Source organism: Phoenix dactylifera, unplaced genomic scaffold (assembly GCF_009389715.1).
Source record: "Phoenix dactylifera cultivar Barhee BC4 unplaced genomic scaffold, palm_55x_up_171113_PBpolish2nd_filt_p 000276F, whole genome shotgun sequence".
Taxonomy (NCBI): Eukaryota; Viridiplantae; Streptophyta; class Magnoliopsida; order Arecales; family Arecaceae; genus Phoenix; species Phoenix dactylifera.
The window spans coordinates 69,217-213,395 of record NW_024067761.1 but is presented as its reverse complement, the minus strand read 5'-3'; the positions used below and the strand labels follow the sequence as shown (position 1 = coordinate 213,395).

The 144,179-nt window shown below is 40.6% G+C and overlaps 1 pseudogene; it reads left to right on the top strand.

Moving 5' to 3' along the window:
- Nucleotides 1-54,920: 54,920 nt before the first annotated feature.
- LOC120103942 lies at nt 54,921-97,622 on the top strand (annotated as a pseudogene).
- Nucleotides 97,623-144,179: the final 46,557 nt, after the last annotated feature.

Here is a 144,179-nt window from a genome sequence, read left to right as displayed (position 1 = left end):
GAGTTAGCACTCCCGCGGAAGACGATCTACTTAGGGCTTCCGCATGTACTTCTTATAGAGGCCATTCATGTGCATGGCTACGAAATCAAGGATCAGATCCATAAGTTTCGTCTATCATAAAAGGTATTAATCCCACATCAATATTTTATTTTGGAGTCAGGGTCTAGGTCTGATTCCCTGAGGTTTTACTCTCCTTTGGGGCTCCTCACGGAGTTATCTCCAGAATCCATTCGATGGCTATTCGGAGATTAATTGGAATAGGGTGTTTAACTTTTAGCTTGTAGCTCGATAAGGGAGGAAGGAGTACCTTACCTCGATCCTGGGCTAAAGTCATTGCTCTTCTAGTAGGAGAACATCAGATTTCCACAATCGATTTTCAGATAGTTAATCATGCATGAATGTTTTAGCATAATTGTTTAAACGATTCCGACATAATCCTATGTGTTCTTAAGGTGCTAATTTCTAGATTTGATCTTGTAAGCATGCATGAATTAAATTGTTTGATTCGGTTTTTCCGCTGCATTTTAAAACTTAAAAAGAACTACGTATGGCTTGATCCTCCTTATGAAGGGGTACGTAGGCAACCTGATTAGGTTCAGCCATGGTTTTTTTTTTAAAAAATAAATTTCAGCATGCTTAACACCGAAGAACCTAGGATTCATTTTCACAAGTTGCGTATATGATAGTCAACTTTAAAGACCACGCAATAGCACATATCTAGTAGGATAGTGATTACGGGTATCGATCCACAGGGATTGGGGTATAGTTGTTTTTCTTAAAAATAAAAATATTTAAAAGGATGAATTTGTGAAGACTATTAAACTAAGCAATTTAATAAAAGAAAATGTAATTAAAGGGATATTAGTTTAGGAGAATCTAGGGCAAGGAATTCACCACTAACATCGGAACAAGGGTTATTTATATTTTATTTTATTCTTGGATAAACATGCAAATTGGCTACAAGCCTAATAAGCATTTAAATAAAAATTTACAAAAGTAATTTGGGCATAATCCATCTTCAGTAGGCATGAAATGTCTACCCTAATCTAAGGTGGCAGCACATCGCATCTTCCCTAAGCATGGACTATCTTATATTTACTTAGTAATCATGAAGAACAGTTGTACGAACATCATACTTAAAATCACAGAAATTAAATATGATTCAAAAGAAGATATCCATTATAAACAATAAGTTCATACAACCCCAAGAATATAAAATAAAATATAAAACCCGTGTCCCTTTGTTAGGGCTGCATCCAGCCCTAGAGAAGAGATCAGCCCTGCATGGAGTTGGAGACGGCAGCAGCAGCACAGCAGCAGGCTCCCATCTCTTCCTTCATGATCAGCTTCCTTTCTTCCTCCCTCAGCACTTCAATCTTATTTTTTATATACATGGGAAGTTATTCCCAAAATAACCAAACTACTCTCTCCCCCATGCACTGGGATTTCAGCCTCCGAGAAGCGATGCCCCAAGGAAGAAAGCTCTCCTCCTTTTATAGGCTCGGCATCCCCTCTCTCTCTTCTGTTTCATGGCTCTTCCGAATGGAAGGATCATCTTGGATGCCGTGAAGCTTGGGAGGATAAAGCCGAGGAAGTTGGAGAGCTGATCCCTTGAATCGCGGATGATTCGAACGGAATGCTGATGATGCAGCTGTTGAAGACCGGATTGTTGCAGATGCAGGGGATTTGATCCACCGATGGGCAGCTGGAAGTTTGGTTGAACGAGATGTGAGGAGAGATGGCTCCACGCGGACGTGAGGAGATCTAATCCATTGGCTGTGTGTTCTGTTTCCGTGAAGTTTGGGAAGAAGAATCGGAAGCATGGGATGATAGGATTTGTTCCACTGGAAACAGAGGAGCTGGGAGGTTTGTTGCTGTTTCGAAACAGGGGAGGATGGGATCAAACTAGAAGAGGGGGACGCGGAAGCTAATCTTGCGAACGGGAAGAAGTTTGAGGTTGGTTGGCAGCGGGATATCCGGATGAAGAGGGTGGCTGGGAAGGACATGGAGGAGACACAGCTCTATCGTGGAACAGGGGAAGGAGGCTGCGGACGTGGAGAAGATCCTGGTTCTGTTCCCGTGGCTGGGGTCAATCCGAATGCTGGGATTTGTTGATGGATTTGGTTTGGAAGAAGAAGTTGGTTGCTGGATGGAACTGATCCGGCTGAGATGCAGCTGGACGTTGGGAGATGTTCATCCGTGGAGGGAATCTAGCTGGAGAAGCTTCGGAGAAGGAATTTGAATGGGATGGAATCAGAAGAGGAGGAAGGTTGGATTCTGTGGATAGACTCGGGAGGTTCTTGGATGAGTATTGGGAGGATGCGGGAGATCCGGGATAAGGTTGAGGAAAAGCTGTGTTTGTTTGGGATAAAGTTGCAGGGGCTTCGGCTGAGAGGAATCCGGAAGAATGAAGCTTGGGAACGGAAGAAAAAAAAAAGAACTCCTCCGTGATGCTCGGCATAGCTGGAAAACAGGGGATGGAGCTGGGATCTGTTGTGATTTTGTGGGAGGATGGAACGGTGAATACGATTGATAGTGGGATTCGGGAGGATGAAACAGCTGGGAGCAAGGGATTTTGTTTGGATACGGGAGAAGAGGATGGGGCTTGGTTTTAGATGAATGTCTTGAATGCATGGGAGCTGGGAAGGGAGTGATCCGTGGGTGAAGAGGAGTTGAGATCGGGAGGTTGGTCACGGTTGGCTGGGAGATCTTTGGAAGAATCCCTAGGCTGGGAATAGGGGAGTTGGAATGCAATCCGAGGGTGATGGAACTGGATGCTTGAGATTCAGCTGGTAGTTTGGTGAAGACATCTTTGTTTCGGAACAGGGGAAATAATTCGGAACGCTGATCTGTGGTGAGGAACGGATGCGGGGAAATTTAGATGTGAGCATGGGGAGTTGATGCGGTCGTGGGATGAACTTGTGTACGTGAAGCAGGGAATATTGTGGGACACGGGTGCTAGGAAGTTTAATTGGTTTTGTTAACGGAGAAGAGATGGAATGAGGATGGGTTGAGGCTTTGGGATCCGTGCAACTAAATGATATACTTTGAGATATGAGAAACAAATAATTGGAGGAATTTTATTAAAATAGGATCATGTGGCAAAAGAGTTGGGTGACTGAATCAGAGGGTCTTGATTTGCGGGGTGCATATGATTTGGGTTCAGGGATCATCCCAAATAAGTTTGACTTGACCTGCATTCATTAGGCTTAATCATTAAATAATTAAAGCAACTCGAATTACCTCTGATAATTATTAAAATGCAATGATGATGGTAACACATATTTTATGGTTAAATTTACGAAATATGTGAATTAAAATAATGATAAGTGCTATGAATAAAAGGTTAATTTATGCATTATTTAGCACTTATCAGTATATTTCTTCAATACCTTACAATGTATTTACTATTATTATAGATTAGAAATTTATACATTGTATATGTTACATTGTTTACTGTTTTTTTGGAAAATACATATTCTAACATTAGTAGAGCTACTCGAGCATCGCAAATTGTCGCTCACACTTCAGGCTCGATAAGTTATGCGAGGCGTAGAGCTGAATTCGTAAGTTTTTTTTGAAACTCTTTAAATTTATCTTAAATTGTTCTATCATATAGCATGTATACTTTTGAAATATGTTTTTTGTTGTAGATGGATGATAATGGAAAGGAGCCTGGTAAGGTGGAGTTTTATAAGATGAATCACACCCACCGAGATGGTAGCTTTGTTCGGGAGGAGTCAAGAGATATAGTTGTATGTATTCATCTTTGATTGTGCAATGATTTTTTTGTTCTATTATTGGCATATATTAATTTGACTTTTTCTTTTGAGAGATATAGGACATGGCAACAAATCTTATTTCAGAGCATGTCGGGGAATCACCATCATCCAACGCGACTAGTCATATCGAAGCTCAAGTGCTTGCTGAAATGATGTGCCTAGAACATTATGATCGAGTGAGGGGTTACGGCATTTGAGTTACCCCAACTCAGTTGTTTGCAGTGGGTATGTATACAAGAAATGCCAAAGAAGGTAGTAACACTGCAGAAGTTCGTCATCTTCAAGCAACTATTGAACAGCTGAAGCAGAACCAAGAAAACTTGCAGTCTCAGCTTACGAATATTTCATCTTTGTTACAACGATTTCTTCCTTCTCAGGTAAATAACTATATATATTTGAACACTTTACATATTATCAATTATGATGTATGAGTTAATGTATCACATTATTCCTAACTTCTATGGTTTCTTTTTTTTTTGTAGATTCCTGATACTTCAAACGCTTGCAGAGATGATGATGATAGAGCTGAATCCCATCCCTAATACTTTGTAGATTGTTTTTTATGGAGTTTGATATGTATATGTTTTTTATATTTTTTAAAGTACATTGTAATTCTAAACTTTTTATGTAAATTTAATCAGATATGACAATATAAATATTTCGAATGATCTGAATGTTTGTGTCAATGTCAATATAATATGAATGTTTTGTTCATATTGTATAATGTGTGTTTTATGAACATATGTATTTGTATTTTTAATTTTTTTTAAAAAAATAATTACAAATTCCGACGCTTTTAAGCGTCGGCAAAAACTGTCGTGGCACGCTCGGCACGCCTACGCCGACGCATTAAAGCGTCGGCAAAAATTAAGGTTATGCCGATGCTTACATGAAAGCGTCGGCACAAGATTTGCCGACGCTTTAAAGCGTCGGGATTTGCCGATGCTTTAAAACCATGAGAAAACCGTGAGGAATTTATCCGTCCGGTATCGTCGACGCTTCTGCGACGCTTTGTTTAGCGTCGTCGGAACTTTAGCCGATGCTTATAAGCGCCGCTAAAGTTTATAAAAAGCACCGAAAAAGGTGAGTTTTCTTGTAGTGTTCACAGTATACTTGTCAATGAATCGTTTATTGGATATGTGAGGAATACAACACTAAAAGACTTCTCCTGTCATTCATAGGAGAAGAAAAAGTGCAACAGTCGCAGGAAAATATATGCAGTAGATCAGAATATATATCCTCCATGAGGCATGATGAGTATCAATGTACAAGATAGGAGACAAAGAGGGCCACAAGCATGAACACATAAGCTATCCCTTGATCGATCGTCTTGCCTGCATAAGAAGGGTGACAAGAGAAATAAGCCATTTAGCTAACTGCAAACACATGCAAAAGAAAACTTGTGCCTCAAAAATGGCCAAATATATATACTCGATCACCATCGATGCTCCTGCACTACAGGAAAAAGGGTAAAAGCCGACTCTTGAATGCTGACGCTATGGAAAAGCGTCGGCAAAGTTGGCTGGCTCAAGAACTTTTGCCGACGCTTATTAGAAGCGTCGGCAAATTAAAGGAATCCACGACGCTTAAAAGCGTCGTCATAGTCCTCAATTCCAACTGCCGCTCGGAAGCGTGGGAACTGGTTATAGGGCGACGCTATTACGCGTCATTGTTCTTCCAGACCTACAACGACGGTTAAATGCGTCGGGATAATACAACGCTTATAAGTGTTGATATTAGACGACGCGTATAAGCGTCGTTGAAGGCGAGCACACCACCCTAACCCAGCGACCGACCCCGATCGAGCCCTTATTTCTCCTCTCCGGCGCTGCTCGAGCTTCCGTACTCCTCTTCGGTGCTGCCCTAGGTTCCGTCTTGCTCCTCTCCGGTGCTATCGTCACTTCCGTCTTGCTCCTCTCCGGTGCCGGCCGTCCGACTCCAACCCCTTCTCCTCCTCCCTGCTCTCCGGCGCCGACCGACCGACCCCAACCCCTCCGCCCGAGGTATTTTTCTCCTCCTCCCTCCGCTCCCTTCTTCTCGCTTGTTCTCCTCCTTCTCCACCTCCTCTTGTTCGTGTGTTCGTTGGTGTTTCTTCCAAATTTTACTGATTATCTTGCTTGGCCTCCGCACGAGGATCTCCTCCTCCTCCCTCCTCTTCGGCGCAGTCCGAGCAGTCCTCAAGCCTCGATCGAGCGGTATTCCTCCTGTCCGGAGACCAGCATCGACCGACCGGCCTGAAGCAACGAGGTACTGTTCTTTTTATCTGATTTTTATTTAAAGGGAAACCCAGGTTGGATTTCATTACCACCCAGAGGAAACGTTCCTATGATTTATTTTTATCTGTTTTCTCTAGTGATTGGTCTTGTCATTTTATTTTCCTTTGTTTTCAGATGCTGTAACAGATGCATATGATTTAACTATTAGCTCATCTGGATGCAATTGCTTTACACTTCTATATGGATAGTATGGAATTAATAAGCTGTAGGTAGGCAGGCCAAACATGCTGAAGTAAATCCCAGCCTCTCTCTACCATTGCTAGGGATTAAACCCCAAAACATTATAGATACAGATGGCATTTATCTATACTTTTGTCTGCCATAAGTGTCCAAATACATTTATCATGGTATTCTATCAGAGATGGTGTTTTCTCTGATAGAATACATTTATCATGAAAGTCCAGTATGAACACCTAATGGCTCAATTCTGTTTCCAAGAATTGGTGAACCTTTAACATCTGAGTTGGCTCTATGATTTTCCAGTGATTACTCTGATAATTAGCTAGGAACACTGGTCTTTGATGTCATCTTGCTGTCAGAAGCCAGTGATAAGTGCTTAATAATTTATAATTTAGTTACCTTTCCATAGCACTTATCAATATTTTTAAACTGATAAATACATATTTTACCATGAAATTGAACAAACATTGAAGTAAGTTTAAAATATGGTAATTATTCTCTTAAACTAGATTCTGAACTTGTCTCTCTCTTGGTTGTAATCTTTCATGAAAACTACAAAAAATATATAAGGAGATTGTGTTGACCCGACTAAGGTTATAACTAAATGGGCTTTGGTCCTGATTCGATTGAAAGTTATAATTGTATAGGAAAATATTTGATTAACCCTTTTATTAAGTCACGGTCTTATTTATCTGGTCGAGTTCAGTCTGAAGCGGTTTAGTAAGAATTAAATAACATTGGACTCGAGGATAAATCAACAACCATCCAAAGCCAACTCCCCTATCCTTCTCAGATCAACAGCCATCCAACATATATATATATATATATATATATATATATATATATATATATATATATATATTCACAACGCTGAAACAGGAAAGTCATGCCGATTTTTCCCCCATCAAAGCAACCGATCCTCCATCCTCAACGGGACCTCGTATCAGCCGCGTGCCAAATCCATCTAAGAGGGAAATCAACCGCGTGACCACCGCATCCAGCTCCTCCGTCTTCATCCCCGGGTGTTCCGCCAGCGACCAATTTCCTCCGTGATCCATGCAGTGCACCAGCGCCATCAGCCGGTAACCCAGCTCGGCATCCATCTCCAGCTCCATTCCCGTCTTCTCCGAGATCCCAAGACTTCCGTGATCAGCATCCTAGCCGCATTGAAATCCAAGGATTCCAGCTTCCGTCCGCGTCGCTCCCAGCATCCGTTTCTCCTTCCTCCCATGATTCAGCCACCCAACCAGCTCGTTTCCGGATCAGCGCCTCCTTCCTTCCGCACCACGTCCAGCCGTGCAACCATTCCGGATTCAAGACCCCCACCTCCGCATCTTCTTCTGCCCGTTGATCACGATCTCCAGCGCATCCAGATCAGCTCCCTCCCGGCTTCTTCCACTCCTCCCAACGGTTCACAGCAGCATTTCTTCCCCTGTTTTAGCAGCCGGTAATCCAGCTCCTTCCATCGCGCCTCATTGCAGCACCCTCTTCCGGAAACTCCCACACTCGGACTGCAAGCGTGATCCAAGCCGTCTGTGATCAAGACGACGCAGCCAGCTTCCTTCCCAAATCATCATCCACGGATCACCTCTTCCGCAACCAGCTCCCGAAAACCAGCCCTTCTTCCTCTTCGTCCGCAATCTGCCTCCCGGTACCACGCCCCGGAATCAGCTGCCGTGATCCCTTCTTCCTTCTCTCCGCGTGCGCCGGACGGCTATAAAAGGAGGAGGGTGAGAAGAACCAAGGGGGGGAGGATGCTCTGTTATGGTGCCAAGAAGAATAAAAAAAAAGGGGATGCTGTGAGCGGATGAGTTAGAGAAAGAAAAAAAAAAAAGAGAAAAAGAAGGAAGGACTTGAGACGGATGGCGTGGAGCATCTCAGCAAGCCGATCAAAGTCGTCGAGCATCATGAGCAGCTAAACCTCGGTTTAGGGGTTTGATGAAGCCATAGAGGAGTATTCGTTTCATTTTTATTGATTTGAGTTTGTATTGTAAGAGTGTTGCATGATGAAGAATTTATCAATTGATCTTTATGATTTATCCAATTTATATGAATTATTTATCTTGCATAAAATATTTTATATAGATTGATCTATTTCATCGAATCCAACACCTGTGGTTTGGAGGAGATATTCATGTGACATCGATTTCATGTTTAATGAATTAATGATCAGATGCATCATGCTAGGTTAGACAGGTCATGCTTATCGTTAGAGTAGATGGTTTGTGCTAGACTTAGATGATTCATGCTGGAAATTAATCATAATTTTCTTTTATGATTGCTTTGGCTTGTAGTCGGAAGCAATCAAGTCTTAAATACAACTCAATCATTGAAAGCGTCACGAATATAAATCTATCGGTGGATTCTAGCCCTAAACACCTCTCTCCATAGATAATTCATACTACTACACCCATATTAATTCTTAGTTTTTATCATTTACTCTAGCTTATCCCCTTTGAAGTAATTATTTAATTAGGAAAAATAACTTGTCTCCAATCCCTGTGGACCGACACCCGTAATCACTATTCTACAGGATACGTGCTATTGCGTGGTTTATTTTTGAAATTGAAATAACCGATCAGCCAGTTACCGTTGCTGACCATTAGTATTGTAGTATTTCCTTGGTAACATATCCGCACACTAGAACTTTATATTCTTTTGTATCTTGTTACCTCTCAGTTGTTTGATTTGTCATTTATTTGGATTTCTGCACATCATGTGAAATTTCAATATTTCTTTAATTAATTGTTTGAATTAAAGAAGAATACTAAGTGATTACTCTCATCTTCACTGCCTTAGTAAATATTGTACTTTTTCTTTGCCATGGTGTTTTTTCTGAGAGGACAGTGTTTTGTACATTGACAGAATTATACCATATGCTTTCATATAGGTATTAAACCAGTTCTTGCACTTTGAGATATCATATGAGTCCTAATTTCATATGAGTCCTAATTTTGTTTATATTTTTTTTATAAACTGTAGTTCAATCGGTATTCTAATAGAATGGACAAAAGTTGGATAAATAAGTTGAGATCCAGTGCCGAATATTTGGATGGAGTTCAGAATTTCATTAAGTTTGCTTTTGAGAAATCTAATATGAACGGGAAGATTTATTGTCCATGTCAAAAATGTGTAAACGGTTCTGCTCTTGATCTAAAAATTGTTGAAGAACATTTGGTGTGGAATGATTTTCTAAAGGGTTATACTGAATGGGTTCTTCATGGAGAGTTCATACCTTCATGTAACCAACCCTCCTATCTAGAACACACCTTCAATTTTGGAACCAGTGACACGGAAGAAAATTCTGTAGAAGAAGATGATATAAGGGGCTTACTTAGAGATGCTCTTGGACATAGTATTAGAACTGTAGGAGAAGATGAGCGTACAGTTAATGATCAGTCCATGCATGTTGATGAATCTATACATTCTGATGACACAGCTCGTTATGATAACTTGGTGAAAGATTGTGATCAAGAACTGTATCCAGTTGTAAGAATTTTATGAAGATTTCTTTTCTTCTGCATTTATTACATTTGAAATATTTGAATGGGTGGTCCAGCAAGTCTTTTACTATGCTTCTTCAATTATTAAAGGATGCATTTTCGGAAAGTGTTACTTTGCCAACATCTTCATATGAAGCCAAAAAACTAATAAAAGAGTCGGACCTTGGGTACGAGAAGATACACAGTTGTCCGAATGACTGCATTTTATATTGCAGCAAAAATATCAACCAAGAGTCATGCCGAATATGTGGAACTTCACGATGGGGAAAACATAAAGAAGATGAGAATGATTCAGTGACTGAAGTGGATGCTTCACCGATTAAGAAAAAATCGGCTAAAATTTTGAGGTATTTTCCTCTTATACCAAGATTGAAAAGGATGTTTGCATCACTGAAGACGGCTTCCTCGATGAGATGGCATGTGTTGCCCAGTAGATACAACCCAAGAGGGGGGGTGAATTGGGTCTTTTAAAACTTTTAACCTACTTCTGAAAGTTTTTGATTAATTATGCTAAGTTGTATGGATGCACAGTGAAAGTCAAACTTAGCAACAGTTTGATGTATAGAATGTGACTTGATTGAATATGCTTGCAACTAAAGGATGCGCGGATAACAGTAAAGCAAGCAATTTATCTAAGTAAGTAAGTGTGTTAGTTAGACAATGACAAGAGGCATTACAAACACAACAAACATATAGTGGTTCGGTGCACCCCAGCACCTACATCCACTCCCCAAGACCTCTTGGAAATTTCACTATAATCCTACAGATTACAGCCGGTTGTTTTACAAGCTCACAACCCAACTTGTTGTTTTGTGAGATCGCAACGAACTCGGTCGGTTTTCCCAGGCTCACCGACTAGAACCACCCCGATTGTTTTTCCGGGATCACAATCGAACCCTTACACGTTGGTTTCGACTTAGGCTCACCAACAAACCTCTCACCGTTGGTTTTCCCTTTGGCTCACCAACAAACCTTAACCCCTTGATTCAATCCCTTGATTGAATCAAGTTACAAGATATTAAAAACAAAGTTTAAAACAAATCAAAGCTTCTTAAATAAGCAAATATAACAATATAAACAAATAGAGTAAAGAGAAGCCCTCAACCGAGTTTTGAAGATGAAGGAGCTCGGCTTCTTCTTTACTTGACCCTCTTCTGATTTGGCACGAAGTAGAGGATCACCGAGGCAGCACACGGATGGAGAGAAAGCTTTGAGATTCACTTGGATGCTCTTCTTTTCTCTATTTCACTTTGAATGGCCCTTTTGTGCTTATGGGAGATTTCCCTTGTAATCACTTTGAAAAATCTTTCCTAAATGTTCTCTCCCACTTCCATGAATTCTCCCCTAGCTCTCTTCTTGTTTTTATAGCTTTAGATGGCGTGGAGACAAGAATATAGCCGTTAGAGACAAAAATAGAGCCGTTGGACACAGTCTGCACTTCCTGACAATATTACCGTTGGGATTGGAGTCGACTCGCGCGATCAGGAGTCGACTCGCCTGTTGCAGGAGTCGACTCGTGCTTTACTGGAGACGACTCGGCCACTGTTCCAAATTTGAATTAATGTGCTTGCTTCGACTGGGAGTCGACTCGACTTAACCCGGAGTCGACTCGCCAACATCTGGAGCTGACTTGGCATTTTCGGAGTCGGCTCATCCCATGAATCCAGAGGACATACTTTCTGATTTTCTTCCTCGAGTCGACTCGGATTCTCTTGGAGTCGACTCGGCTCTCAGAGCCCGAAAAACTGATCCTCTGTATTTTGGCTCGTCTGGTCTTGGAGTCGACTCGAGCTTCCTCGGAGTCGACTCGGCTCTCAGTTTCCGAAACTTGGCCTTCTGCCATTTTGGTGTAGTGCTGCCTTGGAGTCGACTCGAGTTGTCTGGGAGTCGACTCGGATCTCAGAGTCCAAAAACTACTCTCTGACTTTTTCTTTGTGTACCACTGAGAGTCGACTCTCGCTTTCTTTGGAGTCGACCAGCCAACCATCGGAGTCGACTCGCGTTCCACAGGAGTCGACTCGAATCTCAGGGTCGAAAATCGCTCTCTGACTTTTGCCTTGTTTTCCTTAGGAATTAACTTGCCAGCTATTGGAGTCGACTCGAGTTCTTCAGGAGTCGACTCGCCTCTCAGGGTCCAAAATATCTTTTCTGTCTTTCTGTCTTGTTACTCCCTGGAGTCGACTCGTTCTACTCTGGAGCTGACTCGACAAGCATCGGAGTCGACTCGAATTCCTCAGGAGTCGACTCGAAGACTATTCTTTTGAATTTTTCTTTGAATTTGCTCCTCCAATTTGAATCCTTTGAACTTGAGACTTGGCCCAATAAATTGTAGCTTTCTTCCAACTTTTCTTGAGAGCTTTGGAGGCCTTCTAGTGTTCTTCCAACTTGCTATGTTCCTTGCAAAATAAATATCTTTCTCCTTGCAACACAAACATTAGTATTTATACTTCAAGGTTTTGTGATCATCAAAATCAATCTTTGAATCAATCTTTGGGTCATCAGTCTCCCCCTTTTTGATGATGACAAAACTTGGAGTATATGCAATGTAAAAGATATTGTTTTCTAGAAGTAACACATAGCTAAGTTGCTTAACATAATCAGCATATTTCAATTTTAAGCTGATTTGTATTTAATTCAAAATATAAAGCATTATGAGCATATACTTATATATTTCTCCCCCTTTTTGACAACATCAAAAGGATAGTGAAACATTAAGCACAAAGATCAGAATACTCAAATATTTCTTATTGTACTCTGATTTGCATGTCAAATTATTGCGAGGATATGAATCATATAACTCAAGGTAATAATATTAGAATCAGATTAATGAGCATAGATCAGAGCCAATTAAGATAATTTCAGAGCAGAACACATCGAGTGTGAATTCAAGAGGTTTTCTAATTTGATACCACAGATAGTTTTCTAATCAAGTGTAGGTGGAATCTTCCTTAGGTTAATTCACGAAGTACCACAAATGATATTCAAGGAAAAACATGAGTGGAAATCTAACCTCTCTTCAATAATAAGTATGAAAGCTTGTTCATTTAAGACATATTGCCCAATCTATTAAGTATTTTATCAACATGAGAGCAATTTAATTGATTTTCAGAATAAAAGATCAAAACTTATATATTTGAAAGACATATCATTATGTTGGATCATTAATTCTTAATGACTTCAAGGTTCTTTAATGATAATAAGAGCATTGGGGCACAAATACCAAAATATGAATTCATGCATTTTTTGATACATCTTAGAGTTCTTTTACAAACTTTCTTTTATTCTTTTATAAAATAAGCACAATTTGATACATATATAGAGATATGAATTGGCACAAAATTGAAGTTCTAAAGAGTAAGCCAATTAGGACTCATTAGTGAAATCCAAAATAGATTTTCTATGAGATACTCAAGAAAATTCAACACATTATACTCCCCCCTTTTTCATTAAGTTAGAGGCTCTTAAGATCAACTATTTGAATTGTAATTTGGTTCAAAATTGATGCATAGGATATACTAACCAAATAACAAGCCTCAAGGTGTATCGTAAAGATTTTCAGATTTAAATTTCAGATGATAAACATTGGAGAGCATTAGGATCACTTTTCATTTAGTATTCTTCCTCTCTCCTTTAGTTATAGATATACGCGATTAAGTTCCATAAGACCTCTCCTTCTGAAATTTTCTTTCTCCCCCTCAATTGATCATTCCATTTAAGAGTTTAGAATTTGAAGATAATGTTCAATAAAATTGTCAATCTCAAAAATATATTTTCTATAAGTTTCAGCTTATTTTTATAAGACTCAAGGTTTGAGATAAGACAACCTTTATAGAACTCATCTCAAGGTAATTAAAGCATGTTTTGCAATATACGGAGGTTCATCAAAATCAATCCATAAAATTCAAGGTATGCATCAAATTGAAGTAACTTTAGGATAAGATACTGAATATCTAAAGCTCCCCCTCAAAAGATGCATACTTCTTTAATCATTCTTTTCTTTTGTTGAATTTCAGATTTTAATGATAAATGTGAATAAAACTGAAACATTATGACATCAAGAATGTAGAGTGATCTAGAATTATTCAAAATTTATAGTAATCACTCTTTTTAATCCTTTAAAAACAAGTTATGCTTTCTCCTAATCTTAGAGAAAATGTATAGAAATATTAATCAGAAAATGATTCATTTGAAGCTGAGTTTCTTTCAAAAGCATTTACATTTTCTTTCTTTTTAAGAATCATTTGAGTGAGCTGGAATATTTCTAGCTTTAAGATCATTCACTCTATATATATTCTGATGGAAGTCTTTAAGAATGTAGGAGAGAAAAACATATAGATGATCATTGAAGTATATATATTTATATAACTCAATTTCTTAATTATAGTTTTTCAGCAAGGTATACGTGAAGCACAATAAATCTTTTTAATACCAAAATAAAATCACATATTTAAAAATATTTGTTTGCAATTAAGACCATTGAAAGACACATCATTTAGACCAATATTAGTATACTTTGAAGATAAGAAATGATATGTTTCGGATGCGTATCGGAGCAATCAACCAAGGCATCAAAATTAATTCTGTTTTTCTTAAATTAAGATTTTATTTAGAAATCATATTGAGTTTAAGCTTTTATACAAAATCAGATTCTGAATTTCATAAAGATTTTCAATAGAGGCTTTCAAAGTCATAATTTGAGATATGGATCTTCCACATTGTAGCTCATCTTAAATTATTACGATTGAAGAAACATATTTCAAACATATAAGAGCATATTCAGAATATTTGTATTTATGTTTAGCACATTATATACCAAAGTTAAGAAAGTTGAAGGATAGAACAAACTTAATTCATTTTGCCTAAATGGAGATATCCTTCTCTTCTCCTTTTTACAAATTTATTCACCTTTCAGATTTTAACGATGATTGTGAATGACAAATCTAAAATTTCTTTTTAATAAAAAAAATTATGTAGAATTCCAAATATTCAATCAAATTATCCAAGCATGAAGCATTGTAAAACATTGAGAACCCATAAATCAAGGCATCATACCATATGCAAAATATATTAAGTGTTAAGTCATGCATTAAAATAATAAGAACAAGCATGTCAAGGATCAAAAATAATTCTTTTCAAATAAACTCCCCCTATTTAAATATTATCTTGCAATGATTTCATCCTTAAAGTGATTAAAAATTTGACTTGATTCTTCTTATATACTTTCATTAACTTTGTCTTTCATTTTTACTTTCTTATGCTCTATACTCTATTTGCTCCCTATCCAGTGGAGTTGGGAAGGGGCACGAGGTACTACCACTAGCCTCCCTCTTGTGCCATCCCTAATATGCCCTACACTGAATAGTTGGGTCAAATAGTGCCGGGTACTACCACTAGCCTCCCCATTGGCACCATCCCTATGATGAGCAATATAGAAAGGTTAAAATGTTTACTTCAAACTCTCCCTGTTTAAGTGTAATCAATTATGGATTTTATCCCTTCCAAAAGAATGCTCACACAAGTCTCACAAATGTGCCGAATATATTATGTTTGTTTTGCTTTTCCTTAAGATTGAAGTATTTGCCTTTACTTAGATTTTACTTCTCTTGAATAATATCCATTTTCTTTTCTTTATCTCTCTCTCTTTTTGTTATTCTCAAGTAATTTACATGAAAGAGCAGAATAAAGAATTAATCTTATGTATCATATATATGTATATCATGTAAACAACATTTTCATTGTGCTCAAGGATTCATAACTTCTCACAAGTTATTTTATATCAAAATTCTAAGCATATACTTGTGTATTTCATGGTTATGATATAGGCAAAGAAATAATTTAGTTTGGGCAAACCATGAAACAATCTCTAAAAGTATAAGTCAGTCAATACACATATAGACATGATATCAAAAATTAATAACTAAGGAATTTAATCATGCCATAATAAGATTTAAGTTACTGACTTTGCTCAATTAATTTTTGAGAAAGGTATCTAAAATTACCTATTCATTATATATTCTTCAAGCCAAACTAGACTTATGTGTGAACTTTTGGCTGAAGAAGATCCTCTCTCTTGTTTGCATGTGAATGTTTATTGTATCTTAAGTGAAGGTGTCCTTCAAGTTGAAATCACTCATTTTCTATCTCAAGGATTCTGCATTATTAACAAACTCCTTTTCTTTCTTGAAAGAAAGTCTTTTGTTTCTTTAAGGTACAAACAATTCATCCAACATATTTCTAACTAGATGACTCAATATATGATAAGACAATAGTTGAATATTGAGTCACTTTACCCAAGAGATTGCCTAAATAAAAGCAAGCACATATCACTTGAACTAAAGAGATAGTTTCATTAAACAAGATGGTTCAAGAACAAGCATGTGAGGCAATAGGAAGATTTATCAAGGTTAAATCAATTTCTTATTCTCAAAATCAATTTAGTTTAGATTTTATTTAATAAGGCACGCTAGCTAAGTTTTAATCAACTTATCTTAAACAGTTGTTTCTATTACAATTCAGATTATGATTTATTTGTTATCAATAAAATATGATTCATTAAAGTTAGATTGATGTCTTGCACAAGGTCACATAATGAGCATACAATCTGGTCTACTTGCTGTATGATAAAATAATTATTCTATCATGCTTTAATACAGCTTTAAAACAATAGATCTACTTTGCTCATCCTTTTCAAATTCTACAAGATGGGGTCATAGATATACCTTCTTCATGCCAATCTTCTATAAGAGTTTTCTTGTGGACTAACGTTGGTCAATGAAGATCCCCTTTCCTGTTCGTCTTAATTTGGAGTTTGAGAGAAGATGTTAATTCATTCATCATACGTATTTCAAACTCACCTTGCAATATAACTCTTCATTAGTAGAACCAGAAATGATGTCATTAATGTATACTTTGAGCAAGTAAGATATCACACATTTTTGATGCAAAGAATTATCACTATTACCTTATATCAAAGAGGTTGCTTAAGCTTTTATATCATGCTTTTGATGCTTGTTTCAAATCATATATTGCTTTATCATATTTGTGATGAGTGTTTTCAAATATGGTGGTTATTTAACATATATCTTCTTTAATAAAATAAGTACCTAGGAGTGCATTCTACACATTCATTTGATAGAATATAAAGCTCATAAAGCAAGCAAATGATAATGGTGATCTTTACTTCTAATCATGCAAGAATCAAGATCTATTTCATCTTTTCTTGATTTAGTCTTTTAGTAGTCATCAGTTTTTCTTCATTAAGTGCATTTCTGAACAACTTAATTTGATTATAATTATTAACAAGTTTTCAGATTGTTATATGTAAAATATTAACCATATACATACATAATTTTAATTTTAGTATCTTGATAATAAATCATTAGTCTCATAAAGAATAAAATGACTTGATATTTTTGCATCTAAAAACTTTCATTGAATATTCTATATGCATTGCTTGATGAATGATATCCAAGGATAGACATATCTCTATCAGATTTGGCATTATTTTCATAAGAACATATCAAGCATAACATGTACGACTGAAAAATATGAAAGATATGCAATAGTTTATTTTCTATTTTTCAGAAGATCAAAAGGAGTTTTCATCAAAACTAGATATAATAGAAATCATATTATGACAAGCAGTGATGATAGCTTTTAACAAAAATCATTTAAGTAGACTATCATACACAATTGTCTTTTTCATTTCTTCAAGAATTCTATTAATCCTATTTTACTTATGGTGTCCTTGGTGCTGAAATCATTGGATTTAATATTATTTTCTATATAACCTTAATCAGGATTTTGGTTTTCAACACTGTGCCATGATCTTCACAGTTTGGAAACCTTTTTCATTTGAAACGCTTTTACAAGATTTAGTAAATACAGAAAAATACTTCAGTTTTATTTTCCAAGAACAAATCCAATGTAAGCTTTTGAAAACTTAGAGATGGAAACAACATCTTTAGATTTAGAAATGATTTTTGTTTGTTTCCTTAGTTAGCATGCATAGCAAAACTTTGACCTTTAAGTAGATAATCTAAGTAAGCCTATGGCAAGGTCTTTTGAGATTAAGTACATACTAGCATGAGTTGATTCTATGTGCCAAGGATGGTTTCTTTAATCTTGGTATTCATAGTGCATATATTCAAAAGCATACCAAGTACACATTATCATATTTATGATCAATAAAAATAATGCCATGGATAAAAATTCTTAATCAAGCATATAGAGAATTCATAGAGTTAATTTTTTTTAATAAATTAATTAATCATTTAGCAACTTATCCAATAGTGAGTGGAGCATACTATAAAATGAAGTGATTTGAATATATTTTCTTTTCATCCCAAAAAAATCACTTATATCACAAAAATGATTAATACTTGCAAGTTATGTTTTAATCAACTAATAAAGTAATTTCAATACGAGAAGATGTAAGAATTACTTATTTCATTCTTTCTTTCATTTAAATCATTCTTCCTTTCATTTAAATCATTCTTCTTAATTACATTTTAAATTTAATTCTTTAACACATGTCTAGAGCACCCATTGTTTAGATAACATCTTTCATTAGAACTTTGGATAGCTAGACATGCTTGCTAAAAAATAATCATATTTTCAACTTAGGAACCCAAGCTCTTTTGGGTCCTTGTAGGTTAGCTATAATTGTTCCTTTTGGAATCCATATTTTCTTAATAGCTATTTTATCCATAAATTTAAAGATTTTAGGATTACAAGGGATGTATTTCTGTATCCTCTTGTTGAATTTAACAAACATAGATCTAACATAAGTAGTAGATAAACCTTCAGTTTTCTGTTTTTGCCTTTTAGGTTCATCAAATTTGTAATGTATAGATTTAGGAACAACAGAAGAGATTTTACTTAGCTTTTGTTTATCAGTATTATAAGAATCTGTTTTAGAATAATTAAAAACTGTTTTAACAAACATATTCTTAAAAGATTTTTGGGTGTACCAAGGTTGATATCCTAATTCAACTTTATCAAATTCAGCTCTTTGATTATTTATCATTAGGTTCAATTTTTCAGAGCTGAAGGTAAATCGTTCAACAATAGGTTTTAATTTGTCAACTTCTTTAGTTAATCTTCTGTTATCTTCTGAAAGTAATTCATTATTTTTCTTAAGTTTATCTTGACTTTCAGTGAGAAGTTGATCTCTTTGATTTAGTTCTTGATTTTCTTTAACTAAGATTTCAATTTTACTAGTTAGTTTCAATTTTTCATCTATTAGAATTTGATTTTCATTCTTCAAGTTCTTGTTCTTACAAATAAGTTTCTTATATTCTAAATACAAATCAGAAAAGGCATCATGGAGTTCATCAAATGTAAAATTGCTTTCAGTTTCAGCATGTACCTCTTGTGCCACGAAGCATGGATTTGCAATATGATACTGCTCTTGTTCTACACATGATGTTTCAGATTTGTTAGTGCATTCATATTTGTCTTCAAGCATATTCCATATTTCTTTAGCAGTCATGCAAGAAGATATGCAATTAAACTCATTCCTATCTAGTGCACAATATAATAGGTTCATGGCTTTTGAATTTTGTTGAACCATTTTCTCATTATGACTAGTGTTTGTGTGTGTTCCATTGACTATAATGCTCCATAAATTATAATCAAGTGATTGTATAAAAATCCGCATGCGTATTTTCCAATGTGTATAGTTTATGCCATTAAATAGTGGAGGTGTATCAATTGATTGTCCTTCTCCTAGAAAACTATCTATTTGAGTTGTCATGATCTTTGGCTCTAGTCGGTTAAGACTACAAATAATATTTGAGCACCTGCTCTGATACCACTTGTTGCCCAGTAGATACAACCCAAGAGGGGGGGTGAATTGGGTCTTTTAAAACTTTTAACCTACTTCTGAAAGTTTTTGATTAATTATGCTAAGTTGTATGGATGCACAGTGAAAGTCAAACTTAGCAACAGTTTGATGTATAGAATGTGACTTGATTGAATATGCTTGCAACTAAAGGATGCGCGGATAACAGTAAAGCAAGCAATTTATCTAAGTAAGTAAGTGTGTTAGTTAGACAATGACAAGAGGCATTACAAACACAACAAACATATAGTGGTTCGGTGCACCCCAGCACCTACATCCACTCCCCAAGACCTCTTGGGAATTTCACTATAATCCTACAGATTACAGCCGGTTGTTTTACAAGCTCACAACCCAACTTGTTGTTTTGTGAGATCGCAACGAACTCGGTCGGTTTTTCCAGGCTCACCGACTAGAACCACCCCAATTGTTTTTCCGGGATCACAATCGAACCCTTACACGTTGGTTTCGACTTAGGCTCACCAACAAACCTCTCACCGTTGGTTTTCCCTTTGGCTCACCAACAAACCTTAACCCCTTGATTCAATCCCTTGATTGAATCAAGTTACAAGATATTAAAAACAAAGTTTAAAACAAATCAAAGCTTCTTAAATAAGCAAATATAACAATATAAACAAATAGAGTAAAGAGAAGCCCTCAACCGAGTTTTGAAGATGAAGGAGCTCGGCTTCTTCTTTACTTGACCCTCTTCTGATTTGGCACGAAGTAGAGGATCACCGAGGCAGCACACGGATGGAGAGAAAGCTTTGAGATTCACTTGGATGCTCTTCTTTTCTCTATTTCACTTTGAATGGCCCTTTTGTGCTTATGGGAGATTTCCCTTGTAATCACTTTGAAAAATCTTTCCTAAATGTTCTCTCCCACTTCCATGAATTCTCCCCTAGCTCTCTTCTTGTTTTTATAGCTTTAGATGGCGTGGAGACAAGAATATAGCCGTTAGAGACAAAAATAGAGCCGTTGGACACAGTCTGCACTTCCTGACAATATTACCGTTGGGATTGGAGTCGACTCGCGCGATCAGAAGTCGACTCGCCTGTTGCAGGAGTCGACTCGTGCTTTACTGGAGACGACTCGGCCACTGTTCCAAATTTGAATTAATGTGCTTGCTTCGACTGGGAGTCGACTCGACTTAACCCGGAGTCGACTCGCCAACATCTGGAGCTGACTTGGCATTTTCGGAGTCGGCTCATCCCATGAATCCAGAGGACATACTTTCTGATTTTCTTCCTCGAGTCGACTCGGATTCTCTTGGAGTCGACTCGGCTCTCAGAGCCCGAAAAACTGATCCTCTGTATTTTGGCTCGTCTGGTCTTGGAGTCGACTCGAGCTTCCTCGGAGTCGACTCGGCTCTCAGTTTCCGAAACTTGGCCTTCTGCCATTTTGGTGTAGTGCTGCCTTGGAGTCGACTCGAGTTGTCTGGGAGTCGACTCGGATCTCAGAGTCCAAAAACTACTCTCTGACTTTTTCTTTGTGTACCACTGAGAGTCGACTCTCGCTTTCTTTGGAGTCGACCAGCCAACCATCGGAGTCGACTCGCGTTCCACAGGAGTCGACTCGAATCTCAGGGTCGAAAATCGCTCTCTGACTTTTGCCTTGTTTTCCTTAGGAATTAACTTGCCAGCTATTGGAGTCGACTCGAGTTCTTCAGGAGTCGACTCGCCTCTCAGGGTCCAAAATATCTTTTCTGTCTTTCTGTCTTGTTACTCCCTGGAGTCGACTCGTTCTACTCTGGAGCTGACTCGACAAGCATCGGAGTCGACTCGAATTCCTCAGGAGTCGACTCGAAGACTATTCTTTTGAATTTTTCTTTGAATTTGCTCCTCCAATTTGAATCCTTTGAACTTGAGACTTGGCCCAATAAATTGTAGCTTTCTTCCAACTTTTCTTGAGAGCTTTGGAGGCCTTCTAGTGTTCTTCCAACTTGCTATGTTCCTTGCAAAATAAATATCTTTCTCCTTGCAACACAAACATTAGTATTTATACTTCAAGGTTTTGTGATCATCAAAATCAATCTTTGAATCAATCTTTGGGTCATCAGTTCTCCCCCTTTTTGATGATGACAAAACTTGGAGTATATGCAATGTAAAAGATATTGTTTTCTAGAAGTAACACATAGCTAAGTTGCTTAACATAATCAGCATATTTCAATTTTAAGCTGATTTGTATTTAATTCAAAATATAAAGCATTATGAGCATATACTTATATATTTCTCCCCTTTTTGACAACATCAAAAGGATAGTGAAACATTAAGCACAAAGATCAGAATACTCAAATATTTCTTATTATACTCTGATTTGCATGTCAAATTATTGCGAGGATATGAATCATATAACTCAAGGTAATAATATTAGAATCAGATTAATGAGCATAGATCAGAGCCAATTAAGATAATTTCAGAGCAGAACACATCGAGTGTGAATTCAAGAGGTTTTCTAATTTGATACCACAGATAGTTTTCTAATCAAGTGTAGGTGGAATCTTCCTTAGGTTAATTCACGAAGTACCACAAATGATATTCAAGAAAAAACATGAGTGGAAATCTAACCTCTCTTCAATAATAAGTATGAAAGCTTGTTCATTTAAGACCTATTGCCCAATCTATTAAGTATTTTTATCAACATGAGAGCAATTTAATTGATTTTCAGAATAAAAGATCAAAACTTATATATTTGAAAGACATATCATTATGTTGGATCATTAATTCTTAATGACTTCAAGGTTCTTTAATGATAATAAGAGCATTGGGGCACAAATACCAAAATATGAATTCATGCATTTTTTGATACATCTTAGAGTTCTTTTACAAACTTTCTTTTATTCTTTTATAAAATAAGCACAATTTGATACATATATAGAGATATGAATTGGCACAAATTGAAGTTCTAAAGAGTAAGCCAATTAGGACTCATTAGTGAAATCCAAAATAGATTTTCTATGAGATACTCAAGAAAATTCAACACATTATACTCCCCTCTTTTTCATTAAGTTAGAGGCTCTTAAGATCAACTATTTGAATTGTAATTTGGTTCAAAAATTGATGCATAGGATATACTAACCAAATAACAAGCCTCAAGGTGTATCGTAAAGATTTTCAGATTTAAATTTCAGATGATAAACATTGGAGAGCATTAGGATCACTTTTCATTTAGTATTCTTCCTCTCTCCTTTAGTTATAGATATACGCGATTAAGTTCCATAAGACCTCTCCTTCTGAAAATTTTCTTTCTCCCCCTCAATTGATCATTCCATTTAAGAGTTTAGAATTTGAAGATAATGTTCAATAAAATTGTCAATCTCAAAAGTATATTTTCTATAAGTTTCAGCTTATTTTTATAAGACTCAAGGTTTGAGATAAGACAACCTTTATAGAACTCATCTCAAGGTAATTAAAGCATGTTTTGCAATATACGGAGGTTCATCAAAATCAATCCATAAAATTCAAGGTATGCATCAAATTGAAGTAACTTTAGGATAAGATACTGAATATCTAAAGCTCCCCCTCAAAAGATGCATACTTCTTTAATCATTCTTTTCTTTTGTTGAATTTCAGATTTTAATGATAAATGTGAATAAAACTGAAACATTATGACATCAAGAATGTAGGTGATCTAGAATTATTCAAAATTTATAGTAATCACTCTTTCTAATCCTTTAAAAACAAGTTATGCTTTCTCCTAATCTTAGAGAAAATGTATAGAAATATTAATCAGAAAATGATTCATTTGAAGCTGAGTTTCTTTCAAAAGCATTTACATTTCTTTCTTTTTAAGAATCATTTGAGTGAGCTGGAATATTTCTAGCTTTAAGATCATTCACTCTATATATATCTGATGGAAGTCTTTAAGAATGTAGGAGAGAAAAACATATAGATGATCATTGAAGTATATATATTTATATAACTCAATTTCTTAATTATAGTTTTTCAGCAAGGTATACGTGAAGCACAATAAATCTTTTTAATACCAAAATAAAATCACATATTTAAAAATATTTGTTTGCAATTAAGACCATTGAAAGACACATCATTTAGACCAATATTAGTATACTTTGAAGATAAGAAATGATATGTTTCGGATGCGTATCGGAGCAATCAACCAAGGCATCAAAATTAATTCCTGTTTTTCTTAAATTAAGATTTTATTTAGAAATCATATTGAGTTTAAGCTTTTATACAAAATCAGATTCTGAATTTCATAAAGATTTTCAATAGAGGCTTTCAAAGTCATAATTTGAGATATGGATCTTCCACATTGTAGCTCATCTTAAATTATTACGATTGAAGAAACATATTTCAAACATATAAGAGCATATTCAGAATATTTGTATTTATGTTTAGCACATTATATACCAAAGTTAAGAAAGTTGAAGGATAGAACAAACTTAATTCATTTTGCCTAAATGGGAGTATCCTTCTCTTCTCCTTTTTACAAATTTATTTCACCTTTCAGATTTTAACGATGATTGTGAATGACAAATCTAAAATTTCTTTTTAATAAAAAAATTATGTAGAATTCCAAATATTCAATCAAATTATCCAAGCATGAAGCATGTAAAACATTGAGAACCCATAAATCAAGGCATCATACCATATGCCAAAATATATTAAGTGTTAAGTCATGCATTTAAAATAATAAGAACAAGCATGTCAAGGATCAAAAATAATTCTTTTCAAATAAACTCCCCCTATTTAAATATTATCTTGCAATGATTTCATCCTTAAAGTGGATTAAAAATTTGACTTGATTCTTCTTATATACTTTCATTAACTTTGTCTTTCATTTTTACTTTCTTATGCTCTATACTCTATTTGCTCCCTATCCAGTGGAGTTGGGAAGGGGCACGAAGGTACTACCACTAGCCTCCCTCTTGTGCCGTCCCTAATATGCCCTACACTGAATAGTTGGGTCAAATAGTGCCGGGTACTACCACTAGCCTCCCCATTGGCACCATCCCTATGATGAGCAATATAGAAAGGTTAAAATGTTTACTTCAAACTCTCCCTGTTTAAGTGTAATCAATTATGGATTTTATCCCTTCCAAAAGAATGCTCACACAAGTCTCACAAATGTGCCGAATATATTATGTTTGTTTTGCTTTTCCTTAAGATTTGAAGTATTTGCCTTTACTTAGATTTACCTTCTCTGAATAATATCCATTTTCTTTTCTTTATCTCTCTCTCTTTTTGTTATTCTCAAGTAATTTACATGAAAGAGCAGAATAAAGAATTAATCTTATGTATCATATATATGTATATCATGTAAACAACATTTTCATTGTGCTCAAGGATTCATAACTTCTCACAAGTTATTTTATATCAAAATTCTAAGCATATACTTGTGTATTTCATGGTTATGATATAGGCAAAGAAATAATTAGTTGGGCAACCATGAAACAATCTCTAAAAGTATAAGTCAGTCAATACCACATATAGACATGATATCAAAATTAATAACTAAGGAATTTTAATCATGCCATAATAAGATTTAGTTACTGACTTTGCTCAATTAATTTTTGAGAAAGGTATCTAAATTACCTATTCATTATATATTCTTCAAGCCAAACTAGACTTATGTGTGAACTTTTGGCTGAAGAAGATCCTCTCTCTTGTTTGCATGTGAATGTTTATTGTATCTTAAGTGAAGGTGTCCTTCAAGTTGAAATCACTCATTTCTATCTCAAGGATTCTGCATTATTAACAAACTCCCTTTTCTTTCTTGAAAGAAAGTCTTTGGTTTCTTTAAGGTACAAACAATTCATCCAACATATTTCTAACTAGATGACTCAATATATGATAAGACAATAGTTGAATATTGAGTCACTTTACCCAAGAGATTGCCTAAATAAAAGCAAGCACATATCACTGAAACTAAAGAGATAGTTTCATTAAACAAGATGGTTCAAGAACAAGCATGTGAAGGGCAATAGGAAGATTTATCAAGGTTAAATCAATTTCTTATTCTCCAAAATCAATTTAGTTTAGATTTTATTTAATAAGGCACGCAGCTAAGTTTTAATCAACTTATCTTAAACAGTTGTTTCTATACAATTCAGATTATGATTTATTTGGTTATCAATAAAATATGATTCATTAAAGTTTAGATTGATGTCTTGCACAAGGTCACATAATGAGCATACAATCTGGTCTACTTGCTGTATGATAAAAATAATTATTCTATCATTGCTTTAATACAGCTTTAAAACAATAGATCTACTTTGCTCATCCTTTTCAAATTCTACAAGATGGGGTCATAGATATACCTTCTTCATGCCAATCTTCTATAAGAGTTTTCTTGTGGGACTAACGTTGGTCAATGAAGATCCCCTTTCCTGTTCGTCTTAATTTGGAGTTTGAGAGAAGATGTTAATTCATTCATCATACGTATTTCAAACTCACCTTGCAATATAACTCTTCATTAGTAGAACCAGAAATGATGTCATTAATGTATACTTTGAGCAAGTAAGATATCACACATTTTTGATGCAAAGAATTATCACTATTACCTTATATCAAAGAGGTTGCTTAAGCTTTTATATCATGCTTTTGATGCTTGTTTCAATCATATATTGCTTTATCATATTGTGATGAGTGTTTTCAAATATGGTGGTTATTTAACATATATCTTCTTTAATAAAATAAGTACTAGGAGTGCATTCTACACATTCATTTGATAGAATATAAAGCTCATAAGCAAGCAAATGATAATGTGATCTTTACTTCTAATCATGCAAGAATCAAGATCTATTTCATCTTTTCTTGATTTAGTCTTTTAGTAGTCATCAGTTTTTCTTCATTAAGTGCATTTCTGAACAACTTAATTTGATTATAATTATTAACAAGTTTTCAGATTGTTATATGTAAATATTAACCATTATACATACATAATTTTAATTTTAGTATCTTGATAATAAATCATTAGTCTCATAAAGAATAAAATGACTTGATATTTTTGCATCTTAAAAACTTTCATTGAATATCTATATGCATTGCTTGATGAATGATATCCAAGGATAGACATATCTCTATCAGATTTTGCATTATTTTCATAAGAACATATCAGCATAACATGTACGACTGAAAAATATGAAAGATATGCAATAGTTTTATTTTCTATTTTTCAGAAGATCAAAAGGAGTTTTCATCAAAACTAGATATAATAGAAATCATATTATGACAAGCAGTGATGATAGCTTTTAACAAAAATCATTTAAGTAGACTATCATACACAATTGTCTTTTTCATTTCTTCAAGAATTCTATTAATCCTATTTTACTTATGGTGTCCTGTGTGCTGAAATCATTGGATTTTAATATTATTTCTATATAACCTTAATCAGGATTTTGGTTTTCAACACTGTGCCATGATCTTCACAGTTTGGAAACCTTTTTCATTTGAAACGCTTTACAAGATTTAGTAAATACAGAAAAATACTTCAGTTTTATTTTCCAAGAACAAATCCAATGTAAGCTTTTGAAAACTTAGAGATGGAAACAACATCTTTAGATTTAGAAATGATTTTTGTTTGTTTCCTTAGTTAGCATGCATAGCAAAACTTTGACCTTTAAGTAGATAATCTAAGTAAGCCTATGGCAAGGTCTTTTGAGATTAAGTACATACTAGCATGAGTTGATTCTATGTGCCAAGGATGGTTTCTTTAATCTTGGTATTCATAGTGCATATATTTCAAAAGCATACCAAGTACACATTATCATATTTATGATCAATAAAATAATGCCATGGATAAAAATCTTTAATCAAGCATATAGAGAATTCATAGAGTTAATTTTTTTTAATAAATTAATTAATCATTTAGCAACTTATCCAATAGTGAGTGGAGCATACTATAAAATGAAGTGATTTGAATATATTTTCTTTTTCATCCCAAAAAAATCACTTATATCACAAAAATGATTAATACTTGCAAGTTATGTTTTAATCAACTAATAAAGTAATTTCAATACGAGAAGATGTAAGAATTACTTATTTCATTCTTTCTTTCATTTAAATCATTCTTCCTTTCATTTAAATCATTCTTCTTAATTACATTTTAAATTTAATTCTTTAACACATGTCTAGAGCACCCATTGTTTAGATAACATCTTTCATTAGAACTTTGGATAGCTAGACATGCTTGCTAAAAATAATCATATTTTCAACTTAGGAACCCAAGCTCTTTGGGTCCTTGTAGGTTAGCTATAATTGTTCCTTTTGGAATCCATATTTCTTAATAGCTATTTTATCCATAAATTTAAAGATTTTAGGATTACAAGGGATGTATTTCTGTATCCTCTTGTTGAATTAACAAACATAGATCTAACATAAGTAGTAGATAAACCTTCAGTTTTCTGTTTTTGCCTTTTTAGGTTCATCAAATTTGTAATGTATAGATTTAGGAACAACAGAAGAGATTTTACTTAGCTTTTGTTTATCAGTATTATAAGAATCTGTTTTAGAATAATTAAAAACTGTTTTAACAAACATATTCTTAAAAGATTTTTGGGTGTACCAAGGTTGATATCCTAATTCAACTTTATCAAATTCAGCTCTTTGATTATTTATCATTAGGTTCAATTTTTCAGAGCTGAAGGTAAATCGTTCAACAATAGGTTTTAATTTGTCAACTTCTTTAGTTAATCTTCTGTTATCTTCTGAAAGTAATTCATTATTTTTCTTAAGTTTATCTTGACTTTCAGTGAGAAGTTGATCTCTTTGATTTAGTTCTTGATTTTCTTTAACTAAGATTTCAATTTTTACTAGTTAGTTTCAATTTTTCATCTATTAGAATTTGATTTTCATTCTTCAAGTTCTTGTTCTTACAAATAAGTTTCTTATATTCTAAATACAAATCAGAAAAGGCATCATGGAGTTCATCAAATGTAAAATTGCTTTCAGTTTCAGCATGTACCTCTTGTGCCACGAAGCATGGATTTGCAATATGATACTGCTCTTGTTCTACACATGATGTTTCAGATTTGTTAGTGCATTCATATTTGTCTTCAAGCATATTCCATATTTCTTTAGCAGTCATGCAAGAAGATATGCAATTAAACTCATTCCTATCTAGTGCACAATATAATAGGTTCATGGCTTTTGAATTTTGTTGAACCATTTTCTCATTATGACTAGTGTTTGTGTGTGTTCCATTGACTATAATGCTCCATAAATTATAATCAAGTGATTGTATAAAAATCCGCATGCGTATTTCCAATGTGTATAGTTTATGCCATTAAATAGTGGAGGTGTATCAATTGATTGTCCTTCTCCTAGAAAACTATCTATTTGAGTTGTCATGATCTTTGGCTCTAGTCGGTTAAGACTACAAATAATATTTGGAGCACCTGCTCTGATACCACTTGTTGCCCAGTAGATACAACCCAAGAGGGGGGGTGAATTGGGTCTTTTTAAAACTTTTAACCTACTTCTGAAAGTTTTTGATTAATTATGCTAAGTTGTATGGATGCACAGTGAAAGTCAAACTTAGCAACAGTTTGATGTATAGAATGTGACTTGATTGAATATGCTTGCAACTAAAGGATGCGCGGATAACAAGTAAAGCAAGCAATTTATCTAAGTAAGTAAGTGTGTTAGTTAGACAATGACAAGAGGCATTACAAACACAACAAACATATAGTGGTTCGGTGCACCCCAGCACCTACATCCACTCCCCAAGACCTCTTGGGAATTTCACTATAATCCTACAGATTACAGCCGGTTGTTTTACAAGCTCACAACCCAACTTGTTGTTTTGTGAGATCGCAACGAACTCGGTCGGTTTTTCCAGGGCTCACCGACTAGAACCACCCCAATTGTTTTCCGGGATCACAATCGAACCCTTACACGTTGGTTTCGACTTAGGCTCACCAACAAACCTCTCACCGTTGTTTTCCCTTTGGCTCACCAACAAACCTTAACCCCTTGATTCAATCCCTTGATTGAATCAAGTTACAAGATATTAAAAACAAAGTTTAAAACAAATCAAAGCTTCTTAAATAAGCAAATATAACAATATAAACAAATAGAGTAAAGAGAAGCCCTCAACGAGTTTTGAAGATGAAGGAGCTCGGCTTCTTCTTTACTTGACCCTCTTCTGATTTGGCACGAAGTAGAGGATCACCGAGGCAGCACACGGATGGAGAGAAAGCTTTGAGATTCACTTGGATGCTCTTCTTTTCTCTATTTCACTTTGAATGGCCCCTTTTGTGCTTATGGGAGATTTCCCTTGTAATCACTTTGAAAAATCTTTCCTAAATGTTCTCTCCCACTTCCATGAATTCTCCCCTAGCTCTCTTCTTGTTTTTATAGCTTTAGATGGCGTGGAGACAAGAATATAGCCGTTAGAGACAAAAATAGAGCCGTTGGACACAGTCTGCACTTCCTGACAATATTACCGTTGGGATTGGAGTCGACTCGCGCGATCAGAAGTCGACTCGCCTGTTGCAGGAGTCGACTCGTGCTTTACTGGAGACGACTCGGCCACTGTTTCCAAATTTGAATTAATGTGCTTGCTTCGACTGGGAGTCGACTCGACTTTAACCCGGAGTCGACTCGCCAACATCTGGAGCTGACTTGGCATTTTCGGAGTCGGCTCATCCCATGAATCCAGAGGACATACTTTCTGATTTTCTTCCTCGAGTCGACTCGGATTCTCTTGGAGTCGACTCGGCTCTCAGAGCCCGAAAAACTGATCCTCTGTATTTTGGCTCGTCTGGTCTTGGAGTCGACTCGAGCTTCCTCGGAGTCGACTCGGCTTCTCAGTTTCCGAAACTTGGCCTTCTGCCATTTTGGTGTAGTGCTGCCTTGGAGTCGACTCGAGTTGTCTGGGAGTCGACTCGGATCTCAGAGTCCAAAAACTACTCTCTGACTTTTTCTTTGTGTACCACTGAGAGTCGACTCTCGCTTTCTTTGGAGTCGACCAGCCAACCATCGGAGTCGCTCGCGTTCCACAGGAGTCGACTCGAATCTCAGGGTCGAAAATCGCTCTCTGACTTTTGCCTTGTTTTCCTTAGGAATTAACTTGCCAGCTATTGGAGTCGACTCGAGTTCTTCAGGAGTCGACTCGCCTCTCAGGGTCCAAAATATCTTTTCTGTCTTTCTGTCTTGTTACTCCCTGGAGTCGACTCGTTCTACTCTGGAGCTGACTCGACAAGCATCGGAGTCGACTCGAATTCCTCAGGAGTCGACTCGAAGACTATTCTTTTGAATTTTCTTTGAATTTGCTCCTCCAATTTGAATCCTTTGAACTTGAGACTTGGCCCAATAAATTGTAGCTTTCTTCCAACTTTTCTTGAGAGCTTTGGAGGCCTTCTAGTGTTCTTCCAACTTGCTATGTTCCTTGCAAAATAAATATCTTTCTCCTTGCAACACAAACATTAGTATTTATACTTCAAGGTTTTGTGATCATCAAAAATCAATCTTTGAATCAATCTTTGGGTCATCAGTCTCCCCCTTTTTGATGATGACAAAACTTGGAGTATATGCAATGTAAAAGATATTGTTTTCTAGAAGTAACACATAGCTAAGTTGCTTAACATAATCAGCATATTTCAATTTTAAGCTGATTTGTATTTAATTCAAAATATAAAGCATTATGAGCATATACTTATATATTTCTCCCCTTTTTGACAACATCAAAAGGATAGTGAAACATTAAGCACAAAGATCAGAATACTCAAATATTTCTTATTATACTCTGATTTGCATGTCAAATTATTGCGAGGATATGAATCATATAACTCAAGGTAATAATATTAGAATCAGATTAATGAGCATAGATCAGAGCCAATTAAGATAATTTCAGAGCAGAACACATCGAGTGTGAATTCAAGAGGTTTTCTAATTTGATACCACAGATAGTTTTCTAATCAAGTGTAGGTGGAATCTTCCTTAGGTTAATTCACGAAGTACCACAAATGATATTCAAGAAAAAACATGAGTGGAAATCTAACCTCTCTTCAATAATAAGTATGAAAGCTTGTTCATTTAAGACCTATTGCCCAATCTATTAAGTATTTTATCAACATGAGAGCAATTTAATTGATTTTCAGAATAAAAGATCAAACTTATATATTTGAAAGACATATCATTATGTTGGATCATTAATTCTTAATGACTTCAAGGTTCTTTAATGATAATAAGAGCATTGGGGCACAAATACCAAAATATGAATTCATGCATTTTTTGATACATCTTAGAGTTCTTTTACAAACTTTCTTTTATTCTTTTATAAAATAAGCACAATTTGATACATATATAGAGATATGAATTGGCACAAAATTGAAGTTCTAAAGAGTAAGCCAATTAGGACTCATTAGTGAAATCCAAATAGATTTTCTATGAGATACTCAAGAAAATTCAACACATTATACTCCCCTCTTTTTCATTAAGTTAGAGGCTCTTAAGATCAACTATTTGAATTGTAATTTGGTTCAAAATTGATGCATAGGATATACTAACCAAATAACAAGCCTCAAGGTGTATCGTAAAGATTTTCAGATTTAAATTTCAGATGATAAACATTGGAGAGCATTAGGATCACTTTTCATTTAGTATTCTTCCTCTCTCCTTTAGTTATAGATATACGCGATTAAGTTCCATAAGACCTCTCCTTCTAAAATTTTCTTTCTCCCCCTCAATTGATCATTCCATTAAGAGTTTAGAATTTGAAGATAATGTTCAATAAAATTGTCAATCTCAAAAGTATATTTTCTATAAGTTTCAGCTTATTTTTATAAGACTCAAGGTTTGAGATAAGACAACCTTTATAGAACTCATCTCAAGGTAATTAAAGCATGTTTTGCAATATACGGAGGTTCATCAAAATCAATCCATAAAATTCAAGGTATGCATCAAATTGAAGTAACTTTAGGATAAGATACTGAATATCTAAAGCTCCCCCTCAAAAGATGCATACTTCTTTAATCATTCTTTTTCTTTTGTTGAATTTCAGATTTTAATGATAAATGTGAATAAAACTGAAACATTATGACATCAAGAATGTAGAGTGATCTAGAATTATTCAAAATTTATAGTAATCACTATTTCTAATCCTTTAAAAACAAGTTATGCTTTCTCCTAATCTTAGAGAAAATGTATAGAAATATTAATCAGAAAATGATTCATTTGAAGCTGAGTTTCTTTCAAAAGCATTTACATTTTCTTTCTTTTTAAGAATCATTTGAGTGAGCTGGAATATTTCTAGCTTTAAGATCATTCACTCTATATATATTCTGATGGAAGTCTTTAAGAATGTAGGAGAGAAAAACATATAGATGATCATTGAAGTATATATATTTATATAACTCAATTTCTTAATTATAGTTTTTCAGCAAGGTATACGTGAAGCACAATAAATCTTTTTAATACCAAAATAAAATCACATATTTAAAAATATTTGTTTGCAATTAAGACCATTGAAAGACACATCATTTAGACCAATTATTAGTATACTTTGAAGATAAGAAATGATATGTTTCGGATGCGTATCGGAGCAATCAACCAAGGCATCAAAATTAATTCTGTTTTTCTTAAATTAAGATTTTATTTAGAAATCATATTGAGTTTAAGCTTTTATACAAAAATCAGATTCTGAATTTCATAAAGATTTTCAATAGAGGCTTTCAAAGTCATAATTTGAGATATGGATCTTCCACATTGTAGCTCATCTTAAATTATTACGATTGAAGAAACATATTTCAAACATATAAGAGCATATTCAGAATATTTGTATTTATGTTTAGCACATTATATACCAAAGTTAAGAAAGTTGAAGGATAGAACAAACTTAATTCATTTTGCCTAAATGGAGATATCCTTCTCTTCTCCTTTTTACAAATTTATTCACCTTTCAGATTTTAACGATGATTGTGAATGACAAATCTAAAATTTCTTTTTAATAAAAAAAATTATGTAGAATTCCAAATATTCAATCAAATTATCCAAGCATGAAGCATTGTAAAACATTGAGAACCCATAAATCAAGGCATCATACCATATGCAAAATATATTAAGTGTTAAGTCATGCATTAAAATAATAAGAACAAGCATGTCAAGGATCAAAAATAATTCTTTTCAAATAAACTCCCCCTATTTAAATATTATCTTGCAATGATTTCATCCTTAAAGTGATTAAAAATTTGACTTGATTCTTCTTATATACTTTCATTAACTTTGTCTTTCATTTTTACTTTCTTATGCTCTATACTCTATTTGCTCCCTATCCAGTGGAGTTGGGAAGGGGCACGAGGTACTACCACTAGCCTCCCTCTTGTGCCGTCCCTAATATGCCCTACACTGAATAGTTGGGTCAAATAGTGCCGGGTACTACCACTAGCCTCCCCATTGGCACCATCCCTATGATGAGCAATATAGAAAGGTTAAAATGTTTACTTCAAACTCTCCCTGTTTAAGTGTAATCAATTATGGATTTTATCCCTTCCAAAAGAATGCTCACACAAGTCTCACAAATGTGCCGAATATATTATGTTTGTTTTGCTTTTCCTTAAGATTGAAGTATTTGCCTTTACTTAGATTTTACTTCTCTTGAATAATATCCATTTTCTTTTCTTTATCTCTCTCTCTTTTTGTTATTCTCAAGTAATTTACATGAAAGAGCAGAATAAAGAATTAATCTTATGTATCATATATATGTATATCATGTAAACAACATTTTCATTGTGCTCAAGGATTCATAACTTCTCACAAGTTATTTTATATCAAAATTCTAAGCATATACTTGTGTATTTCATGGTTATGATATAGGCAAAGAAATAATTTAGTTTGGGCAAACCATGAAACAATCTCTAAAAGTATAAGTCAGTCAATACACATATAGACATGATATCAAAAATTAATAACTAAGGAATTTAATCATGCCATAATAAGATTTAAGTTACTGACTTTGCTCAATTAATTTTTGAGAAAGGTATCTAAAATTACCTATTCATTATATATTCTTCAAGCCAAACTAGACTTATGTGTGAACTTTTGGCTGAAGAAGATCCTCTCTCTTGTTTGCATGTGAATGTTTATTGTATCTTAAGTGAAGGTGTCCTTCAAGTTGAAATCACTCATTTTCTATCTCAAGGATTCTGCATTATTAACAAACTCCTTTTCTTTCTTGAAAGAAAGTCTTTTGTTTCTTTAAGGTACAAACAATTCATCCAACATATTTCTAACTAGATGACTCAATATATGATAAGACAATAGTTGAATATTGAGTCACTTTACCCAAGAGATTGCCTAAATAAAAGCAAGCACATATCACTTGAACTAAAGAGATAGTTTCATTAAACAAGATGGTTCAAGAACAAGCATGTGAGGCAATAGGAAGATTTATCAAGGTTAAATCAATTTCTTATTCTCAAAATCAATTTAGTTTAGATTTTATTTAATAAGGCACGCTAGCTAAGTTTTAATCAACTTATCTTAAACAGTTGTTTCTATTACAATTCAGATTATGATTTATTTGTTATCAATAAAATATGATTCATTAAAGTTAGATTGATGTCTTGCACAAGGTCACATAATGAGCATACAATCTGGTCTACTTGCTGTATGATAAAATAATTATTCTATCATGCTTTAATACAGCTTTAAAACAATAGATCTACTTTGCTCATCCTTTTCAAATTCTACAAGATGGGGTCATAGATATACCTTCTTCATGCCAATCTTCTATAAGAGTTTTCTTGTGGACTAACGTTGGTCAATGAAGATCCCCTTTCCTGTTCGTCTTAATTTGGAGTTTGAGAGAAGATGTTAATTCATTCATCATACGTATTTCAAACTCACCTTGCAATATAACTCTTCATTAGTAGAACCAGAAATGATGTCATTAATGTATACTTTGAGCAAGTAAGATATCACACATTTTTGATGCAAAGAATTATCACTATTACCTTATATCAAAGAGGTTGCTTAAGCTTTTATATCATGCTTTTGATGCTTGTTTCAAATCATATATTGCTTTATCATATTTGTGATGAGTGTTTTCAAATATGGTGGTTATTTAACATATATCTTCTTTAATAAAATAAGTACCTAGGAGTGCATTCTACACATTCATTTGATAGAATATAAAGCTCATAAAGCAAGCAAATGATAATGGCGATCTTTACTTCTAATCATGCAAGAATCAAGATCTATTTCATCTTTTCTTGATTTAGTCTTTTAGTAGTCATCAGTTTTTCTTCATTAAGTGCATTTCTGAACAACTTAATTTGGTTATAATTATTAACAAGTTTTCAGATTGTTATATGTAAAATATTAACCATATACATACATAATTTTAATTTTAGTATCTTGATAATAAATCATTAGTCTCATAAAGAATAAAATGACTTGATATTTTTGCATCTAAAAACTTTCATTGAATATTCTATATGCATTGCTTGATGAATGATATCCAAGGATAGACATATCTCTATCAGATTTAGCATTATTTTCATAAGAACATATCAAGCATAACATGTACGACTGAAAAATATGAAAGATATGCAATAGTTTATTTTCTATTTTTCAGAAGATCAAAAGGAGTTTTCATCAAAACTAGATATAATAGAAATCATATTATGACAAGCAGTGATGATAGCTTTTAACAAAAATCATTTAAGTAGACTATCATACACAATTGTCTTTTTCATTTCTTCAAGAATTCTATTAATCCTATTTTACTTATGGTGTCCTTGGTGCTGAAATCATTGGATTTAATATTATTTTCTATATAACCTTAATCAGGATTTTGGTTTTCAACACTGTGCCATGATCTTCACAGTTTGGAAACCTTTTTCATTTGAAACGCTTTTACAAGATTTAGTAAATACAGAAAAATACTTCAGTTTTATTTTCCAAGAACAAATCCAATGTAAGCTTTTGAAAACTTAGAGATGGAAACAACATCTTTAGATTTAGAAATGATTTTTGTTTGTTTCCTTAGTTAGCATGCATAGCAAAACTTTGACCTTTAAGTAGATAATCTAAGTAAGCCTATGGCAAGGTCTTTTGAGATTAAGTACATACTAGCATGAGTTGATTCTATGTGCCAAGGATGGTTTCTTTAATCTTGGTATTCATAGTGCATATATTCAAAAGCATACCAAGTACACATTATCATATTTATGATCAATAAAAATAATGCCATGGATAAAAATTCTTAATCAAGCATATAGAGAATTCATAGAGTTAATTTTTTTTAATAAATTAATTAATCATTTAGCAACTTATCCAATAGTGAGTGGAGCATACTATAAAATGAAGTGATTTGAATATATTTTCTTTTCATCCCAAAAAAATCACTTATATCACAAAAATGATTAATACTTGCAAGTTATGTTTTAATCAACTAATAAAGTAATTTCAATACGAGAAGATGTAAGAATTACTTATTTCATTCTTTCTTTCATTTAAATCATTCTTCCTTTCATTTAAATCATTCTTCTTAATTACATTTTAAATTTAATTCTTTAACACATGTCTAGAGCACCCATTGTTTAGATAACATCTTTCATTAGAACTTTGGATAGCTAGACATGCTTGCTAAAAAATAATCATATTTTCAACTTAGGAACCCAAGCTCTTTTGGGTCCTTGTAGGTTAGCTATAATTGTTCCTTTTGGAATCCATATTTTCTTAATAGCTATTTTATCCATAAATTTAAAGATTTTAGGATTACAAGGGATGTATTTCTGTATCCTCTTGTTGAATTTAACAAACATAGATCTAACATAAGTAGTAGATAAACCTTCAGTTTTCTGTTTTTGCCTTTTAGGTTCATCAAATTTGTAATGTATAGATTTAGGAACAACAGAAGAGATTTTACTTAGCTTTTGTTTATCAGTATTATAAGAATCTGTTTTAGAATAATTAAAAACTGTTTTAACAAACATATTCTTAAAAGATTTTTGGGTGTACCAAGGTTGATATCCTAATTCAACTTTATCAAATTCAGCTCTTTGATTATTTATCATTAGGTTCAATTTTTCAGAGCTGAAGGTAAATCGTTCAACAATAGGTTTTAATTTGTCAACTTCTTTAGTTAATCTTCTGTTATCTTCTGAAAGTAATTCATTATTTTTCTTAAGTTTATCTTGACTTTCAGTGAGAAGTTGATCTCTTTGATTTAGTTCTTGATTTTCTTTAACTAAGATTTCAATTTTACTAGTTAGTTTCAGTTTTTCATCTATTAGAATTTGATTTTCATTCTTCAAGTTCTTGTTCTTACAAATAAGTTTCTTATATTCTAAATACAAATCAGAAAAGGCATCATGGAGTTCATCAAATGTAAAATTGCTTTCAGTTTCAGCATGTACCTCTTGTGCCACGAAGCATGGATTTGCAATATGATACTGCTCTTGTTCTACACATGATGTTTCAGATTTGTTAGTGCATTCATATTTGTCTTCAAGCATATTCCATATTTCTTTAGCAGTCATGCAAGAAGATATGCAATTAAACTCATTCCTATCTAGTGCACAATATAATAGGTTCATGGCTTTTGAATTTTGTTGAACCATTTTCTCATTATGACTAGTGTTTGTGTGTGTTCCATTGACTATAATGCTCCATAAATTATAATCAAGTGATTGTATAAAAATCCGCATGCGTATTTTCCAATGTGTATAGTTTATGCCATTAAATAGTGGAGGTGTATCAATTGATTGTCCTTCTCCTAGAAAACTATCTATTTGAGTTGTCATGATCTTTGGCTCTAGTCGGTTAAGACTACAAATAATATTTGAGCACCTGCTCTGATACCACTTGTTGCCCAGTAGATACAACCCAAGAGGGGGGGTGAATTGGGTCTTTTAAAACTTTTAACCTACTTCTGAAAGTTTTTGATTAATTATGCTAAGTTGTATGGATGCACAGTGAAAGTCAAACTTAGCAACAGTTTGATGTATAGAATGTGACTTGATTGAATATGCTTGCAACTAAAGGATGCGCGGATAACAGTAAAGCAAGCAATTTATCTAAGTAAGTAAGTGTGTTAGTTAGACAATGACAAGAGGCATTACAAACACAACAAACATATAGTGGTTCGGTGCACCCCAGCACCTACATCCACTCCCCAAGACCTCTTGGGAATTTCACTATAATCCTACAGATTACAGCCGGTTGTTTTACAAGTTCACAACCCAACTTGTTGTTTTGTGAGATCGCAACGAACTCGGTCGGTTTTCCCAGGCTCACCGACTAGAACCACCCCGATTGTTTTTCCGGGATCACAATCGAACCCTTACACGTTGGTTTCGACTTAGGCTCACCAACAAACCTCTCACCGTTGGTTTTCCCTTTGGCTCACCAACAAACCTTAACCCCTTGATTCAATCCCTTGATTGAATCAAGTTACAAGATATTAAAAACAAAGTTTAAAACAAATCAAAGCTTCTTAAATAAGCAAATATAACAATATAAACAAATAGAGTAAAGAGAAGCCCTCAACCGAGTTTTGAAGATGAAGGAGCTCGGCTTCTTCTTTACTTGACCCTCTTCTGATTTGGCACGAAGTAGAGGATCACCGAGGCAGCACACGGATGGAGAGAAAGCTTTGAGATTCACTTGGATGCTCTTCTTTTCTCTATTTCACTTTGAATGGCCCTTTTGTGCTTATGGGAGATTTCCCTTGTAATCACTTTGAAAAATCTTTCCTAAATGTTCTCTCCCACTTCCATGAATTCTCCCCTAGCTCTCTTCTTGTTTTTATAGCTTTAGATGGCGTGGAGACAAGAATATAGCCGTTAGAGACAAAAATAGAGCCGTTGGACACAGTCTGCACTTCCTGACAATATTACCGTTGGGATTGGAGTCGACTCGCGCGATCAGGAGTCGACTCGCCTGTTGCAGGAGTCGACTCGTGCTTTACTGGAGACGACTCGGCCACTGTTCCAAATTTGAATTAATGTGCTTGCTTCGACTGGGAGTCGACTCGACTTAACCCGGAGTCGACTCGCCAACATCTGGAGCTGACTTGGCATTTTCGGAGTCGGCTCATCCCATGAATCCAGAGGACATACTTTCTGATTTTCTTCCTCGAGTCGACTCGGATTCTCTTGGAGTCGACTCGGCTCTCAGAGCCCGAAAAACTGATCCTCTGTATTTTGGCTCGTCTGGTCTTGGAGTCGACTCGAGCTTCCTCGGAGTCGACTCGGCTCTCAGTTTCCGAAACTTGGCCTTCTGCCATTTTGGTGTAGTGCTGCCTTGGAGTCGACTCGAGTTGTCTGGGAGTCGACTCGGATCTCAGAGTCCAAAAACTACTCTCTGACTTTTTCTTTGTGTACCACTGAGAGTCGACTCTCGCTTTCTTTGGAGTCGACCAGCCAACCATCGGAGTCGACTCGCGTTCCACAGGAGTCGACTCGAATCTCAGGGTCGAAAATCGCTCTCTGACTTTTGCCTTGTTTTCCTTAGGAATTAACTTGCCAGCTATTGGAGTCGACTCGCCTCTCAGGGTCCAAAATATCTTTTCTGTCTTTCTGTCTTGTTACTCCCTGGAGTCGACTCGTTCTACTCTGGAGCTGACTCGACAAGCATCGGAGTCGACTCGAATTCCTCAGGAGTCGACTCGAAGACTATTCTTTTGAATTTTTCTTTGAATTTGCTCCTCCAATTTGAATCCTTTGAACTTGAGACTTGGCCCAATAAATTGTAGCTTTCTTCCAACTTTTCTTGAGAGCCTTGGAGGCCTTCTAGTGTTCTTCCAACTTGCTATGTTCCTTGCAAAATAAATATCTTTCTCCTTGCAACACAAACATTAGTATTTATACTTCAAGGTTTTGTGATCATCAAAATCAATCTTTGAATCAATCTTTGGGTCATCAGTCTCCCCCTTTTTGATGATGACAAAACTTGGAGTATATGCAATGTAAAAGATATTATTTTCTAGAAGTAACACATAGCTAAGTTGCTTAACATAATCAGCATATTTCAATTTTAAGCTGATTTGTATTTAATTCAAAATATAAAGCATTATGAGCATATACTTATATATTTCTCCCCCTTTTTGACAACATCAAAAGGATAGTGAAACATTAAGCACAAAGATCAGAATACTCAAATATTTCTTATTGTACTCTGATTTGCATGTCAAATTATTGCGAGGATATGAATCATATAACTCAAGGTAATAATATTAGAATCAGATTAATGAGCATAGATCAGAGCCAATTAAGATAATTTCAGAGCAGAACACATCGAATGTGATTTCAAGAGGTTTTCTAATTTGATACCACAGATAGTTTTCTATTCAAGTGTAGGTGGAATCTTCCTTAGGTTAATTCACGAAGTACCACAAATGATATTCAAGGAAAAACATGAGTGGAAATCTAACCTCTCTTCAATAATAAGTATGAAAGCTTGTTCATTTAAGACCTATTGCCCAATCTATTAAGTATTTTATCAACATGAGAGCAATTTAATTGATTTTCAGAATAAAAGATCAAAACTTATATATTTGAAAGACATATCATTATGTTCGATCATTAATTCTTAATGACTTCAAGGTTCTTTAATGATAATAAGAGCATTGGGGCACAAATACCAAAATATGAATTCATGCATTTTTTGATACATCTTAGAGTTCTTTTACAAACTTTCTTTTATTCTTTTATAAAATAAGCACAATTTGATACATATATAGAGATATGAATTGGCACAAAATTGAAGTTCTAAAGAGTAAGCCAATTAGGACTCATTAGTGAAATCCAAAATAGATTTTCTATGAGATACTCAAGAAAATTCAACACATTATACTCCCCCCTTTTTCATTAAGTTAGAGGCTCTTAAGATCAACTATTTGAATTGTAATTTGGTTCAAGATTGATGCATAGGATATACTAACCAAATAACAAGCCTCAAGGTGTATCGTAAAGATTTTCAGATTTAAATTTCAGATGATAAACATTGGAGAGCATTAGGATCACTTTTCATTTAGTATTCTTCCTCTCTCCTTTAGTTATAGATATACGCGATTAAGTTCCATAAGACCTCTCCTTCTGAAATTTTCTTTCTCCCCCTCAATTGATCATTCCATTTAAGAGTTTAGAATTTGAAGATAATGTTCAATAAAATTGTCAATCTCAAAAATATATTTTCTATAAGTTTCAGCTTATTTTTATAAGACTCAAGGTTTGAGATAAGACAACCTTTATAGAACTCATCTCAAGGTAATTAAAGCATGTTTTGCAATATACGGAGGTTCATCAAAATCAATCCATAAAATTCAAGGTATGCATCAAATTGAAGTAACTTTAGGATAAGATACTGAATATCTAAAGCTCCCCCTCAAAAGATGCATACTTCTTTAATCATTCTTTTCTTTTGTTGAATTTCAGATTTTAATGATAAATGTGAATAAAACTGAAACATTATGACATCAAGAATGTAGAGTGATCTAGAATTATTCAAAATTTATAGTAATCACTCTTTCTAATCCTTTAAAAACAAGTTATGCTTTCTCCTAATCTTAGAGAAAATGTATAGAAATATTAATCAGAAAATGATTCATTTGAAGCTGAGTTTCTTTCAAAAGCATTTACATTTTCTTTCTTTTTAAGAATCATTTGAGTGAGCTGGAATATTTCTAGCTTTAAGATCATTCACTCTATATATATTCTGATGGAAGTCTTTAAGAATGTAGGAGAGAAAAACATATAGATGATCATTGAAGTATATATATTTATATAACTCAATTTCTTAATTATAGTTTTTCAGCAAGGTATACGTGAAGCACAATAAATCTTTTTAATACCAAAATAAAATCACATATTTAAAAATATTTGTTTGCAATTAAGACCATTGAAAGACACATCATTTAGACCAATATTAGTATACTTTGAAGATAAGAAATGATATGTTTCGGATGCGTATCGGAGCAATCAACCAAGGCATCAAAATTAATTCTGTTTTTCTTAAATTAAGATTTTATTTAGAAATCATATTGAGTTTAAGCTTTTATACAAAATCAGATTCTGAATTTCATAAAGATTTTCAATAGAGGCTTTCAAAGTCATAATTTGAGATATGGATCTTCCACATTGTAGCTCATCTTAAATTATTATGATTGAAGAAACATATTTCAAACATATAAGAGCATATTCAGAATATTTGTATTTATGTTTAGCACATTATATACCAAAGTTAAGAAAGTTGAAGGATAGAACAAACTTAATTCATTTTGCCTAAATGGAGATATCCTTCTCTTCTCCTTTTTACAAATTTATTCACCTTTCAGATTTTAACGATGATTGTGAATGACAAATCTAAATTTCTTTTTAATAAAAAAAATTATGTAGAATTCCAAATATTCAATCAAATTATCCAAGCATGAAGCATTGTAAAACATTGAGAACCCATAAATCAAGGCATCATACCATATGCAAAATATATTAAGTGTTAAGTCATGCATTAAAATAATAAGAACAAGCATGTCAAGGATCAAAAATAATTCTTTTCAAATAAACTCCCCTATTTAAATATTATCTTGCAATGATTTCATCCTTAAAGTGATTAAAAATTTGACTTGATTCTTCTTATATACTTTCATTAACTTTGTCTTTCATTTTTACTTTCTTATGCTCTATACTCTATTTGCTCCCTATCCAGTGGAGTTGGGAAGGGGCACGAGGTACTATCACTAGCCTCCCTCTTGTGCCGTCCCTAATATGCCCTACACTGAATAGTTGGGTCAAATAGTGCCGGGTACTACCACTAGCCTCCCCATTGGCACCATCCCTATGATGAGCAATATAGAAAGGTTAAAATGTTTACTTCAAACTCTCCCTGTTTAAGTGTAATCAATTATGGATTTTATCCCTTCCAAAAGAATGCTCACACAAGTCTCACAAATGTGCCGAATATATTATGTTTGTTTTGCTTTTCCTTAAGATTGAAGTATTTGCCTTTACTTAGATTTTACTTCTCTTGAATAATATCCATTTTCTTTTCTTTATCTCTCTCTCTTTTTGTTATTCTCAAGTAATTTACATGAAAGAGCAGAATAAAGAATTAATCTTATGTATCATATATATGTATATCATGTAAACAACATTTTCATTGTGCTCAAGGATTCATAACTTCTCACAAGTTATTTTATATCAAAATTCTAAGCATATACTTGTGTATTTCATGGTTATGATATAGGCAAAGAAATAATTTAGTTTGGGCAAACCATGAAACAATCTCTAAAAGTATAAGTCAGTCAATACACATATAGACATGATATCAAAAATTAATAACTAAGGAATTTAATCATGCCATAATAAGATTTAAGTTACTGACTTTGCTCAATTAATTTTTGAGAAAGGTATCTAAAATTACCTATTCATTATATATTCTTCAAGCCAAACTAGACTTATGTGTGAACTTTTGGCTGAAGAAGATCCTCTCTCTTGTTTGCATGTGAATGTTTATTGTATCTTAAGTGAAGGTGTCCTTCAAGTTGAAATCACTCATTTTCTATCTCAAGGATTCTGCATTATTAACAAACTCCTTTTCTTTCTTGAAAGAAAGTCTTTTGTTTCTTTAAGGTACAAACAATTCATCCAACATATTTCTAACTAGATGACTCAATATATGATAAGACAATAGTTGAATATTGAGTCACTTTACCTAAGAGATTGCCTAAATAAAAGCAAGCACATATCACTTGAACTAAAGAGATAGTTTCATTAAACAAGATGGTTCAAGAACAAGCATGTGAGGCAATAGGAAGATTTATCAAGGTTAAATCAATTTCTTATTCTCAAAATCAATTTAGTTTAGATTTTATTTAATAAGGCACGCTAGCTAAGTTTTAATCAACTTATCTTAAACAGTTGTTTCTATTACAATTCAGATTATGATTTATTTGTTATCAATAAAATATGATTCATTAAAGTTAGATTGATGTCTTGCACAAGGTCACATAATGAGCATACAATCTGGTCTACTTGCTGTATGATAAAATATTATTCTATCATGCTTTAATACAGCTTTAAAATAATAGATCTACTTTGCTCATCCTTTTCAAATTCTACAAGATGGGGTCATAGATATACCTTCTTCATGCCAATCTTCTATAAGAGTTTTCTTGTGGACTAACGTTGGTCAATGAAGATCCCCTTTCCTGTTCGTCTTAATTTGGAGTTTGAGAGAAGATGTTAATTCATTCATCATACGTATTTCAAACTCACCTTGCAATATAACTCTTCATTAGTAGAACCAGAAATGATGTCATTAATGTATACTTTGAGCAAGTAAGATATCACACATTTTTGATGCAAAGAATTATCACTATTACCTTATATCAAAGAGGTTGCTTAAGCTTTTATATCATGCTTTTGATGCTTGTTTCAAATCATATATTGCTTTATCATATTTGTGATGAGTGTTTTCAAATATGGTGGTTATTTAACATATATCTTCTTTAATAAAATAAGTACCTAGGAGTGCATTCTACACATTCATTTGATAGAATATAAAGCTCATAAAGCAAGCAAATGATAATGGTGATCTTTACTTCTAATCATGCAAGAATCAAGATCTATTTCATCTTTTCTTGATTTAGTCTTTTAGTAGTCATCAGTTTTTCTTCATTAAGTGCATTTCTGAACAACTTAATTTGGTTATAATTATTAACAAGTTTTCAGATTGTTATATGTAAAATATTAACCATATACATACATAATTTTAATTTTAGTATCTTGATAATAAATCATTAGTCTCATAAAGAATAAAATGACTTGATATTTTTGCAACTAAAAACTTTTCATTGAATATTCTATATGCATTGCTTGATGAATGATATCCAAGGATAGACATATCTCTATCAGATTTGGCATTATTTTCATAAGAACATATCAAGCATAACATGTACGACTGAAAAATATGAAAGATATGCAATAGTTTATTTTCTATTTTTCAGAAGATCAAAAGGAGTTTTCATCAAAACTAGATATAATAGAAATCATATTATGACAAGCAGTGATGATAGCTTTTAACAAAAATCATTTAAGTAGACTATCATACACAATTGTCTTTTTCATTTCTTCAAGAATTCTATTAATCCTATTTTACTTATGGTGTCCTTGGTGCTGAAATCATTGGATTTAATATTATTTTCTATATAACCTTAATCAGGATTTTGGTTTTCAACACTGTGCCATGATCTTCACAGTTTGGAAACCTTTTTCATTTGAAACGCTTTTACAAGATTTAGTAAATACAGAAAAATACTTCAGTTTTATTTTCCAAGAACAAATCCAATGTAAGCTTTTGAAAACTTAGAGATGGAAACAACATCTTTAGATTTAGAAATGATTTTTGTTTGTTTCCTTAGTTAGCATGCATAGCAAAACTTTGACCTTTAAGTAGATAATCTAAGTAAGCCTATGGCAAGGTCTTTTGAGATTAAGTACATACTAGCATGAGTTGATTCTATGTGCCAAGGATGGTTTCTTTAATCTTGGTATTCATAGTGCATATATTCAAAAGCATACCAAGTACACATTATCATATTTATGATCAATAAAAATAATGCCATGGATAAAAATTCTTAATCAAGCATATAGAGAATTCATAGAGTTAATTTTTTTTAATAAATTAATTAATCATTTAGCAACTTATCCAATAGTGAGTGGAGCATACTATAAAATGAAGTGATTTGAATATATTTTCTTTTCATCCCAAAAAAATCACTTATATCACAAAAATGATTAATACTTGCAAGTTATGTTTTAATCAACTAATAAAGTAATTTCAATACGAGAAGATGTAAGAATTACTTATTTCATTCTTTCTTTCATTTAAATCATTCTTCTTAATTACATTTTAAATTTAATTCTTTAACACATGTCTAGAGCACCCATTGTTTAGATAACATCTTTCATTAGAACCTTGGATAGCTAGACATGCTTGCTGAAAAATAATCATATTTTCAATTTAGGAACCCAAGCTCTTTTGGGTCCTTGTAGGTTAGCTATAATTGTTCCTTTTGGAATCCATATTTTCTTAATAGCTATTTTATCCATAAATTTAAAGATTTTAGGATTACAAGGGATGTATTTCTGTATCCTCTTGTTGAATTTAACAAACATAGATCTAACATAAGTAGTAGATAAACCTTCAGTTTTCTGTTTTTGCCTTTTAGGTTCATCAAATTTGTAATGTATAGATTTAGGAACAACAGAAGAGATTTTACTTAGCTTTTGTTTATCAGTATTATAAGAATCTGTTTTAGAATAATTAAAAACTATTTTAACAAACATATTCTTAAAGATTTTTGGGTGTACCAAGGTTGATATCCTAATTCAACTTTATCAAATTCAGCTCTTTGATTATTTATCATTAGGTTCAATTTTTCAGAGCTGAAGGTAAATCGTTCAACAATAGGTTTTAATTTGTCAACTTCTTTAGTTAATCTTCTGTTATCTTCTGAAAGTAATTCATTGTTTTTCTTAAGTTTATCTTGACTTTCAGTGAGAAGTTGATCTCTTTGATTTAGTTCTTGATTTTCTTTAACTAAGATTTCAATTTTACTAGTTAGTTTCAGTTTTTCATCTATTAGAATTTGATTTTCATTCTTCAAGTTCTTGTTCTTACAAATAAGTTTCTTATATTCTAAATACAAATCAGAAAAGGCATCATGGAGTTCATCAAATGTAAAATTGCTTTCAGTTTCAGCATGTACCTCTTGTGCCACGAAGCATGGATTTGCAATATGATACTGCTCTTGTTCTACACATGATGTTTCAGATTTGTTAGTGCATTCATATTTGTCTTCAAGCATATTCCATATTTCTTTAGCAGTCATGCAAGAAGATATGCAATTAAACTCATTCCTATCTAGTGCACAATATAATAGGTTCATGGCTTTTGAATTTTGTTGAACCATTTTCTCATTATGACTAGTGTTTGTGTGTGTTCCATTGACTATAATGCTCCATAAATTATAATCAAGTGATTGTATAAAAATCCGCATGCGTATTTTCCAATGTGTATAGTTTATGCCATTAAATAGTGGAGGTGTATCAATTGATTGTCCTTCTCCTAGAAAACTATCTATTTGAGTTTGTCATGATCTTTGGCTCTAGTCGGTTAAGACTACAAATAATATTTGAGCACCTGCTCTGATACCACTTGTTGCCCAGTAGATACAACCCAAGAGGGGGGGTGAATTGGGTCTTTTAAAACTTTTAACCTACTTCTGAAAGTTTTTGATTAATTATGCTAAGTTGTATGGATGCACAGTGAAAGTCAAACTTAGCAACAGTTTGATGTATAGAATGTGACTTGATTGAATATGCTTGCAACTAAAGGATGCGCGGATAACAGTAAAGCAAGCAATTTATCTAAGTAAGTAAGTGTGTTAGTTAGACAATGACAAGAGGCATTACAAACACAACAAACATATAGTGGTTCGGTGCACCCCAGCACCTACATCCACTCCCCAAGATCTCTTGGAAATTTCACTATAATCCTACAGATTACAGCCGGTTGTTTTACAAGCTCACAACCCAACTTGTTGTTTTGCGAGATCACAACGAACTCGGTCGGTTTTCCCAGGCTCACCGACTAGAACCACCCCGATTGTTTTCCCGGGATCACAATCGAACCCTTACACGTTGGTTTCGACTTAGGCTCACCAACAAACCTCTCACCGTTGGTTTCCCTTTGGCTCACCAACAAACCTTAACCCCTTGATTCAATCCCTTGATTGAATCAAGTTACAAGATATTAAAAACAAAGTTTAAAACAAATCAAAGCTTCTTAAATAAGCAAATATAACAATATAAACAAATAGAGTAAAGAGAAGCCCTCAACCGAGTTTTGAAGATGAAGGAGCTCGGCTTCTTCTTTACTTGACCCTCTTCTGATTTGGCACGAAGTAGAGGATCACCGAGGCAGCACCACGGATGGAGAGAAAGCTTTGAGATTCACTTGGATGCTCTTCTTTTCTCTATTTCACTTTGAATGGCTCTTTTGTGCTTATGGGAGATTTCCCTTGTAATCACTTTGAAAAATCTTTCCTAAATGTTCTCTCCCACTTCCATGAATTCTCCCCTAGCTCTCTTCTTGTTTTTATAGCTTTAGATGGTGTGGAGACAAGAATATAGCCGTTAGAGACAAGAATAGAGCCGTTGGACATAGTCTGCACTTCCTGACAATATTACCGTTGGGATTTGGAGTCGACTCGCGCGATCAGGAGTCGACTCGCCTGTTGCAGGAGTCGACTCGTGCTTTACTGGAGATGACTCGGCCACTGTTCCAAATTTGAATTAATGTGCTTGCTTCGACTGGGAGTCGACTCGACTTAACTCGGAGTCGACTCGCCAACATCTGGAGCTAACTTGGCATTTTTGGAGTCGGCTCATCCCATGAATCCAGAGGACATACTTTCTGATTTTCTTCCTCGAGTCGACTCGGATTCTCTTGGAGTCGACTCGGCTCTCAGAGCCCGAAAAACTGATCCTCTGTATTTTGGCTCGTCTGGTCTTGGAGTCGACTCGAGCTTCCTCGGAGTCGACTCGGCTCTCAGTTTCCGAAACTTGGCCTTCTGCCATTTTGGTGTAGTGCTGCCTTGGAGTCGACTCGAGTTGTCTGGGAGTCGACTCGGATCTTAGAGTCCAAATACTACTCTCTGACTTTTTCTTTGTGTACCACTGAGAGTCGACTCTCGCTTTCTTTGGAGTCGACCAGCCAACCATCGGAGTCGACTCGCGTTCCACAGGAGTCGACTCGAATCTCAGGGTCGAAAATCGCTCTCTGACTTTTGCCTTGTTTTCCTTACGAATTAACTTGCCAGCTATTGGAGTCGACTCGAGTTCTTCAGGCGTCGACTCGCCTCTCAGGGTCCAAATATCTTTTCTGTCTTTCTGTCTTGTTACTCCCTGGAGTCGACTCGTTCTACTCTGGAGCTGACTCGACAAGCATCGGAGTCGACTCGAATTCCTCAGGAGTCGACTCGAAAGACTATTCTTTTGAATTTTCCTTTGAATTTGCTCCTCCAATTTGAAATCCTTTGAACTGAGACTTGGGCCAATAAATTGTAGCTTTCTTCCAACTTTTCTTGAGAGCTTTGGAGGCCTTCTTGTGTTCTTCCAACTTGCTATGTTCCTTGCAAAATAAATATCTTTCTCCTTGCAACACAAACATTAGTATTTATACTTCAAGGTTTTGTGATCATCAAAATCAATCTTTGAATCAATCTTTGGGTCATCAGCATGACGAAGGCCATACAAAGGATGGAATGTTACGACACCCAGCGGATAGTCCCGCATGGAAAGCATTTGATAATAGGCATCCCAAATTTCCCTATGATGTTCGGAGTGTTAGGCTTGGTTTAGCTACTGATGGGTTTAATCCATTCCGAACGATGAGCTCAACATACAGCACTTGGCCGGTTGTTTTGATTCCATATAATTTGTCGCCATGGATGTGTATGAAACAATCTTCAATAATTCTGTCAATGGTTATTCCAGGTGACAAGGGCCCAGGTAATGATATTGATCGTTTTTCTACAGCCTCTAATAGAGGAATTGAAACAAATATGGAAGGGTATTGATGCATTTGATGCTTTTACTGGCCAAAATTTCAAATTGCGTGCAGCTCTTATTTGGACTATCAATGATTTTTCTGCATATGCTAATTTATCTGGTTGGAGCACTAAGGGGTGTATTGCATGTCCTTCTTGTGGAGATTCAACCCATTCATATTGGTTAAAACATGGAGGAAAGTTCTGTTATATAGGCCATCTCGGTGGTTAGAAGCAAACCACCCATTTCGATTTTAGAAAGACTTGTTTGATGGTACCATAGAGTTGCGATCCTACCCCAATTCCACCAACTGGAACTGAAGTCTTCAGACAAATGCATGGCACCAATTATATACCGGGTAAGGTCTCCAAATATTCAAAGAAGAGGGGAAGGGAGCATGTTGGTAGCACATTGAATGAAGAATAATAGCAGAGGTTGCTGAGGGATGTTGACAACTTTTTTGAGAATTGAAGACAACGTATATGGTCAGAAAAATGATGATGATTCAATGGCAGCATCTACACAGAAACAACTATGGAGAAAAAGAGCATTTTCTTTGATTTACCTCATTGGGAGTATAATCTTCTTCGACATAACCTTGATGTGATGCATATAGAGAAGAATATTTTGTGATAACCTGATTGGAACATTGCTAAATCTTGATGGAAAGACCAAAGATAACTTGAAAGCGCGTATTGATTTGAAAGATATGGGCAATAAGACAAGAGCTTCATCCGACAGAGCTTGCCAATGATAAATTTTATACACCTCCTGCATGTTTTACAATGTCTACTCAAGAGAAAGATCTTTTTCTAACAGTTCTGAAAACTATGAAGGTTCCTGATGGGTACTCATCGAATATTTCACGATGCGTAAATCTCAAAGAGCATAAACTTTCAAATCTTAAAAGTCACGATTGTCACATTTTGATGCAAGATATCTTTCCATTGGCTTTAAGATCGTCAACATCGAAACAAGTTTTCACAATTGTTTCTTAATTGTCATCATTTTTTAAGGGCATTATGTTCCAAAGTTCTTGATCCTAAGGAGCTTGATCAATTGGAGTCTAATGTTACACTTGCACTATGCCATATGGAAAAGATCTTTCCTCCTAAGTTTTTTACTATTATGGTTCATCTACTTATTCACTTAGCTGCGGAAGCTAAACTTGGTGGACCGGTTCACTACCGATGGATGTATCCTATTGAGAGGTGATTTAATAAACTCCAATGGCCATATTTAATAATCAGTTTGACTGTGATATTTATTTTAAAAAATTTATTGTTGCAGGTTTCTTATGCGCTTAAAAGATTTGTGTACGCAATCGAGCCTATCCCGAGGGATCGATTGCTGAAGAATATATTGCTGAGGAGTGTTTGACATTTTGTTCTAGATTTCTTGAAGATGTTGAAACGGTTTTCAATCGACCTCCAAGGAATTGTGATATCATAGAGAATACAGATGTTTACAAGTTCTCATCTGGTGGAAGAGTTTTGGAAAAAGTTGAAAGTGTTGTTCTTGACCAAAAATTGTTGGCACAGGCACATCGCTATGTCTTACTTCATAGTGATATAATATCCGAGTCTCGCAGGTTAGTACAGTTAATTGAAATCTAAATTTACTGTCATGTCAGGAGAATGTAATATTGGTATTTAATTAAAGATAACCTTGATTGTGCAGAGAATTTTTAATAGCTCAGCGAAGTTTCAACCATAACATTCGTCCTACACCAAGGATTGAGCAACGATGGTTGGTTGAATTATTTCCAGAATGGCTTTTCAAACAGGTTTAGATGTCTAATATATTAAGCTTTTTTAAAAAAAAATTATAGAGGGAAATTAATCATTACTTCCATAATTTTTTTTTAGGTACCAGTGATGATGGAGAGGAATTGTTCTGAGGAGTTAATAGTCATTGCTCGAGGTCCGAATAATATTGGTCAACAGATATGATGGATTCATTATAAATGGTTTTTAAATTTCATAATAAAGAGCGTGAGAAATTTAGAAAAACCCAAAATAGTGGAGTTATGGTTGAGGCGGATGGAAAAAATTATTATGGTGCTCTAACCAAATATTTATGAGCTGGATTATTATGGAAATTTTAAGGTAGTATTATTTCGATGTGATTGGGTGGATATAAACTCACCTAGAGGTTTGAGACAAGACATAAATGGATTCACACTTGTAAATTTTTCAAGGTTGATACATACTGGTGTGTTATTGAAAGATGATCCATTTGTGTTTTCATCTCAAGCTCAACAAGTATTTTTTGTGCAAGACTCAAAAGATAAAAATTGGTCTCTTGTTATTAAAATGAAACCTAGGGACTTGTATGATATTGGAAAAAAGTTGGAAGAGGAGGACGATGATACTTATACTCAGTGTATGCCTTATAATGTTGTGCCAACTGATGAAGTAAATGCGCCAATGAGTTTGATTAGGATGGATGTTGAATGAGAATGTAGTTTCATAATGGTAAGTAAAATTTATGAAGCATATGTTAAATGAGTTATTATATTCTATTTTATTAGCCCTTTATTTAGTATAAATTTATCATTTAACCAAATATTGATTCTTTTTTGTGCATACCAGGTAACAATATGCCCCGAGGGAGACGATTTTAGAGATGTGGAGTTCCAGCATTCTCAGATGGGATCTACTTCTGAGCAGTCCCTGCAGTCCCAGCAGCCATGTGATCACCAGCAGCACGAGTCAGGATCTCAGCGCGAGCCTCCTGCTGATTGTCCGGAGGATGAGCTCCTGATCCATGGTAATTCGATTTAAAGTGCATATTTTTATGTTCATATTTGTTTTCAACTTTTTAAGACATTTTATTTAATTTGAATAGATGGACAAGGGACAGTGAGGACGAGATGGGGACCCACTCAAGCAAAGGATGTGTGGAAGCTTCCTCCGGATGAGAAGAATCATCAATCCGATGCAACGAATTGGGTAGCCCATCAAAGAAGCTGGAAAGTCTACTATCAAGCTTTTTTAGGATCGGTTGCACGCAAGGGTCAGCTGTATGCACGCTCAACTGTATGAAGTGGAATGATATGCTTCCTTCGTATAAGGTTGAGCTTCTTAGACTTATACAAGTATGAATTGAATTTATTCTTTTTAATTCGACACCTCCTGTATGTTAATTTGCTTAGTACCATAATTTTATTTTAGAGGTTTAATATTATTATATACATTCTGTATCTGTTGTAGGGTAAGTTTGTACTCCCTCCAGAAGACATGATTGGGTGGCTAAAGTCCCTCAACCGCAGAATGAAAAGAATATTAAAGCAAAATGAAGACAGACTTCAAGCGCGAGGGTATGACAGAGGAGGAGCTTGCTCGTGTGACTCCTCCTGATTATACCATCAGCAGTGGAGGAGCTTGTTCACTACTGGTTTTCTGAAAAAGAGGACATGTCAACAATATATTGTTTCATATCTTCTATTATCTTTATTATTATATAGATTGCAAATATATACATGGAATCATATTATACTGTGTGCTTTATTTGGCAGACATATTCTATATTGTAGTAGCTGCACGAGCATCTCAAGCAGGTTCCTCATACTTCAGGCTCAAAGAGTTATGCGAGACGTAGAAATGAATTTGTAAGCTCTTTTGAAACTATTTGAAACTCTACGAACATATAGCACGTATCATGATATATAGTTTGTCAAATATACTTTCCGTATGTGTAGATAGTTAGAGCATGGAGGGAAGCCTGTGAGTAGAGTTTTATAAGATGACCCATACTCACCGAGATGGCAGCTTTGTCCGGGACGAGTCGAGAGATATAGTTGTATGTATTCATTTTTTATTTGATCTAATTTTTATTAATTTTACTTCTTTTAAATTATAATTGACTGTTTATTTTTTATTGAGATATAGGAAAAGCTACAAATCTTATTTCAGAGCGCGTCGGGGATCATCATCATCCGACGCGGCAGTCGCGTCGAGGCTAGGTCTATGCCGAATTGATGGGCCCAGAATGTTATGGTCGTGTGAGGGTTACGGTATCGGAGTTACCCCCACTTAGCTGTCTGTAGTGAGCCGATACACCCAGATGCCAGACAAGGTACTAGCACTGTAGAGGTTTGTAGTTTGAAGACAGAGGTGGCACAGATAAAGCAGTCATATGAGACAAGGAGAGGAGATGAGGTAGAGTCATATGACTGATATGGTGGAGTTGAAGCAGAGCCAAGAGTTGAAGATACAATGTTTGCAGGATCAACTTGACCATATTTCATCTTTTTTGCAGGAGATTTGCTCTCGGTACATAACTAAATATATTTGAATATTTATAATATTATAATGTATTCTTGTATGAGCGTGATGACTTTCGTATTTTTAGTTTCTAAGTATTTTTTTTCTTGTAGGTTGCTGATACTTCATCTACTCGTAGATGATGATGTCGTCGACTCTTGGTACATCGTAGATGTGTACTTAGGAATTGAGATGGATGTTTTAGAAGTTTTGAAGTACATGTAATCAAATATGAATATGAATATTTGAATGAAAAATTCTTGTTTGTGAATTATATGTTCTTCAAATATGCACAACTTTATTGTGTCATGGTAATTATTCCTCTGTTGAAATTACATTGTATCATCCAAAGCTGAAAAATGACATGCACTGCCATCCAAAAACATCTGCAAGAACCAAAGTCGAATGTAGAGGTATTTGATTATGTCTGGATTCGCAGAAGAGTATTGATCTGTTCAAGTACCTGATGTTATCCTGGGGATATATGAGTCCCTACTGCTTACCTTATCTTACTTGGTGAATGGCTCTATGTTGACTTGACAGGAACATGGTTCAGGACAGGCAGTCCAGCTGGACGACTGACTCCCACGAACTAGATGAGGTAACTGGAATACATCTTCTTCATGAAAGTAAACTGTTCATTCTATTTATCCCCATTATGTTTTTACAGGGTGTTGATGTAACTGTAACATACATAGATTTATCCCATTATGAAAGTAATATTTCAGTTATGTTAAACCAAAAGGTCTTTGAAACAGTATGAAACTCATTTAAAGGATTGCATTTCAATTGGCTCCTTTGGCTGTACTCTGCATTAGAGTTGACTGCCATTCTGAACAACAAATCTTTAGTCCTTACACTTTTCCTGGTTTAGGTGAATCCGAAGCCTCCTTCGTTATGGAGCTTAAATTCTGAAATCTAAAATGATAGATCACCAACCTGAGTTTTAGATTTCATGTTAGGCCCCTCTTGTGAGCCAAAAATATGTTGGCCTAGAAGTTGGCAGATGCTAGTGAAGTAATGAAAACATTTTCCAATTTGATTTTTTTTTTTCACATCTTTGTAACCATACTATGAGATTGGATCAAAGTATATATAGAGGAATGCTGAAAAAAGTAAACTTTCCCTCTTCGAATCACAGTAGTCAACTTTTTACTATTCTCACTTCTACCCTCACCTTGCTTCGTTTTTGTGAAAAATTCATAATTTGTGTTGGATTTATTTGACTGCTTCATATTTTATTCTTCTATGAACTGCCAGAGCAAAGAAGGGTCACCTCAAAAAATTGCGAGTGGAATTACAAGACAATGCTCAACCTTCTACCGATCAAAATCAACAAGCCACCCGTATTATCCCAGTGAAAGCTTAAAACGGACAAGTAAAAACATCTGGGTCAATTTTCAATTTTGATTTAGTTTTGTTGTTTCCTTGGTAAAGTATAAGTTGATCTCCCCCATCTCTCACCTTGCAGCAATTACGACAGAAAAGAAAGGAAATGCGAACTCCAGAGCTAATAACATGAGCAAAGAAACTGAACTAGAGATGCAAAGCAGCCATTGAACGTACAAAGCAGTTTATAACACTGTCAGGGAAAATACAACATATGGAGGAAAGAATATAACAACCCTCACTCAGATCCACTTGAAACTATTGAAAGATCAGATTATCATGGCCAAGGTGTATGCTAGCATTGCCCGTTCCAAGAAGTATTTGATCTTTATGATTCCTTGATGAGACACATCAAAGATAGCCGACTATTGGAGATGCAAATTCAGATACCGATCTGCATGAAGTATCTTCTCCAGTCATTTTCATTATCATAATATTGTTACAAATCACTCAGTCATAATGCTGGAAATTGTCTCCCATCATCCAGTGCTCTGAACAAGCGAAAGCAATGGGCCATGCTTTATCTGTGGCTACTTGACACTGATGTAGTGCAAGAAAGTTACGGACCATGGTCCAGTCTGCAGATGAAAACATAAATGCTGTGAATAAACACAACACATTCTTAGTCCAGCATGCTGCAAAGACTATCCCTAAACCCCATCCACTGCCTACCTTTACAGCTAACAACTGATTACTTCTGCACAACTATACCAGCAAAGAACTAGCAGATAAGAACAAGCTGAGATCCTTCCCTCTACCACTATGCTATATTCTCTGATAATGTTCTTGCAACAGCCTGTAGTTGTCATTCCACTGTGATACATGTTGTGAATCAAAGTTCATCTCTCAGCTCAGCTGAGCTTCAAGAACATCACCTGAAGTCAAGAACTTCAACTTTCAACTGTTTCCGTTCATTCAGTGCTTACTGTTAGATAGTTAAAGTTTCTGTTATTCATTATTCAGTTGTGTATCCTTATATATAGACCATGGATGTAATAAGGTGATTCTGATTTTCTGGAAGTAAAAAGACTGAGGTTGTCCCGTTTCCCCTGTTTTTGAGTCTTCTTTCATTCTTTCATCATTCATCAGTTCTTACATGGTATCAGAACGGTGAAAGCTTCCTCCCATGGCTGCTCCTGCTAACAGCATTGCCAACTCAGTCTCTTCACCGGTTCAAAGTGTGGTTGAGGATCCAGCAAGTAGAGATGGGCACTGGGCCGGGCCGCCCACGGCCCGGCACGGCACGGCACGAAGCGGGCCGTGCCTGGCACGGCCCGCCAGCTACAGTGCCGGGCCGTGCCTGGCACGGCCCCTTTGAGAGGGCCGTGCTGGGCTAGAGGGTCCTGGCCAGCAGGCCGTGCCTGGCACGGCCCGCTTCGGGCCTGAGCCGGCACGGCCCGTTCTAGGCCCGCGGGCCAAGCACGCCCGCGGGCCAGCACGGCACGGCCCATAAGGGCCTGGGCCAGGCTGGCACGCGGGCCTGGGCCCGGCTCGGCCCGATAAAAATTAATGCTTCATAAATTTTTTTAATAAATTAAAAATATTGAACACTAAGAATTTATGATTTATGAATATAAAGCCACCTTAATGGTGGGGGTTTGGCATAGACCCCTACCAGTTTATTAATTTAAATCAAAATGGTACATGAAGGGAGGTTTGGACCTTGGTCTGACCTCCAGAATACAATAAGAAAGGGCCGAGGTTTGGACCTTGGTCTGACCTCCAGAATACAATAAAAATGTACAATTATAAAAAATTAAGAAATCTTACTAATCATCAGTGATTCAGTGAATCAGTATTCACTCTTCAGTCTTCAGTCTTCAGTCTTCAGTCTTCAGTCTTCAGTCGTCAGTAGTGTTTGTATCATCATTGTTGCTGGTGGTCCAAACCGAGAACGATTGGCACAGCGGTGTGAACGGGGTTCCTTTGGAGTTGGGTTGGTTGCGCTCCACCTTCCACCGGAAAACCTGCAAGCAAGCCTCGCACCACCACTGGGGTAGTGGGGCCCTCCGACGATCAAGTCAGAGGAGATTGAAGGAGAAGGAGAGATAGCAGTAGCAGGTGAGAGAATACTCTGGAAAACTTTTGCTTACCCTCCCCTTCTCCCCCAGCCGCATATATACCAGGCTGGGGGTCTTTCTGGGGGGTTGGTCATCGTGTGGCACGATGGAGTTGTCACTGACATGGCCGTTATAGGGCGTAGTGGAGCTCCGCTTTGTACGGCTGTTACAGGGGATCGTGGAGCAGCGCCGGATGCGACCGTTGCAGGGAGTAGTGGAGCAGAGGGCCGCGGCGTGTCTCAGGGAAACAGCCTGTCGTTGTCGAGAGATTGCCGACTCGGGGTCGGATTGCTGGATCAAGGGGCAGCCGACTCGGGGTCGGGCTGCAGAGCCGAGGATATCCGACTCGGGGTCGGATTGCTGGATCAAGGGGCAGCCGACTCGGGTCGGGCTGCGGAGCCGGAGATATCCGACTCGGGGTCGGTTTGCTGCATCAAGGGACTGCCGTAGTCTTCCTGGGCGCGCGTGCCGGTCACGTGGGGCATGGTGGCTAAGTTCCCCCGTAACAGTAGCCCCCCACTTCCGAGCCTGGAACCAGGAGGGGAACGGGTGAAGGGAGTGATGCTTCGAGATTGCCGCCATCCCTCGGAAAGGCGCGCGCGCTTCGAGCTCCCCGCCTCCTTTATGGCGTATAGCGGTTGTCGATGATCTGGCAGTCTGCGGATTTCGGCGGACATCCTTCCTTAATGGCGTCGATTCGCCTTTGGGGCGCGAGCGATCCTTCGGCAGTCAGGCGTCCTCTGGCGTCACCGAGGCGTCACCCGCCTTTCCCGCCTATTTAACCGGGGGTCCTCCCCCGTCCGCTTTTCTCTTCACAGGTATCTTCGAGTTTCTCCCTTGCGCTGCTGTCGTTGCCGTCGGACTGTTCGCTCGCTCCTCCTTTGACGCTCTCGGAGCCGTTCTTCCTTCCCTTCCGGTGAGTTGCCCCATTCTTCAATTTAGGGCTCTCCATACTTTCTCCTTCCGTATTAGTGTACTCCAGTCGTTCCGGTCCTTTCCCCCTTCTTGGCCCCGTCCTGACCGTAGATTCACTGGCCATTAGGTATGGACGAAGTAAGAGCGGACCGCATTCAGTCGGAGCTGGCCTCCGAAGACTTTGATAGGTTCGTGGCTCGGTACCACCTTCCCGAAGCCTGCAACGTTACGCTCCCGGGGCCTGAGGAGAGGATGTCCCATCCTCCTCCAGGGAAGGTCGCCATCAATGAGGACATCCTTCGGGCCGGGTTCCGCTTTCCCCCCTCGGACTTAGTTGTGCAGGTGCTTCGGGGTTTAAGAGTGGCGCCGACGCAACTGGTGCCGAACTCATGGCGCGCCCTGACGGCCTTCCAGGTTCTCTGCCGCATGCACGAGGTTCCCGCCACCCTGAATGTCTTTTGGGAATGCTACGGCCTGAACGGCCACCCCCAGGACAGAGAGTGGTGGTGCTTTGTGGCGCGGCGAGGGTGCGGCCTCGTCAAGGAGGCTCCTTCCTCCATTCACGGCTGGAAAGGGGCGTTCTTTTCATTGCCGCAGATCCCTCTTGGGGAATCAGGGCAATCTGGGAGACGCCGATGAAGTCCCCGATCGCCTATCGAGGTTGTCGAGGGAGGAATCCAATGGCGTCGCCGTCTTGAAGGGGTTGGTTGCCGAGGGCCGGCCCCCCCGGTGGCTCGCCTTATTTCCAAGGATACCTTGTGAACGCGGTCTGAGCTCGGTCCCCGCCGACCGTGAGCGCGCCACCACTTTTTCTTTTTTGGCTCTTTCTTCTATTTCGTTTCTTCTTCCTTCAGTTTCTCAGCCTCCGACCATCTCGTCCTTTTTGCAGAGATCGACGACGTCATGCGGTCGGACAAGGCGATGGCTGTTGGTAGACGTCCCTACTGGAAGCGGTCCGGAGGAAGAAACGGACTTCTCAGAGCGAGGTCCCACTGGCGAAGAAGTCCCGCCAGCAGGCGACTCCGACGCCGACAGACGGGTCCGGACCCCACCGATCAGGGGGACGCCGCGGGCTCGGACCGACAGTTGGCGCTGTATCAGCCCTCCGGTGATGAGACTACCGTTATTCCGAAGGTGTCATCCGAGCGCACCCGAGACGGCCGGTTGGACGCGATCGGTCCCCAACCCGGCCTTCGACTCGGTCGGCTTCGGATGACACGAGAAGGAGGGGCGCGCCGAGGCCCCCGGCCGAGCGGGACCCTGTCGATTCCTGGAGCGGCCCCCGCCCCGAGCACGGTCAGCATGACTCTTCCCCAAGCGATGGGTAAGGGTAAGGCTGTAGAACCACCGTCCGGCTCCGGGGCGAAGTCGGGGTCGGCCTTCACTTTCGCCGGCGCCCGAAACCTCATCGAGACGGTGCTGCTGGAGAAGGACCGTAGGCAGGTCCGTCAGATGAGGATCCCTGACGTCGGGGCTGCCAGCTGCGTCTGTCTCATGTCGGTGAGTGTTCTTTTGGTCGCTTCCGCCACTTATAAGCTCTATTGATCCCCGTCTGACGCTCTCATTTTCCTATCTTTTAGCTCGCCCAGTACATGATTCGTCTGGAAGAGAGCCACGAGGAACAGGCGAGGCTTCTGGCGAGGGCCGAGAGCCGACTGAAAAGCAGTAGAGGAGGGAGGCCAGGCTGCGGCGGGGAGGGACGACCAGGGACCTCGAGACGAGGCTCCAGGTGGCCGAAGAGCGGGCACTCGGCTTCGCCGCCCTCGAGGGGCAACTGTTGGAGGCTCAGGAGCAACTCAAGGTTGCCTCGGGTCTCGAAAGCGAGATCAGGAAGGCGGAGGAGCGGGCCGAAAAGCAGTCCCGGAAGGCTGCCGACTTTCGGGAGAGGTGGGAGAAGGCCCAGCAGTCAGCCGACAACGCCCGCAACCGAACCCGGTCTCTTGAAGCCAAGCTGGGCGAATTGGAGTCGGCCTTGGAGGAGTCCCGCGCGAGCGACCAGGAGCTTCGTTCGCGCCTGGAGGAGGCTGAGGCTGCTCGCATTGCTGCCGAGGCGAAGCACAAGGAGGCTCGGGCTGATCTGCTGAGGGTCTCCTCCGAGGCGGACGACCGGATTGTGGCGAAGGTCATGGAGGCAAAGGCTCAGATTACGGAGCGAGCAGAGGCGGCACTGGGCCGAGAAGAGCGCGAAAATCGGGCGTCCTGGCGGTACAGGCCTATCGTCAGTCCGCCGAGTTCATTCGTGACATGTCGGAGGCGGTACAGGCCTATCGTCAGTCCGATGAGTTCGTCCGTGACATGTCGGACGCGGGGTCCGACTCCTTTGTCTTAGGCTTCGATGAAGCTTGGCAAGGGTGTCGCTAAATACCCCGGGATTGACCTGAGTGGGGTCTCCCTCCTCGACTCCCCTCCGGCGCCATTGCCTGCTGATTCTCCAACTGCCTCCCTACCCCTTGCGGACGTGCCCGGCGTTCCCGACCCAGGGGTTCCTCCAAGCTGACCCTCTGTACCTTTCTTTGTCCTTTTCTTTGTATGTTGGCGTTTTGCCAAGTTGTATGGTCTCGGCCTTGAAACAATGAAAGTTAATGCAAATAGAGTGTTTCTTCATTTCACTTTCGTCCTTCCTCTTTTTAACTCTTGGTAGCGCCTCGCCGACTCCTGATTCTTGAAGTTCTTCCGCTCGTTGGTCGGCCAAGGCTGGCGCAAGCCGAGGCGACCGGTCGGGGCTTCAGGCTAATCTGCTCCCGAGATGATCATCGGGTTAGCCTGGCATCCGAGGGCCGAGCCTCGGAAAATTCCGCTCGTTGGTCGGCCCAGGCTGGGCGCAAGCCGAGGCGACCGGGTCGGGGCTTCAGGCTAGTCTGCTCCCGGGATGATCATCGGGTTAGCCTGGCATCCGAGGGCCGAGCCTCGGGAAATTCCGCTCGTTGGTCGGCCAAGGCTGGCGCAAGCCGAGGCGACCGGTCGGGGCTTCAGGCTAGTCTGCTCCCGGGATGATCATCGGGTTAGCCTGGCATCCGAGGGCCGAGCCTCGGGAAATTCCGCTCGTTGGTCGGCCAAGGCTGGCGCAAGCCGAGGCGACCGGTCGGGGCTTCAGGCTAGTCTGCTCCCGGGATGATCATCGGGTTAGCCTGGCATCCGAGGGCCGAGCCTCGGAAAATTCCGCTCGTTGGTCGGCCAAGGCTGGCGCAAGCCGAGGCGACCGGTCGGGGCTTCAGGCTAGTCTGCTCCCAGGATGATCATCGGGTTAGCTTGGCATCCGAGGGCCGAGCCTCGGGGAATTCCGCTCGTTGGTCGGCCAAGGCTGGCGCAAGCCGAGGCGACCGGTCGGGGCTTCAGGCTAGTCTGCTCTCGGGATGATCATCGGGTTAGCCTGGCATCCGAGGGCCGAGCCTCGGAGAATTCCGCTCGTTGGTCGGCCAAGGCTGGCGCAAGCCGAGGCGACCGGTCGGGACTTCAGGCTAGTCTGCTCCCGGGATGATCATCGGGTTAGCCTGGCATCCGAGGGTTGTTAGGCCTCAGGAAATTCTGCTCGTTGGTCGGCCAAGGCTGGCGCAAGCCGAGGCGACCGGTCGGGGCTTCAGGCTAGTCTGCTCCCGAGATGATTATCGGGTTAGCCTGGCATCCGAGGGTTGTTAGGCCTCAGGAAATTCCCGCTCGTTGGTCGGCCAAGGCTGGCGCAAGCCGAGGCGACCGGTCGGGGCTTCAGGCTAGTCTGCTCCCGGGATGATCCGGTAGCCTGGCATCCGAGGTTGTAGCCTCAGGAAATTCCGCTCGTTGCCACGCGCCTGTCGCTTGCCGCTCGACGGGATTTCTCCGTGGCCAGCTACGATCGTGTTCTCCTCCTCTCCAAGCGTCGCCTGGAGAACACTAGAAGGCTATTAAATGCTAATTGAGGCGTTACCTGAAAATCGGATCGCCAGTTGCTGCTTGCGAGGAGTGCCAGTTAAGCGGCCGCGATACGCGCGTTCTTCGAGGCGGATGCGGCCTGGGCGCGAGCGGAGATACGTGGGCCGTGGGATACACGCCGTCCGGAGTGTCCTGCATAAAGAATGCAATTAAGGTGAACGACGCTTAGGAGATCGTGGGAGGATACGCCTCGAGAGCCGGAACGGCTCCGGATTCGGTGCGCCCAGCATTTATTGGAGCCACCCGCATCGGAACGACCGGGGGCCACAGTTTGGCTATAAATATAAGTGTAGGTGCAGTGGAGCCTGCCAAGCCGGAGCTGTTCAGGTTGCCATGGATCGTGGACCTCCTCTCCGGCGCGTGGCTGGGAGACCCCCTGCCGGGGAACGGGAGGCGCGCCCCTCGCGACTTCCGCCAACTAGCCGTTTCATTTGGGATCAACAAGGAGGTTCTCCCCGGCGGAACTCCGCTCTAGGCATTTCATCCGGGATCACGTCCCCCCTCCTTTCAGTCCCCCTCCCGATTGAGCTCTGCGACAGACGCTTCACCCGGGAATCGCGCCTTCTGCGCTCTTCTCCCTTGTATTCCTTCCCTCCCCTTCTCCTGGGGAGGACCGGAATATCCCTTGGGGGTGGCGTTCCTCTGGAGGCAGCGGGAACTTCTTCTGTGGCGGCTCCTCGTCTTTTTCGTGAGGCGTCCATGGTGCCTCCGGAGAGAAGCACCACTCCCGCGGGGATTGCAGCTGCTTCGGATGGAGGGTTCGGGATCCCAGATCTTCAGCTCCACGGAGTCTCCACCTCTTCCTTGCTTCTTTACTCCCCAATTCTCCTCTGGAAATTCTTTGTAATCAACACGAACACGCCATTGGTAACCAGGAACTATTGAAATGAAAAGAACTATACATTTTTGAACTGTCTTTCTGGCTTTGTCTTTCTACTGGTATACAACCCGCAGGTTAGCGGAATCCAGCTCCTCGGAATTTTCTCGACATCTAGGGCCTCCAACTGGTAGGAGCCAGGTCGGTTTACCCAGCGAAACTCTATAACGGGCCTTCCCAATTTGGCGGCCAGCTTCCCACCTTCCGCGGTTTGAGATGCTTTGGCTCCCTAGCACCAGATCTCCAATTCTGAAGAGTTTCGGTCGGACCTTGGAGTTATAATATCGGGCCACCCTCCGCTGATACAGTCGCCATCCGAACCTGCGCCATTTCCCTCGCTTCTTCCAAGAGGTCCAGGTTCCCTCGGAGTTGCTCCGAATTGGCCTCGGGTCGGTGCGCGGCCACCCGAGGCGAGGGGAGTCCGAGCTCCACGGGGACAACGGCTTCCGTGCCATAGGTTAGGCTGAAAGGCGTCTCCCCGGTAGGGGTCCGATGCGTGGTCCGATACGCCCAAAGGACATTCTCGAGTTCCTCGACCCAAGCTTGCCCCGTCCGACCGATTCGCGCCTTAATCCTTGGAGGATTGTCCGATTTGTGACCTCGGCCTCACCGTTGGTTTGGGGATGCGACACGGATGTGAACCGATGCTCGATCCCGAACTCCTCGCAGAAGTCACGGAAATGCTTGTTGTCGAACTGTCGACCATTATCCGAGATGAGGACCCGGGGTACCCCAAATCGGACAATGATGTTTTCTTCTCGAACTTCCGGACTTGCGCCTCCGTGATAGTGGCCAGCGGCTCTGCCTCCACCCACTTGGTGAAGTAGTCGATTGCAACAATCAAGAACTTCCGCTAGGCCTGAAGCGACGGGGAATGGTCCGAGGATATCCATTCCCCACTGTGCGAAGGGCCAGGGTGCGGTGATTGGTGCCAAGGGGACAGAAGGGACTCTCTGGACGTTGGCGTGGCGCTGGCAGGCGTCGCATTTCCGTACATGGTCTTTTGAGTCCTCCAACAAGGTAGGCCAATAATAGCCTTGCCTCATGATCTTGTGCGCTAAGGACCTAGCCCCCAAGTGCGATCCGCAGACGCCCTCGTGGACTTCGCCGAGGACGTAGGCCGCCTCCGAGGGGCGGAGGCACCTTAAGAGGGGGGCGGTGAACGAGGTCCGATACAGCCTCCCTTCATAGAGTACGTAGTGGGCGGACTTCTTGACAAGTCGCCGAGCTTGATCTTCGTCTTCAGGGAGGATCCCTTCGGCGAGGTAGGCGACGAGCAGGTCCATCCAAGACGGCTCCGGATCAATCGCCATCACCGCTCCAGCCTCGCCGATGCTCGGCGCGTCTAGGGTCTCCAGGTAGATCGCCCTCGACAAGTTGTGTGCCTCTGCGCCCACCAAACGGGACAACCTGTCGGCCCTGGCGTTTTCGCTTCTGGGGACCTGCTGGAAGTCGACACTGCCGAGGTCGGGAATGAGCGCTTGCACCTTCCGGACGTAGTTCTGCATGGTCGGGCTCCGGGCCTCGAACTCCCCACGGACCTGTCCGACCACCAGCTGGGAGTCGGTGAAGACCTTCAAACGCCGGATGCCGAGCTCCCCGGTGAGTTTGAGTCCCGCGACTAGGGCCTCGTACTCCGCCTCGTTGTTGGTCACTGGAAATCCAAACCTCAAGGCATACTCGGCTATCACTCCATCAAGACTGGTAAGGACCAGCCCGGCCCCTCCACCCTCGGGGTTCGACGACCCATCGATGTGAAGCGTCCAGATCGGGAGGTCGAGGCTGGGCGTTTCCGGCGGTCTAGGTTCCGCCTCCTGCACCATGCACTCAGCGAGGAAATCCGCGAGCACCTGGGCCTTGATGGCGGGTCGAGGCTGGTAGCGGATGTCGAACTCACCGAGTTCTATTGCCCACTTCACCAGCCGTCCCGCATTCTCGGGGTTGCTGAGGATCTGTCGTAGTGGTTGATCGGTTAAGAGGGTGACCGAATGGGCCTGGAAATAGGGGCGAAGCCTCCTGGTCGCGGTCAGCAGCGCGAAGGCGATCTTTTCATCCTTCGTGTACCGCGTCTCGGCATCCCGTAGGACCCGGCTGATGTAGTACACGGGCTTTTGGAGCTTTGCCTCTTCCCGAACCAGCACCGCACTGACCGCGGTTGGGGAGACCGCCAGATAGAGGTAGAGCATCTCCCCTTCTTGCGGCTTGGACAGCAGGGGAGACGCCAGGTATTCCTTGAGCTGGTCGAACGCTGCTTGACATTCGGCCGTCCAGAGGAAGTCTTTCGGGCGTTTCAACACCTTGAAGAATGGTTGGCAGCGTTCGGCCGATTTTGCCACAAATCGTCCGAGCGCGGCGACCCTTCCAGCGAGCTCCTGAACCTCCTTTACTTTGGTCGGAGGGGACATACCTTGGATAGCCTTGATTTTGTCCGGGTTGGCTTCGATATCCCGCTGGTTGACAATAAAACCGAGGAACCTCCCGGCCGAAGCGCCGAAGGCGCACTTCGCTGGGTTCGACTTCATGCGAAACTTCCGCAAGGTGGTGAAAGTCTCCTCCAGGTCCGCGATGTGCTGATCTGCATGGCGGCTCTTCACCAGCATATCGTCCACGTACACCTCCATGTTCCGGCAGATTTGCTCTTTAAAGATTTTGTTGACGAGGCGCTGGTAAGTGGCGCCAGCATTCTTCAGACCGAAGGGCATCACCTTGTAGCAGTACAGCCCCCGGTCTGTTATAAATGCAGTTTTCTCCTCGTCCTGTGGGGCCATCATTATCTGGTTGTAGCCGGAGAAGGCGTCCATGAAAGACAGCAGCTGATATCCGGAAGTCGCGTCGACCAGTTGGTCTATCCGCGGAAGCAGAAAGCTATCCTTGGGGCACGCCTTGTTCAGGTCGGTGTAGTCGACGCACATCCTCCACTTCCCGCTCGCCTTCCGGACAAGTATGACATTTGCCAGCCACTCGGGGTAACTCACCTCCCTTATGAATCCTGCCTCCAAGAGCTTGTCTACCTCCTGGTCGACCACCTGGATCCGATCCGGAGCACAGTGTCTCTTCTTCTGCTTTACTGGTCGGTGAGTCGGGTCGACGTTGAGGGCGTGAGAAATGACCTCCGGGGTCGATTCCAGGTACATCGGCCGCCGACCAGGCAAATACATCGGCATTGGCTCGGAGGAATTCTACCAACCAGGCCCGAGCTCCCGAGTCGAGATTGGCGCCGACCCGGACCGTCCGGTCCGGGCGGCCTTCCTCGAGGGGAACTTCGACCACACCCTCGGCTGGCTCCCCCTGCCGCAAGGCCACCTCATCTCTGGCATCAAGGGACTCGACGCTTAGGGCTTCCACGGGCTTCTTCCCTTTGAGAGTCGCTAGAAAACATTGCCGTGCGGTCGGTTGGTCACCTCGGACCTCTCCGATCCCAGCCGCCGTGGGGAACCGCATGAGCAAGTGGTATGTAGAGACCACCGCACGAAGGGCGTTCAGTCCAGGTCGTCCGAGGATAGCGTTGTAGGCCGAGGAAACACGGACGACCAAGAACCCGAGTCGCACCGTGGCTTCCGCGGGTGCAACGCCCGCAGTCACAGGCAGCTCAACGACTCCTTCGGCCGAGACAGCGTCACCAGTGAATCCGATGAGGGGGGTGGATGTTTTGTGCAACAATTGTCTGGACAAGCTCATCTTTTGGAAGGCCTCGTAAAACAAAATATCAGCTGAGCTTCCACTATCAACAAGAACACGCCTTACATCATAGTTTGCCATAGTGAGGGAGATCACCATGGCGTCATCGTGGGGAGTCTGAACCCCCTTTACATCCTCATCAGAAAAGGTGATTACATTGCCGACCCTCTGCCTCTTTACGATGGCCGTCCCTGACGCTTCCGCCGAGCCCCCTGCGTTCCTCACGGGCCGAGAGCAGCCCCCAGTGATAGTGTGGATCACGCCCGCAACGGGTCGATTCTGCTCCCGAGGCTCCGGAAGGAGCCGGGTCGGCTAGACGCGGGTTCGCGGGGGACGTCGGTCATTCACATATCGTCCGAGACGCCCCCGGCGGATGAGAGCCTCGATCTCGTCCCGAAGCTGGAAGCAGTCTTCGGTGTCGTGGCCGTGGTCCCGGTGGTACTCACAGTACGCCCGGAAGGGCCTCCTCCCAGGGATCTTCCGCATCTGTCTCGGGGCCGGGAGGTCCTCCCGCCCCTTGATCTCCATAAGGATCTGGGCCCGGGGAGTCAGGAGAGGGGTGTACCGGTTGAAACGTCGGGGCGGAGAACGAGGGCGTGGGGCGCCGTGGTTCCTCGCCGGCGACGGGCTTCTGCGCCGACACTGGGGCATCGGGCTCCTCCTCTGGCGTGCCTCTTTTCGCCTTTTCTTCCCAAGCTTTGGAGGGATCTCGGCGGCCTCCTTGCTCCGGTGGGCGGCCGCCTCCTCGGCGTCCGCATACTGGTTCGCTCGGGACAACAGCTCCGGGAAGCTCCTCGGTAAGCGTTTGTCCAGGGAGAAGGTGAGTCTGCCCTTCCAGAAGCCACGCTTCAGGGCTGAAAGAGCTACCTCCTGGCTCAGGTTCCGGACCTCCAGCGTAGCCTTGTTGAAGCGGGTAAGATAATCCCGCAGGCTTTCTCCCTCATTTTGCCGGACATCAAAGAGGGAGTCGGAGACCAGTCGCCGCCGGCTACTAACGGCGAAATGAGTGATGAAGAGGCGAGTGAACTGGTCAAAGGACCGGATTGAGTCAGCCTCCAGCCCGGCGAACCACGCACTCGCCGGGCCACGGAGGGTTGCCGGGAAAGCCTTACAGAGAAGGGGATCTGATGCTCCGTGGAGGAGCATAAGGGTCCTGAAACTCTCGACGTGATCCCGCGGGTCCGCCGCCCCATCATAGGGCTCGATCGCCGGCATTTTGAACCCCGGCGGATTCGGGGTCCGCAGGATCCTCGAGGCAAGCGCCGGCTGAGAGGAGATCTCTAAGTCGGCGAAGGGGTCTTTGGAGTGGCCCTTCAGGACCTGGAGTTGTCGGTGGAGATCGTCCACCCGCCGGTCCAGGGAGCGCGACTGGTGGGTAGGAGACAAGGAGCGACGAGAGGGGGACCGACTGGGAGCGCGGGTTCCTCGAGGACTGGGGGGTCTGGGAACGCGCCCGGGCCCGCCTCTCGTGCCCCGCGCAGCTCCGGTGGGAAGGTCCCGGCAGAATGGAGCGTGCTCGAGAATCCTCCTCGCGCCGGCACTCCTCCCCATGGGAGAGGAAGGAGCGCGGGTTGAGGAGGACAGGCGAACGCTCAGGCAGCAGCGGCTCCTGAGCCTGCTGCGGCGCCCGGGACATCGCACCCTGCAGATTCTGCACCACCTCCGCGAGGGTGCGAACCTGCTGGGCTAGCTGGTCGAACTGGGCGACTTCGACCGTCTGAATGGGCGGTGGGGCGGTGGAGTGTTGCTGAGAGTGTGTTGGAGATGCAGCGGCCTCCCGGCCAGAGGCGCGAGAGGCCCCGCGACCGGAAGCATTGGAAGCTCCACGACCACCTCGCCGTGCCATTACGATCGCTCTGAGATCCGGCCCTTCCTCTAGCACCAACTGTTGCTGGTGGTCCAAACCGAGAACGATTGGCACAGCGGTGTGAACGGGGTTCCCTTGGAGTTGGGTTGGTTGCGCTCCACCTTCCACCGGGAAACCTGCAAGCAAGCCTCGCACCACCACTGGGGTAGTGGGGGCCCTCCGACGATCAAGTCAGAGGAGATTGAAGGAGTAGGAGAGATAGCAGTAGCAGGTGAGAGAATACTCTGGAAAACTTTTGCTTACCCTCCCCCTTTTCCCCCCAGCCGCATATATACCAGGCTGGGGGGTCTTTCTGGGGGGTTGGTCATCGTGTGGCACAATGGAGTTGTCACTGACATGGCCGTTACAGGGCGTAGTGGAGCTCCGCTTTGTACGGCTGTTACAGGGGATCGTGGAGCAGCGCCGGATGCGACCGTTGCAGGGAGTAGTGGAGCAGGGGGCCGCGGCGTGTCTCAGGGAAACAGCCTGTCGTTGTCGAGAGATTGCCGACTCGGGGTCGGATTGCTGGATCAAGGGGCAGCCGACTCGGGGTTGGGCTGCGGAGCCGAGGATATCCGACTCGGGGTCGGATTGCTGGATCAAGGGGCAGCCGACTCGGGGTCGGGCTGCGGAGCCGGAGATATCCGACTCGGGGTCGGTTTGCTGCATCAAGGGACTGCCGTAGTCTTCCTGGGCGCGCGTGCCGGTCACGTGGGGCATGGTGGCTAAGTTCCCCCGTAACAATCATCATCAGAGGATGTTGTACTATATCCACCTTTATCTTGAAGTCTTGCCTCAGCATCCAGCCAATCCTTGAAGCAGAGAAGCATCTCCACCATTTCGCCCGTCATCCTACTTCTCTTTTCGTCAAGAACACGCCGACCTGCACTAAAAGCGGATTCCGATGCTACCATGTGTTGGGAACCCGCCCATGCCGCTGATATTTCAAAAATTTTTCAGATGGCAGCGGAATCGGCATGCACGGGTTCGACGTTCATCGCATGAACGTTGTTTCGAGACCTTTCGTAATTAGGTAAGAATTAAAACTTTTAAAACTATTAGGAAGATCAAATCTTCACCTTGCGCGGGTAGATGATCACCGCAAATCTGAATTCGTGGTTTTGGAAGAGGGTTCGCTTGAAGCCGTTCAAACGTCCGGCCTCTACGGGTATCCACACGAAGCAGGATCCGATCCAAGCTTTCTATCTCACCGGGGTGCTAGCTCCCTTACAGAGATAACTTTTGATGGCTGATCTCCTCTCTTTCTTTCAACTCATGAATGTACTTGAGAGGAGGAAGAAGAAGGAAGAAGAAGAGGAAGAAGCAAGGCCCCTGCAGCCAGGGCGCCATGGCTTCTTTTTCCCTTCTTCTTGCTGGCGGCTGAACCAAGGGAGGGAGAGGGTGGCCACGTGATGGAGAGGAGGGGGATTCCTATATCCATTAGGGCACCTCCTTTCAAAGCCTTATAAAGGCATCTAGGGCTCCTATTTGGTTTAGTCCAAATCATGAATCAATTGGGTTCAATCTATGCTAGTCCTAATCCAATTAGAACTTGAATGAACTATGACTCAATTGAACTCTTCAATCCTAATCTAATTAGGAGCCATCTTGATTCATTAGATTAATAATTAATTGGGACTTAAGAAATCCTAATCCAATTAGGACTTGTTTAATTCTAGTCCTAATCCAATTAGGACTCTAATTTGAATTCGAAGTCCTAATCCGATTAGGACTCTAGGAATCCTACTCCAAGTAGGAATCTAAATTTAATTCAAAACTCCTAATCTAATTAGGATTATAGGAATCCTACTCCAAGTAGGAATCCTAGTCCTACTCCTAATAGGATTCCCAGTCCAAGTAGGAATCCCAGTCCAAGTAGGATTCCTGTCCTAATCCAATTAGGACTCTATGAATCCTACTCCAAGTAGGACTCTTGTTTTAAGTCCAATTAATCAATTCCCTTTGTTCCTTCTTCAACTTATTATCAATCAAATTGATTACTTGTGATTCTTAATCACGATTCAACCATCGGATCGGTCATTACTTCTAGTGTGTGTGACCCCATAGGTTCTACTCTGACTGGTAGTGAGATATATTATGATCTCTATCACAATATCATTGAAAACTCCTTTCAATGGATTGGAACGATTCCTACTCTACTCATTAGGGTTTATCGATCATCGAGATAATCCCTGTGAGTCCCACCATCGACCAGTGACACCTAGCAGCATGTAGTGGCTACCCAGTAGAATAGAATGATGAACCTCTAGGTGCAGTTATCGTGTGATACAGTCCTTCTATCATGGATCCCTACAGGACGGAGGTCATGGATAACTCGTCAAACCCCTTCGTCTGTCATATGTCAAGATTTATTCGACTCGAGTTCGATAGTGAAAAACTCTTTCTCCACTTTATATTACTGCCCTGGCCAAGGTCTTAGAACTCAGTCTAACAAATCACATAGGATCACTCCTCTTCTATCAAGGTCGATAGATTCCATGTAAGTGCATACCCTACTCCTACAGTGAACTTACTGCAGCCAATCTACACTACAAGGACCCATATGACTAGAGACCATGTATACGTATAGTCAAACTACAATAACCTCACTGTGAGTAGCCGAAGCACCGCAGGTCAAAGGAGAAGTCATACTACTGCAACATCAAGCAAGTCACTGACGAGTGGATAGACATCCAAGTGACTTCTTGTCTTGGTCACGCTCAGTACCCTTGTTCTCTAACAAGCACCTGCACTATCACTTCAGTGTCACTACACTGTGGACTCAAGTCTCGTCCATCCAGAAGGAAAGTGATCTGTGCACTGATCGGATCAATCACCGTCCTCGTGATGATCCATTGATCAGGAGCATTTAGAAATTAATCACCAATGATACATGGCTCAAATTCTCAACTCTTGAGAATATGTAACATCATCTTATTAATTTCTTGGACGATTCATAGACACATAAATAATATGAATGAAAAGATGCCTTTTATTTATTCAATAATAAATAGTCAAGTACAAAATTATGTCCCTAGAATTAACAATGTGTCAGCCAGATTGGCTTCTAGGGCATACATCTAACAATCTCCCACTTGCACTAAAGCCAATCAGTCATATATCTAAGCCCCATCTTCTCAAGGTGGGCTTCAGTCTTCTGCTGACTTAGCTGCTTAGTGAACGGGTCCGCCACGTTGTCCATGGAGTCCACTCTCTGCACCTCTACATATTTCTTCTCAACATAGTCGCGTATGAGGTGGAAGCGCCGCTCTATGTGCTTGGACTTCTGATGAGACCTTGGCTCCTTAGCTAGTGCTATGGTGCCAATGTTATCGCAGTAGAGTGTTATGGCATCTAATGACATTATACCTAACTCTGCAATGAACTTTTAACCAGAAGATTTCCACTGCACCCTTAGATACGGCTTAAAATTCAGCTTCTAAGGTAGAATCTATAATGATCCGTTGTTTGGAACTCTTCCAATTTACTGAACCACCATTGCACATATTCTGATGTAGACTTTCTATCATCAATATGTGTGCATCCTTCTACCTTCAACTCTGATCTTCTTTCAAAGACCAAGAACATGTCCTTAGTTCTTCTCAAGTACTTAAGACTGTTCTTCACAGCTATCCAGTGCTTCTTGCCTGGATCTGATTGACATATGCTCGTGATATTCACAGCATGTACTATATCAAGTCATGTACATAGCATGGCATACATGAGGCTCCCTATTGCTGATGCATAAGGGATCTTGCTCATGCGTTGAATCTCTTCAGATGTGTTGGGGCACATTTTCTTGGAGAGATTAATTCCATGCCTTAGGGGTAAAAGACCCCTTTTAGAGTTTTCCATGCTGAACCTTTTCAGCACTTCCTCTATGTACATCTTCTGTGATAGGCCAAGCATCCTTTTAGATCTATCTCTATAGACCTTTATTCTCAAAATATAGGATGCTTCCCCAAGGTCTTTCATGGAGAATTCTTTTGACAACCAGACCTTGACCGAGGTTAGCATGGGAATATCATTCCCTATCAGGAGGATGTCGTCCACGTACAGTACGAGAAATACGACAGCACTCCCACTAACCTTTTTGTAAATACATGGTTCCTCTTCGTTTTTGATGAAATCAAACGTTTTGATTGCGTCATCGAAACGAGTGTTCCAACTCCGAGATGCTTGCTTTAGTCCATAGATGGACCTTTGCAGCTTGCAGACCTTGTGATCTTCATCACTGAAAGTGAAACCCAAAGGCTGTTCCATATAGATATCTTTATCAAGATATCCATTCAGGAAAGCAGTTTTCACATCCATCAGCCAGATTTCATAATCATGAAATGCTGCAATGGCAAGCAATGTTCGGATGGATTTCAGCATGGCTACAGATGAAAAGGTCTCCTGATAGTCAATGCCCTCGCGCTGACTATACCCTTTCGCCACAAGCTTTGCCTTATAGGTCTCTACCTCTCCATCCGAACCTATCTTCCTTTTGTAGATCCATTTGCATCCAATAGGTACAATACCTTCTGGTGGATCTACTAAGGTCCAGACTTAGTTGGAATGCATGGAGTCTAACTCTGACTTCATAGCTTCCAACCATTTCTCGGAATCGATATCAGATATCGCCTCGTCGTAGGTTTTGGGATCCTGCGTGTGATCCCTATCTCCCACTAGGAACATTTCCTCGGTATCCTCTTCTAGTATACCTAAGTATCTATCGGGAGGATGGGAGACCCTACTTGATCTGCGAGGTGGTTGAGGGACATCGTGTACTGGCTCTGTATTAATGGGTTCGATAGGATCCATGACTCGTTGCTTTTCAGAGACTTTCTCTTCAAGCTCAATTTTCCTTCCACTGCCTCTATCAAGGATAAACTATTTTCATGAAGATAGCATGGCGTCTCACAAACACTTTGTGATCCTTTGGGATGAAAAAATCGTATCCTAATAACTCTTTCAGGATATTCAATAAAACGAGCATTAATTGTCCTATCCTCTAACTTGTCCGCCTGTTGTCGCTTGACGTGGGCCGGACATCCCCAAATCTTGAGATGACCAAGACTCGGCTTCTTACCATGTCATATCTCATATGGTGTGGTAGGAACGGACTTTAGAGGAAATTCTATTCAATAAGTAAATAGCTAAAAATAGGGCATCTATCTAAAGAGACAAGGGTAAATCAGTGAAGCTCATCATGGATCGGACCATATCCAATAGAGTACGATTCCTCCTCTCCGACACTCCGTTGAACTGAGGTGTACCAGGAGGAGTCCATTATAAAACTATACCATTCTCCTTGAGATAATCATGGAACTCTCCACTAAGGTATTTACCTCTTCGATCTGATCGAAGAACCTTAGTGAGTTTTTCTATATGTTTTTCTACTTCATATTTAAACTCTTTGAACCTTTCAAAAGTTTCATATTTGTGTCTCATACACATATCCATACCGTGAGTAATCATCGGTAAAATGAAGTAAAAAATTACAACCCCTAGTCTGCACATCGAATGGGCCACACACATCAGTGTGTACTAGGGTAAGTATTTCAGTGGACCTTCTTGTGTCCTACAAAGGATAATTTGGCCATCTTTCCTTGAAGGCAGAATTCACAAATCAAATATGACTCGAAAGTCAATGAGCCCAAAAGCTCATGTTTCTCCAATTTGTTTATTCTGTCTTCTCCTATATGGCCAAGCCTGAGGTGCCTTAAATACTTTAGATTTATCTCATTTTTGGATCTATTAGATCCTATGGTATTCACTGTTTGCTCAGATATATTCACAGATACATCCATATGTATGTGATAGAGACTGTCAATCTTAAAACCATGTTGAATCAATTTAATTTTTCAAATAAATAAAAATCTTTCTGTGCTAAATAAAATACAGAAATCAAATTTCTGCTAGCAATAGGTAACAGTCCCTAAGTATCCTGAGCATATCTGACATACCTTCTGAAGGTCTGTCACCCTTCATGTTCTTTATGCTTCCCATGTATGTAGGACAGTTCCTCTTCCAATGGCCATCCATGATGCAATGGAAACACTTTTCCTTGCAATTGGCCTTTTTCTTGGAACTTCCTTACTTGGTGTTTTCTTAGTCTTCTGCTTCTTCGCAGGCTTCTTCTTCTTCCAAATAGACTCTCTCTTGAAAGTAGAAACCAACTTGACAGCGAAAACGATGCCCCTTGAACTTCTTCAAGGTCCCTAAGGTAGTTACCAATTTATTTAACAATTCTATTTTAGTGCATACAACCTTGTTCATATAGTAGTTTACTATAAACTATTCATATGAAGCTGGAAGGGATTGCGGGATCAAATTCGTTTGCAATTCCTTATGCATGGTCATGCCAAGCTTCTCAAGCTTCTCTAAGTCCTTTATCATGGTCAAACCATGATCATGGACAGACTGCCCATCGTGCATCTTGGTTTTGAAGAGCCTCTTGGACACTTCAAACCGAGCTGCGTGACTCTGATCACCATACAACTCTTGCAGGTGATTTAATATGTCCCTGGCAGTCTTCATGTTCTCATGCTCGCATTGTAATGCATTGGACATGGATGCCATTGTGCAGCACCTAACTTTATTGTCATTGTTCGTCCACTTAACAAGCGTCTTACGCTGATCAGTGATCGGACGGATTGGTAACATGGGGATTCCATGGTCTAGCATATACCCGAATTTCTCATAATTCAAAACTATTTTGAAATTTGCTGAGCCAATCTTTATAATTGGGTTTGGTCAAACGGTTGATCTATAGGATATGAGTTAAGAGTCTAGAAGCTGACTTTATAATCCTCAGAGAGTAAGGATTCTAGTTAGACTTTTGTACTTGATCCTAATCTGTTCTAAGGTCTTTTAGAACAAATGTAACTCCCACTATTTTCTCGAATTCCTCACACTCCCCTGGTAGGAAAACGGAAATCCCACACGACTAGGGTTTCTAGTGGGTACTGCGGTCCCACCGATTTACATGCCACCTCACCTAACAGTTATTGGTGACATATAGATTGATGAATGTACAACTCTTGTACAATGCTTCTCAAGCATGTTGCAGTGTAACTTGGTCTCTAAGTCATGAAAACCTCACCTAACAGTTATTGGTCTCATTTCTTAGTTAAGTCAGACCCACCGTATAACCGTAGGAATAAAGTCGTCATTGGGTCCTCACCTAACAGTTATTGGTGCCCAACCCCACCTTTACCCTACAACATCTCATGTCTATAGAGAGGTCCAGCCCCCCGATGCAACTTGACCACTGTATCCAGCCGAGACAAATCAACATCAGAAAGACCTTAGCAGCTCTACTACAGTGGAAGACCTATTGACTTAATATTGGTTAATCAGGTCTTAGTGTTTGTAACTTGAGCTCTTTATAAGAGGTAATCGAACAATTGGCCAGGTAAGCAGGTGGGAGGCTCCCCTTACTCAGAGAGTAAGGTCCTAATTAAGTAACCACCTTTCATGCTTTCCTAGACACCAATTAGATCAATTAATCTAATATGACTCGCTCATGTTGGTTCACTCTCGACTTGATTGAGGAGGTTTTAATTTAGGTCTCATTGGGTTTGCTACATCACATGTAAACCTATCTACCCGACTCTCATTCACATCACATGCAAACGGCACATCACAGGCAGTTATAATCGCAGCATCAAATAAAGCTAAACTTTAAATAGGTGATGATCATGGATTCTAATTAGGTCGTATTACAAGCACATGCACGTCAATCGATCAACTGATCTTCAACTCTTGAATTGGTTCCAAGCCTCCTTGATTCGATCCTTGATCAACCCTTGATCCCATCGCCATCAACCGCTTGGATCACCTTTCATCTCATGCCTTTGCTTCAACTTGATCGTTGATGTACATCACATCACAGAAATACAACCAGATGTAAAATAAAAATAAAAATAAATTACATCTCCTTTTAGGAGGCACGCAGGCCTCTCAAAACATCAAATAAGATGCATGCAAGCATCTGAAAAATTACATGACATCGCAGATCACATCGCAGGTCATTACATTTGATACCAAAAGGGTTTGAATCCTATGAACATCACCGTATGCAACAATTATAATTTTCAGATCTGAAAACTAACTGATTATATCATGACATAGGTCGCTGATCATGCTAATCATGATTCTAAACTTTGTAATCCCATTAACAATGCAATTAGAATCATCTTTTTATCACATAAAAATCAGCATGTAAAAAATCAGCACCCCTGAAAAATCTGCATGCAGACTTTTTCAGCATGCATGATCATTCAATTTTCAGATCTAATAAGTCTTTAGATATTTAATTCTTACCTTAATCTACGAAGCCTAGGCTCTGATACCACTGTTGGGAACCCGCCCATGCCGCTGATATTTCAAAAATTTTTCAGATGGCAGCGGAATCGGCATGCACGGGATCGACGTTCATCGCATGAACGTTGTTTCGAGACCTTTCGTAATTAGGTAAGAATTAAAACTTTTAAAACTATTAGGAAGATCAAATCTTCACCTTGCGCGGGTAGATGATCACCGCAAATCTGAATTCGTGGTTTTGGAAGAGGGTTCGCTTGAAGCCGTTCAAACGTCCGGCCTCTACGGGTATCCACACGAAGCAGGATCCGATCCAAGCTTTCTATCTCACCGGGGTGCTAGCTCCCTTACAGAGATAACTTTTGATGGCTGATCTCCTCTCTTTCTTTCAACTCATGAATGTACTTGAGAGGAGGAAGAAGAAGGAAGAAGAAGAGGAAGAAGCAAGGCCCCTGCAGCCAGGGCGCCATGGCTTCTTTTTCCCTTCTTCTTGCTGGCGGCTGAACCAAGGGAGGGAGAGGGTGGCCACGTGATGGAGAGGAGGGGGATTCCTATATCCATTAGGGCACCTCCTTTCAAAGCCTTATAAAGGCATCTAGGGCTCCTATTTGGTTTAGTCCAAATCATGAATCAATTGGGTTCAATCTATGCTAGTCCTAATCCAATTAGAACTTGAATGAACTATGACTCAATTGAACTCTTCAATCCTAATCTAATTAGGAGCCATCTTGATTCATTGGATTAATAATTAATTGGGACTTAAGAAATCCTAATCCAATTAGGACTTGTTTAATTCTAGTCCTAATCCAATTAGGACTCTAATTTGAATTCGAAGTCCTAATCCGATTAGGACTCTAGGAATCCTACTCCAAGTAGGAATCTAAATTTAATTCAAAACTCCTAATCTAATTAGGATTATAGGAATCCTACTCCAAGTAGGAATCCTAGTCCTACTCCTAATAGGATTCCCAGTCCAAGTAGGAATCCCAGTCCAAGTAGGATTCCTGTCCTAATCCAATTAGGACTCTATGAATCCTACTCCAAGTAGGACTCTTGTTTTAAGTCCAATTAATCAATTCCCTTTGTTCCTTCTTCAACTTATTATCAATCAAATTGATTACTTGTGATTCTTAATCACGATTCAACCATCGGATCGGTCATTACTTCTAGTGTGTGTGACCCCATAGGTTCTACTCTGACTGGTAGTGAGATATATTATGATCTCTATCACAATATCATTGAAAACTCCTTTCAATGGATTGGAACGATTCCTACTCTACTCATTAGGGTTTATCGATCATCGAGATAATCCCTGTGAGTCCCACCATCGACCAGTGACACCTAGCAGCATGTAGTGGCTACCCAGTAGAATAGAATGATGAACCTCTAGGTGCAGTTATCGTGTGATACAGTCCTTCTATCATGGATCCCTACAGGACGGAGGTCATGGATAACTCGTCAAACCCCTTCGTCTGTCATATGTCAAGATTTATTCGACTCGAGTTCGATAGTGGAAAACTCTTTCTCCACTTTATATTACTGCCCTGGCCAAGGTCTTAGAACTCAGTCTAACAAATCACATAGGATCACTCCTCTTCTATCAAGGTCGATAGATTCCATGTAAGTGCATACCCTACTCCTACAGTGAACTTACTGCAGCCAATCTACACTACAAGGACCCATATGACTAGAGACCATGTATACGTATAGTCAAACTACAATAACCTCACTGTGAGTAGCCGAAGCACCGCAGGTCAAAGGAGAAGTCATACTACTGCAACATCAAGCAAGTCACTGACGAGTGGATAGACATCCAAGTGACTTCTTGTCTTGGTCACGCTCAGTACCCTTGTTCTCTAACAAGCACCTGCACTATCACTTCAGTGTCACTACACTGTGGACTCAAGTCTCGTCCATCCAGAAGGAAAGTGATCTGTGCACTGATCGGATCAATCACCGTCCTCGTGATGATCCATTGATCAGGAGCATTTAGAAATTAATCACCAATGATACATGGCTCAAATTCTCAACTCTTGAGAATATGTAACATCATCTTATTAATTTCTTGGACGATTCATAGACACATAAATAATATGAATGAAAAGATGCCTTTTATTTATTCAATAATAAATAGTCAAGTACAAAATTATGTCCCTAGAATTAACAATGTGTCAGCCAGATTGGCTTCTAGGGCATACATCTAACACCATGGACATCGGCACAGCTAAAATATCGCGTGCAATTGCAGACATAACAGGATATTGATTTCTAATACTCTTCCACCAAGATAATACATCTAGATTCTCTATTTGATTTTCATCATATGCAGAATGAAGATCATTTCGTAAATAAAATTCTAGTTCACTACTTAAAGATGAAGAAGATGAAGAGGAACTTGAAGCATGTGTGTGTCTTCTCTGTGCAATGAATGAAAAAATAGATGACGAACGAGAACTACTAGAAGGAGAAATAGAGGTTTGTATTTGTGTTCTAGATCCACGAATTTTTTCATCATATATAGCATAAATATCATAAAGAAGTTGTTTTACCTCATCTTTAGCAGATTCAGCATCTTGATTCATATTTTCAGAGTATGCATCAAGTAAAATTAGCACGCCATTTAATTTAACTCTAGGATCAAATACAGCAGCTAAGTTATGCATAGGACATATCCTGTCCCAATACTCATTCCATTTAGATTCCATTAGGTCAATAATAGGCATTAAAACATCATCATATCTATGTTCTGCAAATTTTTGACTAATTATATATGCTTGTTGTAAAAATGAACATGAAGTAGGGTAATAAATACCAGAAAGAACATTGGTAGCATTATAAAAACTAAGCAAAAAATCTTCCAAAATTTTTTCTTTATTCCAATCAGTTTCAGTCAATGTAAATCCTAATCCACGATCATTAATATATGCACTTAATAAATTTTTATATGGGTATGCATCATGTATCATGCTATATGTGGAGTTCCAACGAGTAATTACATCAAGTTTAAATTTTTTAAAACGTTTACCATGATTTATGCATAATTCCTTAAATTCTTGAAGTCTTGATCTAGAAGCATGAATAAAAGAAACTGCATTTCTAATTTTTAAAATCACATCTTGAATCATGCCCATGCCAGCTTGAACAGAAAGATTTAAGATATGACATGCACATCTAATATGCAGTAAATTTCCATCTAATATGGGATGCAATGAGTCTTTTAATAATACAACAGCAGAATTATTATTAGATGCATTATCAAAAGTAATAGACATAATTTTTTCATTAATATTATATGAACATGCAGTTTGATAAATTATATTTGAAATTTGTTGCCCAGAATGTGGAAAATCAAAAGCACGAAAAGCAAGAATACGTTTATTTAATTGCCAATCATTATCAATATAATGAGCAGTAATGGCAATAAAAGAATTACTACCTACAGATGCTGACCAAATATCAGAAGTTAATGAAATTTTTACATTTAAAGTAGAAAGTGTTTCAATTAAATTTTGTTTCATTGCTAAAAAATTGGTCATAGCTACTCTTCTAAATGTACGCCTACTAGTTCTTTTGTAAGCAGGTTGTAGGTTTAATTGAACATATTCTTCAAAATTAAAAGATTCACATAAACTAAAAGGTAATTCATCCTTAACTATCCATTTTACAAGTGCTTTTCTTTGATTTTCATGATTATATGCAAAATTACCTACAAGTAATCCCCCTTGTATATTAAGGGTACTTTGAGTTTGAGCATGAGAATCATGCATCCTATGACTTTCTTGATGTCTTTTTAAATGCCCTGTTTCCCCACTACTACTACAACTATAAAGTTTGGCACATTTTTTACATCTAGCTTTCCAGACTCCCTCAACCATAACTCTATCAAATTCATTCCATACAGTACTAGTCCTCTTACGAGAAGAGGTTTGACCTTCACTCGGTTCACCAGTTCTAGAGGAACTAGGAACAGGGGGTTGGGGATTAGTTTCTTCTCCCTCAGAAACAGGAATGCCAAACTGACTTTCCTCAAAAAATGACATATCTATGATTAATTCAAAAAATAAAAACTAACCGCAAGGAGAAATTGAGTAGAGGGTCGGAGGGCAGAGGCAGAGCCGAGATTCCGAGCTTCCTCTTGTGCTCTCAACAGAAGCGACCTTCTCTTCTCAACAGGAACCTCCTCTTGTGTAGCACTTGAACAAACTAAAAATTAAATTGCTAGAAGAGCACTTTAGAAGAGAGAAATAATAGCAGTAGAGAAGGAGAGAATGAGAGGTTTGGTGTGGTGAGAATGAGGGAGGAACGGGCTATTTATAGAAGCCCAAAAATTTTTTTTTCCCAAAATACCCCTCAATTCAGCCGTTATTGGACTATTGGGAGGGGTAAAATGGACTTTTTCCCGAAAATAGCCGTTGGAAACGGCTATTTTCCTCCCCCCACTCCAGACGGGCCGTGCCAGGCACGGCCCGTCTGGAGCCGTTGCGGGCCGTGCCAGGCACGGCCCGTCTGGAGCCGTTGCGGGCCGTGCCGGCACGGCCCGTTCGGAGCCGTTGCGGGCCGCCCGTTTGCGCCCGTGGCGTGCCGTGCCTGGCACGGCCCGTGGCGTGCCGTGCCCGGCCCGTGGCGTGCCGTGCCCGGCCCGGCCCACCAATAGAGGGGCCTGGGGCCGGGCCGGGCTGCAGTTCCGTGCTGGACGGGCCGTGCCAGGCACGGCCCGTTTAGTCTTTGGGCCCGGTGGGCCTGGGCCGGGCCGGCCCGGCACGGCCCGTTGCCCACCTCTACCAGCAAGTCCCTATTTCTTGCATCATGGTGATAGCACAGGTTTGCAACTTGTCTCTTTAATCTTGAATGAGGAAAATTATTCAACATGGAGCAGATCGATGATCATGGCTTTGAGTGTTAAGAATAAGGAGGGATTCATTGATGGAAGCATTCCTCACCCCCCATCGAATGACCCACACCATGCGGCTTGGAGAAGATGCAACATGGTGGTCTCTGCATGGATCCTGAATTCCATCCCAAAAGAGATGAGTACCAGTGTGATCTACATGGAAACAGCAAGAGAAATTTGGATGGATCTGAAAGAAAGATTTAGCCAAAGCAACGGTCCAAGAATTTATCAATTACAGAAAACCATTTCATCTCTTTCTCAGAACCATGGCAGTGTAATTTCTTATTTTACCCGCTTGAAGGGACTCTGGGAAGAATTGGCCAACTTCAGACCTCGGCAGCACAACGAGTACCAATCTGAAGAACAGGTCATTCAGTTCTTGATGGGATTAGATGATTCTTACTCAAATGTTCGTGGGCAGATTCTGTTGATGGACCCTTTACCACCCGTCAATAGAGTATTTGCTCTTGTACTTCAAGAGGAAAGACAACGAGAGGTAACTGCCATGGCCCAAAGTCCTGAGGTTGCAGCATTTGCCAGTAAAATCTTCGACAAGCCAGTCTACAAAACCTCTTCATCTGATTCAAAGCAAAACAATGGAGGCCAAATTCGCAGGAAAGACAGGCCCATATGCAGTCATTGTGGAAAAACGGGTCATACGAAGGATAAGTGCTATAGACTTCATGGTTTCCCACCCGGTTTTACCTTTACAAAAGGCAAAGGAGGAACCTCTGCAGCAAATCAGGCCTCTAGCACTGCAACACCAGATTTCAGGTGTGATTTCTCTAAGCTCACTATCACCCCGGATCAATGTCAGAAAATTCTTTCTGTTTTACAACCTCAACTGCAGTCCCATGGATCAAATGCCACTGCAAGAGATATGAAACAACAACCCTCAATAAATCAGGTCGGAAACCTACAAATAGCAACCAGCAATGTTGAATCAGCATCTGCCTCAAATTTTTCAGGTAATCTTGCATGTTCATTGAGTGTTCTTGCTCAAAACCAAACTCCGGTTCCTTGGATCATAGACACTGGAGCCACAGATCATATGGTATGCTCTACTTCTCAATTTTCTTCTAGCACAGCCAATGTAAATGCCACAGTCAAACTTCCCACGGGTGAAAAGGTCCCTGTGACTCATGTGGGAACTGTCAGAATTTCGGAATCACTCACTTTGACAGATGTTCTTTGTGTCCCAAAGTTTTCTTTCAACCTCATCTCAGCCAGCAAGCTCATAGATACACATCATTGCTGCCTGATATTTTTATCAAAATTTTGTTTCATCCAGGGCTTGTTGAATTGGATGACGATTGGAGTGGGGAAGCTTGAGAATGGCCTGTATCATCTTCAACTGGATAAGAGACAAACTGCTGCTGGTACTGCAAAACCTCCATCATATTCTTCTGCTGTCTTGGTTGATAGTTGTCATGGCTTTGATCTTTGGCATCATAGGCTAGGCCACTTGTCTTTTCCTAGACTTAGCCTGTTGAACAAGTCTATACCTGAGATACATGTCGGCTTGAACAATCACTATGGCATTTGTCCCCTTGCTAAACAACAGAGATTGAACTTTCCTTCCACTGCACATATTTCAAATTCTGTTTTTGAGTTAATTCACTGTGATATATGGGGACCTTTCTCTACACCCTCACTTGATGGCTCAAATTATTTTCTTAGCATTGTGGATGACTATAGTAGAGCCACTTGGGTTTTTCTCATGCACTCCAAGTCACAGACTCGAGATATCATTAGATCTTTTTGTGCTCTAGTTGAAGTTCAGTTTTCTACCAAGATTAAATGATTAGATCAGACAATGGCAAGGAGTTCAGCATGGTAGACTTCTATGCATCAAAAGGGATTATTCACCAATGTAGTTGTGTTGAAACTCCCCAACAAAATGGAGTAGTGGAAAGAAAGCATCAACATATTCTCAACGTTGCTAGAGCATTAAGATTTCAAGCCAATCTCCCTCTAATTTTCTGGGGAGAATGCATTCTAACAGCAGTTTATCTCATAAATAGAATACCAACTCCAAAACTTTCCAACCGATCCCCTTATTGTTAGATGTATGCCCTAGAAGCCAATTTGGCTGACACATTGTTGATTCTAGGGACATAATTTTGTACTTGACTATTTATTATTGAATAAATAAAAGGCATCTTTTCATTCATATTGTTTATGTGTCTATGAATCGTCCAAGAAATTAATAAGATGATGATACATATTCTCAAGAGTTGAGAATTTGAGCCATGTATCATTGGTGATTAATTTCTAAATGCTCCTGATCAAAGGATCATCACGAGGACGGTGATCGATCCGATCAGTGCACAGATCACTCTCCTTCTGGATGGACGAGACTTGAGTCCACAGTGTAGGGACACTGAAGTGATAGTGCAGGTGCTTGTTAGAGAACAAGGGTACTGAGCGTGACCAATACAAGAAGTCACTTGGATGTCTATCCACTCGTCAGTGACTTGCTTGATGTTGCAGTAGTGTGACTGGTCCTTTGACCTGCGGTGCTTCGGCTGCTCACAGTGGGGTTATTGTAGTTTGACTGCACACATACATGGTCCCTAGCCATATGGGTCCATACAGTGTAGATTGGCTGCAGTAAGTTCACTGTAGGAGTAGGGTATGCACCTATATGGAATCTATCGACCTTGATAGATAAGGAGAGATCCTATGTGATTTATAAGACTGAGTTTGTAAGACCTCGGCCGGGGCAGTATACACAGTGGAGAAAGAGTTTCTCACTATCGAACTCGAGTCGAATAAATCTTGACATATGACAGACGATGGGGTTTGACGAGTTGTCCATGACCTCCGTCCTGTAGGGATCCACGATAGTAGGACTGTATCACATGTTAACTGCACCTAGAGGTTCATCATTCCATTCTGCTGGGTAGCCACTACATGCTGCTAGGTGTCACTGGTGGATGGTGGGACTCATAGGGATTATCTTGATGATCGATAAACCCTAATGAGTTGAGTTGGAATCGTTCCAACCCATTGAAAGGAGTTTTCAATGATATAGTGATAGAGATCACAATATATCTCACTACCAGTCAGAATAGAACCTATGGGGTCACACACACTAGAAGTATTGACCGATCCGATGGTTGAAATCGTAATTAGGAATCACAAGAAATCAATTTGATTGATAAGAAGTTGAAGAAGAAACAAAGGGAATTAATTAATTAGACTTAAACACAAATCCTACTTCGGAAGGGATTCCTAGAGTCCTAATTGGATTAGGGCTGGGAATCCTAGTTGGAGTAGGACTGGAATTCCTACTTGGAATAGGATTCCTACAATCCTAATGAGATTAGGAATTTTGAATTAAAATTGGATTCCTACTTGGAGTAGGATTCCTAGAAATCCTAATTGGATTAGGACTTCGGATTCAAATAGAGTCCTAATTGGATTAGGACTAAAATTAAATACATCCTAATTAGATTAGGATTCCTTAAGTCTAAATTAATTATTAATCTAATGAATCAACATGACTCCTAATTGGATTAGGATTGAAGAGTTCAATTGAGTCATGGTTCATTCAAATCCTAATTGGATTAGGACTAGCATAGATTGAACCCAATTTGGCTAATCCTAATTGGATTGGGATTAAACCATAAGAGAGGCACCCAATCCTCTTTGGAAGAGGATTAGGGCATCACAAGAAGGAGGGTTCACGCCCCTCCTCCTCTCCTTGTGTGCGGCATGAAGAGAAGGGCCGGCGCCCCCCTTCCCTCTTAGGCAATATGTCTAGGGCTCCTAGATTGTAGGAGCCCTAGATGGCTTTATAAGGAGGCATGAGGCCGGCGCCCTAGCTAAGAGCTCTCTTCCTCCTCTTGCTGCCGCCACCAGCCCCCTCCTCTCTTGGTTCAGCCGCAAGCAAAGGGAGAGCAAAGTCCAAGCGTTGGCGTCATCCTCTTCCTCCAATCCTTCTTCCAACGCAGGGAAAAGAAAGAAGGCTGCAGAAGCTGTGTTCTTCTTCCTTGAGTCCCTTCTTCTTCTTCCTCCTCTCAAGCACTTTCAAGAGTTGAAAGAAAGAGAGGAGATCAGCCATCAAAGGAAGTCTCTGCAAGGGAGCTAGCACCCCGAGGAGACGAGAAAGCTTTGATCGGTCCTCTGCTTCGTGTGGATACCCGTAGAGGCCGGACGTTTGAACGGCTTCAAGCGAACCCTCTTCCTAAAACCACGAATTCAGATTCGCGGTGATCATCTACCCGCGCAAGGTGAAGATTTGATCTTCCTATTAGTTTTAAAAGGATTTAATTCTTACCTAATTACGAAAGGTCTCGAAACAACGTTCATGAGATGAACGTCGAACTCGTGCATGCCGATTCCGCTGCCATCTGAAAAATTTTTGAAATATCAGCGGCATGGGCGGGTTCCCAACAGTGGTGTCAGAGCCTAGGCTTCGTAGATTAAGGTAAGAATTAAATATTTAAAGGCTTGTTAGATCTGAAAATTGATTGATCATGCATGCTGAAAAATTCTGCATGCAGATTTTTTCAGGGGTGCTGAATTTTTACATGCTGATTTTTATGTGATAAAAAGATGATTCTAATTGCATTGTTAATGGGATTACAAAGTTTAGAATCATGATTAGCATGATCAGCGACCTATGTCATGATATAATCAGTTAAGTTTCAGATCTGAAAATTATAATTGTAGCATACGGTGATGATCATAGGATTCAACCCCTTTTGGTATCAAATGTAATGACCTGCGATGTGATCTGCGATGTCATGTAATTTTTCAGATGCTTGCATGCATCTTATTTGATGTTTTGAGAGGCCTGCGTGCCCCCTAAAAGGAGATGTAAATTATTTTTATTTTTATTTTACATCTGGTTGTATTTCTGTGATGTAATGTACATCAACGATCAAGTCGAAGACGATGCATGAGATGAACAGGGGTCTAAGCAGTTGATGGCGATGGGATCAAGAGTTGATCAAGGATCGAATCAAGGAAGCTTGGATCCAATTCAAGAGTTGAAGACCACTTGATCGATTGATGTGCATGTGCTTGTAATACGACCTAATTAGAATCCATGATCATCACCTAGTTAAAGTTTAGCTTTAATTTGATGCCGCGATTATAACTGCCTGCAATGCGCCGTTTGCATGTGATGTGAATGAGAGTCGGGTAGATAGGTCTACATGTGATGTAGCAAACCCAATTGAGACCTAAATTAAAACCTTCTCAATCAAGTCGAGAGTGAACCGACATGAGCAAGTCATATTAGATTAATTGATCTAATTGGTGTCTAGGAAAGCATGAAAGGTGGTTACTTAATTAGGACCTTACTCTCTGAGTAAGGGGAGCCTCCCACCTGCTTACCTGGCCAATTGTTCGATTACCTCTTATGAAAGGCTCAAGTTGCAAACACTAAGACCTGATTAACCAATATTAAGTCAATAGGTCTTCCACTGTAGTAGAGCTGCTAAGGCCTTTCTGATGTTGACTTGTCTCGGCTGGATACAGTGGTCAAGTTGCATTGGGGGGCTGGACCTCTCTATAGACATGAGATGTTGTAGGGTAAAGGTGGGGTTGGGCACCAATAACTGTTAGGTGAGGACCCAATGACGACTTTATTCCTACGGTTATACGGTGGGTCTGACTTAACTAAGAAATGGGACCAATAACTGTTAGGTGAGGTCTTCATGGCTTAGAGACCAAGTTGCACTGCAACATGCTTGAGAAGCATTGTACAAGAGTTGTACACTCATCCATCTATGTGTCACCAATAACTGTTAGGTGAGGTGGCATGTGAATTGGTGGGACCGCAGTACCCACTAGAAACTCTAGTCGTGTGGGATTTCCGTTTTCCTACCAGGGGAGTGTGAGGAATTCGAGAAAATAGTGGGAGTCATATTTGTTCTAAAAGACCTTAGGACAGATTAGGATCAAGTACAAGAGTCTAACTAGAATCTTTACTCTCTGCAGATACAATGTCGGCTTCAAACCCTTTGACCCGTATTCTTGAGACCAACCGACTGACCGGAACCAATTACAAGGACTGGCTTAGAAATCTCAAAATAGTTTTGGACTGTGAGAAGATAGGCTATATACTCGATTCAGATATCCCCACATTACCAGCACGTCCCACTGATGTTCAGCGTGAGATGCATAAAAAGTGGTTGGACGATGACATTAGAGTAAAATGCTATATGATGGCATCTATGTCTAATGAACTCCAATGCCAGCATGAAAATATAAAGACTGCTAGGGACATACTGGCACACCTACAAGAGTTGTATGGTGAGCAGAGTCGCACAGCTCGTTTTGAAGTGTCCAAGAGGCTTTTCAAAGCGAAGATGCGCGAAGGGCAGTCTGTCCATGATCACGGTCTGACCATGATCAAGGACTTAGAGGAGCTTGAGAAGCTCGGTATGGACATGCACAAGGAATTGCAAGTGGATTTGATCCTACAGTCACTTCCTGATTCATTTGGTCAGTTTATAGTAAACTACCACATGAATAAGATTGAATGCACTAAGACTGAACTAATCAACATGTTGGTAACTGCTGAGGGAGCCTTGAAAGGTTCAAGGGGCAATGTCCTCGCTGCTGAGTTGACTTCTGGTTCCAAGAGAAAGTCTACTTGGAAGAAAAAGAAGCCTGCAAAGAAGCAGAAGAAAGACAAGAAGCCAAAGAAGGAAGTTCAAAAGAAAAAGGCTAACGACAAAGGAAAATGTTTCCACTGCAATGTCGAAGGCCACTGGAAGAGAAACTGTCCTTCATACCTCGAGAGCCTAAAGAACAAGAAAGGTGACACACCTTCAGAAGGTATAGACTTGCTCATTATTGAAACTAATCTAACGGTTTCTTCTACTTCTAGTTGGGTTATAGATTCTCGTTCTAGTGCTCATTTGTGCACTACCATGCAGGGTCTAAAGGAAAGTAGAAGACTGGCGGAAGGTGCGGTAACCCTTCGGGTTGGCAACGGGGCAAAAGTTGCTGCTGTGGCTGTGGGCACCTACCATCTGCGACTACCGTCTGGATTTAGTTTAATACTTAGAGACTGTTATTATGTACCTGTTGCTAGCAGAAATTTGATTTCTCTTTCATGTCTAGCACAGGAAGGTCATGTTTTTACATTTGACAAAGACTGCTGTTCTATTTATTTAAGAAATAAAATAGTCGCACGTGGTTTTATGATTGACAGTCTCTACCATTTACATATGGATGTATCTGTGAATGTTACCGAGCAAGATGTGAGTGCCAAAGGATCCAAAAGATCCAGAGATGAGATAAACCAAAGATATTTGTGGCACCTCAGACTTGGCCATATTGGAGAAGATAGAATGAACAAAATGGATAAAGATGGGCTCTTAGGCTCATTGACTTCCGAATCATATCCAGTTTGCGAGTCCGTCTTCAAGGAAAGATGGCTAGACTACCCTTTGTAGGACATGGGGAGAGGACCACTGAAATACTTACCCTAGTACATACAGATGTATGTGGCCCATTCGATGTGCTAGCCAGGGGACGTTATTCTTACTTCATTACCTTTACCGATGATTATTCACGGTATGGGTATGTGTATCTTATGAGACACAAGTCTGAATCCTTTGAAAAGTTCAAAGAGTTCAAGAATGAAGTTGAAAAACAAACTGGAAAACCTCTTAAGGCTCTTCGATCAGATCGGGGAGGAGAATACCTTAGTGGGGAATTCCGGGACTATCTCAAAGAAAACGGCATAGTCTCACAATGGACACCTCCGGGTACACCTCAACTCAACGGGGTGTCAGAGAGGAGAAATCGGACCCTATTGGATATGGTCAGGTCCATGATGAGCTTCACTGATTTACCTATGTTTCTTTGGGGAGATGCCTTACTCACAGCGATTTATTTATTGAATAGAGTTCCCTCTAAATCCGTTCCTACCACACCGTATGAGATATGGCATGGTAAGAAACCAAGTCTGGGTCATCTCAAGATTTGGGGATGTCCGGCCCACGTCAAGCGACTACAGGCGGACAAGTTAGAGGCTAGGACCATAAGTGCTCGTTTTATAGGATATCCTAAAGAGTCATTAGGATACAATTTTTACGTCTCAGAGGATCACAATGTGTTTGTGAGCCGTCATGCCATCTTCTTGGAAAATCAGTTTATCCTTGATAGAGGCAGTGGGAGGAAAATTGAGCTTGAAGAGAAAGTCTCTGAAAAGCAACGAGTCATGGATCCTATAGAACCCATTCATACAGAGCCAGTACACGATGTCCCTCGACCACCTCGTAGATCTAGTAGGGTCTCCCATCCTCCCGATAGATACTTAGGTATACTTGAAGAGGATACTGAGGAAATGTTCCTAGTGGGAGATAGGGATCACATACAGGATCCCAAAACCTACAACGAGGCGATATCTGATATCGATTCCGAGAAATGGCTGGAAGCTATGAAGTCAGAGATAGACTCCATGCATTCCAACCAAGTCTGGACCTTAGTAGATCCACCAGAAGGTATTGTACCTATTGGATGCAAATGGATCTACAAAAGGAAGATAGGTTCGGATGGAGAGGTAGAGACCTATAAGGCAAGGCTTGTGGCGAAAGGGTATAGTCAGCGCGAAGGCATTGACTATCAGGAGACCTTTTCACCTGTAGCCATGCTAAAATCCATCCGAACATTGCTTGCCATTGCAGCATTTCATGATTATGAAATCTGGCAGATGGATGTGAAAACTGCTTTCCTGAATGGATATCTTGATGAAGATATCTATATGGAACAGCCTTTGGGTTTCACTTCCAGTGATAGAGATCACAAGGTCTGCAAGCTGCAAAGGTCCATCTATGGACTAAAGCAAGCCTCTCGGAGTTGGAACACTCGTTTCGATGATACAATCAAAACGTTTGATTTCATCAAAAACGAGGAGGAACCATGTGTTTATAAAAGGGTTAGTGGGAGTGCTGTCGCTTTTCTCGTACTGTACGTAGATGACATTCTCCTGATTGGGAATGATATTCCCATGCTAACCTCGGTCAAGGTCTGGTTGTCAAAAGAATTCTCCATGAAAGACTTTGGGGAAGCATCCTATATCTTGGGAATAAAGGTCTATAGAGATAGATCTAAAAGGATGCTTGGCCTGTCACAGAAAATGTACATAGAGGAGGTGCTGAAGAGGTTCAGCATGGAAAACTCCAAGAGGGGTCTCTTACCCCTAAGGCATGGAATTCATCTCTCCAAGAAGATGTGCCCCAACACCCCTGAGGAGATTCAACGCATGAGCAAGATTCCTTATGCATCGGCAATAGGAAGCCTCATGTATGCCATGCTATGTACACGACCTGATATAGCTCTTGCTGTGAGTGTCACAAGCAGATATCAGTCGAATCCAGGTGAAGAACACTGGACAGCTGTGAAGAATATTCTTAAGTACTTGAGAAGAACTAAAGATTTATTCTTGGTTTTTGGAGGATCATCAGAGTTAAAGGTAGAAGGGTACACAGATTCAGACTTCATGACTGATGTCGATGACAGGAAGTCAACATCTGGATACGTGTTCTTGTGCAATGGTGGTACGGTGAATTGGAAGAGTTCTAAACAACCGATCATTGCTGATTCGACTATGGAAGCCGAATACATCGCCGCCTCTGAAGCTGCTAAGGAAGGCTTCTGGTTCAAGAAATTCATTGCAGAGCTGGATGTGATGACATCAGATGCCATAACACTCTACTGCGATAACAATGGCGCCATAGCCCTTGCTAAGGAGCCAAGGTCTCATCAGAAGTCTAAGCATATAGAGCGGCGCTTTCACCTCATACGCGACTATGTGGAGAAGAAATATGTAGAGGTGCAGAGAGTAGACTCCGCGGATAACGTGGCAGACCCTTTCACTAAGCAGCTGAGTCAGCAAAAGACTGAAGCCCACCTTGAGAAGATGGGCCTAAGATATATGACCAATTGGCTTTAGTGCAAGTGGGAGATTGTTAGATGTATGCCCTAGAAGCCAATTTGGCTGACACATTGTTGATTCTAGGGACATAATTTTGTACTTGACTATTTATTATTGAATAAATAAAAGGCATCTTTTCATTCATATTGTTTATGTGTCTATGAATCGTCCAAGAAATTAATAAGATGATGATACATATTCTCAAGAGTTGAGAATTTGAGCCATGTATCATTGGTGATTAATTTCTAAATGCTCCTGATCAAAGGATCATCACGAGGACGGTGATCGATCCGATCAGTGCACAGATCACTCTCCTTCTGGATGGACGAGACTTGAGTCCACAGTGTAGGGACACTGAAGTGATAGTGCAGGTGCTTGTTAGAGAACAAGGGTACTGAGCGTGACCAATACAAGAAGTCACTTGGATGTCTATCCACTCGTCAGTGACTTGCTTGATGTTGCAGTAGTGTGACTGGTCCTTTGACCTGCGGTGCTTCGGCTGCTCACAGTGGGGTTATTGTAGTTTGACTGCACACATACATGGTCCCTAGCCATATGGGTCCATACAGTGTAGATTGGCTGCAGTAAGTTCACTGTAGGAGTAGGGTATGCACCTATATGGAATCTATCGACCTTGATAGATAAGGAGAGATCCTATGTGATTTATAAGACTGAGTTCGTAAGACCTCGGCCGGGGCAGTATACACAGTGGAGAAAGAGTTTCTCACTATCGAACTCGAGTCGAATAAATCTTGACATATGACAGACGATGGGGTTTGACGAGTTGTCCATGACCTCCGTCCTGTAGGGATCCACGATAGTAGGACTGTATCACATGTTAACTGCACCTAGAGGTTCATCATTCCATTCTGCTGGGTAGCCACTACATGCTGCTAGGTGTCACTGGTGGATGGTGGGACTCATAGGGATTATCTTGATGATCGATAAACCCTAATGAGTTGAGTTGGAATCGTTCCAACCCATTGAAAGGAGTTTTCAATGATATAGTGATAGAGATCACAATATATCTCACTACCAGTCAGAATAGAACCTATGGGGTCACACACACTAGAAGTATTGACCGATCCGATGGTTGAAATCGTGATTAGGAATCACAAGAAATCAATTTGATTGATAAGAAGTTGAAGAAGAAACAAAGGGAATTAATTAATTAGACTTAAACACAAATCCTACTTCGGGAGGGATTCCTAGAGTCCTAATTGGATTAGGGCTGGGAATCCTAGTTGGAGTAGGACTGGAATTCCTACTTGGAATAGGATTCCTACAATCCTAATGAGATTAGGAATTTTGAATTAAAATTGGATTCCTACTTGGAGTAGGATTCCTAGAAATCCTAATTGGATTAGGACTTCGGATTCAAATAGAGTCCTAATTGGATTAGGACTAAAATTAAATACATCCTAATTAGATTAGGATTCCTTAAGTCTAAATTAATTATTAATCTAATGAATCAACATGACTCCTAATTGGATTAGGATTGAAGAGTTCAATTGAGTCATGGTTCATTCAAATCCTAATTGGATTAGGACTAGCATAGATTGAACCCAATTTGGCTAATCCTAATTGGATTGGGATTAAACCATAAGAGAGGCACCCAATCCTCTTTGGAAGAGGATTAGGGCATCACAAGAAGGAGGGTTCACGCCCCTCCTCCTCTCCTTGTGTGCGGCATGAAGAGAAGGGCCGGCGCCCCCCTTCCCTCTTAGGCAATATGTCTAGGGCTCCTAGATTGTAGGAGCCCTAGATGGCTTTATAAGGAGGCATGAGGCCGGCGCCCTAGCTAAGAGCTCTCTTCCTCCTCTTGCTGCCGCCACCAGCCCCCTCCTCTCTTGGTTCAGCCGCAAGCAAAGGGAGAGCAAAGTCCAAGCGTTGGCGTCATCCTCTTCCTCCAATCCTTCTTCCAACGCAGGGAAAAGAAAGAAGGCTGCAGAAGCTGTGTTCTTCTTCCTTGAGTCCCTTCTTCTTCTTCCTCCTCTCAAGCACTTTCAAGAGTTGAAAGAAAGAGAGGAGATCAGCCATCAAAGGAAGTCTCTGCAAGGGAGCTAGCACCCCGGGGAGACGAGAAAGCTTTGATCGGTCCTCTGCTTCGTGTGGATACCCGTAGAGGCCGGACGTTTGAACGGCTTCAAGCGAACCCTCTTCCTAAAACCACGAATTCAGATTCGCGGTGATCATCTACCCGCGCAAGGTGAAGATTTGATCTTCCTATTAGTTTTAAAAGGATTTAATTCTTACCTAATTACGAAAGGTCTCGAAACAACGTTCATGAGATGAACGTCGAACTCGTGCATGCCGATTCCGCTGCCATCTGAAAAATTTTTGAAATATCAGCGGCATGGGCGGGTTCCCAACACTTATGAAGTTTTATTTTCTACAAAACCTTCTTATAATCATTTAAGAGTCTTTGGTTGCCTATGTTATGCTTCTACCCTAAAAAGGCATAGGTCAAAATTTGATCCTAGAGCTAGACAATGTATTTTCATTGGATACCCCCATGGCATGAAAGCTTACAAACTTTATGACATTGAATCCGGCAATGTGCTCATCTCTCGGGATGTTGTGTTTCATGAGTCTATCTTTCCTTTTCAACATATCAATTCTTCTACTTTGAGCACTCCTCCATCTCAGTCTTGTGATGCTATTTTTTTCCCATCACCTGTTATGACTAGTGATTACTCATATTTGAACAAACTTAGCATTGCAAGTAAATCTTCCCCATATGACCCTAACAACCATGTTTCAGCTGGCACGCCAAGTGGCACGCTTGATAACATGTCCAATGGCACATCTTTTTCCACTTATCATTCTCCACTCTCTCCTAACTTGGTGTCACCAGTCATTCCTCTACTTAATCAGTCTCTTCGAAGGTCTTCTAGACTCAATTCTCCAATCTCCCCTAAGTCAGTACCACTAGTCAATTCTTCCCCATATCAGCATCTTAGAAGGTCTTCTAGGATAAAGCACCCTCCTACCTATCTCAAGGAGTATCAATGCACCTTGGCCTCTTGTACACCTCACTCTCAATCACTTCTTCAACGACAAACACCCCATGTAGAGTCAGGAAAGCCCCATGACATCTTAGCCTTTCTGCACTATGGAAGATTTTCTTCATCCCACCGTAGATTTGCTTTGTCTATTTCATCTTCAACTGAGCCAAAGACTTATGCACAAGCTTCCAAGTCACCAGAATGGCGTGCTGCCATGGACACTGAGTTAAAGGCCCTTATGGACAATCATACTTGGACTGTTACTACACTGCCTAAGGGAAAAGAACCAGTGGACTGCAGATGGGTTTATAAGCAAAAATTCAAGGCAGATGGGACTGAAGAAAGAAAGAAGGCGAGACTAGTTGCTAAAGGGTATACCCAACAGGCTGGTTTGGATTATTTTGATACATTTTCCTCGGTTGCTAAGATGGTTACTGTTAAGACACTCTTAGCAATTGCCTCCATTAAAAATTGGCACTTGTATCAGCTAGACGTCAACAATGCTTTTCTACATGGTGATTTGCATGAAGAGGTATACATGAATCTACCTCCTAGTTATGAGCAACAGGGGGAGAAAGACAAGAAACTGGTTTTCCATTTAAACAAGTCTATTTACGGGTTGAAACAAGCTTCAAGACAATGGTTTGCAAAACTGTCTTCATTCATCATATCTCATGGCTTTACTCAATCCAAGGTTGATTACTCCCTGTTTATAAAGAGGAATGGTTGCTCATACACTGCCATACTTGTATACGTAGATGATATAATAGTTGCAGGCAATGATCTTTCATACATAAATCATCTCAAGCAGATACTTGATGCGCAGTTCAAACTTAAAGACTTAGGAATTTTGAAGTTCTTCCTTGGACTTGAGATAGCTAGGAGCTCCAAAGGAATATCTATATGCCAGCGAAAGTATGCTTTAGAAATTCTTGAGGATTCTGGATATCTTGGTTCAAAACCAGCAAGTTGTCCCATGATACAAAACTTGAAATTGAGCAGACTTGAAGGAACACCTATTGAGGACCCTACGGTTTACAGAAGATTGATAGGAAGACTATTATATCTCACCATTACAAGGCCAGATTTGAACTATTCTGGGCAAATGTTAAGTCAATTCTTAGATTCACCAAGACAACCACACTTGGAAGCAGCTTATCATGTGTTACGATATTTGAAAGCCACGCCGGGACAGGGGTTGTTCTTCCCATCAAAGTCTGAACTTCATTTGAAAGCATTTTGTGATGCAGATTGGGCAGCTTGCTCGGATACACGACGGTCAGTCACAGGTTTTTGCATTTTCCTTGGAGAATCCCTTATCTCATGGAAATCGAAGAAGCAACATACTGTCTCGCGGTCCTCTGCTGAAGCAGAGTATGGTTCTATGGCCTTCACAGCTTGTGAGATTACATGGTTAATAAATCTTCTCAAAGATTTAGATGTACAACACACGAAGGCAGCATTGCTGTTCTGTGACAATCAAGCAGCACTACATATCGCTGCCAATCCAGTGTTTCATGAAAGGACGAAACACATTGAAATTGATTGCCACCTTGTGAGAGATAAGCTTCAATCAGGGGTTCTTCGAACTTTTCATGTATCCAGCAATGTGCAGTTGGCTGATTTATTAACAAAAGCACATGGAGCTAATAGATTTCACAGTTTACTCCGCAAGATGTGTTCATAATCTATACACTCCATCTTGAGGGGGAGTGTTGTGAATCAAAGTTCATCTCTCAGCTCAGCTGAGCTTCAAAGAACTTCACCTGAAGTCAAGAACTTCAATTGTTTCAACTGTTTCCGTTCATTCAGTTGCTTACTGTTAGATAGTTAAAGTTTCTGTTATTCAGTTATTCAGTTGTGTATCCTTATATATAGACCATGGGATGTAATAAGGTGATTCTGATTTTTCTGGGAAGTAAAATGGACTGAGGTTGGTTCCCCAGTTTCCCCTGTTTTTGAGTCTTCTTTCATTCGTTCATCATTCATCAGTTCTTACAATACACGCCAAAGGACCAGAAAAACATGTATTTCATATAGTTACAGACAGACTGAACTTTGCAGCTATGAGAATGTGGTTCATTGTCCATCCTCCTTCACCTGCGACAATTAATGTGGAGAATATTGATGATTTCAAGTGTCTTAACTCTTCTTATTGTTCAGTTCTTCGTCAACTTGAGTCAGCCAGGATTAAAGAATACTACTTCAAAGCAAATCATCCATCATCTCTTTCTGTAGGGAATGAAAATATCAAATATAGGAATCCCAAGTATCTGTCTATGCTTAACCATCTAAGGTTCTACATGCCAGAAGTGTACCCAAAGCTTGATAAGATACTTTTTCTTGATGATGATGTTGTTGTTCAAAAGGATCTGACACCACTCTGGTCTTTAGATTTGAAGGGGATGGTGAATGGAGCAGTTGAGACGTGCAAAGAGAGTTTTCATAGGTTTGATACTTAACGACGCTTTATTACGTCGGTCAAGTAAAAAGCGTCGGCTTTCTATAACATGAACGACGTCTAAAAGCGTCGGCATAGAGCGACAACACTTTTTTGACGAGTCGGGTTAAACCCGACCCACGCCCATCTGCCTGACGTCTGACCCATGCTTTGCGGTGCGTGGGTTGGAAATTCGCCGACGCTTAAAAGCGTCGGTAAAGACCAAAAAAAGTGCCGGAAGATATCCTTTCTTTTGTAGTGCTGGCTTCTGTAACAGACTTCGCCATCGTGCCCAGACACACTAATAGATGCAGGAGGACCGCAGCAAAGACGTAGGCCAGAATCAGGGTTCGGGGCTTGATAGAGCTCGCCATCTCAATGGAAGAAGACGGTGAGTTCTCAAAAACAGCCGAGCAATGTGACGAGTGAGGAAAGAGGTGTGGTTAATTGTTAGGGGTGAGGTTGATGGGGAGGCCAACGTATGGGCATGGATATATATAGGCGCGATGATCAAACACGGTTATCATGAACATGTCGTATCTGACATCATTACTTCCACACGCTAAAATGCAACCTGTAGAGGGAGATAAGTAGTTATTAAATTGAGTTGACGGCCCACCGGTTTAGACCGTTTTATGTATTCGTATTTCATAGACTTTAGCGTATTGTCCATGGCCATGCCATCCAGCGTACAGCATATGACTCTAGCGTATAAATATACAACCCCTCTCCAACACCTTCTATACATGAAGAATTTGGGTGCGGCCAAGAAAATTCTTGGGATGGAGATTCGCAGGGACAGAGATCCAGAAAATTGTGGTTATCTTAGGTTAATTAGTTATGTACAGAAGATGGTGGAGAGGTTCAGCATGGGTAATGCAAAACCAGTGAGCATATCTTTAGTGAATTACTTTAGATTATCTGCCTCACAGTGCCGAAAATAGAGAATGAAATTGAAGATATGTCAAAGAAATTGGGGGACCTCTTCCGAATTATCCAGCGGGAGCATGAGTCAGGGTCGGACTGCACTTGGATCTGGAGGTCCGGGCTTCAGCCGAGGGCAGCACTCTTCTTATGGCAGGTTACATGGTACCGCCCTTCGACGAAGGCAGTGCTGAGTTGACATGGTTTGGGGATCCCTCCGAGTGCGGGACGTGTGGTGCTGATGAGACGATGGACCATGTGTTATTTCAGTGCACATGGGTGAGGTTGACGTGGCAGTGGGTAGGGATTCCGCAGGAGGCATGGAGTCGGAGGGTGCAGTTCCTACAGGTGATTCGCCAGTAGTTGGGCAGTCTTGACATCTCAGGAGGCCATTAGAGCATAATAGTGCATTTAGACACTTCAGATATGTTATCCTAGTATGGCATAATAGTGCATTTAGACACCAACAAAACTAAGAAGATGTCAAGAATTCAAGGATTTAAAGTACATTTTCTTCATTAGATAAACATGCAAATAATTAGTTTTTATTTAAATATAGACATACAAATGGTCAAGAAGAATAGTGAATTTGTACAGATTTGGTTATAGAGCTGTGACTATGAGCAATGATTCTTATAGAAGCTAATTCTGTCATTCTCTTGTTTTTGATTTCCACTTTTCTTCAGTGGTTCTCTTTCATTAATCAGACTGTTTTTATTCTATATTCTCTGACTTTGCTGCAGGCAGCATGCTCTCCTTTTCTGCTCCAGCTCCCTGTTTTGTTCTCATGTCATGTTTCAGAATGGGATGAGTCAAAAAATGGACCAAGACAAATGAGACATCTATTGTCCTAAGTGTCAGGTATGCTGGCCCATTCCACAAAAAAACCAGGACAGCTTGCATGGTATTTACAATTAAAACCACTACCTTAATAGTATATACATGAATCCCTCAGTTTGATGAACCAAATCTTGACTATACAACAATGATGGCATATGATAATATCACAACTAGCAATGGAATCATGTGCCACATGATTGAAATAAGAAAACCAAAATGGTAAGTCATGTTGTCACCACTGTTAGATGCATCTTATGCAATTGAATCAGCACCTCTACTAAATTACAACGAAAGTTAGACTCCAAACTCGACATAGGAACCAATATTAACACTGATCATTCTACTGTGGCACTATCCAGCTAGAATACGCTATGTTTTATATATGCTAGCTCTTTCACAGGCAAATTAAAGAATATCTATAAAGTATTCTATTTATAAAGCTAGCTCTTTCACAGGCAAATTAAATTTTTTTTTTTGGAGGGAAATATTGGAGAGAATGTTACTTTATAAAGCTAGATGTTTCTATTTGAGTTTAATTGTGTTTCTTTGGATCTTCACAGATGATTGTTTTATGATTATGCGATCCATCTCTTGCCTCCTATGCTCATTGTCCGGTGGTTCCCAGACTCCATTCCTGCTTTGGCTTCTTTGGCTAAGGCTTCTCGTGCCCATTTGTTTCTTAATCTTTGGTATTGAGATTACCATGAAGTCCTCCACCTCTGTTAGAATTTTAGAAAGTTCTGAGGTTTGGTAGATTTGATTTCCTTTGAATCAATTGCAATTACTTATGTGTGCCACAATAACTGTATTTACTAGTTATTAGTGATGCAAAACTTTTTTCAAGTTTCAAAATTTTAACTTCCACAGGAAACATTACAATGTCAACTTGACAGGAATTGAGGGTGGTGGGACTTTTTCTAAGGCTTCCTACTTATTTATTTGACGATGGAGCAAATAAAGGTGCCATTATTGACTGTGGTACAACCTTGGCTTATCTTCCAGATGCAGTTTTCAAGCAGTTACTCAATGCGGTGGGGGATCATTTTCTATTGTATTCAATTTCTAGGTTATTTTGATACCCATATATATGTATTTCTGCTCATTTTGATACCCACTATTTCCAAAATTTCAGAAACTAAATATTACCTTAAACCTTTAAGATTAAGCCCTCTAACGTCAAAAATTTAACGTAAAGAAAAGATTGGGTCTCACCTTGATGATGGCTTCAACAACTTAGCTTTTTCTCCGTCTACTTCTTCTCCAAAGCACCCACCAGCGATGACGAGGCGGCAACTGACGAGGCTCCATTAAGAGGAGGAGAAGAAGGAGACAGCGGAAGGAGGCGGAAAATGAGAAAATAGAGAAAAAGTGGGGATGGGAGGCGCCGATTTTGGGTGGTCGGAGAGAGGAGAGGCGGTGGAATGAAGGCTGCGCGAGGGGGAAAAGAGCACGAGGGAGAGAGAAAGGCGGTGGCCGTCGGACGTCGCTCGGCGCCGGAGAGGAGAGAAGGGAGGAGGAGAGGAGCTAGGGCTTGATCGATCGGGATGCAAAATGAGGAGGAAGGGGCCGGCTGCCTGGTTTTGTTGTTAATTTGGCTTTTGACGACGCTTATTAGCGTCGTTTTAGGTTGGGACTATGACGACGCTAATAAGCGTCGGCGTTTCAATTACATTACAATGACGCTTTTGAGCGTCGTTTTTTCTTGAGAATTACTGACGCCTACCTAAAGCGTCGGCAAATTTTGGCAGGAAACCCTTTCTTCCTGACGCTTCTCACTAGCATCGGGAAAAAAGCGTTGGGAAAGGCCAACGAGGCTGCCGCTGTGTGGCTGCCTACGCGGTTCACCACTCAGGATATACCTTGTGGTTAGGAGAGGAAAAGTTGCCTCGAGCACTCCGTGAGCTTGTGTTTTTTATTTTATTGAATGTATTCATACATGTATTGTATGATGAACCTGCTAAAGCAAAAAAAAAAAGAAGAAAGTTCCATATGCTAGTGCAGTAGGGTGTCTGATGTATGCTATGGTTTGTACTAGGCTGGATTTGGTGCATGTAGTTAGCACAATAAGTTTCTGGCGAATCCAGAGAGACAACATTGGGATGCAGTCTAGGGGATGTACTACAGACTATGGTATCATGTTTGTTAGACAGCAGGATGATCCTTCAGTCATGGGGTATGTTGATGCAGATTATGCAGGAGACTTGAATGATAGGAGGTCGACTACAGATTATGTATTCACTCTCGTAGGAGGGTCTATCAGTTGGAGGTTTATGGTTCAGTCTCTAGTTGCACTATCTACGACTGAGTCAGAGTATATGGCAGTAGGTGAGAGTGCCAAAGAAGCATTGTGGCTGACGGAATTAGTCAAGGAGTTGGATGTTCAGCAGTGTGGAGTTCAATTGCATTGTAACAGTCAGAATGCGATTTATTTAGCAAAGAACTAGATGTATCATGCGAGAACCAAGCACATAGATGTGAAGTATCACAAGATCAGGGAGTTGGTTTCTCCTAGTGACATATTGCTTGAGAAAGTGCACATTTCTGAAAATGCAACGGATATGTTGACAAAATCCATTACTACAGACAAGTTTAAGCATTTCTTGGACTTGGTTAATATCTCTAGATGCTAGAGAGGAGGTGTTCCAACCCATCGGCGTCAGATAGTGTCCCAGGTTATTTTTTTCTCCTAAGGGGTGAATATTCGCCAAGGTTGAGATTATTAGAGTAAGTGGCTTATATTGAGTGGTATACTGGTATTTTAACAGAACGTAGCGAAACAACGGAATATGCTTATCTTTGGGATAATTATATAGTATTTTATTTTATCAGAAATGCTCATAGGGGTTGGGAGTCTGGGGCTAGGGTTTAACTATAAATATCTTATAACCCTTGTTATTTTTGAGAGATAGTAAAAATTACAGCTGTTTCGCTCCCGTGGACGTAAGCACAATGCTGAACCACGTAAAATTCTTGTGTTGATTTTCTCTTCCTCTTCCGGTTCCTTTCTCAATTTCTCTGTTCTGTTCGACGTTTGGATCTTGTGATTTGCGCAACAAACATGAAGAAAGAAATATGTCAAAGATTTTATTGATGTATGTTCAAACTCAATGTCCCACTTAGCAACATTTTCTTTATTAAGATCTTTCTAATGGGTCATGTATCCATTTGTTTTACAAAAAGGAAAGAAATGGGAAAATACAAACAAACGAGACCACCATCATAGTCTGAACTTTAATTTATTGAGATCTATCTGATTGTCGATTGAGAAAAGCAACCAAATATTTGCCTTTAACAAGTTGCATAGTTTTTTATATCTACACCATAAAAACTTGTCAAAATCGAACACTGTAAATGTAGTGCAACAGATGACTGAAACATTGAAATGTGGGATATCCTTCCATTACTTGAGGGAAGAAAACGCCCGGCAGAAATCATCTTCACATATTAGTGAACAAGATATGTCACGACGAGTGCCACAATCATCAGTGTGTAAGCAATTGCCTGATCGACCGTCTTGGCTGCATCGACAAAGAAAAAATAAATTATGAATAATTATAATCAGTTCGATATGATTAAATAACCAATGATTTAGTGCAGTACGCCAACGAATTGATCCACACACAGAGTTCAATATATACCTTATCATGATCATCAAAAAAAAAAGAAAAGGAAAACAGAATTCGGAATGATCAACAGAAGCTCATACCATCACTGCTTGGTGGTTCTGCTAGCGGAGATGGTGCTATGGCTTGGCCATTGCCCGAGTGTGCAAGTATTGCCGAGAGAACAAAAGGAAGCAAAACAACACGAAACATCTTAGAGTCCATTCTCTATAAAAGAAACAGCTCTATATGTGAGATAGTTAAACTTAAGAACGAAGGAATTGGAAGGTATATATGGGTTTCAGAGGCATCAGTGGTGTCTATATATAGAGCCAGGCCAAATGCTTTCATTGTCAAATGCTTTGACAAACCATGTGGGCCTTGTCAACTCTTGACTTCGCCTGATGGGCAAGTTACACGCCAATACTATGTGGTCAGCTTTTGAAAACTTAGACCGTGTTGAAAAAAAACCTATATTTTTCTATCATTGTTTGAGAAACCCAAGGTTGGATCATGGTCGCAAGGACCTTCATGGGGGCCGGCTCATCTGCTGACCCAAACGTAGGGGTATGACCTTACGAGCAAAATAATAATTAGAGGGGAGGAGAGTTTCTTCCAACGGTGTGACACCGTATGGAACAGCTGACTGGAAATCAAAATGTTGCGCGGAGCACTGCATGCAAAACATGTTTCGCGTGGTTACTTTATTAGCTGTTGTCCAATCTTCGTCGGACATAATGTGCATGCGACAAGCCTTTAGGTTTGACCCCTTAGTTATCCCTGTTTTGATTAACTGAACTTGATGCATCGTACCCCCCATGTACATATATACATGCATATATACTTACATATGTATGCATGGGCCACTACAGTTAAAAAAAAAAAGATTTTGCTGACTCTTATCTGCCGACGCAAGAGAGAAGCGTCGGTAATTTGGTCACTGCGCCAAAATTTGCCGACACTTCATAATAGCATTGGGTGGAATTTGGATTAGATGACGCTTATGAACGTCGTCGAAATCCAACAAAAAACTTTGGACTTCGACGACGCTTCTCGGAGACTACAGATGGCCGGGCTAACACGACACTTTCTAAAAGCATCGTCAGAAGCCTAGGCCAAAACCACATAATGCTTTCTAAATGTATCGTCAGAGGCCCGCTAAAACGACGTTTTGTGAAGCATCGTCGGAGGCCGTTCCACCCTAAGACGACGCTTTAAAAAGCATCGTCGGAGGTGCGTTCCAGACCCATCCCCCCCCCCCCAGGTTAGGACAAGAATCGAAGCATCCCAGCGCTCGGCGAGCAGTGCACGGCAATGGCGGCCTCTAAGAGATCGAGCTCCGGCGCGTGTTCGTCTTCGTCTTCGTCCTTGCTGGTGGATGATTCATATATCGGGAGCCTCATCAGCCTCACCTCCAAAGCCGAGATCCACTACGAGGGCATCCTCGTCTCCATCAACCCCCAGGAGTCCGGATTGAGAGTCCGGATCGAGGATCCAGATCTGGAGCTCGATGGTGGGAGCATCTTTGCCGACGTAAGCATCCCCCAACCACTACAGGAATAGTAACTTTTACCGGCGCTTTTATTGGCCTTTACCGACGCTTATTAGCGTCGGCAAAAACTCCACCAACGCAAAAGCAAGCGTCGTAGACGCGTCGATGATACCTGAGTGGGAAAGATTTTTGCCGACGCGCAAGGAAAGCGTCGGCAAAACCGGGTATTTACCGACGCTTAGGAAAGCGTCGGTGTAGATCTTTTGCCGTCGCGAATTAGCGTCGGCATAGACTACCACTTTGCGTGGCGGTATAGTTGCTGATTTTTTGCCGACGCTTATAAGCGTCGGAGAAAGTCTTTCATACGGTGCCAAGTTTGGTTTTTAACGACGCTTTAAAGCATCGGGAGTGGGATTTTTTTTTAAAAAAATTATTATAAAAACACATGCGCATTATAAATCAACATTTACGCCAATATGAACCTGCATTACATTTATATCAACACAAATATTCAGATCATTCAAAATATTCTTCTTGTCATATATGATTAATAAGTTTAGAATTACAATGTTTTTTAAAAAATATAAATATATATATATATATATATATATAACTCCTTAAATAACAATCTAAAAAGTATCAGTAGGGACTAAATTTAGCGCCATCATCATCTCTACGAGCTGTTGAAGTATCAGGAATCTACACAAAAAAAAAACTTTAAAAGTTAGGAATATGAAAATCATTAACTCATGCAAAATAAGTGATAATTATATAAAGTTATCAAATACACATAGTTATTTACCTGAGGATGGAGAAATCGCTGTGACATAGATGAAATATGCTCAAGCTGAAACTGCAAAGTTTGTTGGTTCTGCTTCAACTCTGCCAACTCTGCCTGATGGCGATCCTTCATATCTTCAATTGTTGCCCAAAGTCTACTAACTTCTTCGTTGCTACTGCCTTCTCCAGCATTTCTTGTATACATGCCCACTGCAGACAACTGAGTGGGGGTAACTCCAACGCCATAACTCCTCACTCTACCATAATGCTCTGGGCCCAATAATTCAGCAAGCACTTGAGCTTCGACATGACTGGTCGCGTCGGATGATGATTACTCTCCGACGCGTTCTAAAATAAGAGTTGTTGCCCTGTCCTATATTCTCAAAAGAAAAAGTCATATTAATGTATGCCAATAATAGAACTAATAAAAATATCGTTGAAAGATTCAAAGATGAATACATACAACTATATCTCTTGACTCCTTCCGAACAAAACTGCCATCTCAGTGGATGTGAGTCATCTTATAAAACTCCACCTTACCAGGCTCCCTTCCATTATCATCCATCTACAACAAAAGATATATTGGCAAGCTAGTTATCATAATACATGCTATATGATAGAACAATTTAAAATAGTTTCAAAAAAACTTACGAATTCACCTTTACGTCGAGCATAACTCATCGAGCCTGAAGTATGAGGAACAGTCTGAGAGGCTCGTGCAGCTCTACCAATGTTGGAATATGTCTTCCCAAAAAAAGAATAAACAATATAAATTTGTAATCTAAATTATTAGTAGATACAATATAAGGTATTGAAAAAAATATACACAACCTGAGCTTTCTCGGAAAACCAATAGTGGACAAGCTCCCTCCACTAATGAGGGATTACATCAGGAGGACAAACACGGGCAACCTCCTCTTCTGTCATACCATCGTGCTTCCAGTCCGCCTTTAACTTGGCCCTATATTCTTTCCATTTGCGGTTGATGGGCTTCAGCACCCAATCATGACTCTCTTTAGGGAGCAAAAATTTTTTCTACATCAAAGTAATTAAAGAATGTTATAACAATGTTAAATTAAAAAATAAAATTATGATAGTAAGCAAATTCAATTCTTTACCTCAATAACTTTAAGAAGCTCAACCTTATACGAAGGAAGCATTTCATTCCATTTCGTATAGTTGAGCGGACACAACTGACCATTCCGCGCAACCGATCCTAAAAAAGTCGATAAAATGCTTGCAGCCCTCTTGATGGGTTGCCCCAGTTCATTGCAATGTATCACGATCTTTTCATCCTTGCGTAGGCTCCACACGTCCCGTGCTCGAGTGGGTACTCGTGTCCTCCTCACTCTCCCCAGTCCATCTATAAAAATAAAATAAAATATCCATTAATTAAAACATTAAAGGCAAATGATTTAATATAATTAGATTGTAAGAAAAATTAATATATAAAATTAAATCAAATTACCCTGGATGTGCACATCATCCACGTCTAGACAATCAGCAGGTGACACGTGCTCAGACTGAGACTCGTGCTGAGTATGAGACTCATGCTGAGAATGGGACTCGTGCTGCTGGGGCTCGTCGGGCTGCTGGGATCGTAGGAACTGATCGGAAGAAGATCCAACGGATGTGTGCTGAAACTCAACATCTCTGAATCGTTTTCCTCGCGGCATGTTGTTATCTAGCAATCCTATAATCACAAATATCCTTCCTATCGCCAACATGACATAAGGCAAATGGCACAAAGAGAGATTAGCACAATTCATAGTGTTAACAAGATTGGCACTTGTTTTTATTAATTCTCCTTGTCTCGTATTGCTGGAAAGAGAGATTGGCACAATTCATCTTTGGATTTTTCTTTTATCTCGTATTTAGGCAGACAAGATTAGGGTTTTATTTTCCATATTGAGATGATCCTAGGTTTTAGCATTGCTGGAAAAAAAAAATTAAAAAAAACTGCATGCACAATTTTGACAAAGAAGGGAGCTTTGTTAGCATTTCGCTATTTAACAGGCAAATGGAATTGAATGATTCATGAGAGCCGTAATTTGGTAACCTCGTTGCTGGCATTTATTTGTGATCTTCGGGGTGTTTTTGGTCTGGGCTGGGTCATTTAGCTCTTACCTTTCCCGGACACCAATTATGGAAAGAGGTTGATCACCCATTGCAAGCGAAAACAGTGAAATTTTTCTGTCAGCTTGAGGCTGTCAGTCGCCTATTTCTGTAGGATGGAAAGGTATAGTTGGGTGCATGGTTGGGCATCCACTCGATCTCTAACTGCAACATGGTAGCATTTAGCATGCACAATTATAGGAGGTGGCGTGCAAATGCGAATGAATACAGTAGGGCAGTTGTATAGTGTGTAGTCCCTGTAAGATGTCCATACTGCAAATCACTGGCCTTTTAATTTAATTATGGGTGAGGGTGAGGAATCTGATTCCATCTAATTACTTGTATCACCACCTAGGATACAAGTCTACTAGATACAGTCAGACACTTCGGATATGTTATCCTAGTATGGCATAATAGTGCATTTAGACACCAACAAAACTAAGAAGATGTCAAGAATTCAAGGATTTAAAGTACATTTTCTTCATTAGATAAACATGCAAATAATTAGTTTTTATTTAAATATAGACATACAAATGGTCAAGAAGAATAGTGAATTTGTACAGATTTGGTTATAGAGCTGTGACTATGAGCAATGATTCTTATAGAAGCTAATTCTGTCATTCTCTTGTTTTTGATTTCCACTTTTCTTTAGTGGTTCTCTTTCATTAATCAGACTGTTTTTATTCTATATTCTCTGACTTTGCTGCAGGCAGCATGCTCTCCTTTTCTGCTCCAGCTCCCTGTTTTGTTCTCATGTCATGTTTCAGAATGGGATGAGTCAAAAAATGGACCAAGACAAATGAGACATCTATTGTCCCAAGTGTCAGGTATGCTGGCCCATTCCACAAAAAAACCAGGACAGCTTGCATGGTATTTACAATTAAAACCACTACGTTAATAGTATATACATGAATCCCTCAGTTTGATGAACCAAATCTTGACTATACAACAATGATGGCATATGATAATATCACAACTAGCAATGGAATCATGTGCCACATGATTGAAATAAGAAAACCAAAATGGTAAGTCATGTTGTCACCACTGTTAGATGCATCTTATGCAATTGAATCAGCACCTCTACTAAATTACAACGAAAGTTAGACTCCAAACTCGACATAGGAACCAATATTAACACTGATCATTCTACTGTGGCACTATCCAGCTAGAATACGCTATGTTTTATATATGCTAGCTCTTTCACAGGCAAATTAAAGAATATCTATAAAGTATTCTATTTATAAAGCTAGCTCTTTCACAGGCAAATTAATTTTTTTTTTTTGGAGGGAAATATTGGAGAGAATGTTGCTTTATAAAGCTAGATGTTTCTATTTGAGTTTAATTGTGTTTCTTTGGATCTTCACAGATGATTGTTTTATGATTATGCGATCCATCTCTTGCCTCCTATGCTCATTGTCCGGTGGTTCCCTGACTCCATTCCTGCTTTGGCTTCGTTGGCTAAGGCTTCTCGTGCCCATTTGTTTCTTAATCTTTGGTATTGAGATTACCATGAAGTCCTCCACCTCTGTTAGAATTTCAGAAAGTTCTGAGGTTTGGTAGATTTGATTTCCTTTGAATCAATTGCAATTACTTATGTGTGCCACAATAACTGTATTTACTAGTTATTAGTGATGCAAAACTTTTTTCAAGTTTCAAAATTTTAACTTCCACAGGAAACATTACAATGTCAACTTGACAGGAATTGAGGTTGGTGGGACTTTTTCTAAGGCTTCCTACTTATTTATTTGACGATGGAGCAAATAAAGGTGCCATTATTGACTGTGGTACAACCTTGGCTTATCTTCCAGATGCAGTTTTCAAGCAATTACTCAATGCGGTGGGGGATCATTTTCTATTGTATTCAATTTCTAGGTTATTTTGATACCCATATATATATGTATTTCTGCTCATTTTGATACCCACTATTTCCAAAATTTCAGAAACTAAATATTACCTTAAACCTTTAAGATTAAGCCCTCTAACGTCAAAAATTTAACGTAAAGAAAAGATTGGGTCTCACCTTGATGATGGCTTCAACAACTTAGCTTTTTCCCCGTCTACTTCTTCTCCAAAGCACCCACCAGCGATGACGAGGCGGCAACTGACGAGGCTCCGTTGAGAGGAGGAGAAGAAGGAGACAGCGGAAGGAGGAGGCGGAAAATGAGAAAATAGAGAAAAAGAGGGGATGGGAGGCGCCGGTTTTGGGTGGTCGGAGAGAGGAGAGGCGGTGGAATGAAGGCCGTGCGAGGGGGGAAAGAGTGCGAGGGAGAGAGAAAGGCGGTGGCCGTCGGACGTGGCTCGGCGCCGGAGAGGAGAGAAGGGAGGAGGAGAGGAGCTAGGGCTTGATCGATCGGGATGCAAAATGAGGAGGAAGGGGCCGGCCGCCTGGTTTTATTGTTAATTTGGCTTTTGACGACGCTTATTAGCGTCGTTTTAGGTTGGGACTATGACGACACTAATAAGCGTCGGCGTTTCAATTACATTACAACGACGCTTTTGAGCGTCGTTTTTTCTTGAGAATTACCGACGCCTACCTAAAGCGTCGGCAAATTTTGGCAGGGAACTCTTTTTTCCCGACGCTTCTCACTAGCGTCGGAAAAAAAGCGTCGGGAAAGGCCAACGGGGCTGCCGCTGTGTGGCTGCCTACGCGGCTCACCACTCGGGATATACCTTGTGGTTAGGAGAGGGAAAGTTGCCTCGAGCACTCCGTGAGCTTGTGTTTTTTATTTTATTGGATGTATTCATACATGTATTGTATGATGAACCTGCTAAAGCAAAAAAAAAAAAGAAAGTTCCATATGCTAGTGCAGTAGGGTGTCTGATGTATGCTATGATTTGTACTAGGCTGGATTTGGTGCATGTGGTTAGCACAATAAGTTTCTGGCGAATCTAGAGAGACAACATTGGGATGCAGTCAAGTGGATGTACTACAGACTATATGGTATCATGTTTGTTAGACAACAGGATGATCCTTCAGTCATGGGGTATGTTGATGCAGATTATGCAGGAGACTTGAATGATAGGAGGTCGACTACAGATTATGTATTCACTCTTGTAGGAGGGTCTATCAGTTGGAGGTCTATGGTTCAGTCTCTAGTTGCACTATCTACGTCTGAGTCAGAGTATATGGCAGTAGGTGAGAGTGCCAAAGAAGCATTGTGGCTGACGGAATTAGTCAAGGAGTTGGATGTTCAGCAGTGTGGAGTTCAATTGCATTGTAACAGTCAGAATGCGATTTATTTAGCAAAGAACTAGATGTATCATGCGAGAACCAAGCACATAGATGTGAAGTATCACAAGATCAGGGAGTTGGTTTCTCCTAGTGACATATTGCTTGAGAAAGTGCACATTTCTGAAAATGCAGCGGATATGTTGACAAAATCCATTACTACAGACAAGTTTAAGCATTTCTTGGACTTGGTTAACATCTCTAGATGCTAGAGAGGAGGTGTTCCAACCCATCGGCGTCAGATAGTGTCCCAGGTTATTTTTTTCTCCTAAGGGGTGAATATTCGCCAAGGTTGAGATTATTAGAGTAAGTGGCTTATATTGAGTGGTATACTGGTATTTTAACAGAACGTAGCGAAACAACGGAATATGCTTATCTTTGGGATAATTATGTAGTATTTTATTTTATCAGAAATGCTGATAGGGGTTGGGAGTCTGGGGCTAGGGTTTAACTATAAATATCTTATAACCCTTGTTATTTTTGAGAGATAGTAAAAATTACAGCTGTTTCGCTCCCGTGGACGTAAGCACAATGCTGAACCACGTAAAATTCTTGTGTTGATTTTCTCTTCCTCTTCCGGTTCCTTTCTCAATTTCTCTGTTCTGTTCGACGTTTGGATCTTGTGATTTGCGCAACAAACATGAAGAAAGAAATATGTCAAAGATTTTATTGATGTATGTTCAAACTCAATGTCCCACTTAGCAACATTTTCTTTATTAAGATCTTTCTAATGGGTCATGTATCCATTTGTTTTACAAAAAGGAAAGAAATGGGAAAATACAAACAAACGAGACCACCATCATAGTCTGAACTTTAATTTATTGAGATCTATCTGATTGTCGATTGAGAAAAGCAACCAAATATTTGCCTTTAACAAGTTGCATAGTTTTTTATATCTACACCATAAAAACTTGTCAAAATCGAACACTGTAAATGTAGTGCAACAGATGACTGAAACATTGAAATGTGGGATATCCTTCCATTGCTTGAGGGAAGAAAACGCCCGGCAGAAATCATCTTCACATATTAGTGAACAAGATATGTCACGACGAGTGCCACAATCATCAGTGTGTAAGCAATTGCCTGATCGACCGTCTTGGCTGCATCGACAAAGAAAAAATAAATTATGAATAATTATAATCAGTTCGATATGATTAAAAAACCAATGATTTAGTGCAGTACGCCAACGAATTGATCCACACACAGAGTTCAATATATACCTTATCATGATCATCAAAAAAAAAAAGAAAAGGAAAACAGAATTCGGAATGATCAACAGAAGCTCATACCATCACTGCTTGGTGGTTCTGCTAGCGGAGATGGTGCTATGGCTTGGCCATTGCCCGAGTGTGCAAGTATTGCCGAGAGAACAAAAGGAAGCAAAACAACACGAAACATCTTAGAGTCCATTCTCTATAAAGGAAACAGCTCTATATATATGTGAGATAGTTAAACTTAAGAACGAAGGAATTGGAAGGTATATATGGGTTTCAGAGGCATCAGTGGTGTCTATATATAGAGCCAGGCCAAATGCTTTCATTGTCAAATGCTTTGACAAACCATGTGGGCCTTGTCAACTCTTGACTTCGCCTGATGGGCAAGTTACACGCCAATACTATGTGGTCAGCTTTTGAAAACTTAGACCGTGTTGAAAAAAAACCTATATTTTTCTATCATTGTTTGAGAAACCCAAGGTTGGATCATGGTCGCAAGGACCTTCATGGGGGCCGGCTCATCTGCTGACCCAAACGTAGGGGTATGACCTTACGAGCAAAATAATAATTAGAGGGGAGGAGAGTTTCTTCCAACGGTGTGACACCGTATGGAACAGCTGACTGGAAATCAAAATGTTGCGCGGAGCACTGCATGCAAAACATGTTTCGCGTGGTTACTTTATTAGCTGTTGTCCAATCTTCGTCGGACATAATGTGCATGCGACAAGCCTTTAGGTTTGACCCCTTAGTTATCCCTGTTTTGATTAACTGAACTTGATGCATCGTACCCCCCATGTACATATATACATGCATATATACTTACATCTGTATGCATGGGCCACTACAGTAAAAAAAAAAAAAAGATTTGCTGACTCTTATCTGCCGATGCAAAAGAGAAGCGTCGGTAATTTGGTTACTGCGCCGAAATTGGCCGACACTTCTTAATAGCATTGGGTGGAATTTGGATTAGATGACGCTTATGAGCGTCGTCGAAATCCAATAAAAAAACTTTGGACTTCGACGGCGCTTATAAGCGTCATCGGAGACTAAAGATGGCCGGGCTAACTTGACACTTTCTAAAAGCATCGTAGAAGCCTAGGCCAAAACCACATAATGCTTTCTAAATGTATCGTCAGAGGCCCGTATACGCTGCTAAGCTAAAACGACGTTTTGTGAAGCATCGTCGGAGGCCGTTCCACCCTAAGACGATGCTTTTAATCGTCGGAGGTGCCTTAAAACTTGAGGGATATACCGATTCAAGTTTTGAGAAATACTAAAGATCAGTGGCTTGTCTATGGTGATTCTGACTTAAAACTTGAGGGATATACCGATTCAAGTTTTCAGTCAGATCAAGATGATAGCAAGAGCGTGTCAGGATATATCTTCACTCTTAAGGGTGGGGCCATCTGCTGGAAGAGTTCCAAGCAGCATACAGTGGCAGATTCTACATGTGAAACAGAATACATCGCAGCATCTGATGCAGCCAAGGAAGCCGTATGGTTGCGCAAGTTCATCACCGAGCTGGGAGTGGTACCTTCCATTGATGGTCCAATTCCTATATTTTGTAATAACACTGGAGCCATAGCTCAGGCAAAGGAACCTAAAGCACATCAGCGGACCAAGCATATTCTGCGACGCTATCACCTGGTTCGAGAGATTATAGAACGAGGTGATATTGATCTTCAGAAGATTGACACAAAAGAAAATCTGGTTGACCCATTTACCAAAGTCCTCGGCATCAAAGAGTTCAACGAACACAAGTCGAAGATGGGTATTAGATACTGTGCCGATTGGCTTCATGCTAAGTGGGAGTTGTTGGAAATTGTATCCTAAATGTTAATCGTCAGCATATTGATGATTGAATTTTATAAATGAATTGACAAATTAATAAAGTATTATTTGGCATTATTCATCATTTCATCTTCAAATGAACTCTTATATGATGAAGTCCTTAGGACTTATGTTATGATAAAGGAGGATTTATCTTTGAGTCCTTAAACTTGTTCGCGACCAAATGATATGTTGTTACTAGGACGACAACATTATCGCGATTAGGTCGTTGTGTGACATAAACGTTGGTTGTCCTCTTAACCAAGGAGTGTGGGACACTGGTATGCCATACAGGTGAAGTGTAGAAGTATATTTCACTGAACGTGACCAATTCCGGAACGCTCTACTATCAAGAGATGTTCCGAGTGGATATGGGTATAAGTTGGCCCTCTGACCTGAGATCGCAACTTATGACTAGCAAGCAACTCACTGTACTTTGGTACCAGACTACCTGAATTTCTAATTCAGTGACGGAAGGTCACTGGGTGCAGTTAAGTACTTACGTAGTCAGTTGTGAGTCGAGATGGAAGTGACCCCTCCTAGAAATAGGAGATAATGTCTTGTGATTAATTTAGCAAAATCTTGGTCAGGGTAATCCCAGTGAGGAGTCACGGGATATCTAAAGTTAATCACATAATGGATGTACTAATTATAGGGTTGACAGTGAGCTCTAAGTCATCCCGGCATTAGGAGTCAAAGGGATTGAATTATACAGTAACCATAGTCCAGGGTTCCAGAATATTTGCTTCGCATATATTCGGCCTATTCGGACATCGGGCACCATTGCTAGATGGTCAGATCGATTAGTGTAGGAAGATGTTCCTATACTACCGGCTTAGGTTCGAACCTATGAGGTCACACGCATAGAAGTTTCTAGGTTGATCAAATAGCTGATTGATGATTAAGAATCATTCAGGGGTAATTTGGTCAATTCGATTGACAAATTATCCTAAGCAAAAGTTGCATTAAAATAATTATTGAATTATTGGAAGATTAATTAGCAATTAGGTTGCTAATTAACTCAATTTGATTGAGTAATTGGGCTTAGGTTGAGCCAAATTGAATAGGATTCAATTTGGACTGCATCAGGGTTTGACCTAATTGGATTGGGTTCAACCCAAGTAGATTGAGCTTGACCCAATTGATGGGACTTGACCCAATTGGATTGGGCTTGATCCAAATCAATTAGAAGACCTTATTTGATGAGGATTATGTGTCCAAATAATCAGAATTGGATAAGGAGAAGAATCCCTAAATTTTAGGAACCCATCCTTATCTTCTTGGAGAAGAATGATACCTTAATTTATCACTAATATTTTCTATGCCTATCCTCTTTATTTTTGGCCAAAAATTGGCATGAGAAGAGAGGAGGCATGGGGCTATATTTTCTATAAAAAAGACACCTTAAATCTTTCTAAAAATATTTAGATGAATTTCCTAATTTGTAGGGATTGCATGGCGCATGAAATAGGGTGGTCTGCAGCTGAACTTTGGACGCATGAATTTCTATCTTTTAGGGATCCAAAATGCACGAAATTTGGATATGTTTATCTCCTCTTAGATGCCAAACCACCAGAATTTTTTGGGAATTTTATCAGCCAAATTAGTTGGCTAAATTAGGTGTGAGACGTGGGGTGCTCTTTTGGCTATAAAAGACCCCCATGCCTTGGGTTCAATATATACCATATTTAGAGGTTTCAAAAAATTCTGAAAAAATTCTTTGAGGGCCTCCATCCCTTTTTCTCCTTCTTCCTCACGTCCATCCTCCATCTCCTTGAATAACAATCAAAGGTTGAGTGTTTAGAAGGAGAAAGCTTCAGCCGTTGCAACATTCCTGCGCGAGCTAGCACTCCCGCGGAAGACGATCTACCTAGGGCTTCACGTGTACTTCTCATAGAGGCCATTCGTATGCGTGGCTGCAAAGTCAAGGATCAGATCCACAAGTTTTTTCTATCATAAAAGGTATTAATTCCACATCAATATTTTATTTTGGAGTCAGGGTTTAGATCTGATTTTCCGAGGTTTTACCCTCCTTTGAGGCTCCTCACGGAGTTATCTCCAGAATCCATTCGATGGATATTTGGAGATTAATCATGCTTGAATATTTTAGCATAATTGTTTAAATGATCATGATTTACCTTTCAGATCTGATAGTTAATCATGCATGAATATTTTAGCATAATTGTTTAAATGATTGCGGCATAATCCTATGTGTTCTTAAGGTGCTGATTTCTAGATTTGATCTTGTAAGCATGCATGAATTAAATTGTTTGATTTGGTTTTTCCGCTGCATTTTAAAACTTAAAAAGAACTACGTATAGCTTGATCCCCCTTATGAAGGGGTACGTAGGCAATGCGATCAGGTTCAGCCATGGTTTTAAAAAAAAAAATCAGCATGCTTAATACCGAAGAACCTAGGAATTACTTTCAGATACTACACCGGAGGAGGCATGGAGTTTACGGAAGCCAAGAGTTGACCCCTTGCGGATTTTTGGCAGTGTTGCTTATGCCAAAATCTAAGGAAAAAAAAGGACAAAGCTTGAAGACAAAAGTCAGAAGAATGTCTTGCTTGGTTATGGAGAGAATTCTCATAGTTACAAGCTGTACAATCCAACTACCAAGAAGATTGTGATGTCAAGAGATGTTGAATTTGATGAGGAGCAAATCTGGAATTGGGCAAGCAATGACCAGCAAAAGCAAGTTGTTTTTGATGAGGAAAAGGAGCAAAAAGACACAAGCAAGGGGCTGAATGTTGCTGAAAATTCGCCATAGTCAGCAGCTATTAATTCATCTTCTCCAGCAGCGAGGAAGACAAGGAGCATCCAAGACTTGTACAATGTCACAAGTCAAATGGATATTGATGATGAGTTCAATATGCTATGTCTTTTTGCAGATTTTGATCCATTAACATTTGAAGAAGCTTGTCAAGAATCAAAGTGGAGAAAGGCGAGGCAAGAGGAGATACATGCCATTACCAAAAACAATACATGGGAGCTTACTTCACTTCCACAAGGACACAAGGCGATTGGTGTCAAATGGATTTTCAAGACCAAAAGAAATGCAAAAGAAGAGGTGGAGAAGCACAAAGCAAAGCTTGTAGCTAAAGGCTATAGGCAAGAGTATGGAATTGATTATGAAGAAGTGTTTGCCCTAGTAGCTCGGATGGAGACAATGAGAATGTTGATTTCAGTGGCGGCTCAAAAGAAATGGAAAATCTTTCAAATGGACGTAAAATTCGCTTTTCTCAATGGGCATCTTGAAGAGGTGGTCTATGTCAATCAACCCCCTGGTTTTGTTGTGCAAGGAGAGGAAGAGAAAGTCTACAAGCTGAAAATAGCTCTCTACGGGCTTAAACAAGCGCCAAGAGCATGGAATTCCAGAATTGACGGGTACTTTATTCAAAATGGATTTACTAAATGTCGATATGAACATGCTAAATATATGAAGACTAATCTGCAGGGTGATGTTATATTCATTTGTTTCTATGTGGATGATGAGAGTACAAAAGTAAAATTTTCATACCATTTGAATTAATATTATAGCTAATCTTTATTAATAAAATTAATTAATTAATGTTTTATTTGTGTTTGAGTGCAAGTAATCCAAGAGATTCAATAACGCTGGTTTGAGCCCAATGCTTGGCGTTCCGAGCTCAACAAATCCCTAGCATCTCATCTGAGCCTCACATCATTAAATCCATATCACTGCATCCAGCCGAGCAGGCATCTCAACTCCCCATCTCCGCGTGTGGCTTCTATCAGCAACTGTCGTGACCACATCCGTCCCCAAGCACAGTTGCAACGTTCAACACCTCAACGACCATCCACGTGTTCCAGCGGGACCAGCCTACCAGCAAAAGCATCCCAGTAACCGGATCGTCCCCAAGCCGAGTCCTCCATTTCATTCAAATCCAACTTGTTCCATGAGTTTTCTCAACTTCCATACAGCCGCATGGCTTCCTATCTTCCAAACTCCCAAAAGCGACACTTTCTTTCATTCACGAAGCAACATCCCAACGTCAAAGTCTTCCAACCGACTGTGGACCTCCATGCACACCGGCTCTTCAATCTCAGCCGAGAAGTCTTCTCATCTTCCAAACCGGATCATTCCAGGCAACAGTGGAAGCATCCCAGCAGCTGAAGAGTCTCAAACCGTCCGCATTCAAGCCATCAGCCCGTGTCATCTCCACATTCAACGCTCCCCATCCGTTCGGTTGATCCCAGCAGCGTTCCGGCTTCTCCAATCCGGTGATGGTGTCTATAAAAGGAGCAGGAAGGGGCGAGAGGAAGGGGAAAGAGGGGAGGCCACGGATTAGAAGTGGATCAACGGAGGCCATTCGGGAAGAGGGGAGGCCACGGATCAGGAATGGATCAACGGAGGCCATTCGGGAAGAGGGGAGGCCACGGATCAGGAGTGGATCAACGGAGGCCAGCCGGGAAGAAGAGGAAGCAGCCGTGCGAGTGTGCGACGGAGGAGTAAGAGACCAAGGGAACCACCGAAGCATCTGCATCTCCTCTTCCGATTTTCCCAGCCGGAAGGAGCAAATCAGGAGAGGGAGGCCGGATCCATCCAAGTCTGGGCGAGAGAGGAGAAGAAGCCAAGAAGGAGAAGCCACGATTCCTCATCCAACCGGGCCACGGAAGGGAGAAAGCAATCGAGAGAAGAAAACAGAGCACCCTGTTTTCTGAACCAAAGAAAAAAAAGAAAAGGGATTTATGTTTATTTTAAGTTATTCTTTACTAATCCTTTTTATAAAAATGTTTCCATTTCATATGAGTAGCTAAATCTTCTCTAGCTAAGGCTAGGGAAAAGCCTAGCATTTTCTTCATGTATTTCATTTAATCATCAATGGGATTTTAATATTTTTTGATTTGATTTATGGTGCAGTAAATTTATAAAAATTATTTCAAACTTATATATTTTCTTTGATTTGTTATTTTTCCCGGGTATAACAGATGCTTAGAAATCTCTGTAGTTTAAAATAGAATTACTGTAATGCTGCCCATAAAACTAAATCTATTTAATTATGATTAATAGATGATTTTAAGAAAAGCATGATTAAGTGCTAGGCTGAATCCTAATGCCTTAGTTATATTTTTGTCAATCTGAATGTTATTTAGCCTTTAGTTTTTGTTCACTGTCAAATCCCTGTGGATTCGATCTCGGACTCACCGAGTATATTACTTTGCTACACCCTATACTTGGGGTATTCTACATTTAATTTCCCTTTTTAAAAGAGCAAGATTAAAGGTGTAGCAAGTTTTTGGCGCTGTTGCCGGAGATTTGCAACGTGCGAACGAGAACAAGGCTGCAAATTTCAATTTTTAGTTTCTAGTGCTTCAATTTTTCTTTATTTTTAACACAGTTGAAATTTCAAATCTTTACAGATTCAAGGGCGACACAAAGCGGGACCAGTAACGAGGAAGATCAAGATCACATTTTTGGATTTCCGGAGTGAACGAACTCCGGCCGTGAGTATTTAAATTAATTTTCCTGTTTTGCTCATACTAGACCTATTTTTCCTAGATTAGAATTTTACTCTTGTTTAAAAAAAAATATTATTTATTAAAATAATAAAAATAATAAAAAAATAAATAAAAAAAGAAAAAAAAATTAGCTAGTTTGCTTGATCAACTATTCAAATGCAATTTAATGTCATGACATAAAATGTTAAAAATCTTCTTGATTGTTGCATATAGTATAAAGCATTTGCATAAAATAATCTAAGGGCTGAACCCATTAAAAAGATAAGGTCGGGATTTCATCACTCGTCCTTAGCCCAAAAATCATCCCAGTGCATAAATATCCTAAGCGTAATTAAAATCAACTAGATATTGACCCCTAAGGATATTCGAGCTCAATAGGACGAAGATCACTGAAAGTTGCACCAATTTTGCTCTATGGCCCTAGTCGATGTCTAGGCAAGCTTCGTCCCTCTAAGTGATTGAAGGGAGACAGTTTTTGTTTGAGGAAAGTGGGTTTTAAGTGGGACCTTTGCTACACACATCGTGACCCCTCCACTTACCTGGGAGCTTACCTGGTCGACTAAGGTTACTAGACCGGATTGCAGACTTAAGGTTTCCTCTTCAAACCAGTTAGGAGCTGTCTAGAATTTTTAGAAAAACATTAGAAATTGTTGGGTGATGTTTTAATGCATGTTTAATTTTAATTAGATTTTTGTTAGAGTGTTTGTTTAGATCTCTTTAAGTGGTACTTGTACCAACCCAAAAAAAATAATAATAATAAAAATAAAAATAAAAAAATAAAACTATATATATATATATATATTTCAGTATATGCTGTTGTGGGAGAGAGATAAAACAAATAGATTATTTCGAGTTGAATCAAGAGATAAAAATTTAATTATTCAAAATTTAAATAATCAAATGGAAGGTAATAATAGTAATCAGGGAGATAATGAATTTCAAAATGACTTACCTATTAGAACGCTTCGTGATTATCTACAACCTACTAGGACCAGTACTCCATCTTGCATGGTTATTCCTACTGCTGCGGGAGCCTTTGACATGAAACCAGGAATAATCCAATTACTCCCAAAGTTTCATGGACTTTACTCCGAAAGTCCCTACTTGCACCTAAAAGAATTTGATGAAGTGTATTCAACACTTCAATTTAATAATATCAATGAAGAGGTAGTGAAGCTTAAGTTATTTCCTTTTTCTTTAAAGGAAAAAAGCTAAGTCATGGTTACATTCTTTAAGACCTAGGACCATAGCTACCTGGCAAGAGATGACATGGGAATTTTTAAAGAAATTCTTTCCAACACATAAAACGAACACACTTAGAAGAAATATCATGAACTTCGCTCAAAAAGATGGAGAAACATTTTTCCAGTGTTGGAAAAGATTTAAGGACCTTCTGCTTGCTTGCCCACATCATGGATATGAAATTTGGAGAATCATCAGTTTCTTTTATGATGGTTTGACCTCCAATATGAGACAATTCGTGGAAATGATGTGTAATGGTGAATTTATAAATAAGGAACCAGAGGAAGCCTGGGACTATTTTGATCTGTTGGCAGAAAATGCACAAGCTTGGGATACAATAGATAAGAACGAGAAACCTAAAATATCGACTAATACTAAAGGAGGAATGTATCATGTTAAAGAAGAAAATGATGTAAATTTAAAGATTGCTAATCTAACTAGGAAGGTTGAAGCCATTGAATTAAGCAGAGCCAATACAGGAAAGGCACCTACTATAGATGAAAGTATTTGTGAAATCTGTGAGAGTAATGCACACTTAACCAAGGATTGTCCTACAATCCCCGCCTTCTGTTGCCCAAGGTGACAAGCCAAGAGGGGGGGGGGTGAATTGGTTTCTCTTAATTTTAACTATCTTACTTATGTTAAAATGATGAGTTAGTGGAATTAAACAAATCACAATACAAACAATAAGAAGTATAGTGGTTCGGTGCTCTCCTTAGCACCTACGTCCACTCCCCAAGCGACCCCTTGGGAATTCACTATAATCCCGCGAATTATAGTTGGATTGTTTTCTGGGCTCACAATCTAAAAACCTTTACACTTTGGTTTTCTGGGTTCACCAAAAACCTATGTTGGTTTTACGGGCTCACCAACGAACCTATGTTGGTTTTCCGGGCTCACCAACGAACCTTTACAATTGGTTTTACGGGTTCACTAATCAACCTATTCCGTTGGTTTTGCGGGCTAACCAACTAACCTTTACAAGTAGTTTAATAAACAAAGGAAGAAGATTTAAGCTCCTAGATGAGCAAATATAACAATATAATCTACAAAGAAGAGTTTAGAGAATAGTTATCGCTTGATGTGACTTCTCTCTTCTTTGTCAAGGATGCTTCACTCTTCAAGGGTGGATGGAGCTCTTAATGACTCTTTGAATCTGCTCAACCACTTTCTTTTGACTCTTGAATGAAGCACTTGGATGAAGAAGATTAGGGTACTTTGTCTTTCTTGTGTACTCTTTGATATTTTGCAAAAGGATGTTCTCTCTGATGAATAGTGCCACTTTAAATAGTTTCCTTCATCCATTGGACAAGCCCCAATGGTTAGAATTCAAAAACTAGTCGTTACTCACTGTTGGAAGGACAAAAAGTACTTTTGCAGAACTAGCCGTTATGCTTCTGCCCGTGTTTGGGTCGGCTCAACCTGTCCTTGGGTCGACCCAACTTTCACTTGGGTCGACTCAAACTTTCCTTGGGTCGATCCTCTCAGAACCACAGAAACTTGCAATTCAGCCTTCCTTCACTTGGGTCGACCCAACTTTTCTTTGGGTCGACTCAAGGTTCAGTTGGGTCGACTCAACTTCTTCTTGGGTCGACCCTCTCAGGGTTTCCAGAGAACCTTTTCTGTCATCTGTTCTGTCTTGCCTTTGGGTCGACCCTCTCAGAATTTGGGTCGACTCAAGCTTGGGTCGACCCTCTCAGTATTTCCAGAGAACCATTTTTCTGAGTTGTTGAGAAGCTTGTGTTAGATGTATGCCCTAGAAGCCAACCTGGCTGACACATTGTTAATTATAGGGACATAATTTTGTACTTGACTATTTATTATTGAATAAATAAAAGGCATCTTTTCATTCATATTATTTATGTGTTTATGAATCATCCAAGAAATTAATAAGATGATGATGCATATTCTCAAGAGTTGAGAATTTGAGCGATGCATCATTGGTGATTAATTTCTAAATGCTCCTGATCAATGGATCATCACGAGGACGGTGATTGATCCGATCAGTGCACAGATCACTTTCCTTCTGGATGGACGAGACTTGAGTCCACAGTGTAGGAACACTGAAGTGATAGTGCAGGTGCTTGTTAGAGAATAAGGGTACTGAGCGTGACCAAGACAAGAAGTCACTTGGATGTCTATCCATTCGTCAGTGACTTGCTTGATGTTGCAGTAGTATGACTGGTCCTTTGACCTGTGGTGCTTCAGCTACTCACAGGAGGTTATTGTAGTTTGACTACACGTATACATGGTCTCTAGTCATATGGGTCCTTGTAGTGTAGATTGGCTGCAGTAAGTTCACTGTAGGAGTAGGGTATGCACTTACATGGAATCTATCGACCTTGATAGAAGAGGAGTGATCCTATGTGATTTGTTAGACTGAGTTCTAAGACCTTGGCCAGGGCAGTAATATAAAGTGGAGAAAGAGTTTTCCACTAACGAACTCGAGTCGAATAAATCTTGACATATGACAGACGAAGGGGTTTGACGAGTTATCCATGACCTCCGTCCTGTAGACATGAGATGTTGTAGGGTAAAGGTGGGGTTGGGCACCAATAACTGTTAGGTGAGGACCCAATGACGACTTTATTCCTACGGTTATACGGTGGGTCTGATTTAACTAAGAAATGGGACCAATAACTGTTAGGTGAGATGGCATGTAAATCGGTGGGACCGCAGTACCCACTAGAAATCCTAGTCGTGTGGGATTTCCGTTTTCCTACCAGGGAGTGTGAGAAATTCGAGAAAATAGTGGGAGTTACATTTGTTCTAAAAGACCTTAGAACAGATTAGGATCAAGTACAAAAGTCTAACTAGAATCTTTACTCTCTGAGGATTATAAAGTCAGCTTCTAGACTCTTAACTCATATCCTGTAGAACAACTGTTTGACCAAACCCAATTATAAAGATTGGCTCAGCAAATTTCAAAAATAGTTTTGAATTGTGAGAAATTCAGGTATATGCTAGACCATGGAATCCCCATGTTACCAATCCGTCCGATCACTGATCAGCGTAAGACGCTTGTTAAGTGGACGAACAATGACAATAAAGTTAGGTGCTGCACAATGGCATCCATGTCCAATGTATTACAATGCCAGCATGAGAACATGAAGACTGCCAGGGACATATTAAATCACCTGCAAGAGTTGTATGGTGATCAGAGTCACGCAGCTCGGTTTGAAGTGTCCAAGAGGCTCTTCAAAGCCAAGATACACGATGGGCAGTCTGTCCATGATCATGGTTTGACCATGATAAAGGACTTAGAGAAGCTTGAGAAGCTTGGCATGACCATGCACAAGGAATTGCAAACGGATTTGATCCCGCAATCCCTTCCAGCTTCATATGAATAGTTTATAATAAACTACCATATGAACAAGGTTGTATGCACTAAAATAGAATTGTTAAATATATTGGTAACTACCTTAGGGACCTTGAAGAAGTTCAAGGGGCATCGTTTTCGCTGTCAAGTTGATTTCTACTTTCAAGAGAGAGTCTATTTGGAAGAAGAAGAAGAAGCCTGCAAAGAAACAGAAGACTAAGAAAACACCAAGTAAGGAAGTTCCAAGAAAAAGGCCAATTGCAAGGAAAAGTGTTTCCATTGCATCATGGACGGCCATTGAAAGAGGAACTATCCTACATACATGGGAAGCATAAAGAACATGAAGGGTGACAGACCTTCAGAAGGTTTGTCAGATATGCTCAGGATGATAGGGACTGTTATCTATTGCTAGCAGAAATTTGATTTCTGTAGCACAGAAAGATTTTTATTTATTTGAAAATTAAATTGATTCAACATGGTTTTATGATTGACAGTCTCTATCACATACATATGGATGTATCTGTGAATATATCTGAGCAAACAGTGAATACCATAGGATCTAATAGATCCAAAAATGAGATAAATCTAAAGTATTTATGGCACCTCAGGCTTGGCCATATAGGAGAAGACAGAATAAACAAATTGGAGAAACATGAGCTTTTGGGCTCATTGACTTTCGAGTCATATTTGATTTGTGAATTCTGCCTTCAAGAAAAGATGGCCAAATTATCCTTTGTAGGACACAGGAAGGTCCACTGAAATACTTACCCTAGTACACACTGATGTGTGTGGCCCATTCGATGTGCAGGCTAGGGGTTGTAATTTTTTACTTCATTTTACCGATGATTACTCACGGTATGGATATGTGTATGAGACACAAATATGAAACTTTTGAAAGGTTCAAAAAGCTTAGATATGAAGTAGAAAAATAAGCACAAAAACTCATTAAGGTTCTTCGATCAGATCGAGGAATACCTTAATGGAGAGTTCCGTGATTATCTCAAGAAGAATGGTATAGTTTCATAATGGACTCCTCCTGGTACACCTCAGCTCAATGGAGTGTCAGAGAGGAGGAATCGGACTCTATTGATATGGTCCAGTCCATGATGAGCTTCACTGATTTACCCTTGTTTCTTTAGATAGATGCCCTATTTTCAGCTATTTACTTGTTGAATAGAGTTCCCTCTAAATCCGTTCCTACCACACCGTATGAGATATAGCATGGTAAGAAACCAAGTCTTGGTCATCTCAAGATTTGGGGATGTCCGGCCCACGTCAAGAGACTACAGGCGGACAAACTAGAGGCTAGGACCATAAGTGCTCGTTTTATAGGATATCCTAAAGAGTCATTAGGATACAATTTTTACGTCTCAGAGGATCACAATGTGTTTGTGAGCCGTCACGCCATCTTCTTGGAAAAACCAGTTTATCCTTGATAGAGGCAGTGGGAGGAAAATTGAGCTTGAAGAGAAAGTCTCTGAAAAGCAACGAGTCATGGATCCTATCGAACCCATTAATACAGAGCCAGTACACGATGTCCCTCAACCACCTCGCAGATCAAGTAGGGTCTTCCATCCTCCCGATAGATACTTAGGTATACTAGAAGAGGATACCGAGGAAATGTTCCTAGTGGGAGATAGGGATCACATACAGGATCCCAAAATTTACAACGAGGCGATATCTGATGTCGATTCTGAGAAATGGTTGGAAGCTATGAAGTCAGAATTAGGCTCCATGCATTCCAACCAAGTCTGGACCTTAGTAGATCCACCAGAAAGTATTGTACCTATTGGATGCAAATGGATCTACAAAAGGAAGATAGGTTCGGATAGAGAGGTAGAGACCTATAAGGCAAAGCTTGTGGCGAAAGGGTATAGTCAGCGCTAGGGCATTGACTATCAGGAGACCTTTTCACCTGTAGCCATGCTGAAATCCATCCAAACATTGCTTGCCATTGCAGCATTTCATGATTATGAAATCTGGCAGATGGATGTGAAAACAGCTTTTCTGAATGGATATCTTGATGAAGACATCTATATGGAACAGCCTTTGGGTTTCACTTCCAGTGATGGAGATCACAAGGTCTGCAAGCTGCAAAGGTCCATCTATGGACTAAAGCAAGCATCTCGGAGTTGGAACACTCGTTTCGATGACGCAATCAAAACGTTTGATTTCATCAAAAACGAAGAGGAACCGCGTGTTTACAAAAAGGTTAGTGGGAGTGTTGTCGTATTTCTTGTACTGTACGTGGACGACATCCTCCTGATAGGGAATGATATTCCCATGCTAACCTCGGTCAAGGTCTGGTTTTCAAAAAGGTTCTCCATGAAAGACCTTGGGGAAGTATCCTATATTTTGGGAATAAAGGTCTATAGAGATAGATCTAAAAGGATGCTTGGCCTATCACATAAGATGTACATAGAGGAAGTGCTGAAAAGGTTCAGCATGGAAAACTCTAAAAGGGGTATCTTACCCCTAAGGCATGGAATTAATCTCTCCAAGAAGATGTGCCCCAACATATCTGAAGAGATTCAACGCATGAGCAAGATCTCCTATGCATCAGCAATAGGGAGCCTCATGTATGCCATGCTATGTACATGACTTGATATAAATGACACAAGGATGTGTCAATCAGATCCAGGCAAAAAGCACTGGATAGCTGTGAAGAACAGTCTTAAGTACTTGAGAAGAACTAAGGACATGTTCTTGGTCTTTGGGAGAAGATCAGAGTTGAAGGTAAAGGATGCACACATATTAATGATAGAAAGTCTACATCAGAATATGTGCAATGGTGGTTCAGTAAATTGGAAGAGTTCCAAACAACCGATCATTATAGATTCTACCTTAGAAACTGAATGTTAAGCCGTATCTAAGGGTGCAGTGGAAACCTTCTAGTTAAAAGTACATTGCAGAGTTAGGTGTAATGTCATTAGATGCCATAACACTTTACTGCGATAACATTGGCACCATAGCACTAGCTATGGAGCCAAGGTCTCATCAGAAGTCCAAGCACATAGAGCGGCGCTTCCACCTCATACGCGACTATATTGAGAAGAAATATGTAGAGGTGCAGAGAGTAGACTCCGCGGATAACATGACAGACCCGTACACTAAGCAGCTAAGTCAGCAAAAGACTGAAGCCCACCTTGAGAAGATGGAGCTTAGATATATGACTGATTGGCTTTAGTGCAAGTGGGAGATTGTTAGATGTATGCCCTAAAAGCCAATCTGGTTGACACATTGTTAATTCTAGGGACATAATTTTGTACTTGACTATTTATTTTTGAATAAATAAAAGGCATCTTTTCATTTATATTATTTCTGTGTCTATGAATCGTCCAAGAAATTAATAAGATGATGATGCATATTCTCAAGAGTTGAGAATTTGAGCCATGCATCATTGGTGATTAATTTCTAAATGCTCCTGATCAATGGATCATCACGAGGACGGTGATCGATCCGATCAGTGCACAGATCACTTTCCTTCTGGATGGACGAGACTTGAGTCCACAGTGTAGGGACACTGAAGTGATAGTGCAGGTGCTTGTTAGAGAACAAGGGTACTGAGCGTGACCAAGACAAGAAGTCACTTGGATGTCTATCCATTCGTCAGTGACTTGCTTGATGTTGCAGTAGTATGACTGGTCCTTTGACCTGCGGTGCTTCAGCTACTCACAGTGAGGTTATTGTAGTTTGACTACACGTATACATGGTCTGTAGTCATATGGGTCCTTGTAGTGTAGATTGGCTGCAGTAAGTTCACTGTAGGAGTAGGGTATGCACTTACATGGAATCTATCGACCTTGATAGAAGAGGAGTGATCCTATGTGATTTGTTAGACTGAGTTCTAAGACCTTGGCCAGGGCAGTAATATAAAGTGGAGAAAGAGTTTTCCACTAACGAACTCGAGTCGAATAAATCTTGACATATGACAGACGAAGGGGTTTGACGAGTTATCCATGACCTCCATCCTGTAGGGATCCACGATAGTAGGACTGTATCATATGATAACTGCACCTAGAGGTTCATCATTCTATTCTACTGGGTAGCCACTACATGCTGCTAGGTGTCACTGGTGGATGGTGGGACTCACAGGGATTATCTCGATGATCGATAAACCCTAATGAGTAGAGTTGGAATCGTTCCAATCCATTGAAAGGAGTTTTCAATGATATTGTGATATAGATCATAATATATCTCACTACCAGTCAGAGTAGAACCTATGGGGTCACACACATTAGAAGTATTGACCGATCCGATGGTTGAATCGTGATTAGGAATCACAAGTAATCAATTCGATTGATATTCAGTTGAAGAAGGAACAAAGGGAATTAATTAATTAGACTTGAAACAGGAGTCCTACTTCGAGTAGGATTCCTAGAGTCCTAATTGGATTAGGACTGGGAATCCTAGTTGGAGTAGGACTGGGATTCCTACTTGAAATAGGATTCCTACAATCTTAATTAGATTAGGAGTTTTGAATTAAAATTGGATTCCTACTTGGAATAGGATTCGTAGAAGACCTAATTGGATTAGGACTTCGAATTCAAATAAGAGTCCTAATTGGATTAGGACTAAAATTAAATATGTCCTAATTTGAATTAGGGTTTCTTAAGTCACAATTAGTTATTAATCTAATGAATCAATAAGACTCCTAATTGGATTAGGATTGAAGAGTTCAATTGAGTCAAAATTGATTTAAGTTCTAATTGGATTAGGACTTACCTAGATTGGATCCAAATTGGTTCACCCTTGGGCTAAGCCTAATTGGATTAGGGCTAAACCACATTAAGGCCACCCAATCCTCATTAGATGAGGATTAGGGCATCACAAGAAGGAGGGGATCACACCCCTCCTCCTTGTTCCTTTGGTGCTGCAAGGAGAGAGGGAGGCGCCCCACATGGCATAACATCAAGGGCTCCTAATTTGTAGGAGCCCTAGATGCTTTAAAAAGAGGTAAAGAGGAGGCGCCCTAATTGCATGAAGGCTTCTCCTTTTCAGCCGTGAACTCCACCCTCCTCTCCTCTCCTTTCAGCCGCAAGCAAGAAAGGATCAAAAGAAGTGTGGTGGCGGCCTTCTTCCCTCTCCATCTTGGTTCCAACGCAAGGGAGAAAAAGAAGGCTGCGGGGCTTCGTTCCTCTTCTTCTCCTCTTTCATCTTCTTCCTCCTCCCTCTAGCATTCAAGGGTTGATTGAAAGGGAGGAAATCAGCCATCCAAAGTTGTCTCTGCAAAGGAGCTAGCACCCCGGGGAGACAAGGAAGCTTTGATCGGTTTCTACTTCGTGTGGATACCTGTAGAGGCCGGGCACTTGAACGGATTCAAGCGAACCTTCATCCTTAACCACGATCATCAGTTTGCGGTGATCATCTACCCGCACAAGGTGAAGATCTGATCTTCTAATGTTTTAAAAAGTTTTTAATCCTTATCTATCTATGAACGGTTTTTGAACAACGTTCATGCGATGAACGGTTGATCCCGCGCATGCCTCTTCCGCTGCATCTAAATTTTTTTAAATTTCAGCGGCATGATCGGGGTAACCTAACAACTTGAAATTTGGGTCGACTCATGCTTTCCTTGGGTATTGAAGTATCAGACTTATAAATGAAGTATCGAATTAACTTATAACATACTCTTGATTATTGCTTGTTAATCATCAAAATAACACTATCATCCTCAATCTCCCCCTTTTTAATGATTTCAAAATAAAGAGTATGAGCCTATTGATACTTATCTTAAAATCAGTTTTAAAAGGGCTCAAGTTGCTGAATTTCAGCTTTTCAAATATGAGAGTGAAGTCTCCCCCTATATCATTCAAATGTTTCCAATTTGACTTTTTGAATTGCTCTCTCTTTCATTTATATTTCATTAAAGATGAAACTCCAAAAATTTGAGATAAAGCATGAGTTTCAGGTTATGTATCGAGGTGTGAAAGGTGCGTGCCAAATTCTGAAATTCTATGTGCCAAATTCTGAAATTTAATAGAAATTTTAGATTTGATCATTTTCATTGTTACAAATTGCTCCCTCTTAAATGTATATGCTTTCTCATTATAATTTTCAATTTGTTTTACAACTTATTTTTCTTTTCTTACACAACTTATTTCTCTTTCTTTACTTCTCCTCCTTTTTGTTATCATCAAATAGGTGCATGGGAATAGACACAATAAATAACAAACATTCAAACTTCATTGATCAAAATAGGAACATTTTAGTACAATCATGCCAAAAACAAAAGCAAATACAATGTTCCTCAATCAAAGTTCAAAATACATGATAAACACAAAATACATATGAGAACTAGATACCTATCCTAGGCTCTAAACAGAAATACTAATATCAGCCTAGGGAGTATCTAATGGCTGGAATTGTTAGATGTATGCCCTAGAAGCCAATCTGGCTGACACATTATTAATTCCAGGGACATAATTTTGTACTTGACTATTTATTATTAAATAAATAAAAGGCATCTTTTCATTCATATTGTTTATGTGTCTATGAATCGTCCAAGAAATTAATAAGATGATGATACATATTCTCAAGAGTTGAGAATTTGAGCCATGTATCATTGGTGATTAATTTCTAAATGCTCCTGATCAATGAATCATCACGAGGACGGTGATCGATCCGATCAGTGCACAGATCACTTTCCTTCTGGATGGACGAGACTTGAGTCCACAGTGTAGGGACACTGAAGTGATAGTGCAGGTGCTTGTTAGAGAACAAGGGTACTGAGCGTGACCAAGACAAGAAGTCACTTGGATGTCTATCCACTCGTCAGTGACTTGCTTGATGTTGCAGTAGTGTGACTGGTCCTTTGACCTGCGGTGCTTCGGCTACTCACAGTGAGGTTATTGTAGTTTGACTGCACACATACATGGTCTCTAGCCATATGGGTCCATGCAGTGTAGATTGGCTGCAGTAAGTTCACTGTAGGAGTAGGGTATGCACCTATAAGGAATCTATCGACCTTGATAGAAGCCTATGTGATTTGTTAGACTGAGTTCTAAGACCTTGGCCAGGGCAGTAATATAAAGTAGAAAAAGAGTTTTTCATTAGCGAACTCAAGTCGAATAAATCTTGACATATGACAGACGATGGGGTTTGACGAGTTGTCCATGACCTCCGTCCTGTAGGGATCCACGATAGTAGGATTGTATCACACGTTAACTGCACCTAGAGGTTCATCATTCCATTCTGCTGGGTAGCCACTACATGCTGCTAGGTGTCACTGGTGGATGGTGGAACTCATAAGGATTATCTTGATGATCGATAAACCCTAATGAGTTGAGTTGGAATCGTTCCAACCCATTGAAAGGAGTTTTCAATGATATTGAGATAGAGATCACAATATATCTCACTACCAGTCAGAATAGAACCTATGGGGTCACACACACTAGAAGTATTGACCGATCCGATGGTTGAAATCGTGATTAGGAATCACAAGTAATCAATTTGATTGATAAGAAGTTGAAGAAGGAACAAAGAGAATTAATTAATTGGACTTGAAACAAGAGTCCTACTTCGAGTAGGATACCTAGAGTCCTAATTGGATTAGGACTGGGAATCCTAGTTGGAGTAGGACTGGGATTCCTACTTGGAATAGGATTCCTACAATCCTAATGAGATTAGAAATTTTGAATTAAAATTGGATTCCTACTTGGAGTAGGATTCCTAGAAATCCTAATTAGATTAGGACTTCGGATTCAAATAGAGTCCTAATTAGATTAGGACTAAAATTAAATACATCCTAATTGGATTAGGATTCCTTAAGTCCAAATTAATTATTAATCTACTGAATCAACATGACTCCTAATTGGATTAGGATTGAAGAGTTTAATTGAGTCATGGTTCATTCAAGTCCTAATTGGATTAGGACTAGCCTAGATTGGATCCAAATTGGTTCACCCTTGGGCTAAGCCTAATTGGATTAAGGCTAAACCACAATAGGGCCTCCCAATCCTCATTAGATGAGGATTAGGGCAACATGAGAGGGAGGGGCTCACGCCCCTCCTCCTTGGATCTCTTGGTGCGGCAACAAGAGGGGCCGGCGCCCCTCTTGGTAATACATCAAGGGCTCCTAACTTGTAGGAGCCCTAGATGTTATAAAAGGAGGACTCTTGGGGGCTGACCTAATGGATATAGGAATCCCCCTCCTCTCCATCACGTGGCCACCCTCTCCCTCCCTTGGTTCAGCCGCCAGCAAGAAGAAGGGAAAAAGAAGCCATGGCGCCCTCCTCTTCCTCCTTTCCTCCTTCCAACGCAGGGAAAAGAAAGTAGGCTGCAGGGGCCTTGCTTCTTCCTCTTCTTCTTCCTTCTTCTTCCTCCTCTCAAGTACATTCATGAGTTGAAAGAAAGAGAGGAGATCAGCCATCAAAAGTTATCTCTGCAAGGGAGCTAGCACCCCGGTGAGATAGAAAGCTTGGATCGGATCCTGCTTCGTGTGGATACCCGTAGAGGCCGGACGTTTGAACGGCTTCAAGCGAACCCTCTTCCAAAAATCACGAATTCAGATTTGCGGTGATCATCTACCCGCGCAAGGTGAAGATCTGATCTTCCTAATAGTTTTAAAAGTTTTAATTCTTACCTAATTACGAAAGGTCTCGAAACAACGTTCATGCGATGAACGTCGATCCCGCACATGCCCCCCTTTTCGCTGCGATCTGATTTTTGTTTTGAAATATCAGCGGCATGGGCGGGTTCCCAACATTGGTATCAGAGCCTAGGCTTCGTAGATTAAGGTAGGAATTAAATATCTAAAGGCTTATTAGATCTGAAAATTGAATGATCATGCATGCTGAAAAATTCTGCATGCAGATTTTTCAGGGGTGCTGATTTTTTACATGCTGATTTTTATGTGATAAAAAGATGATTCTAATTGCATTGTTAATGGGATTACAAAGTTTAGAATCATGATTAGCATGATCAGCGACCTATGTCATGATATAATCAGTTAGTTTTCAGATCTGAAAATTATAATTGTTGCATACGGTGATGATCATAGGATTCAAACCCTTTTGGTATCAAATGTAATGACCTGCGATGTGATCTGCGATGTCATGTAATTTTTCAGATGCTTGCATGCATCTTATTTGATGTTTTGAGAGGCCTGCGTGCCTCCTAAAAGGAGATGTAAATTATTTTTATTTTTATTTTACATCTGGTTGTATTTCTGTGATGTGATGTACATCAACGATCAAGTTGAAGCAAAGGCATGAGATGAAAGGTGATCTAAGCGGTTGATGGCGATGGGATCAAGAGTTGATCAAGGATCGAATCAAGAAGGCTTGGAACCAATTCAAGAGTTGAAGACCACTTGATCGATTGATGTGCATGTGCTTGTAATATGACCTAATTAGAATCCATGATCATCACCTAGTTAAAGTTTAGCTTTATTAGATGCTGCGATTATAACTGCCTGTGATGTGCCGTTTACATGTGATGTGAATGCGAGTCGGGTAGATAGGTTTACATGTGATGTAGCAAACCCAATTGAGACCTAAATCAAAACCTCCTCAATCAAGTCGAGAGTGAACCGACATGAGCGAGTCATATTAGATTAATTGATCTAATTGGTGTCTAGGAAAGCATGAAAGGTGGTTACTTAATTAGGACCTTACTCTCTGAGTAAGGGGAGCCTCCCACCTGCTTACCTGGCCAATTGTTCGATTACCTCTTATGAAGGGCTCAAGTTGCAAACACTAAGACCTGATTAACCAATATTAAGTCAATAGGTCTTCCACTGTAGTAGAGCTGCTAAGGCCTTTTTGATGTTGATTTGTCTCGGCTGGACACAGTGGTCAAGTTGCATCGGGGGGCTGGACCTCTCTATAGACATGAGATGTTGCAGGGTAAAGGTGGGGTTGGGCACCAATAACTGTTAGGTGAGGACCCAATGACGACTTTAGTCCTACGGTTATACGGTGGGTCTGACTTAACTAAGAGAGCTTGGATCGGATCCTGCTTCGTGTGGATACCCATAGAGGCCGGACGTTTGAACGGCTTCAAGCGAACCCTCTTCCAAAAACCACGAATTCAGATTTGCGGTGATCATCTACCCGCGCAAGGTGAAGATCTGATCTTCCTAATAGTTTTAAAAGTTTTAATTCTTACCTAATTACGAAAGATCTCGAAACAACGTTCATGCGATGAACGTCGATCCCGCACATGCCCCCCTTTCCGCTGCGATCTGATTTTTGTTTTGAAATATCAGCGGCATGGGCGGGTTCCCAACATTAACGGCTTGCTGCACGTGCTAAGTGCAATCGTAATGCTCTACGAAAGTGAGTATTTATTTTAATTCATGCATATTGATATATATTAATGAACAATACTTTTGCACCCTCATTTTATCATTTTCACACTAAATTGCTAGAGACTAGCAATAAGCTAGTTGGGGGGTGTGATGAGAGTAGAAAAGTGAAATTTTCATACCATTTGAATTAATATTATAGCTAATATTTATTAATAAAATTAATTAATTAATATTTTATTTGTGTTTAAGTGCAAGTAATCCAAGAGATTCAATAACGCTGGTTTGAGCCCAATGCTTGGCGTTCCGAGCTCAACAAATCCCTAGCATCTCATCTGAGCCTCACATCATGCAATCCATATCACTGCATCCAGCCGAGCAGGCATCTCAACTCCCCATCTCCGCGTGTGGTTTCTATCAGCAACTATCGTGACCACATCCGTCCCCAAGCACAGTTGCAACGTTCAACACCTCAACGGCCATCCACGTGTTCCAGCGGGACCAGCCTACCAGCAAAAGCATCCCAGTAACCGGATCGTCCCCAAGCCGAGTCCTCCATTTCATTCAAACCCAACTTGTTCCATGAGTTTTCTCAACTTCCATACAGCCGCATGGCTTCCTGTCTTCCAAACTCCCAAAAGCGACTCTTTCTTTCATTCACGAAGCAACTTCCCAACGTCAAAGTCTTCCAACCGACTGTGGACCTCCATGCACACCGGCTCTTCAATCTCAGCCGAGAAGTCTTCTCATCTTCCAAACCGGATCATTCCAGGCAACAGTGGAAGCATCCCAGCAGCTGAAGAGTCTCAAACCGTCCGCATTCAAGCCATCAGCCCGTGTCATCTCCACATTCAACGCTCCCCATCCGTTCGGTTGATCCCAGCAGCGTTCCGGCTTCTCCAATCCGGTGATGGTGTCTATAAAAGGAGCTGGAAGGGGCGAGAGGAAGGGGAAAGAGGGGAGGCCACGGATCAAGAGTGGATCAACGGAGGCCATTCGGGAAGAGGGGAGGCCACGGATCAGGAGTGGATCAACGGAGGCCATTCGGGAAGAGGGGAGGCCACGGATCAGGAGTGGATCAACGGAGGCCAGCCGGGAAGAAGAGGAAGCAGCCGTGCGAGTGTGCGACGGAGGAGTAAGAGACCAAGGGAACCACCGAAGCATCTGCATCTCCTCTTCCGATTTTCCCAGCCGGAAGGAGCAAATCAGGAGAGGGAGGCCAGATCCATCCAAGTCTGGGCGAGAGAGGAGAAGAAGCCAAGAAGGAGAAGCCACGATTCCTCATCCAGCCGGGCCACGGAAGGGAGAAAGCAACCGGGAGAAGAAAACAGAGCACCCTGTTTTCTGAACCAAAGAAAAAAAAGAAAAGGGATTTATGTTTATTTTAAGTTATTCTTTACTAATCCTTTTTATAAAAATGTTTCCATTTCATATGAGTAGCTAATCTTCTCTAGCTAAGGCTAGGGAAAAGCCTAGCATTTTCTTCATGTATTTCATTTAATCATCAATGGGATTTTAATATTTTTTTGATTTGATTTATGGTGCAGTAAATTTATAGAAATTATTTCAAACTTATATATTTTCTTTGATTTGTTATTTTCCCCGGGTATAACAGATGCTTAGAAATCCCTGTAGTTTAAAATAGAATTACTGTAATGCTGCCCATAAAACTAAATCTATTTAATTATGATTAATAGATGATTTTAAGAAAAGCATGATTAAGTGCTAGGCTGAATCCTAATGCCTTAGTTATATTTTTGTCAATCTGAATGTTATTTAGCCTTTAGTTTTTGTTCACTGTCAAATCCCTGTGGATTCGATCTCGGACTCACCGAGTATATTACTTTGCTACACCCTATACTTGGGGTATTCTACATTTAATTTTCCTTTTTTAAAAGAGCAAGATTAAAGGTGTAGCAGTGGACGATTTGATTTTCACCGAAAATAATTTATCCATAATTGAAGAATTCAAAGGCTCGATGGCGAAGGAATTTGAGATGACCGATTTGGGTCTTATGGCTTATTTCTTAGGCATTGAAGTAAGGCAAGAAAATAATGGAATTTTCATTTCTCAAAAGAAGTATGCGAAAGAAATCTCAGTGAAGTTTGCCATAGATGATTGTCAACCAGTTGATACCCCGGTGGATTGTGGGGTGAAGTTAATCAAGAAAGGTGGAGAAAACTTGTGAATCCAACTTATTATAAAAGTCTTGTTGGATGTTTACGATATTTGACTTATACTAGACCCGACATTTTATATGGTGTTGGTTTGGTAAGTCGATTTATGGAGACTCCAAAGAATTCTCATCTAAAGGCAGCAAAAGAATTTTAAGATACATCAAAGGTACGCTTGATTATGGAGTGTTTTATTCTTCACATGCAAATTTGGAGTTGACTGGATTTAGGGATAGCGATTAGGCTACAAGCTATGATGATCGAAAGAGAATTATGGGGTTTGTGTTCTATCTTAGTGAAGCCGCATTTACATGGTCTTCGAAGAAGCAAAATATTGTTGCTTTGTCAACGTGTGAAGCTGAATATATATACAGCAGCATCTTCATGTGTTTGTCATGCTATTTGGTGGAGGAAATTACTTGAAAAGTTGCAGCTGAAGCAAGAAAGTTCAACAAAGATTTATGTGGATAACAAATCAGCTATTGCATTGGCGAAATTTCCTGTAGCCTTCTTTTTTATTATTATTTTTTCAGCCTTCTGTTCCAAATTCAAACTACTTAGAATTGGTGATTTTTATTTTTATTTTTATTTTTGACGCAATATAGAACCAGTAAGATTCATGTCCATTTTGGTGGCTATACTTTTGGTCAATGGTAATGATATTGCCCGATCGAATTCATCATTGGTCCAGTTAGGGCACCATAGAAATGGTAAAAGATAGCAATCAACGGACAATTTATTCTTTTTTGGCTCACAAAAGTTAAGAGTCTTATTTAATCGCAAACTTATTTTTAATTTTGACTTGACTGTGATTTATCTATGTCAGAAAAGTCAACCTCATTCTTGGAGCAGACGGATGGTGCATTGGCTGGCGGTGACAACATCAAATCCAAGCTGTGAGTTCAAAATGATCGAGGGTGACAAGAAAAGGTAGACGATCCAAAATGCTTAGAAACTAGCTTCTCTAGGAGAAAGCAAGTCTCAATGAGATCACTGGCTGGAACTCAAGGATGTAGATAGTAAAATTTTGATTGCGGGCTTCTAGCCGTCCGATCGGGTGACGAGGCAGCAATGCCAAATCTGACCTTTTCCACATGAGCTACATGCATGTTTGAATTCGGGACTTATGTGACATGATGGAAAGAGTCATAACCTTGAAATATGTCAAAGTTTGACCTGGTTTGCTCACACTGTGGTTGGTTGTATTCTATCGGAAGCCACCAAGTTCTCATCAGATGACTTCCATACTTGTAGTAGATGGTTGGGTGTTGGTGTGGGCCTCCACGTGAAGCCTCTCACAGTGTGTTATCTGAGACTTTGTTAAATGATGAACGTCGAAACACGTAGTATGTATGGGATAGAGTCCGTAAATGCCGTCAGGAAGGCTAATTGGAGACACAAGGGCCACATGACGTTGATGAATACCAAAGTTCTTTTTTTTTTCTCTCTCAGTGACGTCTTACGAATAGAATTATTATCCATCCCACATGATTGATGATGATTGATGCAATGTAATCTGCAACCAAAAACTCATATTGTCTCTTTGACTTCAATGTGCTTCTGTTTTCTTGTATTTGTCAAATTAATCAGGCCATAAACATGGCTCGTGACAATCTTTGTTAAGGAACATGGCATATATGATGATAAGCCCAAAGCTGTCAGTAAGCCAACATTGTGCCTGGGCCCGGTAAATCCACAATCAGCTGTAATGGTTGAATGGACCGTCCAAGCGCAGGCTCGCATCCATGCATGTGCATGCATGAGGTGCATGAGAGAGATGGAGAGTATGTGTGTGAATGCTTAGCAAACTTCATTTCAATTCTCAAAATTATACAACTTCATTTTCTCAAAAAAAAAAAAAAAAGAGAAAAATACTACTCTAATATATCGGATGCCAAAGGCAGGCAAAATGCAACTCTAAGCATCATTTTTGAGGCAATCTCGTCCAAAGCATCACTACAATAAGCATTCATAGTCTATTTTCTCCAGGTTATTTTCAAGATCCAAGCCCAATATCAGTGGATGAGATATGTAACAATGAGGGCAAAGAGCATAAGCACATAAGCAACCCCTCGATCCACCACCTTAGCTGCATCAAAGAAGTATCGATCACATGAGATCCTAAACATACTTTTTTTTTTTGTTTTGCTCAGAAAAAGGATAACAAATAGCAAGCATAATTACCATCAATCTTCGGAGCGTTCAGGGTTGCCATCCCATCATGGTAAAGGCATGGGTGCAAGAGTATTGACATGAAAAAATAGGCAAGAAGAGGAACTGACACTTTCATGGAACTCATCTTTCAGTCTCCTAACGGAGAAGATGACTAAAAGATAAGAGTGAATAGGATCAACAGCGCTTTGGAGGTTATAGAGCGCTAGAAGAAAGAGATGAGGCTGAGTATTTCAGTCCTCCCATATATTTATATACACGTATATGCTTGAGATGTGTTCCGCTGACTCCCGGCTGCTCATGAGCTTAAACTGCTCCGCTGGCTCCACTAGATGCAATGCCAATTGCCAAGAATCGTTGGAAGGTCTGCCGGAGCATCATAACGACGAGCTCTCCGCGACGAACTTATAAAAGGAAGCGAGGGGGGTACCAACCGCCACAGCCGTTGACTTGACGGTGGATCATTGTCATCCAATGGAGAAGCGACGCGTGGCATTTAGAAGGTCGTCGTTTGTCCTGGTCGTGGACGACGCGTGGCATTTAGAAGGTCAACCTGGAGGCAAACTTTGACCGTAGTACAGCAGGGTCGGGCGCTGACGTGGACGTATAACGACTTGCATTGATGGGTGCGAGGGGGCACTGGCTGGGCGGCAGTTGACGGTCGCAGGAGCGGCGGTTGACGGTCGCCTGCTGCTCCTACGAATGCATTTCTTTCGATTTGTCAACTTGCTTTTCTTATTAGGACGATTTTAGAAGGCATGATTTGCGGTGAAATGAAGCTCTACTCCACGATTGTTGATTGGAGCTCCTAAGTTTAAATAAAATGAAATGCACTCAATTGTTTTTTTTTTTTTTTTTATTTGAACTCCCTGAGTGTTTCTCAATCGGTTTGGCTTGTTATTGCAACTAGTTATTTCTGAAACTGAAAGGATCCCTCTCATCACCTGTTGCAACTGTGTTTAGGGATCTGCCAACATGCAATGTCATTATTTTGATCTCTTCCCACGCTTCTACCTCCCATAGCCTCTCTTCAATACCAATACTCATATGTAGCTTTATGACGTTAAATCCAAGAATTTAAACAGGCACTAAAAGTTTAGGTAATTAGAAACCTGTACTATGGAAACCTAGCAAAATCCCAATAAAGACTTCTTGGAGCATCTCAGCATCTGCCAATTATGACACCATGACTTCTTAGGGGTTCTTGCTAAAAGGACGTACTGTGGTGGTTGGCACTGGTTTGCGGTCAGGCAACGAAACCATATACGTAGTGCTGAGGCCCGCATGATAAGAGGGAATTGGTCCTATCATATATATATATATATATATATATATATATATATATATATATATATATATGGGGTTGGCAATAGAAACTTGCGGTCTTTTTTTTTTTTTTTTTGCTGAAAGCGGGTATTTCATACAATACGTATACGAATACATCCAAGAAAATCAAAATATAGCAACTCGCGGAGCGCATGTGACAGCTCCTCCTCCCCCGACCAAAGGGTGTACCCTGAGTGATGGGCCGCATGGGCCACCACCCAGTCGGCTGCCCCATTAGCTTCTCTAAATACATGCTGAGCCTGAAAGGCTCTCTCATCTCTCATCATACTCCCTATGTCGCGGATCAAGGGGTGGTCTGTACCATCACCCGTCGCCCCCCCTCCGAATCCATCCAATGACCGTGGTGGAGTCGCCCTCCAAAATGATCGACCTGGCACGCAGGATCATCCTCGCATGGCGCACGCCCGCCCAGGCTGCTCGAAGCTCTGCCTCCGGAACCGACGTATCGAACAGCTGGCAGCCACCTGCTGCAACTACCCTGGAGTGCGGGCCTCGTATAATAAAGCCTGCACCACCCCGCATGCCGCCGTCCAACACCGACCCGTCAAAATTAACCTTGAGAAAACTCGGGGGTGGGGGCTCCCAGGTGAAAAACACCATCTGGTGGGCTGCCGAAGCAGAGGGGGGCCCCAGGTGTCCCGAGCTATCAAAGGTCTATCTGAAGAGGTGGTGGGTACAATCTCAAAAGCCTGAACACGAGCAAGCTCCGCAGCAAACCTCGGTGACACCCTGCGCTCACTGAGAGTACGAGCGTTTATTGCCAGCCAAATCTGGTGCGCTGTGCAAGTCGCTCTAATGGCCTCCTGACACATCCCGGAACTAGGTAGCCCCTGCCGTATCATATGAAGGAACTGTGGCCTGTCACTCCGGGCCTCCTGCGGGATCCCGGCCCACTACCATGTCAATCTCGCCCATATACACTGAAAGAGCACATGGTCTACCGACTCCACGGCCCCACACGCCCCACACTCTGCAGGGATCCCCCAACCACGCCTGCTCAGCGCTGCTCTCGTCGGAAGGCGATCCCAGAACACCTTCCATAAGAAGAGGGCTACCCGCGGGTGGAGACCGCGCCTCCAGATCCATGTACAATCCGGCCCCCTCTCCTGCTCTGACTGGATGACACGGAAGAGGTCTCCTAGCCTGACACTGGCCTGGCTCGATGTGCCCCATACCTTGACATCCCGCCCCCCACATCCTGGTAACGGAAGGGACCGGATCCTCGCTACGAGGTGTACCCCAAATAGCTGTCGAAGTCTAGTATCATCCCACTCTGCTCCACCTCCTGCCAAAAGGTCACTGACCCGTAGTCCCTCTACTACCTCTACATCAACCATGGTCGGCCAACTCCTCAATGGCAAGGTGTCCACCCATGGCTCACTGGTCACATCAATGCTCCGCCCGTCGCCGATCAGCCACCTGGTGCTCGCTAATGCAGTCGGTAAGTGCCTCCCAATCTCACGCCACATGAAAGAGACTCGGCGGCCCCTCCATGCCCCCTCTAGGCCCCCTCGACCATATCGGGCTACCATCACCTGACTCCAAAGGCTATGTGGCTCAAGTAGAAACCGAACTGCATGCCGAGCGATGAGAGCCTCGCGCCTCTCCATCAGAGACTGCACCCCGAGACCACCCTCACTAATAGGACGGCAAACCTGCTCCCAAGCCACCAAATGCACTCCATGGCCCCCACCGTGTGAACCCCACAAGAAGCTCCGAAGAAGACGCTCAATCCTCAACAGGGTCGTCTTTGGCATGACAGTGTTGGCCATGAGATACATCGGTATGGATCCCAACACTGATCTAATCAAAGTCAATCTCCCCATCATGGATAGGGAAGATGCTCTCCATCCCTCAAGCCTGCTCTGTACCCGCTGCACCAGGCCCGAGCACTCTGCCACTCGCGGCCGCCGGCCGATGATGGGAACTCCCAGGTAGGTCAGCGTCCCCTCCTGCTCTGGTATCTGCAGTATCCCCCAGATCTCCTGTCGAACTTTGGACTCCGTACTGGGACTGAAAGTAATAGCTGACTTCCGGAAGTTCACTCTCTGGCCAGACGCCATGCAATAGTCTGTCACCACCTTGTGAAGAACCCGTGCCTCAGCCACTCGTGCCCTGGTCAAAAAAGGCAATCATCAGCAAAAAATAAGTGGGAAAGGGGTCGGGCCCCCGGTGCCGGACTATACGGCACCAGCTCCCAGCTGGCGCAAACTCTCTGCAAAGCTCGTGACAAAATATCAGCACAAATGATAAACAAGTATGGGGATAAAGGACATCCCTGCCGTAGCCCCAATGTGGACTCGAAGAACAGTGAGGGCGTGCCGTTGACCAAGAGAGAAAACTTTGGTCCCCGTACGCACCCTATGACCCATCCAATCCACTGTCTATGAAAACCGTATGCCTCCAGCGCCTGCTCAAGAAAACTCCACCTGACCCTATCATAGGCCCTCTCCATATCCAGCTTGATGGCCATCAAGCTGCGCCGCTTCGGTGCTCTCTGAAGGTCCCACATCATCTCCTGAGCTAACAAAATATTGTGTGAGATATTTCTACCTGCTACAAACGCCCCCTGCTCCTGGCTAATGATGCCTGGCAAAAAGGGCTTCATCCTGCCCACCATTATTCTTGCCACAACCTTATATAAAGTCGTGCACAAACTAATGGGCCTGAAATGACTAGGCTCAACCGCATCCGGACGCTTCGGTATAAGCGTAACGAAAGTGGCCTTCCAGTCCTCAGGCATAGCAGCCCGAGAAAAGAAACACTGGATAGCCTCCACCACACCTCGGCGGACAATCGGGCCCTGGGGCTTTGTTTGCTGCCAGCGCCCAAACTGCCTCCTGCACCTCCTGTGCCAACACCGGTCGGATCAGGGATGCCCTCTCGACATCACCAATACCCGTCTCCACCCTCAAAGGGCAGTAACCATCACTGGCCTCCTCATCCTCCGTCCATCTGGCACGGAAAAAGTCAAATAAGGTCTGTCGGACCGCCTGCTCGCCCTCCACCCGGTGGCCCGACTCATCTCGCAAAGAATGAATCATGCTCCGCTGCCTCCGAATAACCGTCGACCGATGGAAGAAACTGGTATTGCGATCGCCCTCACTCACCCACTGCACACGGGATTTCTGACGCCAGAAGATCTCATGCTGCCATAGCAGGGAGTGGTGAGTCGCTAGCAATCCCCGGAGGTTGGACATATCGTCCTCCGGGAGCACACCCCTCAGGTCTTCTCTCCTCTGCAACTCCGCAATCGAGGACTCTACCCCCTCCAAGCGCCGGAATATGTTGCCCACAACCTCACGATTCCAACGGCGGAGACGCCTCTTAGTCAACTCCAGTCGGCGCGACACCTGCTGCATGGCATCACCACGCACCGGAGTACGCCACGCGTCACGAACTACGTCCCACAACTGGGGGTACGATAGCCAAACCTTCTCAAAGCGAAAGGGGCTATGGTGGGCATGTACCGATGAGGTGGATAGAAGCAAGGGGTAGTGGTCTGAAGCAATCCAGGGCAGATGCCTGACCCGGGAAGTAGGGAACCGGAGGACCCAATCAGGGGATGTAAAGGCCCTATCTAAACGCTCCCAGACTCTAGCGCTACCTGACTGGTTGTTGCACCAGGTAAACTTTTGTCCGGAAAAACCTAGGTCTACCAGGCTGTTCCGCAATATAAAATCGCGAAACTCCCTCCTATCCATCCTATCTGTAAAGGCGGCACCCCCCCACTTCTCATCCTCACCCTGGATACAATTAAAGTCACCAACCACCACTATTGGGACACCCTGAGTGGCAAGGTTGGTGATCTCCTGCCAGAGGACTCTCCGAACCCTGTGATCCGTACTCGGATACACACCACACAGTACCCACGGAGCAGCTCCCGGTTCTGATACTATCATGACTACCTGTTGGGGGGCAATTGTGGAAAACATCAACTGTCGCCACTCCTCGCCTCTAGAGGACCAGAATGCCTCCCGACAGCCTCCGAGAGTCAACTGCGTAGGTCTCCCAATCCCTCTCCAAACGTCGCCTCAAACGTCCAAGTCCCTCTCCGGATAATCGAGTCTCGCATAGGAAACAGATCTCCGGACAGTGGACCTGTACTAATCGCTTAAAGGATGACATGAAAGACGGCTTGGCCGCCCCCTGCAATTCCAAGCTAGAATCATCATGGATCGCAGTCCACATAGTCGGCCTCTGACCCATCCTCCCCTAGGGTCGCAGGGACGGCCACAGGCTCAACGCCCTGGCTGCCCCCCTCCTCCTCCCCCCCGTGCGCAGAGAGAGCAACACTCATGACTGCTGCCCTAACGCGCTGCACAACAGTGGGTATGTCCGTACCCCCTCCCAGCAGTAGTGGCTCGACCTCCGCGGAAGGGGCGGATCGGCCCCCCGCCTCGTGTCCGCCTAAGGCCGCATCCACTTGCTGACCCGAGTCCAAAGGCAGAGGCCCAAACTGGAAGACTGGTATCGTCTCGCCGCCGGCCTGCTGGTCTGGCGCAATCTGGACCCCCACCCCCAAGTCGGACTGAGACTGATCGCCCACCAGAACCTGGGCCT